At 40.0% G+C, this 144,179-nt stretch overlaps 4 protein-coding genes and 1 pseudogene across 5 annotated transcripts; 4 read left to right on the forward strand and 1 right to left on the reverse strand.

The window, feature by feature from the left end:
- Positions 1-31,047: 31,047 nt before the first annotated feature.
- Positions 31,048-76,122, forward strand: LOC113905286 (fatty acid desaturase 2-like protein FADS2P1). 2 transcript variants are annotated; one of them, XM_027562325.1, is made up of 12 exons: positions 31,048-31,657; positions 44,255-44,365; positions 54,030-54,227; positions 56,349-56,450; positions 63,031-63,156; positions 66,195-66,255; positions 68,892-68,972; positions 69,115-69,226; positions 70,864-70,960; positions 72,894-72,973; positions 74,239-74,364; positions 75,849-76,122. In XM_027562325.1, exons 1-12 carry the CDS (start codon positions 31,337-31,339, stop codon positions 75,907-75,909), a joined length of 1,476 nt encoding a protein of 491 aa, XP_027418126.1. In that variant the 5' UTR covers positions 31,048-31,336; the 3' UTR covers positions 75,910-76,122. The 2 variants fall into 2 exon arrangements, with proteins under 2 accessions (XP_027418126.1, XP_027418127.1); XM_027562326.1 differs by having other exon boundaries at positions 68,892-68,968; positions 69,129-69,226.
- Positions 76,123-115,211: 39,089 nt separating this feature from the next.
- LOC113904680 (olfactory receptor 8H1-like) lies at positions 115,212-116,159 on the forward strand. The gene has a single exon (XM_027561791.1). The coding sequence runs from the start codon at positions 115,212-115,214 to the stop codon at positions 116,157-116,159; it is 948 nt and encodes a 315-aa protein (XP_027417592.1).
- A 5,190-nt stretch (positions 116,160-121,349) lies between these two features.
- Positions 121,350-123,397, reverse strand: LOC113906042 (annotated as a pseudogene).
- A 5,869-nt stretch (positions 123,398-129,266) lies between these two features.
- On the forward strand, positions 129,267-130,700 carry LOC113906043 (endogenous retrovirus group K member 7 Gag polyprotein-like). Its single transcript, XM_027564058.1, has one exon. The coding sequence runs from the start codon at positions 129,303-129,305 to the stop codon at positions 130,698-130,700; it is 1,398 nt and encodes a 465-aa protein (XP_027419859.1). The 5' UTR covers positions 129,267-129,302.
- A 5,633-nt stretch (positions 130,701-136,333) lies between these two features.
- LOC113906045 (olfactory receptor 5F1-like) lies at positions 136,334-137,290 on the forward strand. Its single transcript, XM_027564059.1, has one exon. The coding sequence runs from the start codon at positions 136,334-136,336 to the stop codon at positions 137,288-137,290; it is 957 nt and encodes a 318-aa protein (XP_027419860.1).
- Positions 137,291-144,179: the final 6,889 nt, after the last annotated feature.

The following is a 144,179-nucleotide window of genomic DNA, read 5'->3' on the forward strand; positions in this document are numbered from 1 at the left end:
CAGGAGCTGACTGTGGCTCAGATCATGAACTCCTTATTGCCAAATTCAGACTGAAATTTAAGAAAGTAGGGAAAACCACTAGACCATTCAGGTATGACCTAAATCAAATCCCTTATGATTATATAGTGGAAGTGGGAAATAGATTTAAGGAACTAGATCTGATAGATAGAGTGCCTGATGAACTAAGGGCAGATGTTTGTGACATTGTACAGGAGACAGGGATCAAGACCATCCCCATGGAAAAGAAATGCAAAAAAGCGAAATGGCTGTCTGGGGAGGCCTTACAAATAGCTGTGAAAAGAAGAGAAGTGAAAAGCAAAGGAGAAAAGGAAAGATATAAGCAACTGAATGCAGAGTTCCAAAGAATAGCAAGAAGAGATAAGAAAGCCTTCCTCAGCAATCAGTGCAAAGAAATAGAGGAAAACAACAGAATGGGAAAGACTAGAGATCTCGTCAAGAAAATTAGGGATACCAAGGGAACATTTCATGCAAAGATGGGCTCGATAAAGGACAGAAATGGTATGGACCTAACAGAAGCAGAAGATATTAAGAAGAGATGGCAAGAATACACAGAAGAGCTGTACAAAAAAGATCTTCACGACCCAGGTAATCACGATGGTGTGATCACTCACCTAGAACCAGACATCCTGGAATGTGAAGTCAGGTGGGCCTTAGAAAGCATCACTATGAACAAAGCTAGTGGAGGTGATGGAATTCCAGTTGAGCTATTCCAAATCCTGAAAGATGATGCTGTGAAAGTGCTGCACTCAATATGCCAGCAAGTTTGGAAAACTCAGCAGTGGCCACAGGACTGGAAAAGGTCAGTTTTCATTCCAATCCCAAAGAAAGGCAATGCCAAAGAATGCTCAAACTACCCCAGGTTAGTAGGTACCAAATATGCTACTGGAGATCAGTGAAGAAATAACTCCAGAAAGAATGAAGAGATGAAGGCAAAGCAAAAACAACACCTAGTTTGTCGGGAACTGCATTAGGCATTACTGACAAAATGGAGACACGTTCCCCAGCCCCCTCCCCTCATTCCGCAGGCATGGATCCCGGGATGAAGGAGTTAGGCCTTATAATTCAAACTTGTCTTTTCCTCTCCTCGGCTGAGATGACTGAAAAGGAATATTAAGTTGTTTATTGTTCTTGAGAGGAGCATGAGAAGGCACAAAGCCTTCTGCAGCATTGCTCAGAAAATATTTCATAAAGTTAATCATTTATATTTGTTCAAGGACTTTTTACAAAAGAGTGTTCCAGGATGAGCACATAGGCCATAGCTTGAGGCCATGGGAGGGATTGATATCTGAAGCCTATTTGTGAGGCGAATGTTTATGGCAAAGGAGTTTACTGAATTTAGGGCGTAGAAACAATTAAAATAGTTAGAAGTTAAAGATTTAAGGAATGCTGTAAAGTTAACGTATTTTACCATAGCTTATAGAAGTTAGGAATTTTTAGAGACACTATAGCTAGAAGCCTTTTTAGGAGATAGTGAGCTCAGGATGTCAGGGGCAAACAGGACTTAGGAAGATAAGTAGTAAACTGAGGAATGTAGCATGAGTTACAATGTAATCACAAGTTAACTATAGGACACATTAGAAGAGGTAGATAATAGATGATAAGGCTGATTCCAAGAGAATCACTGAAGCAAGACCTCTGAAGAGCAACAATGATTTATGGAGATAATAAATCTGGGAGAGGGGCAAGTGAAAATGTCAAACCTCTGGCCTAATGTTTTTGTAAAAATATAAAAGAGAATCTTAAACTTAAAATAAACAGGCAGTCCATAGCAAAATGAGAGGCTGTCTCATTGGCCAACACCGTCATCTCTTCAGGTTGAATCCCTGGTTGCTGGAGTTGGACTCTGGCAAGTGGCGCCCAGAACAGGGGACACTGAATAGTAAGTAATCTGGGAATGTAATGTGGGACGGTTAGGATTGTACCTGTGGGTGGCTGGCACCCCTCTGCAGTTTAGGCAGGGTGAGGAGGGTACAGAATCAGTAAGAATATTCTCTAGAAGAATGGGTTTCTCTGCATCTTAGAATAAACAAATGTTTATTGAAATATTACTTCATATGTTAGCCCATAGAGGCATTAAAGTAAGCAGAGGAAGACTGTCTAAATTTCTACGTTTGTTTTATACTTTGCATGGGCCAGAAAAGGTTTCTGTAGATGCTTTTGTTCTGTGGAATATCATTATAAATGTCCTGGATCCCCGTCATGAGGCTGTTAGATAGCCTATGGGGGAGGCTATAGCGGTGGATGGTGGTGGGTCTCCACCTTCTGTGCAGATCATGTTTTCTGCCATTGATGAAGAAAGGAGGGAGACTGTGCTCTACCTCCCAAGGAAGGAGAGGGCTTACATGATGCTGCAGCCAGGTGCCCTGGCGAGCCCACTCCCCCTCTACACAAACCTTTACAAATTTATCCACCACTTTCTTATTTAAGGCGACCACCGCCACCTCTGCTTGCACCTCCCAGGGCCCAGGAGTTCCCGACTTAGCCTCCAAAGCGTCCCAGAGCATTGTCTAAGGCTGAGAAAGACAAAGAGTTTTTTTTTTTTTTTTTTAAACAAAGGAGCTTTTTAAAGCAAGCACAATATACAGAGCCTGCTCCTTGAAGAAAACCCCCTTAGGGGGGCCTCACCAGGCTAAAAAAAAAAAAAAAAAAAGGATTAATCATAATGCAAACGATTCTACAAATAAAAAAATGTTTCTCCTGTGGCCAAATGGGGGCATTTTTGCCCGCAATGTCCTGCCAAGCAGGGACAACAAGCCCTGCCGATCAACCCGAGGTAGCACAGGACTGGACCTCAGTTTCACTACTGCAACAATATTAACCCCTGACATGCCAGTTACTCTGATTCCAACGGGAGTGGCTGGCCCCCTACCTGAGGGCATTGTAGGGCTTGTGCTGGGGCGTAGCTCGCTTTCCCTTCAAGGAATTTCGGTGGTGCCTGGTGTAGTAGATTCTGATTATACTGGGGAAATTAAAGTTTTGATCTTGCAGCCTACTAAAACTGTGCAAATTAATAAAGGTCAAAGAATAGCACAGCTTTTGCTTTTACCTTATTATCAGACAGGAAAAACCTTGACTTCTCAAGCTAGGGGCCCCAGAGGATTTGGATCCAGTGATCTAGCTTTTTGGGTGCAGGAAATTACACCTTCTAGACCTTCAAAAGATCTTTTAATTCAAGGAAATAAAATGTCAGGGCTGTTAGATACTGGAGCAGACGTCTCTTGCATTGCTGGAAAAGATTGGCCCTCATCCTGGCCGACACGCTTGACCAGTGCAGGCTTGGTAGGAATAGGGTCAGTGCCCTCAGTTGCTAAGAGCTCACAGATTTTGACATGGTCAGATGAGAAGGGGGCACAAGGCACTTTTTGTCCATATGTAGTTCCTTCACTACCTTTTTCTTTATGGGGGAGAGATATATTATCTCAGATGGGAATGCTTTTATATAGCCCAGATGAAAAGGTTACTAATCAAATGCTGCAAATGAGGTATAATCCTGATAAGGGGCTTGGTAAAGATCAGCAGAAAATTGTTTCTCCATTAGAGGCGGTTCCTAACAAAAATACAGAAGGTCTGGGATATTCAAATTTATCCTAGAGGCTGTTGCTCTTGCTGTCGACCCTATTACCTGCAAATCTGATGATCTGGTGTGGGTGGAACAATGGCCCTTAACACTGAAAAGTTACAGGCAGCTGAGGATTTAGTTATGGAACAACTGGCAGCCGGCCATATAGAGCCTTCTAATAGCCACTGGAATACTCTTATTTTTGTTATTAAGAAAAAAATCAGGAAAATGGAGATTGTTACAAGATTTGAGAGCTATAAACACAACTATGGAAGACATGGGGGCCCTCCAGCTGGGCCTCCCTTCCCCAGTGGCTGTGCTTTTCAGTATAATATGATGGTTATAGATCTAAAGGATTGTTTCTTTGCCATTCCCCTGGCTGATCAAGATTATAAATGGTTTGGTTTCAGTCTCCCTTCAGCTAATTTTAAACAGCCCTATAGAAGTTTTCAATGGAAGGTTTTGCCTCAGAAAATGAAAAACAGCCCTACCTTGTGTCAGAAATTTGTAGACCAAGCTGTGAAAAGTGTTAGAGGAAAGTATAAAGATCTATATTTGATACATCTATATTTGGCAGCTATAAGGACAGAGCCTTGTTGCAACAAATTTTATCTGAATTGATTGAGGCCTTGGAAAGCAGGGGTTTAAAGATAGCTCCAGAAAAGATACAAGTAGATCCTCCTTTTTCTTATTTAGGGAGGGTATTAAATACCCATACCATGAGTCATGCTCCTTTGTAGCTGCAGAGAGATCCTTTACTAACTTTAAATTGTCACACGACTGTATGTTCCTCGGTTCTTTGTCTCATCACAACAAAGATTTGGAGCAAAGGACATTAAAGCCCTTGGTGCATCACAGCTCTCAGGTCTTGGACAAATCGTGTTATAGCTCTTAGGCAAATCAATGTTACAGCTCTATTTTATTTAGAAGATAGCAGGAGAGAGAGAGAGTGAGAGAAAGAGTGCACGCACATGGGAGAGAGAGAGTCCAAGAGAGTCCAAGAGAAAGTGCTTTGGCTCCTCCTTTTATATGTTTTTTCTTCCACCTAGGCCTGCCCTATGCAAATTGGGCTTAGCCAGGGCTGCTGTTTGTTCTGCCTGAAGTCTTCACTCTGGTCCTCCGACCTTCCTTTGACCTTCCTTGTCTTTTAGCCACCGCCATTTTGGACTCCTTTTCCCTGTTCTACCTACCTAACAAAATGATTTCCAGAAATTATTAGGGGATATTAATTGGATACACCCACATTTAAAACTGACTACTGCAGATTTAAAGCCTTTGTTTGATTGCTTAAAAAGCGATCCTAATCCCAGTTCTAAGAGAAAGTTGGTTAGTGAGGCAGAGTTGGCTCTTGTTAAAGTGGATGAGGCTTTAAATGATCAGTTAATTAGGGTTAATATTACCAGAGGATGGGATTTAATTATTCTCGCCTCAGAACATACACCTACAGGATGCTGTGGCAAGAAGGCCCATTGGAATGGCTCCATCTACCAGTGACCCCAAGAAAAATAGTTTTATCTTATCCCAGCTTGGTGGCACAATTAATTATAAAAGATAGAAAAAGAGTGTGGAATTTTTTGGAAAAGAAGTAGCAAATATAGTGATTCCAATCAATAAGGATCAACTGCAATTTCTTTTACAAAATAGTGATGATTGGCAAGTTGCCCTGATAGATTTCAGGGGTCAAATTTTGTTTCATTTGCCCTCAAGCCCCCTATTGCATTTTTTTGAAAACACATCCAGTGATTTTTCCAAAGAAATTTTCTATTCAACCTCTGGAAGAGGCAATTTTAGTTTTCACAGATGGTTCCTCTAATGGTAAAGCAGTCACAATTATTGATGGAAAATCCCATGTTCAGGTAACTGAAGAGACATCGGCCCAGAGAGCTGAATTGAGGGCGATTATTTGGGTTTTTCAACATTTAAGAGACCACACCTTCAATCTTCTGACTGACTCCCGATATATTGTAGGGTTGTTTCCTCATATTGAGACTGCTAATATTACGGAAAATAAAACTGCCGTCTTCTCCTTGTTATCTGATTTATAGAAGGAGATTAAACATAGAGATAAGAAATATTTTGTGGGACATATTGGAGCCCATTCCAGCTTATCTGGCCCTTTGCATGAAGGAAATGCTTTGGCAGATGCATTAACTAAAGTAATTGCTTTAAACTTACATGAAAAGATTGACAAGGCCAAAAATTCTCACAAAATTCATCATCAAAATGCAGCTGGCTTAAGGTATGAATTTCATATCCCTAGGGAAGCAGCTAGACAAATAGTTAAGTTATGTCCAAATTGTCCAACATTTAATCCATCTCCACAATTAAGAGTAAATCCCTGAGGCCTTAGGCCTAATGCTCTCTGGCAAATGGATGTAACTCATATTGCAGCCTTTGGAAAACTGTCCTTTGTGCATGTTACCATGGATACCTTTTCTCATGTTATTATAGCCTCTGCTAGATTAGATGAGGGACAGCGGAGCCTGGTGGGCTGCCATCTCTGGGGTCGCACAGAGTCAGATAGGACTGAAGCGACTTAGCAGCAGTAGCAGCAGCAGATTAGATGAAGCAACAAGAGATGTAACTGAGCACTTGTTTCAATGCTTTTCCCAAATAGGACTCCCCGAACAGATAAAAACAGGTAATGCTCCAGCTTATACTTCTTCTGATTTTAAGAGATTCTGTCAACAATTTTCCATAGTACATTCAACAGAAATACCTTATAATCCCCAAGACCAAGCCATAGTGGAAAGGGTGCATCAGACTTTAAAAAGTCAGATAGCTAAATTAAGACGGGGAGAATTTAAATATTCCTCTGCACATCATGTTTTACACCAGGCTTTATTTGTAATTAATCATTTTAATGTGGACACACAAGGGCAGACTGCAATGATGAGACACTGGACTCCTGAAGGGGCTACGATTTGGCCTCTGGTTAAGTGAAAAGACCTCCTTACAGGAGAGTGGAAAAGGCCAGATATACTGCTAACTTGTGGAGAGGGTATGCTTGTGTGTTTCCACAGAATTCCACTTCTCCTGTTTGGACCCATGAGGTTACTAAAATCCCTGAAGTCCTGGAGTCCAGGACCGAAAAAAGATGGGGACACCAGAAGCTCGTTGAGTCCAGACCTGAGGAAGCCAAGGAAACACCAAAGGGCGAGTGACCCTTCACCTGAGGCTTCACGACTAGTACATTGCTTCAGGCACCTGGAACTTCAGGAGAGACATGCTGATCGAGTTCAACCGTATTCTGCCCCACCTCGTCACTGTCATCGTACTCAAGCAACCACCTCCAGCACGGTACCAACTTGGGTCCAACTAAAACATCTCGCTCAGTGGGCTGAAGAATTAATAGAAAGTGGGAGATATGAGGCCACTCCTATGGTAATGTTTGTGGCTATGCTTGCTGTGTTGGCTTGGCAACCAAGGCCCTCCAGCACAGAAAAGGTTCATTGGGCCTATTTGCCTAATCCACCTTCTTTCCAGCTTGTTAATTGGATGAATGAGCCCATTCGTGTTTTTGTTAATGATACTCTTCTTTTGGGTGGGGCTTCCATCTATCCTAATAACGTTAAAACAGTGGTCAGCACTCCCTTCAAATTTTCAGGCATGTCCGTTTATCCGCCTATTTGCTTTGCCATACCTTCCTCTTTACAAGAAGCAGCTCCAGTTTTGAATGGATGTGTTAGCACTTCCTTGAAAGGCATGCGTACTGATTCTCCGAGAAGCGATGGCAAGAGAGATTTTTGGTCTTTACAGCTGCTGATGCCAGGGACACAAGAAAGAATATTTGATGCCTTAAAAAAGGCAGCCTCTCATTTAAAGGACTATATAAGCTGTGCACTCCCCACTTCGGACTCTGATGAACAAGGACTACAGGCCTGGGAAAGCATAAGCAGAATTTCTGGCTTTCCTCGTTGGAAAGAATGCATGTATGCCATAAAGTTATCTATTCCCATTGCTGTCACCAGACATTTTCTGACCGAATGGGGGTGCCCCTATCTTTCAAATCAATGATGGAGCTTGACTTATGTAGAATTTTATAGGTCCACATGGAATAATTCATTTCTCCCTATGCCTTTAGTAATTACTAGGTGGCATGCTAATGGATGGGTTCCTCCTTTAGTGAGCTTTGATGAAACGGGCCTCACGCAGCCTCAGTTATGGAAAGCATTGGCTGCTATGGCACCTGTGATTTTACATAGACCTTTAAATGAACAAAGATATATTGTACGGGCCTGCATGCATTCTCCCTATGCCTTTTTATTGGCCAGAAATCGGAGTTATTTGGAAGTTTCTGAAGGAGAAATGTTTACAATGTTATACGTGTGAATTGTTTTATATCAAATTGTGTTGATGGGAATGATTATAATAAGTATAAGGCTGTGATGATTGTAAAGCAACCACCATATTTGATGGTTCCTGTAAAATTAGAGGGACAATGGTTTGATGATTATGCATTGAAAGTTTTATATGAACTTAATGGCTTAATTTCTCAACCTAAGAGATTCATTGCAGCTCTGGTTGTGGGAATAACTGCTTTGATTGCCATAATTACATCAGTTACGGTTTATGCTGTTGCCTTGTCAAAAGAAGTGCATACGGCCTCGTTTGTCGATCAGCTGTCCAAAAATGTCTCTGTAGCTCTTACTATGCAGGAAATTATAGATAAGAAAATAGAAAATAAGGTCAATGCTTTAGAAGAAGCAGTTCTGCTTATGGGGCAAGAAATTACAAATTTAAAAATTAAATTGTCTTTAAGGTGCCATGCTGATTTTAAATGGATGTGTGTTACCCTTCTACAAATGAATGAGTCCATGCACTCTTGGGAACGCATTAGAAATCATATTTTAGGCGTCTGGAATCATTCGGATTTTAGTATTGATATTTTTAAGTTACATCAGGATATTCAGAATATGAAGCAGGCGGAGTCTGACTTTTCCTCTCAATGGCTTTCTAATTCCCTCTTTGAAAATCTGGAGGGATATCTTTCCCATGGATCCTTTTCTACAATAATGATTAATGTGGCCATGTGCTTATGCCTGTTAGTTCTGATTTGTGTAATAGCCCCGTGCCTTTTCAGAATACTCAGCCGAAGTGTCTCTGCTCTATCTACTGAGTTTCATACCTATGCTCTAAAAAATAAAAAAAGGGAAGATGTTGGGAGCCGCCTTAGGCATTACTGACAAAATGGAGGCAGGGTCCCCAGCCCCCCTGTCCTCATTCCGCAGGCACAGAGCCTGGGATGAAGGAGTTAGGCCTTTTAATTCTGACTTGTCTTTTCCTCTCCTTGGCGAAGCTGACTGAAAAAGGAATATTAAGGTGCTTATTGGTCTTGAGAGGAGCATGAGAAGGCACAAAGCCTTCTGCAGCATTGCTCAGAAAATATTTCATAAAGTTAATCATTGACATTTGTTCAAGGACTTTTTACAAAAGACTGTTCCAGGATGAGCACATAGGCCATAGCTTGAGGCCATGGGAGGGATTGATATCTGAAGCCTATTTGTGAGGAGAATGTTTATGGCAAAGGAGTTTACTGAATTTAGGGCTTAGAAACAATTAAAATAGTTAGAAGTTAAAGATTTAAGGAATGCTGTAAAGTTAACGTATTTTACCATAGCTTATAGAAGTTAGGAATTTTTAGAGACACTATAGCTAGAAGCCTTTTTAGGAGATAGTGAGCTCAGGATGTTAGGGGCAAACAGGACTTAGGAGGATAAGTAGTAAACTGAGGAATGTAGCATGAGTTACAATGTAATCACAAGTTAACTATAGGACACATTAGAAGAGGTAGATAATAGATGATAAGGCTGATTCTGAGAGAATCACTGAAGCAGGAACTCTGTTTGAAGAGCAACAATGATTTATGGAGGTAATAAATCTGGGAGAGGGGCAAGTGAAAATGTCAAACCTCTGGCCTAATGTTTTTGTGAAAGTATAAAAGAGAATCTTAAACTTGAAATAAACAGGCAGTCCATAGAAAAATGAGAGGCTGTCTCATTGGCCGACACCGTCATTTCTTCAGGTTGAATCCCTGGTTGCTGGAGTTGGATTCTGGCACTAGTTGTTGATATGACTGGTGATGGAAGCAAGGTCCAGTGCTGTAAATAACAATATTGCATAGGAATCTGGAATGTTAGGTCCATGAATCAAGGCAAATTAGAAGTGGCCAAACAGGAGATGGCAAGAGTGAACATCGACATTTGAAAAATTAGTGAACTAAAATGTACTGGAATGGGTGAATTTAACTCAGATGACGATTATATGTACTACTGTGGGCAAGAATCCCTTAGAAGAGATGGAGTAGCCATCATAGTAAACACTAGAGTCTGAAATGCAGTGCTTGAATGCAACCTCAAAAACGACAGAATGATCTCTTTGTGTTTCCAAGGCAAACCATTCAGTATCACAGTAATCCAAGACTATGCCCCTATCAGTAAGGCTGAAGAAGCAGAAGTTGAATGGTTCTATGAAGACCTACAAGACCGTTTAGAACTAACTCTCAGAAAACATGTCCTTTTCATTATATGGGACTAGAATGCAAAGCTAGGAAGACAAGAAACCCCTGGAGTAACAGGCAAATTGGCCTTGGAGTACAGAATGAAGCAGGGAAAATGCTAATAGAGTTTTGCCAAGAGAACACACTGGTCATAGGAAATACCCTCTTCCAACAACACAAGAGAGGACTATACACATGAACATCACCAGATGGTCAACACTGGAATCAGATTGATTATATTCTTTGCAGCTAAAGATGGAGAAGCTCCATCAGTCAGCAGAAACAAGATGGGAGCTGACTGTGACTCAGATCATGAACTCCTTATTGCAAAATTCAGACTTAAATTGAACAAAATAGGTAAAACCAATATATCATGCATGTATGACCTAAATCAAACCTCTTATGATTATACAGTGAAAATGGGAAATAGATTTAAGGGATCAGATCTGACAGAGTGCCTGATGAACTATGGGCAGAGGTTTGTGACATTGTACAGGAGGCAAGGATCAAGAAAATCCCCAAGAAAAAGAAATGCAAAAAATCAAAATGGCTGTCTGAGGAGGCCTTACAAATAGCTGTGAAAAGAAGAGAAACAAAAGGCAAAGGAGAAAGGGAAAATATACCCATTTAAATGAAGAATTCCAAAGAATAGCTAGGAGAGATAAGAAAGCCTTCCTCGGTGATCATTGCAAAGAAATAGAGGAAAACAATAGAATGGGAAAGACTAGAGATCTCTTCAAGAAAGTTACAGATACCAATGGAACATTTCATGCAAAGATGAGCTCAATAAAGGACAGAAATCATATGGACCAAATAGTAGCAGAAGATATTAAGAAGAGGTAGCAAAAATACACAGAAAAACTGTACAAAAAAGATATTCACGGCCCAGAGAATCATGATGATGTGATCACTTACCTAGAGCCAGACATCCTGGAATGTGAATTCAAGTGAGTCTTAGGAAGCATCACTATGATCAAAGCTAGTGGAGGGGATGGAATTCCAGTGGAGCTAATTCAAATTCAAAAAGATGATGCTGTGAAAGTGCTGCACTCAATATGCCAGCACATTTGGAAAACTCAGCAGTGGCCACGGGACTGGAAAAGGTCAAATTTCATTCCAATCCCAAAGAAAGACAATTCCAAAGAATGCTTAAAAATACCACACAATTGCACTCATCTCACATGCTAGTAAAGTAATGCTCAAAACTCTCCAAGCCAGGCTTCAACATTGCATGAACCATAAACTTTCACATGTTCAGGCTGGTTTTAGAAAAGACAGAGGAATGAGAGATCAATTTCCAACATCTGCTGGATCATCAAAAAAGCAAGGAAGTTCCAGAAAAAGCATCTATTTCTTCTTTATTGACTATGCCAAAATCTTTGACTGTGTGAATCTCAATAAACTGTGGAAAGTTCTGAAAGAGATCGGAATACCAGGCCACCTGACATGCCTCTTGAGAAATCTGTATGCAGGTCAGGAAGCAACAGTTAGAACTGGACATGGAACAACAGACTGGTTCCAAATAGGAAAAGGAGTATGTCAAGGCTGTATATTGTCACCCTGTTTAACTTATATGCAGAGTACATCATGAAAAATGCTGGGCTGGAAGAAGCACAAGCTGGAATTAAGATTTCTGGGAGAGGTATACAGATGATATCACCCTTATGGAAGAAAGTGAAGAAGAACTAAAGAGCCTCTTGATGAAAGTGAAAGAGGAGAGAGAAAAAGTTAGCTGAAAGCTCAACATTCAGAAAACGAAGATCATGGCATCCGTTCCTATCACTTCATGGCAAATAGATGGGGAAACAGTGGCAGACTTTATTTTTTGGGCTCTAAAATTACTGTAGATGGTGACTGCAGCCATGAAATAGAAAGACACTTACTCCTTGGAAGAAAAGTTATGATCAACCTAGACAGTGTATTAAAAATCAGACATTACTTTGCCACCTAAGGTCCGTCTTGTCAAGGCTATGGTTTTCCAGTGGTCATGTATGGATGTGAGAGTTGTAGTATAAAGGATGCTAAGCACCGAAGAGTTGACGCTTTTGAACTGTGGTGTTGGGGAAGACTCTTGAGAGTCCCTTGGACTGTAAGGAGATCCAACCAGTCCATCCTAAAGAGATCAGTCCTGAATGTTCATTGGAAGGACTGAACTGAAGCTAAAACTTCAATACTTTGGCCACCTGACGTGAAGAGATGACTCATTTGAAAAGACCCTGATGCTAGCTAAGATTGAAGGCTAGAGGAGAAGGGAAAACAGAGGATGAGATGGCTGGATGGCATCACTGACTCGATGGACGTGAGTCTGAGTGAACTCCAGGAGTTGGTAATTGACAGGGAGGCCTGGCATGCTGCAGCCCATGGGGTCACAAAGAGTCAGGCACGACTGAGTGACTGAACTGAAACTGGCAGGATCAATGGCATGATCTTCATTTTTTGAATGCTGAGTTTTACGACAGCTTTTTGACTCTCCTCTTTCACCTTCATCAAGAGGTTCTTTGGTTCCTCTTCACCTTCTGCCATATAAGTGGTATCGTTTGCATATCTGAAGCTGTTAATATTTCATCTGGCCATCTTGATTTCAGCTTGTGTGTCATCCAGCCTGGCATACTGCTTAATATGCTTAATACATATTGCTTAATGTACTCTGCATAGAAGTCAAAGAAGGAGGGTGAAAAGCACAGGCTAGAATTTCACATGATGTAGTCTGCATAGAAGTTAGATAAACAGGGTGTTATTAATTAAGCAGAACTTAAATAAGGTTGCCATGGTAACCTCTTCAATCTGGAGACATGGCATATTACCCCATCCATCATTCATTCATTCATTAGTGCCCTCAGAACTAAACTACTGCACAATTGGACGCATCTCACATGCTAGTAAAGTAATGCTCAAAATTCTCCAAGAGAGGCTTCAACAGTATGTGAACTGTGAACATCCAGATATGCCATCTGGATTTAGAAATGGGAGAAGAACCAGAGATCCAATTGCAAATATCCACTGAATCATTGAAAAAGCAAGAGAGTTCCAGAAAAAACAACTACTTTTGCTTTATTGACTATGTCAAAGTCTTTTACTGTGTGGATCACAGTAAACTGGAAAATTCTTGAAAAGACCACCTTACCTGCCTCCTGGGAAATCTGTATGCAGGTCAACAAGCAAGTTAGAACTGGACATGGAACAACAGACTGGTTGCAATTTGAGATAGGAGTACAGCAAGGCTGCTTATTTGTATATTGATACCATGATTATTTAACTTATATGCAGAGTACATCATGTGAAATGCCAGGCTGGATGAAGAACAAGCTGGGATTAAGATTGCTGGAAGAAATATCAATAACCTCAGAAATGCAGAGCACACCACCCTTATGGTAGAAAGCAAAGAAGAGCTAAAGAGCCTCTTGATGAAAGTGAAAGAGGAAAGTGAAAAACTTGGCTTAAAACTCAACATTCAAAAAACTAAGATGATGGCATGAAGGTCCATTGCTTCATGGCAAATAGATGGGGAAATAATGGAAACAGTGAGAGACTTTACTTTTTTGGGCTCCAAAATCACTGCAGATGGTGACTGCAGCCACGAAATTAAAAGATGCTTGCTACTTGAAAGAAAAGCAATGACCAACCTAGAGAGAATATTAAAAACCAGAGACACTACTTTGCCAACAAAGTCCTATATAGTCATACTATGTTTTTTCCAGGAGTCATGTATGGATGTGAGAGTTAGAGGACAAAGAAAGCTGAGCACCAAAGAATTGATGATTTTGAACTGTAGTGTTGGAGGATACTCATGAGAGTCATTGGACTGCAAGGAGATCCAATCAGTAAATCCTAAAGGAAATCAGTCCTGAATATTCATTGGAAGGATTGATGTTGAAGCTGAAACTCCAATACTGTGGCCACCTGATGCAAAGAACTGACTCATTGGAAAAGACCCTGATGCTGGGAAAGTTTGAAGGTAGGGAGAGAAGGGGACAACAGAGGATGAGATGGTTAGATTGCATCACTGACTTGATGGACATGAATTTGAGCAAGCTCCAGGAGTTGGTGATGGACAGGGGAGCCTGGCGTGCTGTAGTCCTTTGGGTCACAAATAGTTGGACACAACTGAGCAACTGAACTGAACTGGTCTGTGACTTGGAGCAATTTCTTAAATTATCAAAGTCTGTTTCCTTATTTGCAAAATAAGGATCATATACAAAGCTTTGATCTACTGGCATTTGTGTTAAGTAATGAATATTAAAGACATTGGTGCATTTCAAAGTGTTTTTTTAAGCTAAATCCATTGCTATTATGGATACTGAAAAATACCATCAGTTGATTAGTACCGCTATATGATACTGCAAGGTACAAATTTGAACAAGGCACATTCCCTGTCTTGTACTTTTAACTATCTAATGCAGTAATATTCCAGGTTCACCTGATTTACTCTCTGCTTACTGCTCTGGCTTATCAGAAATCAGTTTTCTTCATGCTGGGTAAAAAAAAAAAAAAAAAATTCCAATTGAGAACAATCAGAGGGTTTGATTTCAGTCCCTTACCTTGAAATGAATCATTTGATCATTTACAATTCTCCGACCCCATGAAAGCAGCACCCACACAAAACTCTATTTCCTCAAATACCAGGTAGATGAGAAATATAACACATGCGGGGGGCGGGGGGGCAGGGGCGGGGGGCCGGGGAGCCGGGTGAGGAATGGATCTCACAGAAAGCAAATGTCTCTCCAAATTCACATTTCGGACATCTCTGGTAAGTTCTTAAGTGCAAAGCAGAATCTTTAAAGACTCCCTTGTACAATGTTTGTAATATTGTATATAAATCTCCCAGTTTGTACACCTCATTAATTCAGTCTACATCTATGTAGCAGGAAACTGAAGTAATCAACCAGACAGTGAACACTGGCAACTTTGCCATTGAGAGGCCTGAACTAGTCATCTAAGTTGGTGACATTAGGCAAAGTGATTGGGAAAAAACGCTTCTCTCCACCTCATTATACTAAAGCTATACACACTCACAGACACACACACACAAACACACATATAAAATGTTATGTAATATGACATCATAATATACAGTTTAAGTTAAGCCTCCCACAGTCAGCTTAGATGGGGAGAAATGGAGTTCAAAGGAAGAAATATGTGAATTAGAATTAATTTACACCACTGAACACATATTGGGCTTCCTTGATATTGTGTTTAGGGTCTAAGTACTTTAAATATTTCTATAAAATGAGAAAACCTCTATAAAATGAGAAAACCATTGTTATCCAATGACTTGGCTCTTTGAATCAGGTGGCCAAAGTATTGGAGCTTAGGGTTCAGCATCAGTCCCTCCAATGAGGGATTTCCTTTAGAATTTCCTCTTAATTCCCCTACAATGATTTGATTTCCTTTAGGATTGATGGGTTTGATCTCTTTGATATCTAAGGGACTCTTAAGAGTCTTCTCCAACACCACAGTTTGAAAACATCAATTCTTCAATGCTCAACCTTCATTATGATTCAACTCTGCATTCGTACATGACTACTAGAAAGGTGTGAAAACATTTGCACACAAATATAATATCAAAAGCAGCAACTGTGATAAAGAGCACAAATGCAGTATATTGGAAATGCATTTAGAATTAAAAGACCAACAACTTAAAGGAATCTTGTTTATATCAGATCTGATCAGATCAGTCACTCAGTCGTGCCTGACTCTTTGCGACCCCATGAATCGCAGCACGCCAGGCCTCCCTGTCCATCACCAACTCCCAGAGTTCACTCAGACTCACGTTCATCGAGTCAGCGATGCCATCCAGCCATCTTATCCTCTGTCGTCCCCTTCTGCTCCTGCCCCCAATCCCTCCCAGCATCAGGGTCTTTTCCAATGAATCAACTCTTCCCATGAGGTGGCCAAAGTACTGGAGTTTCAGCTTTAGCATCATTCCTTCCAAAGAAATCCCAGGGCTGATCTCCTTCAGAATGTACTGGTTGGATCTCCTTGCAGTCCAAGGGACTCTCAAGAGTCTTCTCCAACACCACAGTTCAAAAGCACCAATTCTTTGGTGCTCAGCCTTCTTCACAGTCCAACTCTCACATCCATACATGACCACAGGAAAAACCATAGCCTTGACTAGATGAACCTTTGTTGGCAAAGTAATGTCTCTGCTTTTGAATATGATATCTAGGTTGGTCATAACTTTCCTTCCAAGGAGTAAGCGTCTTTTAATTTCATGGCTGCAGTCACCATCTGTAGTGATTTTGGAGCCCCCCAAAATAAAGTCTGACACTGTTTCCACTGTTTCCCCATCTATTTCCCATGAAGTGGTGGGACCAGATGCCATGATCTTCGTTTTCTGAATGTTGAGCTTTAAGCCAACTTTTTGACTCTCCACTTTCACTTGCATCAAGAGGCTTTTGAGTTCCTCTTCACTTTCTGCCATAAGGGTGGTGTCATCTGCAAATCTGAGGTTATTGATATTTCTCCCGACAATCTTGATTCCAGCTTGTGTTTCTTCCAGCACAGCATTTCTCAAGATGTCCTCTGTATATAAGTTAAATAAACAGGGTGACAATATACAGCCTTGATGAACTCCTTTTCCTATTTGGAACCAGTCTGTTGTTTCATGTCCAATTCTAACTGTTGCTTCCTAACCTGCATACAGATTTCTCAAGAGGCAGGTCAGGTGGTCTGGTATTAACATTTCTTGAAGAATTTTCCACAGTTTATCGTGATCCACACAGTCAAAGATTTTGGCATAGTCAATAAAGCAGAAATAGATGTTTTTCTGGAACTCTCTTGCTTTTTCTATGATCCAGCTGATGTTGGCAATTTGATCTCTGGTTCCTCTGGCTTTTCTAAAAACAGCTTGAACATCAGGAAGTTCACGGTTCACATATTACTGAAGCCTGGCTTGGAGAATTTTGAGCATTACTTACTAGTGTGTGAGACGATTGCAATTGTGTGGTAGTTTGAGCATTCTTTGTCATTGCCTTTCGTTGGGATTGGAATGAAAACTGACCTTTTCCAGTTCTGTGGCCACTGCTGAGTTTTCCAAATTTGCTGGAATATTGAGTGCAGCACTTTCACAGCATCATCTTTCAGGATTTGGAATAGCTCAACTGGAATTCCATCACCTCCACTAGCTTTGTTCATAGTGATGCTTTCTAAGGCCCACCTGACTTCACATTCCAGGATGTCTGGTTCTAGGTGAGTGATCACACCATCGTGATTACCTGGGTCATGAAGATCTTTTTGTACAGCTCTTCTGTGTATTCTTGCCATCTCTTCTTAATATCTTCTGCTTCTGTTAGGTCCATACCATTTCTGTCCTTCATTGAGCCCATCTTTGCATGAAAGGTTCCTTTGGTATCTCTGATTTTCTTGAAGAGATCCCTAATCTTTCCCATTCTGTTGTTTTCCTCTATTTCTTTGCATTGATCGCTGAAGAAGGCTTTCTTATCTCTTCTTGCTATTCTTTGGAACTCTGCATGTTTATATGTTTCCTTTTCTCCTTTGCTTTTCACTTCTCTTCTTTTCACAGCTATGTGTAAGGCCTCCCCAGACAGCCATTTTGCTTTTTTGCATTTCTTTTCTATGGGAATGCTCTTGATCCCTGTCTCCTGTACAATGTCATGAACCTCATTCCATAGTTCATCAGGCACTCTATCTATCAGATATAGGCCCTTAAATCTATTTCTCACTTCCTCTGTATAATCATAAGGGATTTGATTTAGGTCATACCTGAATGGTCTAGTGGTTTTCCCTACTTTCTTCAATTTCAGTCTGAATTTGGCAATAAGGAATTCATGGTCTGAGACACAGTCAGCTCCTGGTCTTGTTTTTGCTTACTGTATAGAGCTTCTCCATCTTTGGCTACAAAGAATATAATCAATCTCATTTTGGTGTTGACCATCTGGTGATGTCAATGTATAGAGTCTTCTCTTGTGTTGTTGTTGACAGAATGTGGTCCACTGGAGAAAGGAATGGCAAACAACTTCAGTATTCTTGCCTTGAGAACCCATGAACAGTATGAAAAGGCAAAATGTTAGGACACTGAAAGATAATCTCCCCAGGTCAGTAGGTGCCCGATATGCTACAGAAGATCAGTGGAGAAATAACTCCAGAAAGAATGAAGGGGTGGAGCCAAAGCGAAAACAATACCCAGCTGTGGATGTGACTGGTGATAGAAGCAAGGTCCAATGCTGTAAAGAGAAATATTGCATAGGAACCTGGAATGTCAGGTCCGTGAATCAAGGCAAATTGGAAGTGTTCAAACAAGAAATGGCAAGAGTGAATGTCGACATTCTAGGAATCAGTGAACTGAAATGGACTGGAATGGGTGAATTTAACTCAGATGGCCATTATATCTACTACTGCGGGCAGGAATCACTCAGAAGAAATGGAGTGGCCATCATGGTCAACAAAAGAGTCCGAAATGCAGTATGTGGATGCAATCTCAAAAACGACAGAATGATCTCTGTTCTTTTCCAAGGCAAACCATTCAATATCACAGTAATCCAAGTCTATGCCCCAACCAGTAACGCTGAAGAAGCTGAAGTTGAACGGTTCTATGAAGACCTACAAGACCTTTTAGAACTAACACCCAAAAAAGATGTCCTTTTCATTATAGGGGACTGGAATGCAAAAGTAGGAAGTCAAGAAACACCTGGAGTAACAGGCAAATTTGGCCTTGGAATACAGAATGAAGCAAGGCAAAGACTAATAGAGTTTTGCCAAGAAAATGCACTGGTCATAACAAACACCCTCTTGTTTATATACAGACTTCTATATCAAAACCTCATGGTAACCTGAAACCAAAAATCTATTGGGTTGGCTAAGGAGTTCATTCAGGTCTTCAGACAAACCCAAATGAACACTTTGGCCAACCCAATACAACAGATACACACACAGATAAAGAAAAATGAACTCAAACACAACACTAGAGGTAGCCATCAAATCACAGGAGAAGAGGACAAAAGAGGAAGAAAAAAGGCCCACAGAAACAAATTCAAAACAGTTACCAAAAATGGCAATAAGAACATGGATATCAATAATTACTTTAAATATAAATGGATTAACTGCTCCAACCAAAAGACACAGACTGGCTGAATGGGTTAAAACACAAGACCTGTATATATGTTGTCTTTAAGAGATCCACTTCAGACCTACAGACAAATACAGACTAAAAGTGAAAATATGAAAAAGGGGAGTTCCATGCAAATGTGAATCAAAGGAAAGTTGCTGTAGCAATACTCATGTGAGACAAAATAGACTTTAAAATAAAGACCAGTATAAAAGACAAGAAGGACACTACATAGTGATTAAGTGATCAATCCAGGAAGAAGATGTAATAATTTTAAACATGTATGCATCCATCATAAGAGCATCCCAATACGTAAGTCAAATACAGCCAAGAAAAGGAGAAGGGAAAATGACAGTGATACATTAATGGACAGATCATCCAGCAAACAAATAAGGAAACACAGACCTTACATAACATGTTAAGCCAGGAAGACTTAATTGATATTTATAGAGCATTCCATTCAAAAGTAGCAGAATATACATTCTTCTCATGTGCACAAGGGAACATTCTCCAAGATTCACCACATGCTGGGCCACAAAGAAAACCTCAGTAAATTTAAGAAAATAAAAATCACACCAAGCATCTTCCCCAACAACAATACTATGATATTTGAAATCAACTACAAGAAAAAAAAAAAAAGAACTGTAAACTAGGTGGAGGCTAAATAATATGTTACTAAATGACCAGTGGATGACAGAAGAAATAAAACAGAAAATTAAAAAAAAAAAAACACTTGGATACAAATGAAAATGAAAGCACAATCATCCAAAACATATAGGATTCAGCAAAAGCAGTTCTAAGAGGAAAGTCTATAGTGACAAATCTTACCTCAGGAAGGAAGAAAAATCACAAACCTAAGAAAACCTGACATTATACTTAAAAGACTAGAGATAGAACAAGCAAAACTCAAAGTTAGCAGAAGAAATAAAAAAGATCAGGACAAAGATAAATCAAATAGAAATAAAGAAAAGGATAGAAAAAATTAAATGAAACTAAAAGTGGTTCTTTTAGAAGATAAACAAAATTAATAAACCTCTAGCCAGACTCATCAAGAAAAAAAGGGAGAGGGCTCAAGTTGATAAAGAGATAAATGAAAAAGAAGTTACAACATTAAAAAGAATACACTCGAATCAGTTCTAATGAGGTGGATGAAACGGGAGCCTATTATACAGAGTGAAGTAAACCAGAAAGAAAAACACCAATACAGTATACTAATACATATATATGGAATTTAGAAAGATGGTAAGGATAACCCTGTATGCAAGACAGCAAAAGAGACACAGATGTATAGAACAGTCTTTTGGACTCTGTGGGAGAGGGCGAGGGTAGGATGATTTGGGAGAATGGCATTGAAACATGTACAATATCAGTCCAGGTTCAATGCATGATACAGGGTGCTCGGGGCTGGTGCACTGGGATGACCCAGAGGGATGGGATGGGGAGGGAGGTGGGAGGGGGGTTCAGGATGAGGAACACGTGTACACCCGTGGCAGATTCATGTTGATGTAAGGCAAAAGCCTTATTATACAATATTGTAAAGTGATTAGCCTCCAATTAAAATAAACAAATTTATATTAAAAATAAAATTAAATTTAAAAAAAGAAGTTACAACAGAAACCCTAGAAATAAGAAGTGTCATAAGAGACTATTGTAAGCAGCTACAAACAACATGCCAACAAAATGGACAACCTGGAATAACTGGACAAATTCTTAGAAATGAACAATCTCCCAAGACTGAAGCATGAAGAAACAGAAAATATAAACAGACTAACCACCAGTATTGAAATTGCAACTGTGATTATAAAACTCCCCCTATTTGCTACATCTTTATTCATTCATCTAACTATGGATGGGCACGTAGGTTGCTTCCATAGCTTGGTAATTACAAATTCCGGTGCATATATCATTTTTGAATTAGTGTTTTTGTTTTCCTTGGATATATACCTAGGAGTAAAACTTATGGTTAATGTGGTAGTTCTACTTTTCCTCCCACCCCCCACCCGAATATATGTCAGAAATTGAAGATTCCTTCTTGAAATATCCAGTGGCTCTGCTCAAACTCAGGGGGAAAGTTGGAGGGTAATTAGGATGAAGCTGGACAATAAACTGGTATGTAACGAAATTAGTCATAGTGGAATAACACTGTGTAAAACAGAAAGAGCTTCAGCTATGAAGCAACCACAATCAAGTTCAAATCTAATTGAGTCACTTTCCAGCTATATAACTTTGAGCAATTCATATCTATTCTGAAATTCACTTGCAAAATGGGGCTAAGGATCAACTGTTAGGACTGACTGAGAAATTGCAATTAACATTTTGGAACACAGCAATTATGCAATAAAAGGTAAAAACAACTATGAGAATCAGAAGATCAACTGCTGTACTGAATGAAAAGGCATGAATCTGCCACTTGCAACGGCAAATGCCTCTTAGAAAACCACAGTTTGGGTCTTTACTTTGTCACCTGAAATGTTTGCTAGACATTCAGAAATCACTTTTTGCCCTTCATGAGAATTTACTTAGCAGACTTTGCAATTATCACCAGACTTAAAGATTATGTAAATGATACAAGAATGTAAACAGCACATCAAAAAATAAATGAGTGTACCTAGAATTAAAGACCTAAGAACAGTCTCATCAGGTGAGAAAGAACAATCAGGGATAACACTGAAAGCAGGCAAAAGCCTTGGCACTGCTAAAGTGATATAGGAGCTGGGGGGTTAGTTTAAGTGGGGCTTGCACTCACTCCCTTCACCTCCATCACAGAAAGTAGATATGACAGAGTGGAGCGCACACAACTCTGGGTCTTAACTATCCACTGAACCAGTCATTCACTCTGTAAGCAAATACTGAACACTAGTTAGTGCCTGCTTTGAAAAATGCAGAAGTGGAAAAGGCATGCTCCCTGCCTTCAAACAACTGATGATCTAGAGGAGGAAAGACGCAACAGCGGTGACAGCAACAAAAACGAGACGTGACCAAAGCAGTGACCTCACCATGCTGCAGGAAGAGTGAGAACACAGATGAGGAGTCTCAGCTCCATCAAGACTGAGCATGAAACAACAAAAGCGTGTGCTTAAACTGAATTCTGAAGAATGAGCAGGAGTACCCTAGAAAGGCAGGATGGACATAGGCATGGTGACTTTGTGACCATAACAGGAGTGCAGAAAGTATAAGAGGGTGGCAGATGGGAAACCACTGTGAGCAGAGATCACACACTCTGCCTTTCTTGCACATCATCTAAGAACGCCTAGCAGGATGATTGGCACACATGTTCACAGGTGATAAATATTTATTATGAAATGTCATATTATCTGAAGATATAATCTGATATATAACAGAGACAAGTATTTATTATGAAATCTCATATTATCTGAAGATTTAATCCCATACACAGTAGAGCAGATTCAGAAGTACACTTTGGCTATGGTTAAGGGAGAACAGTGAGGACCTAACTTTACCAGAGCAAGGAAAACAAACAGGGCTTCTTTTTATCTAAGAGCTGGAAAAAAAGCTCAGATATTATCCAATGCAATGTTCAATTATCAGCCAAAAAATAGCTTTTGATTTCTAATTCAGTATTCTTTGGGATCACTGAGTTCTTGAGAACAACATTAATGCATCATGCAATGTGATATGAAGACATGGAGACGCCAAAAAGTAAAAATGGTTGTGCAATGCATCCAGCTAATCAGCAATGTTCAAACTACCGTACAATTGCACTCATTTCAAAAGCTAGCAAGGTAATGCACAAAATCCTTCAAGCAGGTCTTCAGCAGTATGTGAACCAAGAAGTTCCACATGTACAAGCTGGATTTAGAAAAGGCAGAGGAACTGGAGATCAAATTATTAAAATCTGTTGGATCATAGATAAAGCAAGGGAATCCAGAAAAACATATATTTCTGCTTCATTGACTACACTGAGCCTTTGACTGTGTGGATCACAACAACTGGGTAATTCTTAAAGAGATGGGAATACTAGACCATTTTACCCACCTCCTGTATGTACGACGAGAAGCAACACAACAGGATGGGGAGATGGACTGGTTCAAAATAGGGAAAGGAGTACATCAAGGCTGTATATTTTCACCCTGCTTGTTTACCTTCTATGCAGAGTACATCATGTGAAATGCCGGGCTTGGTGAATGACAAGTCAGAATCAAGATTGCCGGGAGAAATAACAACCTCACGCATGCAGATGATATCACTCTAATGGCAGAAAGTGAAGAGGAACTAAAGAACTTCTTAATGAAAGTGAAAGAAGAGAGTGAAAAAGCTGGCTTAAGACTCAGCATTCAAATAACAAAGATTGTGGCATCCAGTTCTATCACTTCATGGTAAATAGAGGAGGAAAAACTAGAAACACTGACAGATTTTATTTCCTTGGGCTCCAAAATCACTGCAAATGATGACTCAGCCATGAAATTAAGACATTTGTTCCTTGGAAGAAAAGCAGTGACAAACCTATTAAAGAGCATATTAAAGAGCAGAGACATCACTTTGCCAGTGAAGGTTCATATAGTGAAACTATGATTTTTCCAGGAGGCATGTATGGATGTGAGATTTGGACCATAAAGAAGACTGATCACTGAAGAATTGCTGCTTTTGAACTGTGGTGTTGGAGAAGCCTCTTGGGAATCTCTTGGACAGCAAGGAGATCAAACCAGTCAATCCTAAAGGAAATTAACTGTGAATGTGCATTGGAAAGACTGATGCTGATGTTGAAGCTCCAATATTCTCGCCACCTAATGTGAAGAGATGACTCATTGGAAAAGACCCTGATTCTGAGAAAGATGTAGGGCAGGAGAAGGGGGCAACAGAGGATGAGATGTTTGGATAGCATTACTGGCCCAATGGACATGCTGCTGCTGCTAAGTCACATCAGTCGTATCCAACTCTGTGCGACCCCATAGTTGGCAGCCCACCAGGCTCCCCTGTCCCTGGGATTCTCCAGGCAAGAACACTGGAGTGGGTTGCCATTTCCTTCTTCAATGCATCAAAGTGAAAAGTGAAAGTGAAAGTTAAGTCGTGTCCAATTCTTTGCAACCCCATGAACTGCAGGACACCAGGCCTCCCTGACCATCACCAACTCCTGGAGTCCACCCAAACCCATGTCCATTGAGTCGGTGATGCCATCCAACCATCTCATCCTCTGTCATCCCCTTCTCCTCCTGCACTCAATCTCTCCCAGCATCAGGGTCTTTTCAAATGAGTCAACTCTTCCCATCAGGTGGCCAAAGTATTGGAGTTTCAGCTTCAACATCAGTCCTTCCAATGAACACCCAGGACCGATGTCCTTTAGGATGGACTGGTTGGATCTCCTTGCAGTCCAAGGGACTCTGTTTTTCACAGTTTAGGCACCACCTGTTTGAATAGGCAGCTACCAGTACCACGACTTTCAGGATCTCTAATTACAGACCCATTCATAATTCACAATGGTACAATTTATGTTTATGGTCAGAGTTTCTGCTTCCAGTTTATCTTGAACTAAAACTAAGTCTTTGGAAAGCAAACAGAAAGGGTCAGGATAAATTGGCCAGCTTACAATGATAAAAACGGCATTTTCTAAAAAACCCACATTCCTTGGCCTTGTCATATTACTGATTCATGCCTTCACACATAAAAGCAGGGTTTGTCTTACATTCTGATTAGATAGTACCTTGAAACTTCTGAGCCAAAAGTAAGAATTGTTATTTTCTTTTTTTTTTTTTTTTTTAAATTTTATTTTATTTTAAACTTTACATAATTGTATTAGTTTTGACAAATATCAAAATGAATCCACCCCAGGTGAGGTACCATTTCACACCAGTCAGAATGGCTGCGATCCAAAAGTCTACAAATAATAAATGCTGGAGAGGGTGTGGAGAAAAGGGAACCCTCTTACACTGTTGGTGGGAAAGCAAACTAGTACAGCCACTATGGAGAACAGTGTGGAGATTCCTTAAAAAACTGGAAATAGAACTGCCTTATGATCCAGCAACCCCACTGCTGGGCATACACACTGAGGAAACCAGAAGGGAAAGAGACACGTGTACCCCAATGTTCATCGCAGCACTGTTTATAATAGCCAAGACATGGAAGCAACCTAGATGTCCATCAGCAGATGAATGGATAAGAAAGCTGTGGTACATATACACAATGGAATATTACTCAGCCATTAAAAAGAATTGTTATTTTCTTTATTGAAGGCTGATGGTAACTGATTTTTCACCAGGAAATTTTAAAAGGAGAGCAATCAGTTTGTACTGTTGTTTACATACATATGATCCTTTCATCAGTAGTCTCTGAAGTGAAGTGAAGTCGCTCAGTTGTGTCCGACTCTTTTGTGACCCCATGGACTGTAGCCTACAAGGCTCCTCTGTCCATGGAGTTTTCCAGGCAGCAGTACTGGAGTGGGTTGCCATTTCCTTCTCCAGGGCATATTTCCAAGCCAGGGATTGATCCTGGGTTGCCCACATTGCAGGTGAACGCTTTACCATCTGAGCCACCAGACAGGCACATAATGAACATTAGTGTGTAGTGAAATATACTAAGTACGAAGAAAACACAAGAGAGTTAAAGAAACCTTCACATGTTTCCTTAAATGAGTCTTAATGGATACATAGATGTTTTCCTGGCCAGGTAAAATGAGAAGGTTCCTAAACAAAGCATACTATAGAAACAAAGTTTCTGTGCAGCAGAAGGAAGTTTCTTGAGAAGTGTAACTATGGCTAGAAGACTAGTCATTGTGTAAGTGATTTGCTAGTCCTGCCACTGTGAGCTGTGAAAATAAGAGCAAGTTACTAAAGCATTTAGTGCTTGTCCCATAGGAGTGTTGTGAGGATTAACTTTTCTAATGCACGTGAAGGGTTTAGAATCCTGCTGGCACATCTTTGGTGCTTAATAAATGTTTTATTATTGTTACCACTGTCAAATCATCATCACCATTATTTTGAACAAATGTGCTATTCCTGACGGTGTTTCTTTTACTTGTGCGAGGAGAGTCCATTTTGTTTATCATCATACCACAAATATCGTGATTTGAATGTGGCCCAGGGGCAAAGGACTGAGTTCAAAGATCACTTACATTAGGTTGCTGACAAAGTCATGGTAGGTGCCATAGACTTAGCTGAGGAAATTCCATTCTTCAAAAAACCACATGCTGTTTTTGCAGAATCATATACTCCCACCAAGAATTACTAATTCTACTTGGTTTCATAAAAGATTTCTACTGGCTCTACCTGTCATTCAGCCCAGTCCCCACCATGGAGTCTATAAACCAGAATCCAACTTCATTCTTTCAGAATAATGTTCCAAAGCATGAACCAATCTCAAAAACACAACTCCACACCACAGAGACAGCTAAATCCCAAATTTAGAATTATTTCCTGCATATTCTTAGGACTTTGCCTCAAGAGATGAGACCAATGCTCCCTTAAGTTTTGGTAGGAATTAGAGAGAATTGTTTCTATTAATGCCAATCCTTTATCTCTTGAGTCAATTACCAATCATGAGGACAATATCAGTTTGAACCAGAAAAATCCATCCCCAAATCACTATCTTTGTTGATTCTTTTATTTCTAGCTTTGTCAAGGACCCCAACCTTGCTTCTTCTGTACAAATAGGGCTCTTTCTATTAAAATTTTCCAGTCACTGTCTAGGTGGTTAGAACGCAGATATAAAGGTCATAATCCTTAGTAAGTGTCCCTGGGTGAAACTCAGGTAATTAAAATGAACACACACAACGTTGTAGGAACCAGCACAAGGCTGGCACAAAATACACACTCAATGTGAGCATGTTCAGATGAATTTTGTTTCTTACACTGAGCCATAAGACACTAATTATATTTGACTGGCTTGATGTTTAAAAAGCAGCAATTATATGTGATTTAACCTAATCAGCCCTCTGATGGGATTAATCATTGGGTATTGTTGGAGTATGGAGAAATATCTACATGGACTAAAAACCTGGCTTTTAAAAATTCAACTTTTTTCCTTGTTAGGAAAGCAATATATCAGAGAAAAATATTAAAGAATAAGTTCATTTGCACAGTCTCTCCACTTTTACTGCCACGCCTCATGTGTGATCCATCATCACCTCTCCCTTGGAGTACTGCAAGAGCTTCTTAACTGGCTTCTCCGCTTTCATTCTTCTTGAACTTGGGCATAAACTTGGGTGAGCATACATGTACACATGTACAATGGACATGAATTTGAGCAAGCTCCAGGAGATGTCAAAGGACAGGGAAGCCTGGTGTTCTGCAGTCCATGGGGGGTCACAAAGAGTTGGACATGACTGAACAACTTAACAAGATAAAACAAAATAAAAAAAAGCAAAACTAAACACATAGGAGACTTCCCTGGTGGTCTAGCAGTTAAGGGTTCACCTGCCGATGCCGGGGACACAAATTCAATCCCTTGTCCAGGAGGATCCCACATGCCATGGAATAACTAAGCCACAACTACACCACAACTACTGAGCCCACATTTGAGGGCCTACAAGACAACTGCTAAAGCCTGTGTGCCTAGAGTCCATACTGCACAGTAAGAGAAGCCACTTCAACAAAGACTACCCCTTGTTTACTGCAACTAGAGAAAGCCCGTGCTCAGCAATGAAGACCAAGCACAGTGAAAAATAAAATAAATAAACAAAAATAAACCCATGGGACCTACTTAAAAGCTTTCCACAGCAAAGGAAACCACCAAAAAAACAAAAAAGACAACTTACTGAGTGGAAGAAAATATTTACAAGTGATATGAGCAAAAAGGGATCCAAACAACTCAACATAAACAGATCATACAACTCAACCTCCAAAAACCAAACAACTCGGTTAAAATATAGGTAGAAGAAATGAATAGACATTTTTCCAAAGAAGATATGCAGATGGCCAACAGATATATGAAAAGATGCTCAACATCGTTAGTCATCAGGGAAATGCAAATGAAAACCACAATGAGGATTAAAGAAAAGGAAAAAAGAAAGAAAAGACAAAACCCCAAACTGTAAATAGAAATGAGAACAAAGTAACACAAACACACAAAAAAGAAATGAAAACAGAACCAAAAACAAAACAAAAACAATATTGATGTATGGCAAAACCAATACAATATTGTAAATTAACCTCCAATTAAAATAAATTTATATTAAAAAATAAAATAAAATACCATGTAAACACACACACACACACATACAAGAGAACCAGACAAACTAAAGAAGCCAAAAAGGAAATCAAACAATTTTTAAAAAGCTAAACAAACAAATAAACAAACAAAGCATAAAACAAAACCAAAGCAGAGTGCCAACTGAACAATAAAGCAAAGAAAACAAAACAGACAAAAATTATCAAAAATCATTAAAAGATAATCAAAATTATTAAAAGCTGAAATCTTAACACTTTTGGAAATAGGGATGGTCCTTGAGAATTTGGGCTTCCCTGGTGGCTCAGATGGCAAAGCATATGCCAGCAATGCAGGAGACCTGAATTCCTTCCCTGTGTTGGGAAGATCCCCTGGAGAAGGAAATGGCAACCCACTCCAGTATTCTTGCCTGGAGAATCCCATGGACAGAGGACCTTGGTAGGCTACAGTCCATGGGGTTGCAAAGAGCAGACATGATTGAGCAACTTCACTTTCTTGAGAATATTATACTAAGTGAACAAAATCAAGCAGAGAAAGACAGATACCACATGATTTCACTCCTTTGTGGGTACAAAAATAAAATAAGTTACAAACAAACATACAGAACAGTGCAGTGACTACCTGAGTGGAAGGAGTTAGGAGCGTGGTAAAAGGGGAAAAGAAGGTCAACATCAATGCAGTATATTAACACATATATATGTAATTTAGAAAGATGACAACAATGACCCTAATGCGAGACAACAAAAGAGACAGAGGTGTATAGAACAGTCTTTTGGACTCTGTGGGAGAGGGTGAGGGTGGGATGATTTGAGACAATAGCATTGAAACACGTAAATTATCATACGTGATACAGATCGCCATTCCAGGTTGATGCATGAGACAGGGTGCTCAGGGCTGGTGCACTGGGATGGCCCTGAGGGATGAGATGGAGAGGGAGGTGGGAGGGGGTTCAGGATGGGGAACACATGCATACCTGTGGCTGATTCATGTCAGTGTATGGCAAAACCCACTACAATATTGTAAAGTAATTAGCCTCCAATTAAAATTTTAAAAAAAAGATGAGAGAGGGGAAAAAAAAAAAAGGTCAACTGTATCGTGACTGATGGAAAATAAAACTTTTGGTGGTGAGTATACTGTAGTGCTTCAGAAGTTGAAATATAATTTTCCATAACTGAAATTTATGTAATGTTATAAACCAAGGTAGCCTCATTAGGGTGTTATAAATGTTTTAAAGTCAAAATGCTTTTTTTCAGAAATTTAAAACCCTTAGGGAGAAATAACAGCTGTCAAAAGAACAGTTTGCTGTATGACTCAGGGAACTGAAACAGGGGTTCTATGATAATCTAGAAGGGTGGGATGGGGAGGCAGATGCAAAGGATATGGTCATACCTGTGTCTGATTCTTGTTGATATATGAGAGAAAGCCAAAAAACTCTGTAAAGCAATTATCCTTCAGTTAAAAAAATAAATTCAGTTAAGTTCATTCCCTCAGTCGTGTCCGATTCTTTGCGACCCCAAGAACCATGGCACACCAAGTCTCCCTGTCCATCACCAACTCCTGGAGTTCACTCAAACCCATGTCCATTGAGTCGGTGATGTCATCCAACCATCTCATCTGTCATCCCCTTCTCCTTCTGCCTTCAATCTTTCCCAGCATCAGGGTCTTTTCCAATGAGTCCACTCTTCCCATAAGGTGGCCAAAGTATTTGGATTTCAGCTTTAACATCAGTCCTTCCAATGAACATCCAGGACTGATCTCCTTTAGGATGGACTGGTTGGATCTCCTTGCACTCCAAGGGACTTTCAAGAGGCTTCTGCAACACCACAGTTCAAAAGCATCAATTCTTCTGCACTCAGCTTTCGTTATAGTCCAACTCTCACATCCATACATGACCACTGGAAAAACCATAGCCTTGACTAGACGGACCTTTGTTAGCAAAGTAATGTCTCTGCTTTTTAATATGCTGTCTAGGTTGGTCATAATTTTCCTTCCAAGGAGTAAGCATCTCTTAATTTCATGGCTGCAGTCACCATCTGCAGTGATTTTGGAGCCCAGAAAAATAAAGTCTGACACTGTTTCCCCATCTATTTCCCATGAAGTGATGGGACCGTATGCCATGACCTTCGTTTTCTGAATGTTGAGCTTTAAGCCAACTTTTTCACTCCCACTTTCACTTTCATCAAGAGGCTTTTGAGTTCCTCTTCACTTTCTGCCATAAGGGTGGTGTCATCTGCATATCTGAGGTTATAGATATTTCTCCCAGCAATCTTGATTCCAGCTTTTGCTTCTTCCAGCCCAGCGTTTCTCATGATGTACTCTGCATATAAGTTAAATAAGCAGAGTGACAATATACAGCTTTGACGTACTCCTTTTTCTATTTGGAATCAGTCTGTTGTTCCATTTCCAGTTTAAACTTTTGCTTCCTGACCTGCGTATAGGTTTCTCAATTAATTAAAAAAAAAAAAAAAAAACAGTAACTGAGGAAATCAGAATAAAAGGAAACTTTCAGGTCTTAACAACAAAAGAACATTTCCCAATTCCAGAAGGCGTTCATATCTTCCTAGAGGTTTTGAAATCTTCTGCTCATGTGTTGAATTAAAACAACTGTTCCTTTCAATGGGGGAGAGCTGATGAGCCTGACCCAGAATGATGCCAGTGCAGGCAGTCAGCAGAGAAGGAGCCCAGCCCCTCCTCCCAGGGGTCAGGCCACACCATCCTCTGGGCTGTGATTGGCTCCAGCTCTTGACTAAGGGACATTTAATGATAAATAAGAACGCTGCTAAATGATCAGCCAACAGAGAGAGAGAAGAGAGAAAGGTAGACTAATCTTCTTGGGTCCAGGGAAAGGTAGTACAGTCTTCATCAGGACAAAAGAAAAGACTCAGGACAGAGACGTGAGAAGCTGGGAAGGAGTTCACTATCAGGTTTGCCAAGAGTCAAGTAGGCTAAAAAGTTTTCTGTGTAGGCTTCTTACTTCATGGAATAAAAGGAGAGGGAAAAGGTCATTCTGTAGTTTATTCAGGTGAGAATTAGAAATTCCAGGTGTCACGCCAGAAATTCTAAAAGTACAAAGACAATGACGTTTGAAGAAAAGCCTGAGGGCAATGGGAGCCTTGTGGATGAGAACCAGCTGGACCTGGGTGCGAAGCATCAGGCAAACGGGAAACCAGCAGCAAGTGTGAGAGCTAAGCTCCCTGCAAGGCAGGAGGCAAAGGCAAAGTGCAGCTTGCCCAGAAAAAGCCTCAGCACATACACCTGGCAGGAGATCCAGAGACACAATCAGGAGACTGACCAGTGGCTGGTGATCAATCGCAAGGTCTACGATGTTACTGGCTGGGCGGACAGGCATCCTGGTGGGCGGCTGGTCCTCAACCACTGCGCTGGGGAAGATGCCACGGTAAGGAGCTCAAAGTCTGCCCTCTCTCTCTCTGTTCCAGCTGTTGGGTGGCTGGGACCTTGACTGTCTTTCCCAAAGCATTTCAAGTACATGTTCAAGCTCCATGATCACTCATCTCCTCCCAAACCAATTTTTCTGGATTTCTATCCAGCAAAAATTGAAAGCTAATTAAGCCTCAAGGTCTAGCTGTTATTTGCACTAGGTTTGGGGTGGGCTCAGATGCTGACAGTAGATACTATGTGTATTTCAGGTTTTGCTTTTTGTTCTTGGCATTATGTTTTTTTGTTTTGTTTTATTTTGAAATGGAGTCATTGTCTTACAAGAAGAAAGTTACAAATAGGTGAGTAAAATCTGGGAAAAAATGTCTTCATTCAAGTAGAAATTTCTCAGACTCCTACAACTGGAGTGCCTGAAACAGACAGCAACTCATCTGGCGAGCATCAAAATGTTGAACAATGTTGAAAGTCTACAGTGACATAGGCTTTTAGACTTTATAGAGTTATTTTTTGTTGTGTAGTTAATTCAATGTGACACAACCCACTTTTATGGAAGAAGTAACTGAAATCAGAGTGGTTAAGTGACTGACCCAAGTTCACCCAGCCAGCAGATCTCAGATTCAAAACACTTATCTTTCTGAACTTTCAGTCTTAATCACTTTCCTTCACTGTTTTTCCTCATAACTCTCCTCCACCAAAATAGCTGAAAAAATAGACTTTCAATGGATGCCTAAAATATCACGCATCATATGTGTTAAGTTGCTTCAGCTGTGTCCAACTCTTTGCAACCCTATGGACCACATTCCGGCAGGCACCCCCGTCCTTGGGATTCTCCAGGTATGAATACTGGAGTGGGTTGCCATGCTTTTTTCCAGGGGATCTTCCTGAACTAGGGATTGAAACTATTTCTTACCTCTCCAGCATTGGCAGAAGTGTTCTTTACCATTAGCACCACTTGGGAAGCCCAAAGACAACATAGACACATTCAAATGCATGACCTCACTTAAACCTTATCATAAAGAAAGTGAACCAGTTCAGTTCAGTTCAGTAGCTCAGTCGTCATCAACTCTTTGCGACCCCATGAATTGCTGCACGCCAGCCCTCCCTGTCTATCACCAACTCCCAGAGTTCACTCAAACACATCCATTGAGTCGGTGATGCCATCCAGCCATCTCATCCTCTGTCGTCCCCTTTTCCTCCTGCCCCCAATCCCTCCCAGCGTCAGAGTCTTTTCCAATGAGTCAACACTTCCCATGAGGTGGCCAAAGTACTGGAGTTTCACCTCTAAGGAAAGTGAATGGTTGCTGCGCTTCAGTCGTGTCCGACTCTGTGTGACCCCATAGATGGCAGCCCACCAGGCTCCTCTGTCTATGGGATTCTCCAGGCAATAACACTGGAGTGGGCTGCCATTTCCTCCTCCAATGCATGAAAGTGAAAAGTCAAAGTGAAGTTGCTCAGTCGCGTCCAACTCTTAGCGACCCCATGGACTGCAGCTTACCAGGCTCCTCCGTCCATAGGATTTTCCAGGCAAGAGTACTGGAGTGGGATGTCATATTCCCATATTAAAGATAAAAAAACTGATACTAAAACATGAAAACAATGTATCTCAGAGCACACAAATAACAGTGACAAATTTTTAAATCAGATAGGTTTTTTACCATAAAGCCCTTTATAGCTGATCTTAGAAATAAAATTTCCATTTAATATTGAAGAAGGAGGTTTCTCAATCCTTAAATGCATTTAGGAATCCATTCTAAAATATTCTATAATAAAGTTGATTTTAGCCCAATTAGGAACTTTTTCTCCATATTATACATATGAAGAAACAGAGAATAAAAGGTGTTAAATAAACTAATTCAAGATCAGAAAATTAACATATTATAGAGTAGAAATTTAAACAGATATTCTTTATGTTATACTTGTCATTTTCATGTTAGTATATAATTTTTCCAACTGGTTTCAAAGGATAGGATGAAAAATATTGATTCAGGAAGCTCTGCTCTGTGAGCATTACCTGACAGATAAAAACAGAATACACAAGCATATGGCAAGTTTGCAAAGAAAGAAAGACTTTGTTTTTTGACACTAGCAACATCTTCTTCCCCCAGTTCTCATTTCCCCCTAATTTCTCAACTTCTCTGTCTAATCAGGGTCTTCTACCATCTTCTCGTCTTGATTCTGCAGTCAGAGGAATGCCTTTCTGAGAAGACCCTTCCACATCCCCACCACTCTGGTCTGATCTGATATTTTTAAAACAAAGCTCAACCTTTTCCTAGGAAAGTGTGCATGAGCTTGTAGCCCATGATGGGATTCTCACATGTGTCAGGAAGACCCTAGGAAGCCAGAGAGCTGAGGATAGAAGGAGCCAAGGGACAGTCGTTTGTGCAAGAATCAGGAGAAAGATTAACAAAAATAAAGGGAAAAAAATACTTGTTGATGTATGACAGAAAACCACAAAATTCTGTGAAGCAATTATACTCCAATTTAAAAATAAAGTGGCAAAAAAGAGGGGAAAATACCACATATCTCATCTCCACAACACAAAGAAAATATGGATGATGCTTTCTAACACAAGTCACAGAATCGGCTCAGAGGATGTGTTAGCAAAAATATGTACCTTCAACCACCTTGCATATAACTGGTAGACATAGCTTGCAGAAAGCAGGTCAGCTGATGAATTTGTAATTTGCTGGTGAGTTTTTATCTCCCAGAAGTTAGAGAAAGACCATGATTATGCATCCAATTCTAGTTAACAAGGAAGAATTAAACCTTATGGGAAAATACCCATGACATCTCAGGATTTGTCTTAAGGATGAATACCCTGAGCATGGTCAGTCATGTACCCTGGACTTTTAGAAGGCAGATCCAGAATGTTCAGAGAAAATCTGCAGAGGAAGGCTAGAGAAGAATGGAAGGGTGCCAGAATTCTGACAACCATGGGTTTCCATGGCCACTCAGAGTACATGGAGTCTGAGGTGCGGTATACTGGTTATATAAGCCTGGGAAAGTCCCTGAAATGTTCTGGAACTCAGCTTCATCATCTGCATAATGGGAATGGCCTTACCCATCTAATTAGGAAATGAGACTAAAGCTTGTAAAGGGTTTAGCATAATACCAGATGCACTTTTCATTAAATCATAGCTATTGTTATTCATATCACACCTCCATAGATTCAGAGGCATGATTAACATTTCCTGTTTACCACCTGCTTAGAAATCCTGATTGTTTGTTGCCAACTGGGAACAGAGGAGTATGTGGTGGAGAAACAGCATGACTCTAGGGACGGAGGGAGGAACATGAAGTTAGAGAACCTGAGGTCAGATGCTTTCTCTCTACAGCCTAAAGTGTTTGCAGGCTGTGCCCTGAAAGGCAAATGTGCACCAACATATGATCTCTGTGCACAAGCCCTGGCCCATAGCTACACCTGCCCAGAGCGGGGCATCTTTCCTTATTTACACAGAAACTCTTCCCCAAGCCTCCATCCTTCTCATGAAAAGTACATAATGATACCAAGGTAGCTTGATCCATAGGGTCACTCATTCATTCATTCATTCATGTGGTCAATCATTCTAAAACTTCTTGAGGTGTCCAGTCTAATGACTAAGAGTACAAATTTGAGAATGAAAGAGGTGTGGTTTGCATCTGGGCTCCACCACTTGCTAGAAATGTCCTGAGGAGCTTGCTGAAGCCTTGGAGCCTCAGCTCCTTTATCTAGAAATTGGGATAATGATACTTCTATCTTACTATGGATGTCAAAGCCAGCAGAGATAAAATAAAGGTTTTCTTCTTATACCTGGTACAGATTAAACACTCAAAAATGACATTTATTATTCCTTAGTTATTCTGAGATAAGTTGTCATTTTGTCCAAAGAATTTTACTAAGAGTTAGTTAGTTCAGTCACAGTGTCATGTCTGACTCTTTGTCACCCCATGGATTGCAGCACGCCAGGCCTCCCTGTCCATCACCAACTCACAAAGTTTACTTAAACTCATGTCCATTGAGTCAGTGATGCCATTCAACCATCTCATTCTCTGTCATCCCCTTCTCCTCCCACCTTCAATCTTTCCTAGTATCAGGGTCTTATCAAATGAGTCAGCTCTTCACAGCAGGTAGCCAAAGTATTGGACTTTCAGCTTCAACATCAGTCCTTCCAAAGAATATCTAGGACTGATTTCCTTTAGGATGGACTGGTTGGATCTCCTTGCAGTCCAAGGGACTCTGAAGAGTCTTCTCCAGCACCATAGTTGAAAAGTATCAATTCTTCAGTGCTCAGCTTTCTTTATAGTCTACTCTCATACCCATACATGACTACTGGGAAAAAATCATAGACTTGACTAGATGGACCTTTGTTGGCAGAGTAACCTCTCTGCTGTTTAATATGCTGTCTAGGTTGGTCATAACTTTTCACCCAAGGAGTAAGCGTCTTTTAATTTCATGGCTGTAATCACCATCTGCAGTGATTTTGGAACCCCAAAATAAAGTCTGCCACTGTTTCCCCATCTATTTTCTGTAAAGTGATGGGAACGGATGCCATGATCTTAGTTTTCTGAATATTGGGCTTTAAGCCAACTTTTTTACTCTCCTCTTTCACTTTCATCAGAGGCTCTTTAGTTCTTCACTTTATGCTGTAAGAGTGGTATCATCTGCATATCTGAGGTTATTGATATTTCTCCCGGCAATCTTGATTCCAGCTTGTGTTTCTTCCAGTCCAGCATTTCTCATGATGTACTCTGCATATAAGTTAAATAAGCAGGTTGACAATATATAGCCTTGACGTACTCCTATTCCTATTTGGAACCAGTCTATTGTTCCATGTCCAGTTCTAACTGTTGCTTCCTGACCTGCATATGGATTTCTCAAGAGGCAGATCAGGTGGTCTGGTATTCCAATCTCTTTCATAATTTTCCACAGTTTACTGTGATCCACATAGTCAAAGGCTTTGGCATAGTCAATAAAGCAGAAAAAAATGTTTTTCCCAGAACTCCCTTGATTTATTGATGATCCAGCGGATGTTGACAATTTGATCTCTGGTTCCTCTGCCTTTTCTAAATCAACCTTGAAAATCTGCAAGTTCATGGTTCACGCAATGCTGAAGCCTGACTTGGAGAATGTTTTAGCATTACTTTACTAGCATGTGCAATTGTGCCCTAGTTTGAACATTCTTTGGCATTGCCTTTCTTAGGGATTGGAATGAAAACTGACCTTTTCCAGTCCCATGGCCACTGCTGAGTTTTCCAAATTTGCTGGCATAATGAGTGCACCACTCTCACAACATCATCTTTTAGGATTTGAAATAGCTCAACTGGAATTCCATCACCTCCACTAGCTTTGTTCGTAGTGATGCTTCCTAAGGCCCACTTGACTTCACATTCCAGGATGTCTGGCTCTAGGTGAGTGATCACACCATCATGATTATCTGGGTTATGAAGATCTTTTTTGTACAGTTCTTCTGTGTATCCTTGCCACCTCTTCTTAATATCTTCTGCCTCTGTTCCGGACAGAACCATTTTGTCCTTTATTGAGCCCATCTTTGTATGAAATGTTCCCTTGGTATCTTTAACTTTCTTGAAGAGATCTCTAGTCTTTCCCATTCTATTGTTTTCCTCTGTTTCTTTGCATTGATCGCTGAGGATGGCTTTCTTATCTCTCCTTGCTATTCTTTGGAACTCTGCATTCAAATGGGTATATCTTTCCTTTACTCCTTTGCTTTTCACTTCTCTTCTATTCAAAGCTATTTGTAAGCCCTCCTCAAACAGCCGTTTTGCTTTTTTGCATTTCTTTTTCTAGGGGATGGTCTTGCTCCCTTTCTCCTATACAATGTCACAAACCTCCATCCATAGTTCATCAGGCACTCTATCAGATCTAGTCCCTTGAATCTATTTCTCAATTCCACTTAATAATACTTAAGGATTTGATTTAGGTCCTACTTGAATGGTATAGTGGTTTTCTCTACTTTCTTCTATTTAAGTCTGAACTTGCTAATAAGAAGTTCATGGTCTGAGCCACAGTCAGCTCCTAGTCTTGTTTTTGTTGACTGTATAGAGATTCTCCACCTTTGGCTGCAAAAATATAATATATCTGTTTTCAGTGTTGACAATCTGGTGATGTCCATGTGTAGAGTCTTCTCTTGTGTTGTTGGAAGAGGGTAAGTCTATTATACAAGACACAGGCACATCAATTCCCATTATAGAACATATTGTTTATTTGATTTTTTTCAAATTAAATGATTTAAAACTAATGCACAATGCTAATAACTAAAGATCTTCTCACCCATGAAAAGCCAGAAACAACCTATAAGTCCAACAAGAAGAATTAATCATATAGATTACAATATGTGCATATGAAGCATGCTACATGCTAAGTTGTGCTAAGTTACTTCAGTCATCTCTGACTCTGGGCAACCCTATGGATTATAGCCCACTAGGCTCCTCTGTCCTTGGGATTCTCTAGATGAGAATATTGGAGTGGATTGTCCTGCTCTCCTCCAGGGAAATCTTCCCTACCCAGGAATCAAACCTGCATCTCTTATGTCTCCTGCATTGGCAGGTGGGTTCTTTACCACTAGCACAACCTGGGAAGTCCCAAGTTTTATTTAAGTAAGTCAATAATATTTCTGGGCTCCACAAAAGAAGTAAACACAATCTTGTGAGGTATGCACAAGAGCAGAAAATTCAGAACAAAGAAATCATGGTTATTACCAAAGGTGCATGCTAAGCCACCTCATGTCTAAACATCAGGGTCTGAGAGGGACACTGAGAAACTCAAGCTCTTCATCAGGGTAAAAATTCAATATGACAGGAAAAAGATGACAAAAGGCTAGAGGAAATATAGCAAAATGTGTTTCAACTGCTTGGAAGACTGCAGTGTGGAAGAGGTTAGAGCTGTGTGCAAGTCCAAAAGACTCATGTGGAATCAGCAGAGGCAAGGCTGGGGCGGGGCAAGAGAGGATGTGTACAGAGGTGGAATACAGATCAGGTTCACATCGTGAGTAAGCACCAGCAGAACAGGTGTCCCGGCCTGGCCACATCCTTTGCTTAACACAATCCTGGTCGATATGATGGCTTGAGGATGAGAAGAGGGGAAGGAGGAAGAGAGGATGAAGGGTGTGGGAGGTAAAGAAAGAGACAAGAGAAGGAGGAGGGGGAGAAAGGGTCTTGAGTTCTGAGTGAAGGACTCTGGATTTTACCATCATTGTAGGTCTTCCTCTCCTCCCACTGCAGGTAATGAAACTTCTCTAGCCCAGCATCCCTCCCTACACCCAAACCTACAAGGAAACCTAGCTGTTTGTAAAAGGAAAGTTGTCATCAGTAATAACTGCATCTTTTGTGGGCTGTCAACATTTTTTTTTAATTTAAAATTAAATTTTAATTTGTTTCTCATTTGAATGATGGTTCAAGTTGAAAAATAGGTACAAAAGTAAAGAGACAAGTGCAGTTAAAGTGCTAATGGGTGACAATGGCCATGAAGAGGGACTCTTTTTCAAATGCCAGCCTGTTGGTTAAGTAAAGGCTGAAGATCAAGAAGAGTTAGTCAAGGCAGAATGGATACAGGCATCTGTATGGCTGAGGCCCTTTACTGTCTGCTTGAAGCTATCACAACATTGTTAATAGGCTATGGCCCCATATAAATTTTTTTTAAAGAGTCAAATGAAGGAAGGAGTCCTGGGAACATGCTGAAGTCATGAATAAGGCAGTGACAACAGAAATGAGGAAGAGGGGGTAGATAAGCAGAAGACATAATTTATAATAGGGGATAAGTGGCTGGGTAAGTAAGCAGGAGTAAGGAGTCTAAACTGTCTGATCAATGACTTACGTAGGTAGGTGGGTGGCAGTTGCCATTACAAGATAATGAAGCCAGAAGATGAACAGGTTTGGTGAGAACAGTGGAGATAGAGAGAGTCTGGCCTGGAGCTTAGTCAAGTATATCACATGAAAAAATCTCAAATAACAAAAGTTTTCAAACAATAGAGTGAGTTATGGCAAAAAAAAAAAAAAAACAAACAAATAAATAAATAACCTTCTGTTTATCCGTGTGGTTGGAGGGGAATCTTGGTGACACATAAACATTCTCCACTCCAAAGTGGCTCTTTTCCATAACAAAGGCAAAGACTATAAAAACTTGTGATCTCCCAGAAATACGAAGGACTTTGATTTAGCATTTGCCTTGAAACAGGTGAGATCTGAAAAGGAACCAGAAAAGGAATTAGCCAAAGGTGTAGGAATGGGTGTCTGTGGTTGGGTATTGAATATTCTGGTGAGTTTTTTATTTTTATTTTTTTGGCTGTGCTGCAAGGCGGGTGGGACCTTAGTTGCCCAACAGAAATGGAATCCACACCCTCCATTGGAAGCATGGAGTCTTAACTACCAGACTGACAGGGAAGTCCCCTGTGGGCTTTTTGAGATATGTAAATCAAAATCTATGTTCTAGTTATATTGTTTTGTGACTATATACATAAATTCACCATGGGTGTTTTTTTTTTTTTTTTCTGAATTTCGGGAAATTTCAACCCACTTCAGAGGAAACAAATAATAATAATAATATAAAAATATCATCATTTAATGGCATCTGATTCCAAAGCTTAAGCTCTTTGATGCTTGGCTAAGTATTCAGCAAGGTTTTGTAATGACTGAATAAATGAATGAAGGAATAAATGAGCCCATGGAGCAGACTAAGTAGTATCCACAGTTAGAAAACAAATCGAAGCTTCAGAGATTAAGCAAATTTCCCAATATAAACAACATACTTCACTGCTCCCTATACTGTATTTTGGTGTAAATTTAATAGGCACACACTTTGGTTGATTGCAGAACAATATTTGGCAAATGGAGTGTCTCCTGAATTTCAACCCACACATGCCCTCTAGGCCAAGTGCCTTGATGCAGGGTACAGCCTGTATACAGTAGTTAAATTGTAAGGACATGATCCTTCTCAGGCCTTCTCACTTTATATACTTGCCTCTCCCCCTAGGGATCATACTGCCCTCCAATAATGGACATCTTTCCAACCCCCATTAAATAACAGCAAAAAATCAGCAGGATCTCCAAAGTCACTGTGAAAGCAAAGATAATCACATCTTTCCTCTCTGCTGATACTGTTTGGGAAATTATCAGTTTTAAAAGGAGCTACAGTGTAAATTTATGAATAGGTTAGGAAATAGACATGATGGTTCAGAAGTGAATCAAAAGATAACAGATGAAAATGTGAGATAACAAAGTAGGTAAAAGGTCAGAAAATAGAGATGCTGAGGTTGGGGAAGAGACAGCAGTGCTTAAGACCCATATCCTTTGAACTCAATACTTCTCAACTTTCTCCTTTTTAGAGAAGTCATATGCTGCTCTATTCATTCACACTTCCCCTTATTCATCAGACCTCTCTTGATCACATGTCATATTCCAGGCACAGCAAAAAATATCAGGTATAATTTAATCAATAATGCATTGTCTCAGTCTTCAAAAAAGTCAAAAGCCACTAGAGAAGGCCTTTGTGAATACAAAGATTCACTGCAACATCATTTGAAAAGCTTTAGGAACAAAGTGTCAAGGGAGCCCAGAAGAGATCATAAATAACTTTCTTGACTGTGTTAGGAAGGCATATTTCATCTGGATGTTCAAGAATGAGGAGGAACTTTTAAGTAGAAAAAAAATGGAGGAAAGCAGTCAAGGCAAAGGGAGGAGTATGTATTACAAAGCTTCAGAACTATACAGGGTCATGGAATGTTTATTGAATAGGGAGAGTTCCACTGGACAGGATGAGGCATGAAGGGTATGGTGAGAGGTAAACCTGGAGAAGTAGGTTGGGGCCACAGACAAAGTGATGCACGTCATTAAAACCTAAGGTGGGGAAATACTTTACTAACTGCCTAGCATGCATATACTGATCTTAACATCCTCCCAAAACAATCTTGTGTCATCCTTCTTTCAGGAAAAGAACTGTACATGTTAAAGCTGGAATGGACCTTTATGGCTTCCTGGCTTTAAAGCCACATCAACTTGAGTTCAAATCCTGGCTCTCCCACTTACTGTGGCAATCTCCTGCCATTTGAAGTCTTTATATGTATAACAAACATGATAGAACCTCACATAACTAAGTTGGTGATGATGAGTTGGCCCATAGAGCACCTTGTATACAGGATACACTAAAAAAATGGTGTTACTCCCTCTCCCCTTCATTTACCCCTGGACTTTCTTCAGGAGGAGCATACTTGCCAAATAAAGTTAATTAAAAAAAAAAAAACAAAAACAAAAAACTCATTTTTGAGGGTCTTTTGCGAAGATTTCACAACTTAGTATCTAGCCTCTAATAGCAAATTCCTTCAAATTGAATAATCTAAGACTGCCTAAGCCACATTTGTACTGCCCATTAATACAATGAAAAGAGTTCCACACAGCAGGGAAATTCTTACTCTTCTGGAAAACTCTGTAGGTCTTCAGGCTCTGTTGTCACAGTATGACCTGTGAATCTTGCTGAAGATCAGAAAAAACAGTGAACCCAGAGGAATATTAGCGTCAGCACACTGTTCCAGGGCTCTGGATGACTGCTCAAAGTAAGATGCAAATGCAGGGCCTCACCCCTCCTCTACACTCTGATCTTGATCCCTCAGAATGTTTCTCACCCTCATCTCTTCCTTAACAGCAGGCAGAACATGATTTTTCAGTACGGCCACCCTGAAATGTTTTAGTCACATTGTTAATCACTGAATGACTCTCATCCTGGTTAGGTAAACTAACTTTAGGGTCACTGAATGTGACAACGAAAACACATCTTTGAAAGCAGCTTTTCCCAAGGGGGTCAGAGAAAGTATACAAAGGCAGAATGAACAGTAGAGCCTGGACTGGTTCTAGCAGATACAAATCCCTTCTTACATCACTGAATCTAGAAAAGTGAGTCTAAAGAGTTGATATTGCACCCTTCTGAATAACCTCATCCATTATATATATATACATACAAGCCTACACTATGGACATGCTTTATGTGTAGGATTGTATGTAGTTCTAGATGTATCTCAATTTGCTTTAGATTTTGAAGATGGAGGGTTCATTGTATTCACTAAAACAATTCAGAGCTCACTCCAGGTGGAGTATGGAAAGAAACTCTCTGAACTGTTATATTTTATTGAAGAGAAGGAAGGCAGGTAGCTCTTATCCCTGTGTGTCTTAGTCATTCAGTTGTGTACAACTCTTTGCAAGGCCGTGGACTGTAGCCCACCAGGCTCCTCTGTCCATGGAATTCTCCAGTCCAGAATACTGGAGTAGGTTGCCATTCCCTTCTCCAGGGGATCTTCCCAACCCTGGGATCTAACCAGGGTCTCCCACACTGCAGGCAGATTCTTTACCATCTGAGCCACCAGGGAAGCCCAGAGGCACACATATAGGAAAGAGAACTAATATGTTTGAGAATTTACTATAAACCACTCAGATTCTAATCAATTCACTTAATTATAATAACTTTATAAATTGAGTAGCTATTACCATCACTCCCATGTTAGGGAAGAAGAGAAAACAGGAGCATGGACTGGTCAAGAGACTTGTCCACAGTTACACAGCAAGTGTAGAACTTAGGTGTAGGAAGGCTGCTCAGGGATCCAGTTTCCTAATCAGCATTATGCAACACCAGCACTCCACGATAATGTGTATGGATTCCATATATTCAAATCAAAACCTTGGTTATTTTTCTTTATATTAAACATTCCTAATCTCAAAGCCATAATAGCAAGAAGTCCAATATCTTACTCTTGGAGAAACCTCCTTCCCTCAAAGCAGATTAAATCCCTCAAGAAAAAAAAAAAAAAGTCTATCTCTTATTTCCAAACTTAAGCAGGACATGAGAATCAACACTGCTTCTCATAGCCACTTGGAGTTACTACTTAAAATGGGAATGGATTTGGAAAAATATAGTGAATCAGTTCTATTTTGTGCCTGTCTCCAGCCCCTACAGAGAATGCTATATTTTTGTTTTTGTTTTTTTAAAGAGTGCTAAGGCTTCTTCAGTGATAAACTTAGCCAAGAAAGTGCTACTTTAGACAACTAAGGATTCGAGGGCTTTGCTCCCATGCTCTCTTAGACATTTGTTAATTTGTTATCATCAACTTTAACTTGTCTTTCCTTGGAAATAACTTAATGCAAGAGCCTCTGTCCCCTGGTCCTTGACGAAGAAATAAAAAGGAAACTCTGATAGATGTGATTTGCATAGGCAGTCTTGGTTCCTGCATGCCCCAGATAATGTGGGCAACTCCCACACCAAGCCTGAGGTTTGGCTCTAAAGATTCACCATGGCCTATAATCTCAAAGCCAACTACTTCTCACGCTCAATAAAATAAACAATGATCTCTTCCAATGCTTGGGGATCAACTTTCTACCCAGGACTTGCCTAGTAAGCCATGCACACAGTGGGTGGATCTCCAGTGTGAGGCTTTCATAGAGGAATTTCAAGGGTAATTCTGATCAATGAACTTGAAGTGTCAACCTAGAGTTAGAAGTAAATGTTCAATAACATAATCTGTGCTGATTCGTAAGATCGGTACAGAATGAGGTAAGAAAGGGGAGATAATCTGTGTGTAAACGTGTCATTTTTAAGCCTCTAACAGTTCTCTCTGATTCACAGGACGTCTTCAGAGCCATGCATCCAGACCCTGACATTGTGCGGTTGTACCTTAAACCACTGCTCATTGGAGAGCTTGCTCCAGAAGAGCCCAATCAGGAGAGAAACAAAAATGTGAGTGAGGTCTTGGGACCCAAGAGTATGTGGAGGGATGGGGATGAGGTATATTACAGGGCCAATTTATCATTTTCTGTGGGAAACCAGCCATCCTGCCTGGGAGGGCCTGCAATGGAATAAATGCTGCTAAGTCGCTTCAGTCGTGTCCGACTCCGTGCGACCCCATAGATGGCAGCTCACCAGGCTCCGCCGTCCCTGGGATTCTCCAGGCAAGAACACCGGAGTGGGTTTCCATTTCCTTCTCCAATGCATGAAAGTGAAAAGGGAAAGTGAAGTCTCTTAGTCGTGTCCAACTCTGTGCGACCCCATAGACGGCAGCTCACCAGACTCCACCGTCCCTGGGATTCTCCAGGCAAGAACACCGGAGTGGGTTTCCATTTCCTTCTCCAATGCATGAAAGTGAAAAGGGAAAGTGAAGTCTCTCAGTCGTGTCCGACTCTTTGGGACCGCGTGGACCACAGCCTACCAGGCTCCTCCATCCATGGGATTTTCCAGGCAAGAGTACTGGAGTGGGGTGCCATTGCCTTCTCCAAATAGCATAGATGAGTGGATTCCAAATATTTCAAAATAATGACATCCTCCTGAGATTCTCAGAATTCTTAAACCTCTGAGAAACAAAGGAATGGGATGCGTGGCCCTGTGCCAAACAGTAATTCCATGTTTCTAACCACCTACTTCTTGCCACACAACTTACACATAACTTTTCTTTTTCCGTGACTGCTTATAATTGTTTGATGTTCCCTGTTAAACCAGTTTCCATGAGAGCAGAGACTATGTCAATTTTGCTCATCCCTGAGTCCTCAGTACCTAAAGGCACAGGATTGGACCTGTATTAGGAATTCCATAAATAGCTGTTGAGTCAATGATGTGACTATACCCTAACTATAGTTCTTTTTACAATTGGAGAAATTACAGTTCCAGGAGAATAAACTACCTTCTGAAAAGCAAAGAAGAAGAACTCCAGTTCACCTCTTCCTGGCTCCAAACTTTTGGGTATTCCCCACGAAAAGCACCACTTTTATTTCACCAAGACTTTGGTTGACTGAAAAACTGGCTTCAGAGGGCAGGGCCTCCATAAGACTAGACTTCACTAGAATGGTTGCACATAAAGCTTAGAGGGATTTTAGGCAATATTAAGCACTTCATTTTTTTTTTTTTTTTTTTTTTGCACTTCATGTTTTAAAACAGCTTACAATTGTACCATTATTTTGAAATACTTAGTACAAAGTGGTGATCCAGATATCACTGTGAGGCAGAAAGAATAAGAATTACATTTCCACTTAAAAAAAATGAAGAAACAAACTCACAAGGGGATAGGAGGGATCTGAGGAGAGAGGACTGGTTACATGCAGGCCCAAGACGAATACTTAGGCTGACTCCTGAGGCCCAGGTGCATCCCTCAAGGCTGTGTGTCAGGAAGCAACGCACTATACTGAGACGAGTGGGCCATCAGGCAGACAGCCTGGACACATAGCCCGGTTCCTATGACAAGGTGTAGGAGCCGAGATGCCGTTGTTTGGTCAGTGAGTCATGTCTGACTCTTTGTAACCCTGTGAACTGCAGCATGCCAGGCTTCCATGTTCCTACACTATCTCCCAGAATTTGCTCGAACTCATGTCCACTGAGTCCATGATGCCATCCAACCATCTCATCCTCTGTCACCCTCTGCTCTTCCCGCCCTCAACCTTTCCAGGCACCAGGGTCTTTTCCAATGAGTTGGTTCTTCCTATCAGGTGGCCAATGTATTGGAGCTTCAGCTTAACCATCAGTCATTTCAATGCAAATTCAGGGTTGATTTCCTATAGTGCTGACAGGTTTGATCTCCATGCTGTCCAAGGGACACTCAAGAGTTTTTTCCAACACCACAGTTCAAAAGCAACAATTCTTTGATGCTCAGCCTTCTTTCATGTCCAACTCTCACATCCATATATGACTACTGGAAAACCCATATCTTTGACTATATGGACCTTTGTTGGCAAAGTAATGTCTCTGCTTTTTAATCTGCTATTTAGGTTTGTCACTGCTTTTCTTCCAAGGAGCAAGCATCTTTTAATTTCATGGCTGCAGTCACCAGCTGCAGTGACTTTTGGAGCCCAAGAAAATAAAGTCTATCACTGTTTATATTTTTCCCCATATATTTGCCATAAAGTAATTGGACTGAATGCCATGATCTTCATTTTTTGAATGTTGAGTTTGAAGCCAGCTTTTTTACCCTCCTCTTTCACCTTCATCAACAGACTCTTTAGTTCCTCTTCACTTTCTGCCATTAGAGCGGTATGATCTTATCTGAAGTTGTTGATATTTCTCCCAGCAATTTTGATTCCAGCTTCTGCTTCATCCAGTACAGCATTTCACATGATGTACTCTGCATATAATTTAAATATGCAGGGTGACAATATACAGCCTTGACATACTCCTTTCCCAATTTGGAACCAGTCCATTGTTCCAAGTCTGGTTCGAACTGTTACTTCTTGACCTGTGTACAGGTTTTTCAGGAGGCAGGAAAGATGGTCTAGTACTCCCATCTCGTTAAGAGTTTTCCACGGATTGTTGTGATAAACAAAGGGTCAGAAGAAACAATAAACCCAGAGGAAGCAGTGAAGTCAGTGAAGCCAGTTTTTTGTTTTTTTTTTTTTTTAATTCTCTTGCTTTTTCTATGATCAAACAGATATTGGTAATTTGATTTTTTGGTTCCTCTTCCTATTTTAAATTCAACTTGTATATTTGGAAGTTCTCAGTTCATGTACTGTTGAAGCCTAGTTTGAAAGATTTTGAGCATTACCTTGCTAGCATGTGTAATGAGAGCAATTATGTGGTACTTTGAATGTTCTTTGGTACTGCCCTTCTTTGGGATTGGAATGAAAATTGATTGTTCAAGTCCTGTGACCACTGCTGAGTTTTCCAAATTTGCTAGCATATCGAGTGTAACACTATAATAGCATTATCTTTTGGGATTTCAAATAGTTCAGCTGGAATTACACCACCTCCATTAGCACTTGTCAAATCAGTGGTTTCTAAGGCCCACTTGACTTTACACTCCAAAATGTCTAGCTCTAGGTGAATGACCATACCATCATGGTTATCTGGATCGTTAGAGCTTTTTTTGTATAATTCTGTTTAATCTTGCCACATCTTCTTAATATCTTCTTTTCTGTTAGGTCTTTACCACTTCTGTCCTTTATTATGCCCATCTTTGCATGAAATGTTCCCTTGACATCTCCAATTTTGTTGAAGAGATCTCTAGTTTTTTCCATTCTATTATCTTCCTCTAACTTCTTGCTTTGTTCGCATAATAATGCTTTCTTATCTCTACTTGCTATTCTCTGGAACTCTGCATTCAGTTGGGTTCACCTTTCCTTTTCTCCTTTGCCTTTCACTTCTCTTCTTTTCTCAGATGTTTGTAAGGCCTCTTCAGACACCACTTTGCAATTTTGCTTTTCTTTTCCTTGGGGATGGTTTTGATCACCAGTTCCAGTACAATGTTATGAACCTCTGTCCATAGTTCTTCAGGCACTCTATCACATCTTATCCCTTGAATTTATTTGTCACTTCCACTGTATTACTGAAAGTTCATACCTGAATGGCTTAGTGGTTCTCCCTACTTTCTTCAATTTAAGTCTGAATTTGGCAATAAGGAGTTCATGATCTGAGCCATAATCAGCTCCTGGTCTTGTTTTTGCTGATGAATACAGCTTCTCCATCTTTGGTAGCAAAGAATATAATCAATCTGATTTCAGTATTGATGATCTGGTGATGTCCATGTGTAGAGTCATTTCTTGTGTTGTTGGAAGAGGGTGTTTGCTATGACCAGTGCATTGTCTTGGCAAAAATTTGTTAGCCTTTGCCTAGTTTCATTTTGTGCTCCAAGGCCAAGCTTGCCTACTACTCCAGGTATCTCTTGACTTCCTACTTTTGTGTTCCAATTCCCTATGATGAAAAGGACATCTTTTTTTGGTGTTAGTTCTAGAAGGTCTGGTAGGACTTCAGAGAACCATTAAAATTCAGCTTCTTCAGCATTAGGGGGTCAGGGCATAGATTTGGATTACTGTGATACTGAATGGTTTGCCTTGGAATCGAACAGAGATCATACTCTCATTTTTGAGACTGCACCCAAGTACTACATTTTAGACTCCTTTGTTGGCTAGGAGAGCTACTCCATTTCTTCTAAGGGATTCTTGACCACAGTAGTAGATATAATGATCACACGAAGTAAATTCACCCATTCCCTTACATTGTAGTTCACTGATTCCTAAAATGTTGATGTTCACTCTTGCCATCTCCTGCTTGACCACATCCAGTTTACCTTGTTTCATGGACCTAACTTTCCAGGTCCCTATGCAATAGTGTTGTTTACATCATTGGGCTTTACTTTCCCCACTAAACACATCCATAACTGGGTGTCATTTCTGCCTTGGCTTAGTCTCATATTCTTTCTGTTGCTATTTCTCCACAGTTCCCGGGTAGTATATTGGACATCTACTTACCTGGGGGGGAGAGAGGAGGCTCATCTTTCAGTGTCATAGCTTTAGCCTTTTCATACTGTTCATGGGATTCTTGAGGCAAGAATACTTAAGTGGTTTGCCATTCCCTTCTGACCACGTTTGGTCACAACTTTCCACCATGGCCCATCCATCTTAAGACCCTGGCTTTGAAGGGCTTGGGACTGTGGGATATGAGTCTAGGCCAGTTACCAAACCTGTCTGTGTTTCAGTTTCTCTCTGTGTAAAATAGCAACAATAGAAGCAACCACATAAGTGCTATTGGGAGATTACTTAAAGAGTTAAAGGCATTTAAAGTGTTTAGAACAGTGTCTGAAATGTAGAAAATGTTCAATAAACTTCAGATACTATAATTATCATAAACTCAAAAGTCGCACAAGTAATTTACAAACCTCTAAATTTGCATCTGTGATTACCCAGAGATATGTATATAGACAATTAGTGTTTGAGCACAAACCTGAATGTCAGGAAGTACAGGCTAAAGTCCAGCTTCCATCACTTGCTGAGGATTTCACATTAATCACTCTTCTGGGCTTTAGTGATCCCCAACAGTATAGTGACTGTGATGGTAAAATCAGCTAAGCTGGGAAACACAACTGTTGTTCAGTTGCTAGGTTGTGTCTGACTCTTTGTGACCTCATGGACTGCAGCACACCAGGCTTCCCTGTCCTTCACCATCTCCCAGAGCTTGTTCAAACTTACATCCACCGAGTTGGTGGTGCCATCCAGCCATCTCATTCTCCGTTGTCCCCTTTTCCTCAAACCTTCAATCTTTCCCAGCATTAGGGTCTTTTCCAGTGAGTCAGCTCTTCCTATTATGTGGCCAAAGGATTGGAACTTCAGCTTCAACATCAGCCCTTGCAATGGATATTCAGGACTGATTTCCTTTAGGATTGACTGGTTTGATCTCCTTGCAGTCCAAGGGACTCTAAAGAGTCTTCTCCAACACAGTTCAAGCATCAATTCCTAGGTGCTCAGACTACTTTATAGTCCAATGCTCAATCTATACATTACTACTGGAAAAACCATAGCTTTGACTAGGCAGACATTTGTTGGCAAAGTAATGTCTCTGCTTTTTAAAATGTTGTCTAGTTTTGTCACTGCTTTTCTTCCAAGGAGCAAGCAAGGTTTAGTTTCATGGCTGCAGTCATAATCTGCAGTGATTTTGGAGCCCAAGAAAATAAAGTCTGTCACTGTTTTTATTGTTTACCCCATCTATTTGTCATGAAATCATGGGACCGGTTGTCATGATCTTCATTTTTTTTTTAATTTTATTTTTAAACTTTACAATATTGTATTGGTTTTGCCATATATCAAAATGAATCCACCACAGGTATACATTTTTGAATGCTGAATTTTAAACCAGCTTTTTCACTCTCCTCTTTCACCTTCTTCAAGAGGCTCTTTAGGTCCTCTTGGCTTTCAACGATAAGGGTGCTGTCATCTGCATATGTGAGGTTATTGATATTTCTCCTGGCAATCTTGATTCCAGCTTCTGCTTCATCCAGACCAATATTTCTCATTATGTACTCTGCATAGAAGTTAAATAAGCAGGGTGACAGCATACAGCCTTGATGTACTCCTTTCCCAATTTGGAACCACTCAGTTGTCCATATCCAGTTCTGTTACTTCTTGACCTGCATAAAGGTTGCTCAGGAGGCAGGTAAGGTGGTCTGGTATTCCCAGCAATTGAAGAATTTTCCACAGTTTGCTGTGATCCACATGGTCAAAGGCTTTAGCATAGTGAGTGAAGTAGATGTCTTTTGGAATTCCCTTGCTTTCTCTATGATCCAACAGATGTTAGCAATTTGACTGCTGGTTTCTCTGCCTCTTCTAAATTCAGCTTGAACATCTGGAAGTTCTTGGTTCATGTATTGTTGAAGCCTAGGTTGGAGAATTTTAAGAATTCTTTTGTTAGTGTGTGAAGTGACTGCAATTGTGGAGAAATTTGAACATCCTTTGGCACTGCCTTTCTTTGGGATTGGGATGAAAATTGATTTTTCAGGTCCTGTGACCACTGCTGAGTTTCCCAAGTTTGCTGGCATATTGCATGCAGCACTTTAACAGCATCATCTTTTAGGATTTGAAATAGCTCAGCTGGAATTCCATCACCTATGCTACCTTTGTTGGTAGTGATGCTTCCTAAGGCCTACTTGACTTCACACTCCAGCATGTCTGGCTCTAGGTGAGTGATTGCAAAACCATCATGGTTATCTGGTTCATTAAGATCTTTTTGTATAGTTCTTCTGTGTATTCTTGCCACCTCTTCTTAATATCTTCTGCTTCTGTTAGGTCCATATGGTTTCTGTCCTTTATTGTGCCCACCTTTGTATGAAATTTTCCCTTCGTATCTCTAATTTTCTCAAAGAGATCTCCAGTCTTTCCCATTCTGTTGTTTTCCTCTATTTCTTTGCATTGATGAGTAAGGAAGGCTTTCTTATCTCTCCTTGCTATTCTTTGGAACTCTGCATTCAGATAGGTATATCTTTCTTTTTCTGCTTTGCCTTTCACTTCTCTTCTTTTCTCAGCTATTTTTAAGGGCTCCTCAGACACCACTTTGCTATTTTGCAGTTATTGTCCTTGGGGATGATTTTGATCACCACCTCCAGTACAATGTTATGAACCTCTGTCCATAGTTCTTCAGTCAATCTGTCAATCAGATATTATCCCTTGAATCTATTTCTCACTTCCACTGTATAACTGCAAGTGATTTACTTTAGGTCATACCTGAATGGCCTAGTGGTTTCCCCTACTTTCTTCAATTTCAGTCTGAATTTGGCAATAAGGAGTTCATGATCTGAGCCATAATCAGATCCTAGTCTTGTTTTTGCTGACTGTATAGAACTTCTTTATCTTTGGCTGCAAAGAATATAATCAGTCTGATTTCGGTATTGACCATCTGGTGATGTCGATGTGTAGAATCATTTCTTGTGTTGTTGGAAGAGGGTGTTTGTTACGACCAGTGTGTTCTCTTGGGAAAACTCTGTTAGCCTCTGCCGAGCTTCATTTTGTATTCCAAGGCCGAGCTTGCCTGTTATGCCAGGTACCTTTTGACTTCCTACTTTTGGATTCTAATCCCCTATGATGAAAGAAAGCTAAGCACTGAAGAATTGATGCTTTTGAACTGTGATGTTGGAGAAGATTCTTGAAAGTCCCTTGGACTGCAAGGAGATACAACCAGTCCATCCTAAAGGAGATCAGTCCTGAATATTCATTGAAAGGACTGATGCTGAAGCTAAAACTGCAATAATTTGGCTACATGATGTGAAGAACTGACTCATTTGGAAAGACCCTAATGCTGGGATAGATTGAATGTGGGAGGAGAAGGAGATGACAAAGGATGAGATGGTTGGATGGCATCACCACCTAAATGGACATGAGTTTAAGTAAGCTCCAGGAGTTGATGATTGACAGGGAAGCCTAGCGTGCAGCAGTCCATTTGGTCACAAAGTGTCAGACACAACTGAGTGACTGAACTGAACTGATGATGAAAAGGACATCTTTTTTTGGTGTTAGTTCTAGAAGGTCTTGTAGGTCTTCAGAGAACCATCCAACTTCAGCTTCTTCAGCATTAGTGATCAGAGCACAGACTTGGATTACTCTGCTAGTGAATGGTTTCCCTTGGAAATGAACAGAGATTATCTTTCATTTTTGATTTTGCACCTAAGTATTATATTTTGGAACCTTTTGTTGACTAGCACACTTGTGTGATCTACTAAAGTTATTTGTGGCCACCAGCATTCTGATGTTCATGGGGTCTTTAGAGATGAGCCCTTCCAGACATTTCCCAGGCATTGGATCATTTAAAAGTTGTATCAGTGAATTTTGAAATGAATTTTTTGCTTCTAGGATTATGTTCATAGCTCTTTTTTATTAATATTTCAAATTTCTCTTTTCTTTTACATCTGAATAATCAAGTTTTCATTCTTATACCTTGGTCACTTTCTCAACAGTCTGAGTTTCAAACCCATTATAGTTATTAAGCTAAGGAGATATTTCTTCCCAGGCCTTTTACTGACTCTCGAGTATGTGCAAGTTCATAAATCTGTGCTAGCACTTGACGTACATACATAAGCACAGTACATGTACTCAAAATAAGGACTCCTTCAACCAACAGACACACACACTAATACCACAGGAGACCCTGTCTCATTCCTGTAGAGCTTCTGAGCATCTCACAAGAAATTCATCCTTTGAGCTAATCTAAGTGAACGCTATCTTTCATAAAAGAGTCTTTTGCACAGGCTAAATAGCTGATAACATAGAAAGTAACACAGATTCGTATAGATAGCAAAGTTCCCCAAAGTATAATCAGAGATCAAACAACACATTGATTTAAAAAGGCAGTTATTATTAATAGCTACACACTTCTACATATAAAACAGACAAACAACAAGGATCTACTGTTTGGCAGGGATCTTTATTCAATATACCATAATCTTATAATGGTCTACAATGGAATAGAATCTGAAGAAACTATATCTATTTATCTATATATGATTTGCTGTACTCCTGAAACCAATACAACATTGTTAATCAACTATACTTCAATAAACCTTTTTGTTTTGAAAAGCAGAAAATTAAGGGGTTTTCCCTGGCAGCCCAGTCATTAAGACTTCTCCTTTCAATACAGGGGGTGCAGGTTTGATTCCTTGTCAAGGAATCAAGATCTCACATGCTTCACAGCCAAAAAAACAAAAAACAAAAAAACAAAAAACATAAAATAAAAGCAATATTCCCACAAATTCAATAAAGACCTCAAAAGAAATTATCTGCATCAAAATTTTTTTAATTAATCAGTTTTAAAAAGAATTGTTAGAGTTATGTGTCTGTTCACTGAACCTCCCTCACCCCCCAAAAAAGAAGTATGTTATAAGTACCATAACAATTTGAGGACAGTTTACAAATCACTACTCATCTGTCTCTTCTCCAGGAAAAAAAAAAAAAAAAAATTATCATAACTTGTTTTAAGCATTTTGCTTTTGTTAATTTTTTAAGGTTTAGTTTTTTTGTTTAAATTATGCCTAATTATATTTATTAAATAAATATCTATTCATAAAATTAAGGTATCATGCATTGATAAAATAGATTAATAATTATGCTCATCTGTGCTTCCTCTCCACTGAAGGAACTAATTCCTTTCTTGCATGCTTATCTCACAGTCCCAGTTGGTGGAAGATTTCCAAGAACTGCGGAGGACATTAGAGACCTTGAATATGTTCAATGCCAACCTGGGGTTCTTCTTCCTTCACCTCGCCCAGGTCTTGATTTTGGAGGCCCTGGCTTGGGTAATAGTGTGGCATTTTGGCAGTGGCTGGCTTATCACAATATTCATTTCTTTTCTTCTCACGGTTGCTCAGGTAAGTAGGTATCTTAAGCCCCGGCAGTGGCTCTGTGGGAAGCCTCAGAATTTTTCTTCTCTCTTTATACTGGTGTCAGTGGCTGCCTGGCACTTTCTGGCAAGCTAAGTTATCAAAACCCACTGGGCCCCAGTTCTCTTATCTGTAACATGGGGTAACAATTTTTTATGGAAATATTCTGAGGAGAACTAAACAAGTTACTCCGTAGAGTACCTAGCACAGAGACTGGCATGTGGTAAATATCCTTGACAGTTGCTGCTCTTTGCCTGACATTATCCACACAATGTCAGTAACTGAAGTTCCGTTCTAGGCCATGTAATCTTCACCTTTGTCTTTCGTTCATTAACCAACCAACATTTTCAATGGTTGTTCAATGATTTTATTAAGACTATAGGCACATATGTGAACTTATTTTGTTTCCTTTTCAATCACTCAGTTGTTTCCAACCTTTTTTGACCCCATCAACTGTAACTGGCTCCTCTGTCCATGGATTTCTTCAGGCAAAAATACTAGAGTAGGTTGCCATTCCCTTTACCAGGGAATCTTCCTGACCCAGGGATCAAATCTGAGTCTCCCACATTGCAGGAAGATTTTTTACTGTCTTAGCCACCATGAAGAAAGGAAGCCCCACATTAATTTATACTGATATATATATATATATATATATATATATATATATATATATGTATAACTATTTATACATGCTGTTTCATAATAAAAGATTCTACTAAAAAGAAGTTATATATCTGTATTTAAAAAAAAAAAATTACCTGAGACCCTAGCCAAAAGCCTCATGTCACCAATACTTATCAATACACCAGTCTATGAACAGAATTTATTTATTATTACATGATAATAGGATGGTTTTTCCAGTGGTCATGTATGGATGTGAGAGTTGGAATGTGAAGAAGGATGAGGGCCGAAAAATTGATGCTTTTGAACTGTGGTGTTGGAGAAGACTCCTGAGAGTCCCTTGGATTGCAAGGAGATCCAACCAGTCCATTCTGAAGGAGATCAGCCCTGGGTGTTCTTTGGAGGGGATGATGCTAAAGCTGAAACTCCAGTACTTTGGCCACCTCATGCGAAGAGTTGACTCATTGGAAAAGACTCTGATGCTGGGAGGGATTGGGGCAGGAGAAAGGGACGACAGAGGATGAGATGGCTGGATGGCATCACTGACTCAATGGACATGAGTTTGAGTGAACTCCTGGAGTTGGTGATGGACAGGGAAGCCTGGCGTGCTGAGATTCATGGGGTCGCAAAGAGTCGGACACGACTGAGCGACTGAACTGAACTGAAGGATCATGTATTCTACCAGAAATGACAATCAGCAACTGGCATGTAGTAGGGCAATTGATAAATCCTTTGAATAAAACACAGATCTCTGAAGATGGCCTTCTATGACCACACTGTATTGTGGACACAAAGGGAAATGTACCTGACCCTGCCCTTGGGAAACAGTCATCCAGGGGAGGAACTGGTCATTGAAATATCTAGACAGGATACAAAGCAGAAGGAAAAGAAACAAGCATGTGCTGTTGGAGCAGAAAGAGGCATCTAATTCTAATTGAGGCAATTGGAGATGATTTCATGGAGAATTAACATCAGTGTTAATTACAAAATTTTATCTGCTCATTTTTTTCTTGAAAAGTCAACTTGCTTTATTCTTTGAAAAGCAACTTTTGAAATCAAGAAAGGAAACAAATATTTGACTGCTTAGCATTATCAGGAATTTTACATGTATTTTGGCTGCAAAACAGCTGAATGAGCAAGATATATTATAATCCCTGCTTCTCAAAGAACTGAGTTCAGAGGTACCGACTAGCTTGCCAAGAGTTGTATAACTTGTAAAGTGGTGAAGGACAGTTTAGAGCCCTAGTCAGCCTGACTACAAAGACATCCTCCTTCCATTCCACACTGGAAGATTTTGACAGTGGAGAGAAGAGTATTGTCGGCTAACAGAACCAAAAGGCACAGAGACGGGAAAGAACACAGCAAGTGTGACAGATACACATAGAGATCGCTCAATATTCCCATGGGTTCCCAAATCTACCAGTGGGCTCACTTACTACTTTCTTCTTAATTTATCAACTTCTCTGACAGTAACCCTATCTCTTCTAGGCTCAGGGTTCATTTCTGCAGCATGACACAGGACACCTATGCATATTTAAGAAGCCCAAGTGGAACCGCCTGATGCAAAAATTTGTGATGAGTCATCTCAAGGTACATAATGTTCCAGGAGTATGATGGGATTCTGAAAGTCATTTAACTAAGCAGTGGTTTCTACATACACTTATCAGCAAAGGATGTTACTACACACCCCACAAGTAGACGTAAATATACTAACAATGTAGTGACTATATACACACACACATAACTTTATAACATATGTGCTAAAATTAAATTTTTAAATGTTTCGGAGAAAAGGTTAATTTTTATTTAAGAAGTTCTGTTTTTTCTTAGCCAATAAACTATTTGGCCCAATCCCTGGTACACCATTAAAGAACCATCTCTCAGGAGATATACCCTATAAAGTCATGAGTAGAGATATTCTTAGAAGGGGTCTGGACATGTACTTCTGGGAGGCTAGGGGAATCCAGAAAACCATTTAATCCTGGGAGGATGATTTATAAATAAAAGAAAATATGCAGAATAGATAAAAGTTTAACAAAAGAGAGAAACCACGGAAAGTTAGATGGCTCTGTTTAAGAGTTGAGGGTTGCAAAACCCAGATTGCTGGAAAAAGCGAGGGCAGTTGGTCTTATCCCCCTCAAATATGCTCCAGGAGGACAGGAACACTATCCTATGCACCCCTGAAATGCAGTGCCTAACAGAGTGCCTAACACACAGTAGGCCTTCAATAAGCATTTGTGGAATGCATGAAGGAATGGATGGATGGATGGAATGATGGATGGATAGATGGTTAGAAGAATGAAACTAGATAATAGTGCAAGGGTTGATGAAAGTGGGTTTTAGCCCTGGCTCTGATAACGCTCACTGTGAAACCCTGAACAAGTCAGATTCTCTCTCTGGCTCTCAGTGTTCTCATCTCTAAAACTAGGACTTCAACTGGTTATAAGCCTTTCTATGTTGTTCTAGGATTTGGTGAGAAACCAAAGGACAGAATGATCTCTGTTCATTTCCAAGGCAAACCATTTACAATCACAGTAATCCAAGTCTAACTAACTCTGCTAGCCTTTGCCCTGCTTCATTTTGTACTCCATTTCAGTATTCTTGCCTTGATAACCCCATGAACATTATGAAATGGCAAAAAGATATGACACTGAAAGATGAACTCCCAGATCGGTAGTTACCAATATGCTTCTGGAGAAGAGAGGAGAAATAACTCCAGCAAGAATGCAGAGATGGAGCCTAAGTGAAAACATGCTGAACTATGGATGTGACTGGTGGTGGAAATGAAATCCAATGGTGTAAAGAGTGATATTGCATAGGAACCTGGAATGTTAGGTCCATGAATCAAGGCAAATTGGGAGTGGTCAAACAGAAGATGGCAAGAGGGAGCATCGACATTTTAGGAATCAGTGAACTAAAATGGACCAGACTGGGCGAATTTAATTCAGATGACCATTATATCTACTACTGTGGGCAGAAATTCCTTAGAAGAAATGGAGTAACCCTCATAATCAACAAGAGTTCTAAATGCAGTACTTGGACACAATCTCGAAAATGAAAGAATGATTTCTGTTCATTTCCAAGGCAAATCATTCAGTGTCACAGTAATCGAAGTCTATGCCCCAACCAGTAATGCTGAAGAAGCTGAAGTTGAATGGTTCTGTGAAGACCTATAGGACCTTCTAGAACTAAAATCAAAAAAAGATGTCCTTTTCATCATAGGGGACTGGAATGTAAAAGTAGGAAATAAAGAGACACCTGGCTTAACAGGCAAGTTTGACCTTGGGGTGTATGAAGCAAGGCAAAAGCCAACAGAATTTTGCCAAGAGAACACACTGGTCACAGCAAATACCCTCTTCCAACTTTATTATTCCTGTATATATTTCAAATATTTTCATTTTAACATGAAAGAAATATAAAAATTATTAATATATTTTACATTTCTTTTTTCATTCTGAGGCTTTGAATCTAGTATGTATTATATCCTTACACAACCCGCCTCAATTTGACTGGTCACTTATTAAGTGCTCAGTGGCCACGCACAGATAAGGGCTACTCTATTGAGCACTGCAGATCTAAAATACACATTAATCAATTTTTGAGAGGTGTCATATATTCAGTAAAAGCTATGACTATTGCTTATTCTGGTCATCTGAGTTAAATTCACCTACTCCAGTCCATTTCAGTTCGCTGATTCCATGAATGTCTACATTTACTCTTGCCATCTCTTGTTTGACCTCTTCCAATTTGCCTTGATTCATGGACCTGACATTCCAGGTTCCTGTGCAATACTGCTCTTTACAGCATCGGACCTTGCTTCTATCACCAGTCACATCGACAGCTGGGTATTGCTTTTGCTTTGGCTCCATCCCTTCATTCTTTCTGGAGTTATTTCTCCACTGATCTCCAGTAGCATATTGGGCACCTACTACCTGGGGAGTTTCTCTTTCAGTACCATATCATTTTGCCTTTTCATACTATTCATGAGGTTCTCAAGGCAAGAATACTGAAGTGGTTTGCCATTCCCTTCTCCAGTGGACCACATTCTGTCAAATCTCTCCACCATGACCCGCCCGTCTTGGGTTGCCCCATGGCTTAGTTTCATTGAGTTAGACAAGGCTGTGGTCCTAGTGTGATTAGATTGACCAGTTTTCTGTGAGTATGGTTTCAGTGTGTTTGCCCTCTGATGCCCTCTTGCAACACCTACCATCTTAGTTGGGTTTCTCTTACATTGGGCGTGGGGTATCTCTTCACGGCTGCTCCCGCAAAGCGCAGCCATTGCTCCTTACCTTCGACAAGGGGTATCTCCTCACCATGGCCCTTCCTGACCTTCAATGTGGGATAGCTCCTCTAGCCATCATGGTCAAACAAAAGAGTCCTAAATGCAGTACTTGGATGCAATCTCAAAAACGACAGAATGATCTCTGTTTGTTTCCAAGGCAAACCATTCAATATAACAGGAATCCAAGTCTATGCCCCAACCAGTAATGCTGAAGAAGCTGAAGTTGAACGGTTCTATGAAGACCTACAACATCTTTTAGAACTAACACCCAAAAAAGATGTCCTTTTCATTATAGATGACTGAAATGCAAAAGTAGGAAGTCAAGAAACACCTGGAGTAACAGGCAAATTTGGCTTTGGAATATGGAATGAAGAAGGACCAAGACTAATAGAGTTTTGCCAAGAAAATGCACTGGTCATAGCAAACACCCTCTTCCAACAACACAAGAGAAGACTCTATACATGGACATCACCAGATGGTCAAACCGAAATCAGACTGATTATATTCTTTGCAGCCAAAGATGGAGAAGCTCTATGCAGTCAGCAAAAACAAGACCAGGAGCTGACTGTGGCTAAGGCCATGAACTCCTTATTGCCAAATTCAGACTTAAATTGAAGAAAGTAGGGAAAACCACTAGACCATTCAGGTATGACCTATATCAAATCCCTTATGATTATACAGTGGAAGTGAGAAATAGATTTAAGGGCCTAGATCTGATAGATAGAGTGCCTGATGAACTATGGAATGAGGTTCATGACATTGTATGGGAGACAGGGATCAAGACCATCCCCATGGAAAAGAAATGCAAAAAAGCGAAATGGCTGTCTGGGGAGGCCTTACAAATAGCTGAGAAAAGAAGAGAAGAAAAAAGCAAAGGAGAAAAGGAAAGATATAAACATCTGAATGCAGAGTTCCAAAGCATAGCAAGAAGAGATAAGAAAGCCTTCTTCAGCGATCAATACAAAGAAATAGAGGAAAACAACAGAATGGGAAAGACTAGGGATCTCTTCAAGAAAATCAGAGATACCAAAGGAACATTTCATGCAAAGATGGGCTCGATAAAGAACAGAAATGGTATGGACCTAACAGAAGCAGAAGATATTAAGAAGAGATACCAAGAATACACAGAAGAACTGTACAAAAAAGATCTTCATGACCCAGATAATCACGATGGTGTGATCACTCACCTAGAACCAGACATCCTGGAATGTGAAGTCAAGTGGGCCTTAGAAAGCATCACTATGCACAAAGCTAGTGGAGGTGATAGAATTCCAGTTGAGCTATTCCAAATCCTGAAAGATGATGCTGTGAAAGTGCTGCACTCAATATGCCAGCAAATTTGGAAAACTCAGCAGTGGCCACAGAACTGGAAAAGATCAGTTCTCATTCCAATCCCAAAGAAAGGCAATGCCAAAGAATGCTCAAACTACTGCACAATTGCACTCATCTCACACGCTAGTAAAGTAATGCTCAAAATTCTCCAAGCCAGGCTTCAGCAATATGTGAACAGTGAACTTCCTGATATTCAAGCTGGTTTTAGAAAAGGCAGAGGAACCAGAGATCAAATTGCCAACATCCGCTGGATCATAGAAAAAGCAAGAGAGTTCCAGAAAAACATCTATTTCTGCTTTATTGACTATGCCAAAGCCTTTGACTGTGTGGATCACAATAAACTGTGGAAAATTCTGAAAGAGATAGGAATACCACACAACCTGATCTGCCTCTTGAGAAATTTGTATGCAGGTCAGGAAGCAACAGTTAGAACTGGACATGGAACAACAGACTGGTTCCAAATAGGAAAAGAAGTACGTCAAGGCTGTATATTGTCACCCTGCTTATTTAAGTTATATGCAGAGTACATCATGAGAAACGCTGGACTGGAAGAAACATAAGCTGGAATTAAGATTGCTGGGAGAAATATCAATAACCTCAGATATGCAGATGACACCACCCTTATGGAAGAAAGTGAAGAGGAACTAAAAAGCCTCTTGATGAAAGTGAAAGTGGAGAGTCAAAAAGTTGGCTTAAAGCTCAACATTCAGAAAACGAAGATCATGGAATCCGATCCCACCACTTCATGGGAAATAGATGGGGAAACAGTGGAAACAGTGTCAGACTTTATTTTTCTCGGCTCCATAATCACTACAGATGGTGACTGCAGCCATGAAATTAAAATACACTTACTCCTTGAAAGAAAATTATGACCAACCTAGGTGGCATATTCAAAAGCAGAGACATTACTTTGCCAACAAAGGTTCGTCTAGTCAAGGCTATGGTTTTTCCTGTGGTCAGGTATGGATGTGAGAGTTGGACTGTGAAGAAGGCTGAGAACCGAAGAATTGATGCTTTTGAACTGTGGTGTTGGAGAAGACACTTGAGAGTCCCTTGGACTGCAAGGAGATACAACCAGTTCATTCTGAAGGAGATCAGCCCTGGGATTTCTTTGGGAGGAATGATGCTAAAGCTGAAACTCCAGTACTTTGACCATTTCATGAGAAGAGTTGACTCATTGGAAAAGACTCTAATGCTGGGAGGGATTGGGGGCAGGAGGAGAAGGGGACGACAGAGGATGAGATGGCTGGATGGCATCACTGACTCGATGAACGTGAGTCTGAGTGAACTCTGGGAGTTGGTGATGGACAGGGAGGCCTGGCGTGCTGAGATTCATGGGGTCGCAAAGAGTCGGACATGACTGAGTGACTATCTGATCTGATTGCTTATTCTTCTATAAATGATTAACGTAATATGGGAAGGGAAGAAAAATTTAATATCTCAATATGCCCGCATTCTGCATACAGCAACTCATGTCTCCTTAAACAACCTATGCAGGCAAATGTCATTAAATTATATTTACTGAAGATGAAACTGAACATCAAAGGGTAAATAATTTTCCCAAACCACAGATGTGTTTATACATCCAGTGGATGCAATTAAGTTGATATGCTTACAAATCCTATTCTCTGTTAAAACCTTCAGATTTTCACTGAAAGAGAAAAAAGTCCCAAACAACTTAATCAGAGATGACATGAGTTCAGCATCAACTAAAATACTTTTGTTCTTTTATATTTAATGAGATCATTGAAACTTGAACATGTGATGATCAGAAGCAAGCCCCCATAGGAGATGACTTCAGATCCATGACTCTTTAAAATATTCATTGAAGTAGGAAACCTGGGGCCATTTTCCCCCCAGAACTAATTAGTTTTAGAGCTGAAATTTCTTTATTTATAAAATAAGAAGTACAGTCTCTGCTCTACCTAGTTCAAGTTTCTTTTTAAAAGGAGGACAAAAAAAAAAAGATGGAAAAACATTTCATTTCAATGGTTTTTATTCTTCTTCATTATCAGGAGTTGTTTTAACCTGGAATTTGTGTTCCTGGGTAAGATAATTATTTGCTGGTAAGCTTTTAGAGCCTCTAGGCAATGAATCATTCTGTGACCCAGGAATGAGGGGGTGCTGCATGTTCCAGGAATCCATATCCTAATTAAACTTTGGAGATGTAGGCAGAAAACTCGGATTGTTACTATTCAGGCGCTAGTCATGTCCGACTCATTGTGACCCCATAAACACAGCACACAAGTCTTCCCTGTCCATCACCAGCTCATAAAGTTTGTTCAGATTCATGTCCATTGAATCGGTGATATCATCCAACTATCTCATCCTCTGTCATCCCTTTTTCTTCCTGCCCTCTGTCTTTCCCAGCATCAGGGTCTTTTCCAGTGAGTTGGCTCTTCACATCAGTGGTGGTCAGTACTGGAGCTTCAGCTTCAGCATCAGTCCTTCCAATGAATATTCAGGGTTGATTTTCTTTAGTTTTGGAAAACTCTGATAATGAAAGATATTTCAGGAGACAAATGTTGCAGCTAATGAATGTTCTTTTCTCCTCAGGGCATATCTGCAAAATGGTGGAATAATCGGCACTTCCAACACCATGTAAAACCAAATATCTACTCCAAAGACCCAGATATTGACGTAGGCCCATTTTTTGTTATTGGAGATTTACAACCTGTCAAGGTATATTCAGAAATCCTAAGCACTAAAGAAATGTTTCAGGAAGTGGTTCTTGGAAAGGTCTACACCTTTGTTTTGAGGAGATCAGGCTGGAGATTCTGGTTTCAAGCATGTTTTCAGAGCATCTCTTCTTCTTTTAAGTCCAGGATATAAATTAAAAAAAAATGAATCTGGTGTTGTAAGAAAAGAAGAAAATGTGGAATGAATGACTTCATGATCTTAAAAGTCATTCAGGCTAAATCACTCATAGAAAGCAGGGCAGTACATTCAACAAGTGCTAAATCATGAAACATCTACATATTTAGTTATGTCAACTAATTCTAACTGTTGGAAGAAACTAAGCTGTTATTTTTAGTTTAGGTTCATTTTGGTTCATTTATACATGAAACTCAGTTCAAATGCCTCATAATACACAGGACCTCACCTCTAATTCAGACTTCTTAAGGAAAAGAAAAAGGAAGGTAAACTCCAGGATGTCTCAGCTGTTGACTTTCTTAAACCTCAGCTTAAAAACCAGCATGTAAAGATTATTACCAAGATGTTTATAGTCTGCTTTCAAGATAGAAGGCATAAGGATAACCAGATAAAGGTATCTTTGCTTAAGAGTAAATGATGGATCCTGAGAATTAAGTGCTTAGGAAGAGGCTTTATCTCCTTCTGGAAGAATTTAGGAGCTTTCTAAAAACAAGGGAGTGTAGCTTGGTCAGTTGCTGCGGGGAATTTGAGGTAACCAGAATTGTGCAACTTTCTTAAAATAGGTTTTCCCAGTTTGGGAAGACAACCTTCTTCCAATTAGAGAAAAGTCTCCTGCCAAGATTTAAAGAAAATAAAAGAAAGAAAGAAACCTTGACTGTAGTCTTCAGTCAGTTGTCCTTCACAATGACTCCACAAACAAGTCAGAGCTCTCTGAAGTTTGCAAACTCCTAAAGTGAAGTCATTCAGTCGTGTCTGACTCTTTGTGACCCTATGGACTGTAGCCCCCCAGGCTCCTCCACCCATGGGATTTTCCAGGCAAGAATACTGGAGTGGGTTGTCATTTCCTTCTCCGGGGATCCAACCTGGGTCTCTCACATTGCAGGCAGACTTTACAGTCTTTACAGACTTTACCAGGGAATCCCTGTGAACTCCTCGGCTGATCACTAAACTTATGACACTTTGACTTCTCTCCTCAGTCCCTCACAGCAATGGAGACTTGTCTCCCTGGAGTTCATGAGGCAGCCTGGCCCCCTCCAGAAGCCCCTTCTGTAAAACTGTATCCAGTTCACACTCTGCCTCTTCACAGAGGATGGAGACACCATCACTTCTCCATCATTCGAGAGACATATCCTTTGAGCCTTAGGTTTCTGTTTACTATAATTTTAAAGCCAATGCACACCACATTACTTACAATCATTTAATCTCTAAATTTAGTTGTTTTGCAACAAAACTAATTCTGATAAGCCCTAAATGTTTCTGTTCTTCCCATTTTACTGTCAGTCTTTCTACCACTTTCTTCAAACATTCATTCATTTAATGAATATTAATTTAATCATCTAGGGCCAGGTCCTGTGCTCATACTCTGGAAAAGTTAGACTTCTCCTTTGGAGCCATACTCAAAAATCAGTCCTTCACCTACATTTGCCAACTCTCCAAAGTTTCCCACTGACTCCCTCTTTCAAGTTTCCTACCACTTAAATATCCAGAAGCTTGGGAGTAACTGCAAATAACTATCATTACTTTATCACCATGACATTTATTTTTATTTATGATATTAAGAGGAACAAGGGTCAAGTCTAATATCCAAATAACAGAAGAAATATATAGAAGGGAAAGTATCAAAAGAATGGGAAAAGCAAAAAATTAAACACAGCTCACAGTGTTTTAACTGACTGAACATAAGGTAAAATTATAGAGGAGATTTGAATTATCATTCTTTCATTAATTCCTTCAACTAAACATTTATTAAGTGTCTCTTAGGTTATAGAGATAAACCATTACTTCTATGCCTCCTTTCAAGATCTTTGCTGCCTTTGTGCATTTGGCCACGGACTAAATTAACTAAGAAGACCCCCTAGAAAATGATTTAAATTCCCAGTGGTAAGATTATATATTATCAAGCCTTAAAATGAGTAAATCACAGCATGAGATCCACGATGGAATTAGAGGATGAAAGATGAAGTAGATACTAGAGGTTATGACTATGTGTTTTATTACATAACCATTCAACAAATATCTGTTAAATGGATGAATGGATACAAGCAGACTGAGCTTCAAGCAGAATTCTAAGCACATAGGTTGGAGAAGACATTGAAAACTTATCAGAAATATTTCTCCTCCATCACCATTCCATTCCACACCAGGGCAAAAATTTCAAAATGGCTCCCATGGGAATAATAATAAACTATCACAATCCCTGAAATCAAATGGAATAAACCATCCCTGCAAGAATTGCCCACATTTAAATAAAGAAAAAAGCACCACAATATTTCCTTTCCCTTCAGTTCTGGTTCCTCAGTGCCTTCAGTTTGACAGTAAATGAACTCTGACCAGATGGCTCTTTCCATAGAGACTCTACACACACACACACACACACACACACACACACACACACACACACATGCACACACACATGTGCACATGCACACAGACACACACATGCACAGAGACACACACACACAAACATATGTGCATACACACAGACACACATGCACACACACAGACACACATGCAAACACACACACACTCACGTGCAAACACACAGAGACACACCTGCACACACACAGAGACACACAGGTGTGCGCACACACACAGAGACACACACATGCACACACACACATGCACATGCACACACGTGCACAAAGAGAGATATACACACACACACAACCTTGGGTGTAATAACAGAAATCTATATTGTTCTTTTTTAAAAATGGTATAAGACCATTTATTTTATTTTTTATAATTAAATGAATACATTTATTTAATTATTTTTTAAAGTTTATGTACATTTTCTTTTTTTAATTTAAATATTGTTCTTACTTTAGTTTTATTCTCTCTTCTTTCAGTATGGCAAGAACAAAATCAAATTCATCAACTACGAGAAGCAGCACCTGTACTTCCATGTGTGTGAGTCACCAGGGAGCCACAATCCTTATCATCCCATTTCCTCGAAACAAACAATTGTCAAGCCAGAAGGCATGACTGAAATCCTCCCACAGAGAGATGATCCCATGTCTTGTTGTGCCTCAAAAAAGCAGCATGTTTTATTTCAGACTTACTTGGGTGAAATCTGAAGAGGAAAATAGAAGAGTGATTAGGCATTCTTAATGGGCATCTCATCACTCTGGCTACTGTACAGTGAAGGAGATGCTCCAAGAATGGATGGGAGGCAGGATGCCAATCAAGGGGTCTGGTACCTGTGACTCTCATCCTGGATAAGTGAAATACAATACTTATCAAGAAGAAAAGGATAGTGGTGTAGGGATAGGGGGAAAATTAGGAAAAGAATGCTCAAGCACTGACAGTAGGTGCCCGAAAAAGCAGAGTCTCATGATAAAAGTCACCTGTAGAGCTTCTGTGTGGAAGAAAGTTGACTGTTCCCACAGCTTACATACAGCTGTAGAAGGTATTTTAGTGGACAGATATATACACACACACACATAATAAGACAGATCTGGATATGTTCTAGGCTTGAGAGAAAATAGGGTAGCTGAATAATGCTAATACCAACAAAAATATTAGAAGCAAAAGTGATTTGCTCTTAACCAAGTCAAACTCATGATTGCTCAGGAAGAAAAGTTTAGGACCCCAAAATATGCTCATCTGAAACATGCTTACTCATTTGGAAAAGAAACCCAAATTAGAGAAGATTGCAAACATTTCCTGTAGATCAGTGGTTCTCAACTAATAGCATTGCTGCCCCCAGTGGGACGTTTGACAGCGTACAGATACTTTTTTGATTATCCCAACAAAGAGGGAGGAATGGTATTGACACCCATGGGGCAGAAGCCAGGGATGTTATGACATGTCTTACAGTACACAGAACAGCCCTGAACAATAAGAATTATCTGACCCTAAAATGCCAACAGTGTTAAGATTGAGAAAGTGTTGCAGATGTTCTGGCTTGCCCAAACATTGGCCACCAGTGGTCAACTGTCTCGTGCCTGACCGGGATGGCCTGTGAGTCCTTATTCTGAGACATGAGGCTCAACCACCACTGCAGCCTCTTCCAGAGTTAGAATTCTGAGGACTTATCCTAATGCAGTTATTCTCTTTCATGACCAAAAAGGGTTTGGAGGACACTAGTGCCCCAGTTTGAAAGGGAACTCTTCCAGCCCAGACAGATGTGTGTTCACATATGAAAAAACTTCTGGAGTGTCTTTTCTGAACCCTCCTCCTGTGTGTAGTGAAAGAATACAGCCTTAGCTTATGAGGAATGGATGAATATTGTAGCTTCACTGCAGAATGCCCAGCTTACAAACCACATCGTCCTCAGGAGCTGTTTCATTTTGTCATTTTCTTTCAAATGTCTTCAGTGTAGTATGACAGGTACAAATGAGTCATACTCAACCTGTCAGAGAGAGATGAGGCTTGACATTTCATAAAGGTGGCAAAACAGCTTTCATGCAGATTGCTGTAGTAGGGAAAGGTAATTCAGTATAGGCTGAGCTCAACTTGCCAGAAATGAAAGGTGGGAGACTTTTAAAACACAGGAACATGCTAAAGGAAATTAGTGAAAGAGGATAAAGGGAGGGGAAGCTGGTCATGTGGTTAAGCCACGTGTGTCTTCTCACTGGTGCTTATCAAAGTCAAACTCCTACCCTCCCAGAGGCTGCAGGACAGAGCCCAATCCTCAAAGATTGTACTTCAAAGGGATGACTCCCAAGTCCTTGAGAAAAACACTCTGGATCAGGGACAATCCATCCCAGAGGGACACAGTAAGAATTTTATAATTGTAAGTTTTCTAAAAAATGATTGAAGAAAAGGAGGTCAGAAGCCTACTGAACAAGCAGTAAGTTATTTGGACAGTCTTGAACTTTCTCAGGCAGGGACTTTAAGGTGTCGGTGTCATCCTAGGGGCACAACCTTGAATTGTTCTTGGAAACTATTTCTAGCATTTGTGTGAGTCTCTTAGTGTGTAGGGTGGAGAAAATCATTTGTGCTGACAGTTTGCAGATTCTGAAAATTTATAGGTCACATTTGAAGCCTAGTCAGGATGGGGACTCAGAGCATCTCACTAAATTTTGATCAAGAAGAGAGTTGTCAAAATCTGAAGGGTCTCCATATGATTCCTACTTGCTCCAGGCAACTTCACTGGTCCTGGGGGAGAAGCAGGTAAATAACTATCTGGCCAGACTCAGTATGCCTGCTCTGTATCTGCCACCTTAACATATTGCAACAGGGCCCAACATGAAGGATCGTGAAGAATTGAAGGATTCCAGGGACCTTAAGAAAACTTGAAAGCTCATAGCAGAAGGATGCCTTCTAGGATGCCTTCATCAAGAATGACTCAGATCTTCAAAGCTTCCATAGTCTCCTTAAAGGAGCTTGACCCAAAGTCCTGGTTCACACCCAGAGACTCTAAAAGCCCAGCAGCATCCCGGATGTGATTGTGGATGTCCACCTTACATCCTTCTCAGGGGCAATATTCCAGGGGTAGCATGTTAGGAGATCAACTCCCACTAGCCTCCACAGGAATCATATCTGCTCATTTGTTCACTATCTTCTTGATGGTTTTTTTTCCTTCTTTTTTTTTTTTCCAGCTTGGGTCCCCTTTCTTATACCAGTATATTTCAACCTGGATTCCATTCTAGCGATGTACCGCAGAAGGGACTGGGAGGTGAGTAACTCGATTCCTTTGCTAGAGCTAGATCAGGCTGGTAGAAAAGGGGAAAGGTAAATGCTTGGTCCTTTCCAGATGCAGCTTCCTTGAGTATAAGGATATAAGACTTAGCCAGTTTTATTTCCACTAGCTCAACTTTCAAGCCCTTTTTCTGCAGGACATTGCCTGGGTCAGCACCTTTTATATCCGCCATTTCATCACATTCGGTCCTTTCTATGGAATCTTCGGAACCATGGTGCTCATATATTTAGTCAAGTAAGAAAACAATAATATTCTCCTACTCTTATTGCCTGGATGGTCCTCTTACCTTTCTTATCCAATCTATTTATGATTATCAAAGATTTGCAGATTATGACACCAGACTGCATTCTTATTGCTGAGACATTTCAAGAAAATATGGGATAAAACAGCTGAAATAGTTGAATGAGTTTCTGGGAAACTAAATTTGCCCAATCTTGCCTTTTTTCCCATGTGATTAATTCCCAATTACAGTATAGTAGTCCCTCAGTATCTGAGGAGGATTAGTCCCTGGACCCACCTCAGTTACCAAAATCCAAAGATATTCAAGCCCCAGAGTTATCTATCCATATATGTGGTTCCACAACTGTGGATTCAAGCAACCACTAATCTTGTAGTACTGTGTGTTTTCTTAAAAATATCCACATTTAAGTGGACCTGCATGTTTCTCAAAGGTCAACTGTATTCTGCCTGATCACCGAGTCCTTCAAACTGTAATCCAGCTGGACATCATAATTCTTACCAAAGATAAGAGGAGACCAAATTTTTTAAAATTTATTTTACAACTAGAGATTTTCCCCAAATCAAAATGACTTTAAACTGAATAACCCTCTTCAACTTTCTAATTTATTCCTTCCTCATTCATTTGCATTACTATTAATAAAATAATGGTAGCTAATATGCATCAGACAATTTGCTAAAAGCTTTACATTGTGGCTTCCCTGGTGGTTCAGACAGTAAAGCTCCTGCCTGCCTTGTGGGAGACCCAGGTTCAATCCCTGGGTCAGGAAGAACCTCTGGAGAAGGAAATGGCAACACACTCGAGTATTCTTGCCTGAAAAATTCCATGGATGGAAGTGCTTATGGGCTACTGTCCATGGGGTCACAAAGAGTCAGACACAACTGAGCAACTTCATTCACTTTACATGTATTATGTTATTTGATGTAATCAAAAGTGCACAACCAGGTAATGTAGATAGTATCAATTTCATTTTTATGATAAGAGAACTAAAGTTCAGAGAAATTAAATCACTTACTCAAGAGAAAATAAGGGCCAGTGGCAGTGCCAAATCAGAACTTGTACCCAGTTCTATCTGATGACAACAGCCAACCTGTTAATCACATTGCACATATCCTTAAATTGTTGTTGCTTTAGTCGCTAAATCATGTCTGACTCTTTTGTGACCCCATGGATTGTAGCCTGCCAGGCTGCTCTGCTCTGGGGATTTCACAGGCAAGAATACTGGAGTTGGTTGCCATTTCTTTGTCCAGGGGATCTTCCCAACCCAGGAATCAAACCCAGATCTCCTGCATTGGCAGATGGAATCTTGACCACTGAGCCACCAGGGAAGCCTGACTTTCAGTTATCTAGGCATCTTCTGAGCCTTACACCAATGCCTACAGAAAATACTGGGAACACTGCTCTGGTACAGTAGGCTGCAAGACAGGTAGTGTGACTGAATACCTTGTATGTCATCTTTAGATATAAAAGGTCTGCAAAGATGAAAAACAAACAACCACCACATGATTGGAACCTTTGAGTCACTGCCATTTCCTCTACTGCTCAGCCAGATCTGCCAGTGGTTACACAAGCCCAGTGAGTGGAACTGAAATTCCCCAAGGAGTGATCATATCTTCTTATTATTCTCTTAAAGGCTTCTTGAAAGTCTCTGGGTTGCATATATTACCCAGATGAACCACATACCAATGAAAATAAGCACAGAGGAGAACCAGGACTGGTTCAGCTCTCAGGTAATAATGCTGTTCTGGGAAAGCATCCACCAAAGCATCCTGATTACCGTCTGCTGACCTCAAATGATGTTTATTGGAGGCTTGCCAGGGGCCAGGCACTGTCAACTGTTTTGCTACATCTCATGTAGCTATGTGCTCGGAATATTCCCACTTTACAAATGATAACATTGAGGTATGAAGAAGTTGCATAACTTGTGCAAGATCACACAGCTAGTAGAATCAGGTTTTATTTATTTATTTGGCCACACTGTGTGGCATGCAGGGTCTCAGTTCTCCTACCAGGGATCAAACCTGTGTTAAGCACACAGTCTTAACCAGTGGGCCAGTCGGAGTTCACTAGAAGCAGGTTTAAAACCTCAGCAGTTTGATTTCAGAACCTTGGCTTTTAACCAAGGCTTAATAAACTACAGTCCAAGGGACAATCTAGCCCAGTTTTTATTTTTTTTAAAATTTTATTGGAACACAGCCACATTCATACATTACATATTCTCTCTGATAGCTTTCATTCTAAAACAGCAGAACTGTGTAGCTGTGATGCAGAATTAAAACATTTATTGTGCAGCACTTAATAAGCAAGGTTTATTAAACCTGCCTCAATATGGTACAGTCTTTCAACGAATCTCACACTCCTAGAATAACAGAAGGAAGAACCCTGGAATCCCCCTCATTTCATTGTACAGATATTGGGGCCCAGAGAGGAGACTCAGTATTCTCAGCAAGCATGCTGTTAACGATTAAAAGATTTGTGATACATGCAGAATACCACTGCCTCCTAAGCCTGACACTGGCTGTGCCATGATTAACTGGAGAATCCAGTCATCATACTACTTCTTTCTCCATGCTCATTTCCAAATTCAGTGGACATTCCACATAGTAGTGATTCTCAATCTTTTTTTTTTTAATTTTATTTTATTTTTAAACTTTACATAATTGTATTAGTTTTGCCAATTTTTATCAAGAAACCACTCTTAAAACTTATTGAGGACATAAAAGAGCTTTCATTGCTGGAGGTTATATTCACTGATACTTACTGTATTTGAAATTGAAACTGAGAGTTTTAAAATATCTATTAATTAATTTTAAAATAACAAGATAAAGCCAATAAAAGTTAACATTAGAGTGATTACATCATCCCATGTTTAATAGCCTCTGGAAAAACCCATGCTATAAGCATGCATGAATGAGAATAAAAAAGGCAAATACTGTCTCAGAAGTATTATGGGGATCATTTTGACCTTGAAGATCCCCTGAAAGTAGCCTAGGGACTCCAAGGTGCTCTAAAGTACACTCAAGGAACCCTGACATAGAGCAACTGCATAAATAACATTCAAAATGACAACAACCCTAACAAGAATTAAATCTTAGAAAGGCACTGAATAAAAGTCACATTCATAAGCATTCTAAGTAGTTTGGAGAATCCCATGAACTTCTTCTCTGTCTTTGTACAAAATAAAATACATTAGTTAAAAAGGAAGCTACTTGTATATATTAATAAATGTATTTCTATGCACAAAACCCTTGATTTAAGTCCTTGTATGCTTTATTCCCCATTTAGAAGTCCTTTAAGTCTATTCTGTGGTAATAATATTCAAACTCCTATAATTTCTACCAGAGTCCTACAATCCCATTTCCATCTGCCAAAGTCCTTACTCATGATATCTTAGTCTTGATTTTGAGGGCTGATAGTGACTTAGTCCTCTCAGATCCTATTAATTTCTTCGTATCTGTTGCCTTATCAATACTTCTTAGCAAAATGCCTTATTTCCTTTATAATTGTAAGGTCCCTGAGACCTGGGACTTATTTTTATCCCTCATGGTTTGTTACACAAAATATGTACTCAATCAGCACTTGTTGAATGATAGATAAAAGAATAACTAAATATCTTGTTTGATATGGGTTCATTTATATCTAATGTAGGCTTTTTCTTTGCAGGTCTTGACCACCTGTAATGTTGAACAGTCCTTTTTCAATGACTGGTTCACTGGGCACTTGAACTTCCAAATTGAGCACCAGTGAGTAAGATAAATAGTTTATGATAAAGGGCAAGGGCTGTCACTAATAACCGTCCTCCATATAGTCCAGAGAGGATCAGTAGACTCACAATCTTAAAGGAAAAAAATGAACCAGGATTCTTTAAAGGATGTTATTTTTCAATTAACAACAATGATAGATAAGGGAAGAAAGAAATGAAGGAAGTGTCATAATTGCAAGTAAATGGAGTGAAATCTTGGAAAACATATCAGTGACTCAGTTTCCAGATTCCTATGGGCTTAGGAATTGGTGATGTCTTTGCATTTGCTTTGTTGGCAAAACCTAAGAAAAATCAGGACACTTGGGTAACCAACTTGTGTTCAAACTTAACTATGCTATAATTCAAATATTTACTTATCTGTGTCTTTAGAGCCAAGTTTACAAAATAACTAATGAGGTGGAGTCCCTGCTGCAATTTCTACATGGCATCTGGAAATCCTTTACCAATGTGTCAGTTACAGAGAGGAAGTGGGTAGTTCACACTTTGATGCAAGTGAAAACACTGAGAGTCAGTTTCTCCAGAGTGTCAGGGGAAAGGCTTTCCACATTCTCTTTGTCTAACCATGTGAGTCTATGATAGTCAGAGAAGGAGCAAGACCTTTATTAGTTCAAGGAATTTTTTTCATTCTATTTCCCTATTCATATTAGGGCTTGAAAATTCCAGCAAAACAAACAAAAAAAAGGACTAATAGTTTTACTAAAGGAGAGGTTTACATCCAAGACGGTCATCTGGCTGACTAATGAAAACTTGGGATTAAAAATCCATGTCTCCTCACTTCTTATTCCTTTCCTAGGACTTTTAGCTATTTACCATGACTTAATATACGTCCATCTATTCTTGCTAAGGAAGTTAGAAAGAGAGACTAAGACAGAGATTAGCAGGAGCAGGGTGGGCGGTTCAGTATCTCTAGTACTCTGGGTAGTTCTAAAGAGTGGGTAGTTCTAAATGGTAGAAAGTTCTAAATGATATACTTTCATTTGATCAGGCCAAAAATAAACAGTTGATGGAACTAAAACATATTCCCTTAGTTCTTCCTAAACAACTGCCACCCACAAAGCTTGTAGTAGGTTAAGGGATAAGATGAGTCTGCCAGCAAGTTTTTTAACTTCCCAAAACAAAAGTATTGTGGAAGGTCAAGGTTGGGTCTGCGTGGCTGATACCATTTTATTTTGTAAAAGGGGAAAGGGAACTTTGGGTTTCTCCTTAGGTCTGAGAAGTTTTATATCTCCTTTCTCTGTTTCCTAGTCTATTTCCCACAATGCCACGCCATAATTATCACAAGGTGGCACCTCTGGTGAAGTCACTGTGTGCCAAGCATGGACTACCATATGTGAATAAGCCCATATTGAAGGCATTTGGAGATGTTATCAGGTAATAACAGTCCCTCAACCCACAGCTCTCATTTCCCTTCACTGTTGGTTCCCAGACTCTTCACTGCTTTATGAATCATTCAGCCAATAACTGTTTATTAAGGAGAATTCATGTGCCCATCATGGAGATGAGGCGCTATACAGAACAACACTAACACAGAAATGATAACAGTCATTCCTACCATTTAGCTGCTGCCTTCTGGGTACTTAGTGAAAATACCTTGATGCTCTACTAAATTTCAAGCTTCTTATAAACCAGGGTTCTGTATTATTTGTTTCTGTATCACCCACAGAGCCTTGACATGCTTTAGAACTTAATCGGTGGGAGGGACTCTCAAATCATCTGGTCCAGGGCTGCAAACTAAGATGCTTTCAGGGTCTGGTGGGACAAGCAGGGGTGACTCTTCCTACAGGAACTGAGAATCCATACTCATCCTGAAGCATTCACAGTTCCCTAGATGATCCTGTGCTTGTCAAATTAACTGCCAAAAGCTTGGTTGAATTTTGTGTTTTTTTTTTTAAGATTAGGAAAAAAAAAGTATCCTATTAATATGAATAAATAAGCCAGCAAGGCTAGACCTGGTCAGATCAGATCCCTGAAAAGTGATCCATCTTCACTCTCTACCATTGCCCTCCTCCTTTCCTGCCCTCCAGATATCTGACCTCCCTACAGTTGCTACATAACTCCCTGCCCCTTACCATGACACATCCTTGGTCACCTTTTCTTCTACCAGAATAATCTTCCAACTTGCCACCCCACTCCTGTCACCTTCTCAAGTTCCATTCACTCTCCAAAACTCACCTGAAATATCTTTTCTTCATCTCAGTCCTCCCTTGCCCCCAAGACTACACCTGTCACATGCTTGGTTCTCTTCATGTCTGACCTTTATCACAATCATGATTAAATAGCATATTGGGTAATATGTGTCTCACAATGCAGACCAGGAATTCCAGGTGGACAAGACTCTCATCACTCCTATTCACTGCTGTATCACCAGAGCCTAGAAAAATATTTCATTTTATAAAGTAGGAGAGGTAGGTGGATACAGGATGAGTTGGTTTACAGTTATATGATTTATCTTATAGAGATTCAGCAGAGCTTTTTCTTTTAATACTGGAGAAAAGGAAAATGATGCTTTGGAGTACAGAAAAGCATCAGATCAGATCAGATCAGTCGCTCAGTCGTGTCCGACTCTTTGCGACCCCATGAATCGCAGCACGCCAGGCCTCCCTGTCCATCACCAACAGAAAAGCATACAACAAAAGAAAATCTCAATCTCCTCCATATAGAAAATGTGAACTCACCTTCTAAAACATAAGTCAGTGTATTTGACTCGCTCCACCGGGCAAGATAGAAAAAGGTCTTTCAGATATAGCTGAAAATAATAGTGTTGTAAAGTTTTAAGTAAAAGAGCAAATGTTCCATGAAGTAGCTCCTTTGACCCAAGTCTCACCTACTCATGATTTTGTCTGCTCCTCTTGCAGGGCCCTGAAGAAGTCTGGAGCCCTCTGGAAGGAGGCTTACTGCATGCATCCAGAAACATAATCCAGATGTGCTGGTGCTAAAGAGAAAAACCACAGGCCCCAAAAATGTCACTTGTACTAAAGCCCATGATACCAAACCCCTATAATACATGACATAATTGCACTTAAAGCCTTCCCCAGAAATATAATCTTAATCAACTAGCCTGGAATTTTGGGGTAGGCAATGTGGTGATAACCTGTTGCATTTTACTCCTTCTCCATTCCTGCCCCTGGCCCAGAGAAAGAAGATATATATATATATATATATATATATATATATATATGCATGATAAAATCCTTGCAGTCCCTCCCCTCTAAGAAAAAATTAAAAAGGTGTCTGCTTCAAATATACTTTGCTGATTGGCTTCCTTGCCTCTCCTTTCTTCCTATAAAAACCTTCCATTTTCACAACCCTCAGAACTCCTTTCTGCTTAATAACTGAGATACTGCTTGACTCAGAAGTCACTGAATAAAGCCAATGAAGTCTTAAAATTTACCCAATTGAAGTTTTTTAACAGCTTGTTCAGTAAACTTCCCAGAGAAGGACATGAAGGCCTATTATTTCACAATTTTCCAGATCACTGAGCATGGCATTCGAATTCAGATGATCAATCCTGCGGATCATGCCTGCCCTCTGCTCACTGGCCACATGGATAAAGATGGCTTAACTGGGCAGACTTCCATTTAAACTAAATGACTCATGAGAGTTATGTTACGTCCTACCTGAAATTCTTCAATGGATTCCCATTGCTCTTGGAATAAAGTTGCAATCTCCAACCTGGTAATTGCCAACAGACCACCAGCATTGGCCCTCCTCCAGGAACCCTGCCCCACCCTGTACCACTCCCTCCCTCAGCTTCAGTCCCAGGCAGCCAAAGTAGGCACAAGGGAAGAAATTTTGACCTCAAATAATACCCAAAAACTAAGTCTCCATACCATCTCCAGGGAACCAAAGGATCAGGACATGACTGGAATTTGAATGCCAGAATCCTTTTAGAAGTGAAGGGTTCTCCATCCTAGAAGATCCCATGTTGAAGCTTCAACCATACCCTATCATAAATGGACAAGTTACAAAATCCTCTAATTGAAACCTGTTCCACCAACATTTCTGCCAACTAATACATCCTCCACCAACTCATAATGTTTTGCCGAACCTCAGATCAAAGACACAGATTTGAGCCCTCCCCAGGTCTCCTTACCAGCTGGCCTCAAAGTAAAACTCTTCTCAAAAGCTGGTGCCATAGTATTGGTTTCTACGTGCTTCAAGTAGCGAGCCCTTTGCTTGGTAAAGATTTCAGGGAAGCCTCCACATTAATTCAAGGCCTCCTTTTGATATATTCTGTAGTAATTACTAAAGGTATAATTTTACATCCACTTATGTGATTCCTTGGTTTTGCACTGTAACCTGAAATATCCATGAGAGTAGAGACTGCCTAACATGATAGAGACACTCAGTGACAACGTGCAGAAGGAAGGAAGGGAGGGAGGGAGGAGCTGGAGAGGAGAAAGGAAGGAGGGAAAGGAGGAATTTGTCAACTACAAATTGGCACTTGACAGCTACCTCTACAAGGAATAAATCAAGTGCTGCTGCAGCTGCTGACATTCAATACCCTCTGAAAGGAATATACAATGGAGAACAGAAATGAGGCACTCTGTGCTCTTGGAAAAACTGGCAGGACAGGCCTTCAGATAGTTAGATATTTTCAGAAGAAGATTCTATGAGCCCAATTATTACATCTCTTCATATCCAGAAAAGCACTAAACTCATTAATGGTGAATTTGCTCATGACTAGCAGCAAACCTCTGCCAAAATGTGTGCATGACTGCAGGTGCCCCCTTCACTAAAGTCATATATGACACTTACCTTATCCCCTAACAAGACACTGAGCTTCCTTCAGAGATAAAAGAACAAAACTGTAAGCCAGGCAGCAGTTCCTCTTTGGAGCAGTTTCTCAGAGCTATCAGAAATGCTGTCTCCCAGGCTGTAGACCTCATTTTGCTCCAACAAAACTTAACTCACAGCTATCATACTGGGAAATCAAATAGGAAAAGGAGTTCGTCAAGGCTGTATATTGTCACCCTGTTTATTTAAGTTATATGCAGAGTACATCATGAGAAATGCTGGACTGGGAGAAACAAAACTGGAATCAAGATTGCCAGGAGAAATATCAATAACCTCAGATATGCAGATGACACCAGCCTTATGGCAGATAGTGAAGAGGAACTCAAAAGCCTCTTGATGAAAGTGAAAGTGGAGAGTGAAAAAGTTGGCTTAAAGCTCAACATTCAGAAAACGAAGATCATGGCATCCGGTCCCATCACTTCATGGGAAATAGATGGGGAAACAGTGGAAACATTGTCAGACTTTATTTTTCTGGGCTCCAAAATCACTACAGATGGTGAGTGCAGCCATGAAATTAAAAGACACTTACTCCTTGGAAGGAAAGTTATGACCAACCTAGATAGCATATTCAAAAGCAGAGACATTACTTTGCCAACAAAGGTTCGTCTAGTCAAGGCTATGGTTTTTCTTGTGGTCATGTATGGATGTGAGAGTTGGACTGTGAAGAAGGCTGAGCGCCGAAGAATTGATGCTTTTGAACTGTGGTGTTGGAGAAGACTCTTGAGAGTCCCTTGGACTGCAAGGAGATCCAACCAGTCCATTCTGAAGGAGATCAGCCCTGGGATTTCTTTGGAAGGAATGATGCTAAAGCATTAAAGTAGTTATCATTCCACCTCATGAAGATCAGCCACCTGGGGAGGGGAGGATACAAGGAACATATGACAGTACTTTGGACATATCCAGTACTTTGGCCACCTCATGCGAAGAGTTGACTCATTGGAAAAGACTCTGATGCTGGGAGGGATTAGGGGCAGGAGGAGAAGGGGACGACAGAGGATGAAGTGCCTGGATGGCATCACTGACTCAATGGATGTGAGTCTGAGTGAACTCCAGGAGTTGGTGATGGACAGGGAGGCCTGGCGTGCTTCAATTCTTGGGGTCGCAAAGAGTCGGACATGACTGAGTGACTGATCTGATCTGATCTGATCATACTGGGCCTTTCTTTCAGTCTATAGAAGAAAGGGAAGGAGGGAGGGAGGGAGGAGGCAGGAAGAAAAACCTGTGTGTAAATGTTGCTGTTGTTCAGTCGCTAAGCTGTGTCCAAATCTCTTTGTGACCCAATGAATTGCAGCACACCAGGATTCCCTGTCTTTTGCTGCTGTCTCCCAGGGTTTGCTCAAACTCATGTCCGTTGAGTCAGGGATGCCATCTAACCATCTCACTCTCTGTTCCTCCCTTCTCCTCCTGCCCTCAGTCTTTCGCAGCATCAGGGTCTTTTTCAGTGAGTTGACTCTTCAAAAATAGGTAGCCAAATATTGAAGATTCAGCTTCAGCATCAGTCCTTCCAATGTATATTCAGGGTTGATTTCCTTTAGGATTGACTGGTTTAATCTCCATGATCTTCAAGGGACTCTTGAGAGTCTTCTCCATCACCACAATTGAAAAGCATCAATTCTTTGGTGCTCAGTCTTCTTAATGGCCCAAATCTCACATTTGTACATGATTGCTGGAAAAACCATAGCTTTGACTAAACGGACCTTTGTTGGCAAAATGCTGTAAATGTAATTCCTTCTAATTACAGAGTAAGATAAATTTTATCAAGTTTGTGAAGAGCATTTCTATATTCTAACTCTGAATTATTAAAATTCTTAGAAATAGTTATGAGCATCTTCTAAGCAGCAAGTACTGAGTTGTACCCTTCATAAGTATTATTCCATTTAGTCCTCACAACAATTCCAAAGGGTGAGTTTTATAATTAATTTCATTTTATAGATAAAAACATGAGACTTAAGGGAGGCCAAGCAACTTGCCTGATGGCACAGGTAAGTTGAGTATAGTCTCAGACACAGGGATGTCTGACTCCATAGTCAACACTCATTAACCTTCAAGAAACCAAAACTAAAGGGGAATTAAGTGGCATTACAAGTCATGAGCAGTGGGTACATTTGAACTCTAATAGCTTCTCAGAAGCTGATGGAATAAGCATTAAAGTAGTTATCATTCCACCTCACGAAGATCAGCCACCTGGGGAGGGGAGGATACAAGGAACATATGACAGGCACAGCAGCAGCATAGTAAGGATGCCTGTTGGCTAGTCTCTATTCCCCAATCCTAAAAGAGTATTATTCACCTCAGTATAATTTCACCTCAGAGAGATTCACTGGGAGAGAATCAAGCAGAGATCTTCCTTTCAGAAGGGACAGACACTGCAAAAAACATGGAAGAACAGAATGGAGAAATGGATTCGAGTTTTTGCAATTACATAGCATGAATTCAACCTGGGAAAAGTTCACCTCCCCTGTGCTTTTCTCTGATACTCTAATTCCTTTAAATAGCCTCCCTCCTTTTCATAAAATCAGGTAGTGAAATATTGCCTACATTTTCAATCAGGCATTAGATAAGGATAACTGATTAGATTAGAAGTCAGGAATCTCAGTCCAAATTTCAGCTCCTTAATGCCCTACTGTGAAATTGGCCATGTCTCTCACACATTGCCTCGATCTGTAAAATAGGTGGGTGCATAATATTACCTGGCTTATTTGCAACTTAGCATTGTTGGGACAACCAAATAAAGTAAGGTAAATATAACACTTTATAAGTATAAGTATAAGCCATGAACACTCATTCACATGCTGGTTATTGTTTTTAATGTAATGATGGTTCCTCCCATCCTGGACCCATCAAAAGCAAGAGTGGCCCCAAGGTCAACAAGATTCACGGGACAGAAAGACAGGGAACCACCTTAATGATCCTAAGGGCACATTTCCTTAGATGAGAGAATTATGAGTCACAAGTGAGACAATGATTTCTCCTGTTACAACAGGTGACAACTGGGAGTCACCTTCCACTTCTGACTTTACTCAGTCCCCTGGAACCAGCAGCCAGATCTTAAGCCAGAGGAATAGTGAGTCATGGGCTCTAGTTTTCCCAGCTTCCAATTAACCATGTGAGTGCACAACTCTCTACTGGAAATCATACCAAATATATCATTTGTTGCTTAAACAATATATTGTAAAGGATTTTCTTGACTATTTCCCTGCTAATCATCCACCTGAAGGACATAGAAAGTATAGATTAAACGTAAACTCTACCCAGAGGAGGAATATACACGGGTACTTTTTCTTTCCCACATTCATTTATGAAAATTTGCATAAAGACAGTCATGTTGAAAGAATTTACCAGTGAACATCTATCTGTTCAGCTATAATCCAAATGTTGATGTTACATTTTAGTAAACTTGTTTTATTCTATATCTATCCTTCTGTCTCTCTATCCATTAATCTATCTTTTTTATGTGCTTCAAAGTAAATTTTCAGGGGCTTATTTATAAAACTAAACCTCAGATTATGCAAACAACAAAGTTCATTTCTCATCTTCAATAAAGAATTGTGTAGCAGCTTCATCTTTAAGGGAGTTTTATCAGAATGTTGCTAAGTGAAGGGAATATAATATGGTTAACATTGTGGAAAATAAATTAACTCAGTATAAACCTTCTTGTGCAAACATTTATCCTCCATTATTTATTGAGCTTTCAATATTTATTGAGCACTTACCGTGTGTCAGACTTGGACCAGATGATGTGACCAAGAGATCCAGGAGCCCAGGTTCTTGAAGCTCACAATCTAGTAGGAAAAAAAATTAAATAAATAAACGGAAGAAAAATCAAGATCATCACATCTGAAGAAAACAAAAGGGTGTTCTGAGACTGATAAGCAGGGACTAATCAAAATAAGGAGGGTCATGGAAAAGTGACCATAAGAAGAATATGAAGGAGACTGCAATCAGATTCTAAGGAGCAGAGGCATCAGCCAAGTGCAAAGGCCCTAAGGCAGGAATGAGCTTCTGTTCAAAGAACACAGCCGGAGGCCTGAATGACAGTGGAATAGTGTCCCAGTTTTTTCCTCAGTATTACTTCAACTTCATTTCTTCAGTGTATTTTGCTTTGGCTTGTCAGAGGCATTCAAAAATAATTTTCTAGATAAGCAACAAGGATAAATTGTAGAGCATGGGGAATTATAGCCATTATCTTGTAATAATTTTAGTGGGGTATTGAGCACCAAATGGCTTTTGAACTGTGGTGTTGGAGAAGACACTTGAGAGTCCCTTGTACTGCGAGGAGATCCAACCAGTCCATTCTAAAGGAGATCAGCCCTGGGATTTCTTTGGAAGGAATGATGCTAAAGCTGAAACTCCAGTACTTTGGCCACCTCGTGCGAAGAGTTGACTCATTGGAAAAGACTCTGATTCTGGGAGGGATTGGGGGCAAGAGGAGAAGGGGACGACAGAGGATAAGATGGCTGGATGGCATCACCGACTCAATGGACATGAGTTTGAGTGAACTCCGGGAGTTGGTGATGGACAGGAAGGCCTGGCGTGCTGCGATTCATGGGATCACAAAGAGTCGGACACGACTGAGCAACTGATTTGATCTGATCTGATCTGATTAACTTTAAAAATGCTGAATCATCATGATGTACACCTAGAACTAAAATTAATATTGTGAATCAATGATACTTAAATAAAAAATAATAAAAGTGTTTTCTATTATTTGTACAAGCACAGTTTTCTCGGTAAATCCTCCCAGATTTAACTGACTAGGTTAAATCTCCCTTCATGAACTCTGTGTCCTGTGTGCCTCACTTATACAATTTATTTCTGCCTGTGCAAACACTGAAAACTGAAAACACCAGGAGGGTAGTGACCACCCTATATGTTGTTATTATTTTATCACCAAGCCCAGTCCAATGTTTGGCACTGACCAGGTGTTCAATAAATGTTTTAAAGAATAATTAATCATTCTTCTCATGACAGGCATTCCAAAAATTCCTTGTAATTGCTGCCTAGAATCCAGCTGCAATCCTGATGTTCTCTGTTCCATATGGAGATTAAAAAATAATAACACTCCGAAGTGAAAGGAATTGTTAAAGCCTGCAACTTGGATCCCTTTGCTCAGTCAATTGAAAAAGGCTGCACAACAGTGACTTGAGTCTATGCCTCAGTGGAACAAACTCAAATGCTGACTCATACCAACTGAATTTGCATGCTGACACATGTCTTTTGGTGGAAGGAATAGGCAGAGCTGAAGAGATGAGGGAGTAAGGCTGCCCTAAACCACAATGTGGAGTTTTCAGCCCTAGATTTGGATTCTCTTAATATTCTATATCTATTCCTCACTTACTCTCTGATCATGAGCTTGCTCCTTACTTTCTAGAGATTAATAGGTTCAGTTCAGATAGTTCAGTCACTCAGTCATCTCTGACTCTCTGCAACCCCATGAATTGAAGCACGCCAGGCCTCGCTGTCCATCATCAACTCCCGGAGTTTATTCAAACTCATGTCCATCCAGTCAGTGATGCCATCCAGCCATCTCATCCTCTGTCATCTCCTTCTCCTCCTGCCCCCAATCCCTCCCAGCATCAGGGTATTTTCCAATGAGTCAGCTCTTTGCTAGAGGTGGCCAAAGTATTGGAGTTTCAGCTTTAGCATCAGTCCTTCCAATGAACACCCAGGACTGATTTCCTTTAGAATGGACTGATTGGAACTCCTTGCAGTCCAAGGGACTCTCAATATCGATTTAAATACAAGGCATTATTGGGGCTTATAAAAAGGCAGTATATGTTAGGGAATTCCATACCTTGCCTGGCACTGCTCAGCTTTCATGGGCTACTGCATCAGCTTTCTAACTGTTCTCATTGTTTACCCTCTTCCTCCCCTCACCAACAGCTTTGAACCTGATGTCCTAGCTATCTAGATCTCCCAGATATTTTCATGATGGGTACATATTTATTATCCTGGCCCCCTGCTATCTAGTCAAACTGATGCACGAAATCCCTGTTCCCTCCCTATGAGAGTCTGTCATTCCCTAAGCACTAACCTCTTTTATTTCCTTCACAGTATTCAACACCATCTGAAATCATTTGTTTATCTCATTTCATTGGGATATAAGTTTTAACACAGAAACATGCCAAATGAATAAGTATATCCTTCCTCTTCATAAAATTTAAGGAGAACCGGAAAATAACATCAGCTCCTTGAAAGCAGTGGTTTTGTTATAACTCTAGCCCCAGAGTTGCCCTGAGGGCCTGTTCAGTAAATACCTGTTTTTCAAGGGCTGTTGTTTTTTCTCTTCTCTTCAAGCCACCAAACACATCTCAGAGCGGTCCTGCAGAGGGTACAAGGTCCTGGCTGGAATTTCTGAGGGAAAAAGCCACCAGTGTAGTGGTGGCCGCTGTACTCCGAACCTCAGACGTGATGGGCTTTTGCCTCTGTTGCACCGTCCTACTCGTTTCTGCGGAGGCCAGGACCGCTCCCCTGCACCTCTCCGCCTGGAGCCCCTCTTGCCACCAGGCATGCCAGCTGCTCCCGCTGTCCATCCGGGGCCTCCCTGGCGGTCACAGGCTGGCTGTGGGGTGAGCCCCTGGTACCCGCCGCCTCAGACGGTGATCCCAGTTGAGGGCACCTCCTCTGTCTCTAGGCGGCCACTGTTGCCTCTCCCGCCTGCAGGACTTGCTCCACTGAGACCTGGAGGACGACTGCCGGAACGGCTGATACTTCTGACTGGCTGCTTTCTGCTGTGGCCCTTTTCTGCTCTGGGCACGGAGGCCAGGAGGCGGGCACAAGCTGGGGTAGCCATGCCCCACCGTTGGCCAGCGCCACAGTAAACCCCTCCCCCAGGCAGGAGGCCATTTAAGAGTAACTGACCACCAGCGACCGTAAGTGGCCACTCGGCCATTGGTTAGTGCCACAGTAAGCCCCGTCCCCTTCTATAAATAAAGGCACCCACTTTCGGTGGAATGGAAGATGGCTGTCTGACAGGTGAGGTTGCCCTTTCCCTGTCAGCTTGCTTTCCAACAAGTCTTTATCCCTTGTTCCAACAACTCGTCTCCGGATTCGTTGGCCTGGAGCAACAAGCAGAATGAGCTTGGACTCCTTAATCCCAGCCCTGTCCAAGAGAGTAGAACTTGGAGGACTTCCCAGTCCCTCTTCAGAGAAGCCAACATGCAACCATGGAGAACCTTGTATCGGGGCCAAGGTGCACTGCAGACACATGGACTGTGAACACGCTAGTGTTTTGCCCTCAAAGAGCAGACAGCTTTAGTAACAAGACTAAAATAAATTTAATAGAAAGATAAAATTAACACTCCAGAGCGACGTTGGATACACCGAGGGGAAGGGCGGGAGGCAGGGCCTGCCCAGTACCTGCCAACATGGGAGAGTCTGGGTTCCATCCCCAGGAGGGGGGACAAAGAGAAGCCCCTGAGGCCATGGTGTGCAGCCAAGGCTGGAGGCCGACCTGGCTCCCTCTCACTGGTCCTGGAGAAGCTGCTGGAGAAGCCCCGGCCTGAGGCACGCTGTGATAAAGAGAGGGAAAAGCTGGCGGAAGAACAGGCCAAGAAAGCCAAGGGCAAGTCTGGAAACAGAACTTGCCAGGTGACTGTGAGACGTTCCACCCTCTGTCCATGGACCCGGATGGGTTCCTGCTGGAGAAGGGCCTCCCCCAGGCCCCAGCCACCTGGCTGAGAACCTTCTGATGCCTGTGACTGAGCTGGAAAGGAAGCAGTCTCTTTCAGGGTCTCCCCGCTGCTCCTCCGTCACCCTCTTCAGCCCTCAGAAACCTGTCCAGCCGAGTTTGGTGCTGGGTCTTTGGGAGGACCACCTCCCATATGAGGAAGCCCACTGCCTATGGTGGGCTGTTGGTGACCATCCACCCAGTGAGGCCTGGATCCAGGGGGGGGTTGTGGGGGAGGTCCTGGTGGGCCCACAGTGGGGAGAAACCATCTGCTCCCCACCCTGCAGCACAGATCTCCCCTCCAACCTGGGGACTCCAGCGTATGTCACAGCCATGGCAGCAGCAGTCAGAGCCTTTGTGTTGGTTACTGTGCTGCAGGTGGTGAGGACAGGGCGGTGAGCTGCATTTCTATGGCTGCTCTTGACTCCCATGTGCACTTTGACTCCAGTTATTGGTAAGCTCAGGCAATAATATTAATGCCAGCTGACATTTATTTAGCACTTACTTTATGCCAGGCATAAACACATAATCCTCACCAAAGAAATGATACTCGTATTCCCATTTTATAGTTGAGAAAACAGAGGCACAGAGAAGTTCAGTAACTTGCTCAAGGTGACACAGATAGTATGCAATAGAGGTAGTACTAGAACCAGAATGTCTGCTGGAGAAGGGCCTCCCCACTGGCCTGCAAGTAATGATAGCCAAGTATTGCTTAGGCGCTGGCACTAAGAAGATAGTCTGGCAGCAAATGAAGACCAACATCATCTTTGGGATTCCTTTTTCATCCTCTGGTCCTTTCTCAGTTTTACCTCCAGGGGTTGGTTGGTTTGATTTTTCCCAAGCCTCTTGGACATGAATCCAGCAGAGCAGACATGGCCTCCTTTTCAAGGGAGTCTGTAGAGTTTTCTGTAGATTCATTGAAAGATATACAGGGTGATGTCTCCTGGGAAGAATCCCGGAAACTGGTATGGAACCCAGAGAACTTTTACCAAAAGATTCTCATACTCTTTTTTGTTTGTTTTTTACTTTTCATTGTGGAAAACTTTCCACAGGCAAAAGCAAGAGGCTTCCATAATGAACCTCCATGTAACTGTCACTCAGCTTCCATAATGCTTAACTCATAACCAGTCTTGTTTTCTGTAGCCCTTTCTGTTCTCCGTCCTTGATTATTTTCTATCAGTTCCTAGATATATCATTTCATCCATAAATATTTCAAAATATATAAAATATAAGAATTCTTTTAAAAAATAGAGCAAAATTACTGATTTTATATCTGAAATAACATTCGAATGTAAAAAAAGAAAAATAGAGATAGCAATAATTAAGACTCTAAGGAGTCAGTGTAGTCTTCCAGAAAAATAAAGCACTGGCAATAATGTCTACTGGGCTTTGGCCTTTGTTCCTTGAATCACTCATGTGGTAAATTAAATGAGGGAGTTAAGATGATATTTAAGTTTTCACCTAGCTCTAATATTCTAATAGTTTTCATGACTAGGTAGATTATCCTGTACCTATCTGTATACTCTTTAACATACCCTCAAAGTTTTTATTAATAATTTCAGTAGTATTTAATCTGTCTCCCCTAACAGACTGTCCACTACTTATGGGCCAAAAATTTATCTTCTTATTCACTGCTAGATCCTCAGGGTCTAGTGGGCTAATTGTGAAGAGTCTTGTGTGCTGAGCCAAGGAGTTTGAACTTTATCCTGAAAGAATGAGAGTCATGGAAGGAACTCAGTGAGAGAAAATGCATCACCAGAAATGTCTTTAAGAAAGATAGGATTTGTGGAAGAAGAGAGTAGCTAATGGGGAGTCAATTAGGAAGTTATTCTTGTGATCCTGAGCTAAAGGAGCAAAGGTATGAATTAAGGCAATAGATATGAAGATGGAAAGTTTGGAGCTTATGAACAAGAAGTAGAATTAACTAGGATTTAAAAGAGACATTCAAATAAAAGACCACATTGAGAAACCCAAGTATGGCTGTGGAAGGCAACTGTGGACCTCATTCCTATTCAGACTGAGAGCATTAATTCCCTCTTGGCAAGCTCTGACTCTTGGTGCAACATCAGTCAGTGATCAAGATGTGGTGAGACAGCTGATGAGGGTGAAACATGGTAAGTAATTCTGGTCACCATGCACAGGTTCAGTGTAGATTATTCATTAAGTACAGTAAAGATTTGGCCAATCAAATTGCAACTACTACAGTGTCTGCCTACTTGGTAGTTATTCAGGTAACAGATTCAAATATCTTGAGTGCTTCAATAAACATGGATTATATAATGTAACATATGATATAGTCTGAGGTCAGGGGGGGCGGTCGAGAGGAGATACCCAGCGTCCGAGGTCAGGGGTGGCAACGAGAGGAGTTACCCCACATCCGAGGCCAGGGGTGATGGGTGGGAGGAGCTACCCCACGCCCCTAAGCCCGAGGCCAAGGGCGGCAGCGGTGAGGAGCAACTGCATGACCAAGGCCAGGGGCGGTGGCCGGGAGGACCAACCCCACATCCAAGGAGCCATGGCTGTGCGGGGAAAGGAGGGTCTAGAGGACCTATCCCACATTGAAGGCCAGGAAGGGCAGCAGTGAGGAGATACCCCTCATCGAAGATAAGGAGCAATGGCTGCACTTTGCTGGAGCAGCTGTGAAGAGATACCCTACGCCCAAGATAAGAGAAACCCAACTAAGATGGTAGGTGTTGCAAGAGGGCATCAGAGGGCAAACACACTGAAACCATACTCACAGAAAACTAGTCAATCCAATCACACTAGGACCACAGCCTTGTCTAACTCAATGAAACTAAGCCATGCCCATGGGGCAACCCAAGATGGGCGGGTCATGGTGGAGAGATCTGACAGAATGTGGTCCACTGGAGAAGGGAAAGGCAAACCACTTCAGTATTCTTGCCTTGAGAACCCCATGAACAGTATGAAAAGGCAAAATGATAGGATACTGAAAGAGGAATTCCCCAGGTCAGTAGGTGCCCAATATGCTACTGGAGATCAGTGGAGAAATAACTCCAGAAAGAATGAAGGGATGGAGCCAAAGCAAAAACAATACCCAGTTGTGGATGTGACTGGTGATAGAAGCGAGGTCTGATGCTGTAAAGAGCAATATTGCATAGAAACCTGGAATGTCAGGTCCATAAATCAAGGCAAATTGGAAGTGGTCAAACAAGAGATGGCAAGAGTGAATGTAGACATTCTAGGAATCAGCGAATTGAAATGGACTGGAATGGATGAATTTAACTCAGATGATCATTATATCTACTACTGCGGGCAGGAATCCCTCAGAAGAAATGGAGTGGCCATCATGGTCAATGAAAGAGTCCAAAATGCAGTACTTGGATGCAATCTCAAAAATGACAGAATAATCTCTGTTCATTTCCAAGGCAAACCATTCAGTATCACAGTAATCCAAGTCTATGCCCCAACCAGTAATGCTGAAGAAGCTGAAGTTGAATGGTTCTATGAGGACCTACAAGACCTTTTAGAACTAACACTCAAAAAAGATGTCTTTTTCATTATAGGGGACTGGAACGCAAAAGTAGGAAGTCAAGAAACACCTGAAGTAACAGGCAGATTTGGCCTTGGAATACGGAATGAAGCAGGGCAAAGACTAATAGAGTTTTGCCAAGAAAATGCACTGGTCATAACAAACACCCTCTTCCAGCAACACAAGAGAAGACTCTATACATGGACATCACCAGATGTTCAACACCGAAATCAGATTGATTATATTTTTTGCAGCCAAAGATGGAGAAGCTCTATACAGTCAGAAAAAACAAGACCAGGAGCTGACTGTGGCTCAAATCATGAGCTCCTTATTGCCAAATTCAGACTTAAATTGAAGAAAGTAGGGAAAACCACTGGACCATTCATGTATGATCTAAATCAAATCCCTTAGGATTATACAGTGGAAGTGAGAAATAGATTTAAGGGCCTAGATCTGATAGATAGAGTGTCTGATGAACTATGGAATGAGGTCTGTGACATTGTACAGGAGACAGGGATCAAGACCATCCCCATGGAAAAGAAAAGCAAAAAAGCAAAATGGCTGTCTGGGGAGGCCTTACAAATAGCTGTGAAAAGAAGAGAAGAGAAAAGCAAAGGAGAAAAGGAAAGACATAAGTATCCGGATGCAGAGTTCCAAAGACTAGCAAGAAGAGATAAGAAAGCCTTCTTCAGCGATCAATGCAAAGAAATAGAGGAAAACAACAAAATGGGAAAGACTAGAGATCTCTTCAAGAAAATCAGAGATACCAAAGGAACATTTCATGCAAAGATGAGCTCGATAAAGGACAGAAATGGTATGGACCTAACAAAAGGAGAATATATTAAGAAGAGATGGCAAGAATACATAGAAGAACTGTACAAAAAAGATCTTCACGATCCAGATAATCACAATGGTGTGACCACTGACCTAGAGCCAGACATCCTGGAATGTGAAGTCAAGTGGGCCTTAGAAAGCATCACTATGAACAAAGCTAGTGGAGGTGATGGAATTCCAGTTGAACTATTCCAAATCCTGAAAGATGATGCTGTGAAAGTGCTGCACTCAATATGCCAGCAAATTTGGAAAACTCAGCAGTGTCCACAGGACTGGAAAAGGTCAGTTTTCATTCCAATCCCAAAGAAAGGCAATGCCAAACAATGCTCAAACTACTGCACAATAGCACTCATCTCACATGATAGTAAAGTAATTCTCAAAATTCTCCAAGCCAGGCTTCAGCAATATGTGAATTGTGAACTTTCTGATGTTCAAGCTGGTTTTAGAAAAGGCAGAGGAACCAGAGATCAAATTGTCAACATCCTCTGGATCATAGAAAAAGCAAGAGAGTTCCAGAAAAACATCTATTTCTGCTTTATTGACTATGCCAAAGCCTTTGACTGTGTGGATCACAATAAACTGTGGAAAATTCTGAAAGAGATAGGAATACCAGACAACCTGATCTGCCTCTTGAGAAATTTGTATGCAGGTCAGGAAGCAACAGTTAGAACTGGACATGGAACAACAGACTGGTTCCAAATAGGAAAGGAGTTCATTAAGGCTGTATATTGTCATCCTGCTTATTTAACTTATATGCAGAGTACATCATGAGAAACGCTGGACTGGAAGAAACACAAGCTGGAATCAAGATTGCCGGGAGAAATATCAATCACCTCAGATATGCAGATGACACCACCCTTATGGCAGAAAGTGAAGAGGAACTCAAAAGCCTCTTGATAAAAGTGAAAGTGGAGAGTGAAAAAGTTGACTTACAGCTCAACATTCAGAAAACGAAGATCATGGCATCTGGTCCCATCACTTCATGGGAAATGGATGGGGAAACAGTGGAAATAGTGTCAGACTTTATTTTTCTGGGCTCCAAAATCACTACTGATGGTGACTGCAGCCATGAAATTAAAAGACGCTTACTCCTTGGAAGGAAAGTTATGACCAACTTAGATAGCATATTCAAAAGCAGAGACATTAGTTTGCCAACAAAGATCTGTCTAGTCAAGGCTATGGTTTTTCCTGTGGTCATGTATGGATGTGAGAGTTGGACTGTGAAGAAGACTGAGCACCGAAGAATTGATGCTTTTGAACTGTGGTGTTGGAGAAGACACTTGAGAGTCCCTTGGATTGCAAGGAGATCCAACCAGTCCATTCTGAAGGAGATCAGCCCTGGGATGGCTTTGGAAGGAATGATGCTAAAGCTGAAACTCCAGTACTTTGGCCACCTCATGCGAAGAGTTGACTCATTGGAAAAGACTCTGATTCTGGGAGAGATTGGGGGCAAGAGGAGAAGGGGACGACAGAAGATGAGTTGGCTGGATGGCATCACTGACTCAATGGACGTGAGTCTCAGTGAACTCCAGGAGTTGGTGATGGACAGGGAGGCCTGGCGTGCTGTGATTCATGGGGTCGCAAAGAATTGGAAACAACTCAGTGACTGATCTGATCTGATGATATAATCCTTAAGCCCCCAAACCCCAAAGTATCTAAGAGGTTCAGGAACTTTCCCACATTCACTAGGTCAATGGCTAGCAAAGCTAGGCTTTGGGCACAGGCAGAATGTCTCTGAGTGTTCTTACTTTTAAAATTCATGTGTCATACAGCCTACCACCTTGCCCTACCACCTAGGTAAAAGATGAATACAGCCATTTAATCCTGGAGATTACCAAGTATAAGAAGAGGAGGAAATAAAATATGAATTTATAAGAACTTTTAATTGTTCAGCCAGAGTCCCTGCCAGGCATCTAATGCCTGGAGGAGAAAGGATTTAAATTCTGTAGAATCACTAATTAGGTGAGCTCAAGAACATGAAAAGAGCTCGCTAAAATGAGTTTGAATTTTATTCCCAAAGAATAAGGATTCATGGAAGGAATTCAGTGAAAGAGGATTAAGCTGTTGTCTGAATATCTGCCAAGTAGGCAGACCCTGTAGTAGTTGTAATTTGAGTGGCCAAATCTTCACTGTACTTAACAAATAATCTACACTGAACCTGTGAGTGGTGACCAGCATTACTTACCATGCTTCACCCTCTTCAGTGAATCTAGAACCATAGGGTAATGCTTGTGACCTTTCTTCTAAAGACCACCACACAAATAATGTTGCAGCCAAAATAGAAGTGAATAAACGGGCTTAAGCACAAACCAGTCAAACAGGTCTGCAAGAGTTAAACAATCTGGGTTGTTATTTGGCTGTTGCTACTAACAGACATTTGTAGGTAAGACAAGTCTTTCACAAAGCTAATTACTCTCTGACTCCGTATGAATTATATTCTGCACCTGACATTCTTCTCCCCCAAGCTCCCTTGTAACAGTCTTGTGTTTTAAAACAGAAAGGTCACAGGTAGATAACCTCAGAGGCACTAGACAGTTAGTGAGCCACCTGATGCTGGCTTGACCATAGATTTTGCAGAAAAAAGGAAAAATGCAAGTCTTTCATCCCTCTGATCCTTTTCACCTGCCCCAGAGCATGAGCCCTGACTATAAAATATCTCCCTACTTCCCTGAGAGGAAGGCACAGTTTTTGAGGTGCTAACCTTTTATGTCCCTTCTTTGCCTGGCAAAGAAATAAAGTTACTCGATGTCTTTTCTCCAAAACCCTGTCTCCATATTTCTATTCAGAAGCAGTGCCAAGATTTTGGCAACATTAATAAAGTGAGACAGGGAGTTAATCATGTTAATAAGCTGAGGCATGTGAATCTCTCTCATGATGGGAACAGAGTTCAAATTGAGGATCCTGGCTGTGTAAGACCCCAAGAGTCATTCAAGTAGGTGACAGTGAGAACAGATTCAGGGAAAGAAGAAAGAAGGGCACCCAGATTTGGAGACGTCTTCTAACAGGAATAATTCTGATAATCCTATCATGGCAATACCCTCCACAGTTCAAAGATGTATACATGTATGTGAGCATTCTTTGGCACTGCCTTTCTTTGGGATTGGAATGAAAACTGACCTTTTCCAGTCCTGTAGCCACTGCTGAGTTTTCCAAATTTGCTGGCATATTGAGTGCAGCACTTTCACAACATGATCTTTCAGGATTTGAAATAGCTCAACTGGAATTCCATCACCTCCACTAGCTTTGTTCATAGTGATGCTTTCTAAGGCCCACTTGACTTTACATTCCAGGATGTCTGGCCTAGGTGAGTGATCACACCATCATGATTATCTGGGTCGTGAAGATCTTCTTTGTACAGTTCTTCTGTGTATTCTTGCCGTCTCTTCTTAATATCTTCTGCTTCTGTTAGGTCCATACCATTTCTGTCCTTTATCGAGCTCATCTTTGCATGAAATGTTCCTTTGGTATCTATGATTTTCTTGAAGAGATCTCTAGTCTTTCCCATTTTGTTGTTTTCCTCTATTTCTTTGCATTGATCGCTGAAGAAGGCTTTCTTATCTCTTCTTGCTAGTCTTTGGAACTCTGCATCCGGATACTTATGTCTTTCCTTTTCTCCTTTGCTTTTCTCTTCTCTTCTTTTCACAGCTATTTGTAAGGCCTCCCCAGACAGCCATTTTGCTTTTTTGCATTTCTTTTCCATGGGGATGGTCTTGATCCCTGTCTCCTGTACAATGTCACAGACCTCATTCCATAGTTCATCAGACACTCTATCTATCAGATCTAGGCCCTTAAATCTATTTCTCACTTCCACTGTATAATCCTAAGGGATTTGATTTAGATCATACATGAATGGTCCAGTGGTTTTCCCTACTTTCTTCAATTTAAGTCTGAATTTGGCAATAAGGAGCTCATGATTTGAGCCACAGTCAGCTCCTGGTTTTGTTTTTTCTGACTGTATAGAGCTTCTCCATCTTTGGCTGCAAAAAATATAATCAATCTGATTTCGGTGTTGACCATCTGGTGATGTCCATGTATAGAATCTTCTCTTGTGTTGCTGGAAGAGGGTGTTTGTTATGACCAGTGCATTTTCTTGGCAAAACTCTATTAGTCTTTGCCCTGCTTCATTCCGTATTCCAAGGCCAAATCTGCCTGTTACTTCAGGTGTTTCTTGACTTCCTACTTTTGCGTTCCAGTCCCCTATAATGAAAAGGACATCTTTTTTGAGTGTTAGTTCTAAAAGGTCTTGTAGGTCTTCATAGAACAGTTCAACTTCAGCTTCTTCAGCATTACTGGTTGGGGCATAGACTTGGATTACTGTGATACTGAATGGTTTGCCTTGGAAATGAACAGAGATTATTCTGTCGTTTTTGAGATTGCATCCAAGTACTGCATTTAGGACTCTTTCATTGACCATGATGGCTACTCCATTTCTTCTGAGGGATTCCTGCCCACAGTAATAAATATAATGGTCATCTGAGTTAAATTCATCCATTCCAGTCCATTTCAGTTCGCTGATTCCTAGAATGTTGACATTCACTCTTGCCATCTCTTGTTTGACCACTTCCAATTTGCCTTGATTTATGGACCTGACATTCCAGGTTTCTATGCAATATTGCTCTTTACAGCAACGGACCTTGCTTCTATTACCAGTCACATCCACAACTGGGTATTGTTTTTGCTTTGGCTCCATCCCTTCATTCTTTCTGGAGTTATTTCTCCACCGATCTCCAGTAGCATTTTGGGCAGCTACTGACCTGGGGAGTTTCTCTTTCAGTTTCTCTTTCCAATCCCAAAGAAAGGCAATGCCAAACAATGCTCAAACTACTGCACAATTGCATTCATCTCACACGCTAGTAAAGTAATGCTCAAAATTCTCCAAGCCAGGCTGCAGCAATATGTGAACCATGAACTTCCCGATGTTCAAGCTGGGTTTAGAAAAGGCAGAGGAACCAGAGATCAAATTGCCAACATCTGCTGGATCATAGAAAAATCAAGAGAGTTCCAGAAAAACATCTATTTCTGCTTTATTGACTATGCCAAAGCCTTTGACTCTGTGGATCACAATAAACTGTGGGAGATTCTGAAAGAGATGGGAATACCAGACCACCTGACCTGCCTCTTGAATATCTGTATGCAGGTCAGGAAGCAACAGTTAGAATTGGACATGGAACAACAAACTGGTTCCAAATAGGAAAAGGAGTACGTCAAGGCTGTATATTGTCACCCTGCTTATTTAACTTTTATGCAGAGTACATCATGAGAAACGTTGGACTGGAAGAAGCACAAACTGGAATCAAGATTGCCGGGAGAAATATCAAAAACTTCAGATATGCAGATGATACCAGCTTTATGGAAGAAAGTGAAGAGGAATTAAAAAGCCTCTTGATGAACGTGAAAGTGGAGAGTGAAAAAGTTGGCTTAAAGCTCAACATTCAGGAAACGAAGATCATGGAATCCGGACCCATCACTTCATGGGAAATAGATGGGGAAATAGTGGAAACAGTGTCAGACTTTATTTTTCTTGGCTCCAAAATCACTACAGATAGTGACTGCAGCCATGAAATTAAAATGCGCTTACTCCTTGGAAGGAAAGTTATGACCAACCTAGATAGCATATTCAAAAGCAGAGACATTACTTTGCCAACAAAGGTCCGTCTAGTCAAGGCTATGGTTTTTCCTGTGGTCATGTATGGATGTGAGAGTTGGACTGTGAAGAAAACTGAGCACCGAAGAATTGATGCTTTTGAACTGTGGTGTTGGAGAAGACACTTGAGAGTCCCTTGGACTACAAGGTGATCCAACCAGTCCATTCTGAGCGAGATCAGCCCTGGGATGGCTTTGGAAGGAATGATGCTAAAGCTGAAACTCCAGTACTTTGGCCACCTCATGCAAAGAGTTGACATTGGAAAAGACTCTAATACTTGGAGGGATTGGGGACAAGAGGAGACGGGGACGACAGAGGATCAGATAGCTGGATGGCATCACTGACTCGATGGACATGAGTCTGAGTGAACTCCAGGAGTTGGTGATGGACAGGGAGGCCTCGCCTGCTGCAATTCATGGGGTCTCAAAGAGTCGGACATGACTCAGTGACTGATCTGATACATGTATGTGCATTCCACAATCGCCTTCCAGCAACAGCAAGGCAGCGATTTCTGATGTCATTAGCTCTATTGCATAACGGGAGAAACTGAGATTTAGAGTAAGTGCAAAATCCAGTATGCAGAGCCAAGTTTTCAAAATCCAAGATCAGCTACATGTTAGAACAGATGACCCCCAAACTCTTGGAAGTAAAGGAGTACAAAGTTCCTAATGGACAGACTTTGAAAAAAAATAATAAATAGTCTCAACTGGAAAGCTCAATACTGTACGTTCAATTTAGTCCCCAGTGTTTAGGATTCTCTTTAGAATTATCCTTAATCCAACAGCCCTTAAAAATAAATCCCCCATTTGTAAAAAAAGCAAAATGTCACTTTGCCACACATATAGAGAGGGATATTCTAACATAAATGGGACTTACTAAAAAAATAATTCTTGTTGAATTTTTCTAAGCAGACACATGCTATATGTCTTGGAGGGAAAATCTAATCCTATATATCAGAAAAATACACCAGGAATTTTATCTTTGATTCTTTGCAGACTCCAGAAGAATCCTATTCCAGAAAATCAGGAGTGGAAATGAGTAGCAGAATCTGCTGACCAGGAGAGTTGGGAACACTTTGAACATTAGTATTTAAAACAATACCTCAGATATTGCCAATACTCTGAAATTTTTGCAACTGAAATAATTCACCTTAGTTACCAGTTAACACTTTGGGGAAAGGGGAAGTCATGTCTAGAACCATAATTTACCTTACTTAAGAATATCTTTGAGTAGAACAGTGGTTGCCAGGGAACAAAGGGTGGAGGAAATGTTGGTCACAGGGCACAAACTTCTAGTCATAAGAGGAATGATTTCTGAGGATCTAATATACAGCATAGTGACTACAGTTAACCATGTACTTGAAAGTTGTTGTAAAAGTTGATTTTGTACCTTCTCACCATAAAAAAGAAAACATGGCAGTTGTGTGAGGTGAAGGATGTGTCAACTAATCTTACTATAAATATTTGGCAATATATTTGGGTGTCAAATCATCACATTATGCACCTTAGACTTACATGTTATATGTCAGTTATATATCAGTAGATCTGGGGTAACAAAGAATATCATTGAAAGAGATATAAGAAAAGTCTGTTATATACTAATACAGAAATTACTGCTAATTAGAACAACACTCCATAGTTGTGTGTGTGAGTGCCTGTGCCTCTTGCCCTTACTTTGTGGGACAGCAGTCCTGTGCATCCTGTTTGGAGTTACCATCACTCATTGTTCACATCTCTAGTTTATATAATCCCAAATATGTTTTAGTACCAACTTGTCTTTTAATCTTGAAAATGGTAATGCTTTTTAATGTCTAGCAAAGATGTGACTTTGATTTAGTAAAACTGGCAGCATTTTGACTTGCTGAGAGAGGTGGTATGTCTGAAACTTGTGCTTTAAAGGCAATTTGGGGGTGTAAATAATACTTTATATTACAAAAGACATGTAGAATATACAACCAACACATATAACCACCAAATATAAAGCATCACCAGTACCAGTAAAGCTTCAGTATTATACTGTGCTATAATTAGTAAGCTCTTCACCTCAATATTATTTTTTTTAATTTGGGTTGAAAAGTGTAGCTCTTGTGAATTCATGTTCATTAATGCATGATGTTCTTCTCTATGACATTGTTGATTTAATTATTACTTGTTTTATTTCTTTTTCATCTTTGTCTATTATATCAAATGGCTTGATTTATATTTATAAAATCCACATTCACAACCTTTGAATTTTAATGATGAGCTCAGTCCATTTTTATTTCCTTACTAATTCATTTGGACTTATTTATACATTCTCAGACTTCTATTTATCTTAATTTTTCCTATTATTATTTTTACCTTCTTTATTTTTATTTAGATTGATTGATTTTAAAAGGCCATTTATTCCCCTAAACTTTAAAAAAGTTTCACTGTTATCTTTTGTAATTTTTGAAAATACATCAGTTCAGTTCAGTTCAGTCGCTCAGTCGTGTCCGACTCTTTGTGACCCCATGAATTGCAGCACGCCAGGCCTCCCTGTCCATCACCAATTCCTGGAGTTCACTCAAACTCAAGTCCATTGAGTCAGTGATGCCATCCAGCCATCTCATCCTCTGTTGTCCCCTTCTCCTCCTTCCCCCAATCCCTCCCAGCATCAGAGTCTTTTCCAATGAGTAAACTCTTCGCACTAGGTGGCCAAAGTATTGGAGTTTCAGCTTCAGCATCAGTCTTTCCAATGAACACCCAGGACTGATCTCCTTTAGGATGGACTGGTTGGATCTCCTTGCAGTCCAAGGGACTCTCAAGAGTCTTCTCCAACACCACAGTTCAAAAGCATCAATATTTTGGTGCTTGGCTTTCTTCACAGTCCAACTCTCACATCTGTACATGACCACTGGAAGAACCATAGCCTTGACTAGATGGACCTTTGTTACCAAAGTAATGTCTCTGCTTTTAAATATGCTATCCAGGTTGGTCATAACTTTTCTTCCAAGGAGTAAGCATCTTTTAGCCAGAATGTTTTCAGGCAGGAGAGACTATCCTCAATCAGGATACATTGTTGTTATATAATCCTTAGTACAGAGTTTAAACTGAGTTGTTTGTTGTGTAATCATCAGTTCAGGCTTTAAGATTAAAAACAAAACCAAACTTTTATGTGACTCAGACTAAGGAATGTAGAAGGAAAACAAAAAATGTTTGTCTTTTCATCCTCCTTGATAATTCCAGACTCCTCTCTTTTGGGGACCCCTAGACTTCATATCAACCTGCTTAGGAATTGACTCTCAACTTCTAAACTGGGTTCCCTCTTTTTCTTTTGGCTTCTTCTGATTGCAAGTCTCTTCAGTGTCTAATTTCCACCCTGACACAAGGGGCTGTAGGTGGTGGCCACTTATTTAGGCTCACTTGTTCAGTTGTGCTTTGGGGAGGGAGGAACACTGCAAACAAATATCACTTGTGTGTGTGGGGAGTGCTCCCAGTGTCTGAGCCACACTGGGTTTGCCCCTGGTCATGGCATGTGAGCAGGTCTACACTGCTCAAGCTCCAGGTTGCTCTGCAGGGGAACTGTTTAAAGCAGGTCCTGGGTTGTGTGCACTTCCCAGGTCTAAGCCATTCAGGTTCAGGTTCTCGGGTACTCCACAAAGGCACAGACTCGGTTAGGCCTGCGTTTTTGTGCCCTTCCCAGGCCCAAGCAGCTCAGGCAACCAGATGCTTGGCGAGTGCACTATTCCAGGTGTGTGATGAGTCTTATCACCTCCCCAGTCCCAGCTGCTTGGTTTCCCGGGTGCACAGCAAGAGCACTGTCTCAGGTGTGCTGTGTATCTTCTCTGGGGAGGTGATCCTTGGCTGTGACCCTCCCAGCAGATGTCAACCGTCCAGGATCCCAGGAAGACTTGGTTAGCACAGTTTGGTGGAGGGTGGCATCTCAGGGGCCGAGATTGCCCCTCGCCTTTCAGCTCTGGCTGTCGCCCACCTGCCTCTCTGCCTCCAAGAGGGGGATGGGCTGGTCTTCAGCCAGCTAGCTCTCCTCTGATATTCACTCAGTCCTTTGTTCTGTGAGTGGACCAGGTTGTGCCTTAGGTTAGAGCTTTTTCCAGGAAAGTTCTCTCTCTCTCTCATTTTTTTTCTTTTTTTTCCCTCTCTCTGGCTATCCCACAGTTTGGGCTGCTATCTTATGTTACCTTCCTCAGATTGTCTTCAGGGAATTCAGTTCTGGTCCTTACCCTAAGCAGTGCAGCCTGTGACTCCCTGTTTAGCCCCTGCACACTGCTGACAGATGTGAGCATTTGGGCTACTTCTCCACTGGGAGTTGAGGTTTGGTGGATATTCTGTGTGTGTGTGTGTGTGTGTGTGTGTGTGTGTGTGTTTCCCCTCCCAGTTATGTTGCCCTCTGAGATTCCAAAACTCCCCACACACCCGTCTATGAGAGGGTTTCCTGCTGTTTGGAAATTATCCTCCTTCATGACTCCCTCCCCAGGATGGGTCTCCATCCCTAACTCTTTTGTCTCTCTTTTTCTCTTTTATATTTTGTCCTACCTCCTTTCGAAGGGAATGGGCTGCCTTTCTGAGTGTCTGGTATCCTCCACCAGCATTCAGAAGTTGTTCTGTGGAAGTTGCTCAGAGTTCAAATGATCATTTGCTGAATTCGTGGGGGAGAAACTGATCTCCCCATCCTATCCCTCCACCATCTTAGGACCTCTGGGGGTTGGTTTTTAAAAATACATTTAGATTAATAAAGAGTGAATGCTGTAAAATTTATGATTGCTGGGCAGTGGGTGAGGATGGGGGAAGGGATAGTTAGGGTGTTTGGGATGGATATGCACACTCAATTATAAAAAATGTGTAGCCCATAAGGATCTACTGTATAGCACATGGAAGTCTGCTCAATATTATGTGGCAGCCTGAATGGGAGGACTGTTTGTGGGAGAAAGGATACATGTATATATATGGCTGAGTCTCTTCCCTGGTCACCTGAAAATATCACAACATTGTTTGTATCCAAATACAAAATAAATTTTAAAAAATATTAATGCTGTAAAATTGAAGAACATGAATTTTGGATCAAAGACACTAAACTTGACACTGTCTCTTACTGGGAAAAAAATAACAATCTCTCAATTTTTCAATTTTTCATCTAAAAATCTCAGGCAAAATAACTGTGTTAGATAGGTTAAAATATAATATAGATATAATGTGGTGTATCTTGTGTAACTTAATAAATTTGATTTCATCTTTCTTTTTTATACCAAGAAAAACTAGGCTTTCAATTAGCACATGCATTTCTCTTCAGTTCAGTCAGTTCAGTCGCTCAGTCGTGTCTGACTCTTTGTGATCCCATGGACATGACTGAGCGACTGAACTGAACTGAACTGACTGGACGAGTGGCTTGTCAAGGATTCCTGGTTAGGGAAGCTGGTGTTGATGTTCTAGTGGGTGGAGCTGTGACACTTCTGTCTGGAGTGCAATGAGGTGTCCAGTAGTGAGTTTTGAGGTGTTTATGGGTTTGGTGTGACTTTGGGTAGCCTGTATATTAATACTCAGGGCTATGTTCCTGCATTGCTGGAGAATTAGTGTGGTAAATCTTGCTCTGGAACTTATTGGCTCTTGGATGTAGCAGGGTTTCAGTGGAGGTATGGGGGCTTTTAGATGAGTTCTGTTGATTAATGTTCCCTGGAGTCAGGAGTTTTCTGGTGTTTTCAAGTTTTGGATTTAAGCTTCCTGCCTCTGGTTTTCAGTCTTATTCTTACAGTAACCTCAAGACTTCTCCATCCATATGGCACAAATAATGAAACATCTAGGTCAAAGGAGAAAAAATTCTCAACAGTGAAGCACACCCAGAGAGTTTTGCAGAGTTACATGGGGAAGAGAAGAAGGAGGAGGGAGATAGAGGTGAGCAGGAGGAGAAGAGGGGGAATCAAAAGGGGCAAGAGCAATCTAGCTAGTAATCAGTTCCCTATGTGCTCTCCACAGTCTGGACCCCTCAGAGAGGCTCACAGAGTTACATAGAGAAGAGGGAGGAAGGAGATAGAGGTGACCAGGAGGAGAAGAGAAGGAGTCTAAAGGAGAGAGCCAGATCTAGCCAATAATCAGTTCCTGAAGTATTCTCTACAGCCTGGGATCCCCAAAAAGATTCACAGAGTTGGGTAGAGAAGATAAGGGAGAGGGAGGAGATAGAGTTGACCTTGGGGAAAAAAAAGAGGGTCAAAAGGGGGAGAGGGCAATCAAGCCAGTAATCACATTCCCAAGTAAAAATGGGTACTGATGATTGGATTCTTAAAGGTACAAAATTAATAACAAATGCCAAAAAACAAAGATTAAAAATTTAGAGTAGAGTAAATCTAGACTCTCAAAAATACAATATTAAAAAACAAAATCACAAAAATTCTTAAAAATATATATGGAATTTGCTTTAAAATAGGGTCTTTAAAAAAATAAGGTAATAGATTATAAAAATGAAAATTAAAGAAATAATAAAGGACTTAAAATTTAAAAATGATAATAGTAAAATATATCTAGGAATTTCTCTTGAGCTGTTGTGTGCAGTGTGGGGTCAGTTCAGTTTCAGATAGTTCCTTGTTCTAGCTTATACTTATTCTCAAGGTCTATAGGCCCCCCTTCCAGTGTAGGCGGTGCTAATTATAGGGTTTTAATATGTTTCACTTGTCACCTCCAAAGCAGATCCCTCTATTTTGGCTTCTTCTGTTTGCAAGTCTCTTCAGTGTCTAATTTCCACCCTGACACAAGGGTGCAAAGGTGGTCACTTATTTAGGTTCACTTGTTTAGTTGTGCTGTAAGGAGGGAGGAACATTGAGAACAAATATCACTGGCATGTGTGGGGAGTGCTCACAGTGTCTGGGCCACACTGGGTTTGCCCCCTCTCATGGCATGTGTGCTTTTCCAGTCTACACTGCTCATGCTCCAGGTTGCTTTTCAGGGGAACTGTCTAAAGCGGGCCCTGTGTTGTGTGCACTTCCCAGGACTAAGCTGCTCAGGTTTAGGTTCTTGGATACTCCACAAATGCACAGACTCAGGTGGGCATGCATTTTGTGTCCTTTGCAGGTAGGTGCAAGCAGCTCAGGTGACCATGTGCTTGGCGAGCACTCTCCCCAGGTGGGTGGTTCATCTTATCACCTCCCCTGTCCCAGCCACTTGTTTCCTGGTTGTGCAGCTGGAGCTCTGTCTCAGGTGTGCCATGTGTCTCCTCTGGGGAGCTGATCTCTGGCTGCAACCCTCCTGGTGGATGTCAACTGTTCAGGATCCCAGGAAGACTTGGTTAGCAACTGGGAGCCTGCTCACAGTTTGGTGTAGGATCTCTGGGGCCGAGATTGCCCCTCGCGTTCTGGCTCTGGCTGTTGCCAGCCTGCCTCTCTGCCTCCAGCTGGTAATGGGCCAGTCCGCAGTTGGCTAGCTCTCTTCTGGTATTGCTCAGTCCTTTGTTCTGTGAGTGGGACAGGCTGTGCCTCAAGTTAGAGCTTTTCATGGGAAAGTTCTCTCTCTCTCTTTTTCCTTTTTTTCCGTCTCTCTCTCTGGCTATCCCACAGTTTGAGTTGCTATCTCAGGTTAGCTCCTTCAGATTGTCCTCAGGGCATTCAGGCCTGGTCCTTACCCTAAGCATTCAGCCCGTGCCTCTTTGTTCAGCCCCTACTTGCTGGTGACAGACATGAGCATCTGGGCTACTTTTCCACTGGGAGTTGTGGTTAGGTGGATATTCTGCAGGTTTTATTTATTTATTTTTCCCTCCCAGTTATGTTGCCCTCAGATATTCCAAAACTCCCCACAGACTGCCAGTGAGAGGGTCCTGCTGTTTGGAAACTTCTCCTCTTTCACGACTCACTTCCCTGGGTGGGTCTCTGTCCCTAACTCTTTTGTCTCTCTTTTTATATTTTATATTTTGTCCTGAAGACAATGGGCTGCCATTCTGGGTGGCTGGTGTCCTCCACCAGCATTCAGAGGTTGTTTTGTGGAATGTGCTCAGTGTTCAAATGATCTTAGATGAATTTGTAAGGGAGAAAGTGATCTCCCCATCCTATTCCTCCACCATTTTCTGTTTGTTTTTTATAACATACTTTCAAAATGTTAAAAATAAAGTTCAAACTCTTTTTTAGGAAATAAACATTTAAATTATTTTTACTAATTTAAAACCCTATACAAATTTATTTGTCTTGCATTATTTTCCCCTACTTGATTTTAAAAATTCCCTTCATATTTGAATGCCATGAAATTAATATTTTTGCTTATTTTTGCTCATTCATCTTTTCTAAACTTTATATTTACAGCTATTGTTAATTTTTTTTTTACTTGCATTTGATTAAGAATACACTTTTTGGTGCCTCTCTCCTCTTTTAAAAGCATATTCAGTCCAGTTCAGTCACTCAGTCATGCTCGACTCTTTGTGAGCACATAGACCACAGCACACCACGCCTCCCTGTCCAGCACCAACTCCTAGCGTTTGCTCAAACTCTTGTCCATTGAGTCAATGATGCCATCCAACAATCTCATGCTTTATCGTCCCCTTCTCCTCCCTCCTTCAATCTTTCCCAGCATCAGGGTCTTTTGCAATAAATCAGTTCTTTGCCTTAGGTGGCCACAGTATTGGAGTTTCAGTTTCAACACCAGTCCTTCCAAAGAATAATCAGGACTGATTTCCTTTAGAATTGACTGGTTGGAACTACTTGCAGTTGAAGGAACTCTCAAGAGTCGTCTCCAACAACACAGTTCAAAAGCATCAGTTCCTCAGCACTCAGCTTTCTTTATACTCCAACTCTCACATCCATGCATGACTACTGGAAAAACCATAGCTTTGACTAGATGTACAATCTTTGACAAAGTAATGTATCTGCTTCTTAATATGCTGTCTATGTTGGTCATAACTTTTCTTCCAAGGAGAAAGCATCTTTTAATATCCTGGCTGCAGTCACCATCTGCAGTGATTTGGGAGCCCCCCAAAATAAAGTCTGCCACTGTTTCCAACTTTTTCACTCTCTTCTTTTACTTTCATCAAGAGGTTCTTTAGTTCTTAACTTTCTGCCATAAGGGTGGTGTCATCTGCATATCTGATGTTATTGATATTTCTCCTGGCAATTTTGATCCAAGCTTGTGTTTCATGCAGCCCAGCGATTCTCATGATGTACACTGCATATAAGTTAAATAAGCAGGGTGACCATATACAGCCTTGATGTACTCCTAGTCCTATTTGGAACCAGTCTATTGTTCCATGTTCAGTTCTAACTGTTGCTTCCTGATCTGATTTCTCAAAAGGCAGGTCAGATGGTCTGGTATTTCCATCCCTTGAAGGATTTTCCACAGTTTATTGTGATCCACAACCAAAGGCCTTGACATAGCCAATAAAGCAGAAATAGATGTTTTTTAGGAACTCTTGCTTTTTCAATGATCCAGAGGATGTTGACAATTTGATCTCTGGTTCCTCTGCATTTTCTAAAACCAGTTGGAATATATGGAAGTTCATGGTTTTTGTATTGTCAAAGCCTGGCTTGGAGAATGTTGAACATTCTTTACTAGCATGTGAGATGAGTGCAATTGTGTGGTAGTTTGAGCATTATTTGGCTCAAAGAAATGCATTGCCTTTCTTTGTAATTGGAATGAAAACTGACCTTTTCCAGTCCTGTGGCCACTGCTGAGTTTTCCAAATTTGCTGGCACATTGAGTGTAGCACTTTCAAAGCATCATTTTTAGGATTTGAAATAGCTCAACTGGAATTCCATCACCTCCACTATCTTTGTTCATAGTGATGCTTTCTAAGGCCCATTTGACTTCACATTCCAGGATGTCTGGATCTAGGTGAATGTGAGTGATAACACCTTTGTGCCGGGGTCCAGCCCCAGTGGATCCAGGGAATTCGAAGCGGGGACGGCATTGGCGAGGATCAGGAAACAACTGCTTAATTAAACATTAATTAAGGATATAAAGAGTAATAGAATAAGGACAACTCAGTGAGGAAATTCAGTGGAGAAAAGAGGCTGAAATAAGGATAGCTCAGTGAGGAAATTCAGTGGAGAAAAGAGGCTGAATAATTCAGCCAGAAGGTGAGAGAAAGAACAACATGGGGAGACCAAGTTTTGGTGAACAAGGCCCACACTTTATTTTCCAAAGTAGTTTTTATACCTTAAGTTATGCATAGAGGATAATGGGGGAAGGGGTAGAGTCATGCAGTAAGCTAGGCTTTCTTCCTGCAAACTTATCATATGAAAAAGTTTAGGTGATTTGCATCATCTTCTGGCCCAGAGGCCTGTTAACATTTTAAGACCCTTTCTTCAGAAAACTTATTTTTCTCTAAAGCTGACTAGTCAGGCGCCACCCTCCAAAAGCATTAAAGTTGCATTCCTAAAGGGCAAAGGTGTGGTGGGCTACAACAAGAAAAAGAATTAACTCAAGGGTCCAAGGTTACAAACATTAAAACTACTACTTACACCAATCATATTAATCAATACACTGCCAGGGACACAGCAGGTAAGGGATATGGAAACTTAGCAGCAAACATTGGCCCAACAAGTGAAAAACCCTTCACCAATACAATTTCTAATCAATCTTTTAACTACTCAAAGGAATCTGTATTTAGACAGTTTAGAACATCTCCTGCCTTTCACAGTTGGGAGGCTCTGAACAATCACATGTGGCCGGAAAAACCTATTCAGGCAGGCTAGAGGACTTCCAAAGGAGTTTGTAGGTTGAAACACTATCACACCCAGGAACTTTATTAATTGGAGCTGTAAGTTAACTCTGTTTTTTAGAGAGAGGTAATGGGGGACAGCCCCCCGTAAAGTTAGAGGTGTAGGTGAAAGCACAAAGCAGAAAGTAGGCAGACTCTGGTTTTGGGGGTAGATGCTTGAGAATTTCCAGGGGGACTCCTGAGGCTTGATCCCACCTTTGCGTATGCCGAACCCCCTTCCTCATGACATTTGCCACGGGCAGAGTTCCTCACGCTGGCTCCCTGCAGTGATAGAATTCCAGTTGAGCTATTCCAGATCCTGAAAGATGATGCTGTGGAAAGTGCTGCACTCAATATGCAATATGCAATATGCACTCAATATGCAATATGCCGGCTCCTGGAACCTTTGTGATTATCTGGGTTGTGAAGATCTTTTTTTTTTTTTTTTTTTTTAATAGTTCTGTGTGTTATTCCCACCTCTTCTTAATATCTTCTGCTTCTGTAAGGTTCTTCTCAGTTCTATGCTTTATTGAACCCATCTTTGCATGAAATATTCCCTTGGTATTTCCAATTTTCTTCAAGAGATTTCTAGTCTTTCCCATTCTAGTTTTCCTGTATTTCTTTACACTGATGGTTGAGGAATGCTTTCTTTTCTCTCCTTGCTATTCTGTGTAACTCTGCATTAAATGGGTATATCTTTCCTTTTCTCCTTTGCTTTTTGTTTCTCTTATTTTCATAGCTATTTGTAAGGCCTCCTCAAACAGCCATTTTGTTTTGTTTGTTTTTTGTTTGTTTGTTTTTTCTTTTTTTTAATTTCTTTTTCTTGGGGATGGTCTTGATCCATGTCTTCTGTAAAATATTATGTAAAATGTTGATCCATATCTTCTGTAAAACTTCCACCCATAGTTCTCAGGCAGTCTGTCTATCAGATCTAGTCCCTTAAATCTATTTCTCACTTCCACTATATAATCATAAGGGATTTGATTTAGGTCATACCTGAATGGCCTAGTGGTTTTCCCTACTTTCTTCGATTTAAGCCTGAATTTGGCAATAAGGGGTTCATCACGTGAGTCACAGTCAGCTCCTAGTCTTGTTTTTGCTGAATGTATAGAGCCTGTCCAACTTTGGCTGCAAAGAATGTAATCAATCTGATTTTGCTGTTGAACATCTGGTGATGTCCATGTGTAGTCTTCTCTTGTGTTGTTGGAAGAGGGTGCTTGCTATGAAGAGTGCATTCTCTTGGCAAAACTCTATTAGCCTTTGTCCTGCTTCATTTTGTACTCCAAGGCTAAATTTGCCTGTCACTCCAGGTGTTTCCTGAGCTCCTACTTTTGCATTCCAGTCCCCTATAATGAAAAGGATCTCTTTTTGGGATGTTAGTTCTAGAAGGTCTTGTAGGTCTTCATAGAACCATTCAACTTCAGCTTCTTCAGCATTACTGGTTGGGGCATAGACTTGGATTACCATGATATTGAATGGTTTGCCTTGGAAATGAACAGAGATCATTCTGTCATTTTTGAGACTGGGTTTTGGACTCTTTTGTTGACTATGATGGCTACTCCATTCTTTCTAAGGGATTCTTGCCCAAAGCAGTAGATATAATGGTCATCTGAGTAAATTCACCCATTCCAGTCCATTTTTCACTTATTCCTAACGTTTCGCATTCACTCTTGCTATTACCTGTTTGACCACTTGCAATTTACCTTGATTCATGGATGTAACATTTCAGGTTCCTATGCAATATTTCTCTTTACAGCATTGGACCTTGCTTTCATCATCAGTCACATGCCCAGCTGGGTGTTGTTTTTGCTTTGGTTCTGTCTCTTCATTCTTTCTGGAGTTATTTATCCAGTAGCATATTGGGCACCTACCAACCTGGGGAGTTCACCTTTCAGTGTCCTAATTTTTTGCCTTTTTATAGTGATCATGGAGTTCTCAAGGTCAGAATACTAAAGTGGTTTGCCATTCCCTTCTCCAGTGGACCACATTTTGTCAGGACTCTCCACCATGACCCATTCATCTTGGGTGGCCCTACATGGATGGCTCATAGCTTCATCGAGTTAGACAAGGTTGTGGTCCACGTCATTAGATCGGTTAGTTTTCTTTTCTTGCAGTTTTCAGTCTGTCTGCCCTCTGATGGAGAAGGTAAGAGGCTTATGGAAGCTTCCTGATGGGAGAGACTGACTAAGGGGGAAACTGGGTGTTGTTCTGAGGGGCTGGGCCATGCTCTGTAAATCTTTAATCCATTTTTTTGATGGGTGTAGCTGTGTTCCTTCCCTGCTATTCACCTGGGGCCAAACTATGGAGGAGGTAATGAAGACAATGGCAAGCTCCTTCAAAAGATCCCCCTTCCCTGGTGGCTCAGAGCTTAAAGCGTCTGCCTCCAATGCGGGAGACCTGGGTTCAATCCCTGGGTCAAGAAGATCCCCTGGAGAAGGAAATGGTAACCCAATCCAGTTCTTGCCTGGAGAATCTCATGGATGGAGAAGCCTGGTAGGCTACAATCCATGGGGTCGCAAAGAATCAGACACGACTGAGCGACTTCACCTTCACCTTCAAAAGATCCCATGCACGTACTGCTCTACTCAGTGCCCCCAACCCTGCAGCAGGCCACCACTGACCCACAACTCTGCTGGAGACTCCTGGACACCCACAGGCAAGTCTGGGTCAGTCTCTTGTGGGGTCACTGCTCCTTTCTCCTGGGTCTTGGTGCACAAGGTTCTGTTTGTGCCCTCCAAGAATCTATTTCCCAGTCCTGTGTAAGTTCTTGTGGCTCTATTGTGGGGTTAATGGGGATCTCCTCCAAAAAGACTTATGCCGTACCCAGGTCTGCTGCACCCAGAGCCCCAGTCCCTGCAGCAGTCCACTGCTGACCCGTACCTCCACAGGAGATGCTCAAACACAGTTCTGTCTCAGTCTCTGGGGGGTCTCTGGGTCCTGATGCTCACGATGTTTGTTTGAGCCCTCCGAGTGTCTCTGGTGGGACTGGATTTGCCTGTGGGTGTCCAGGAGTCTCCAGCAGAGTGGAATTTGATTCTTAATGCAAATTCACCCCTCCTACAGTCTTTTTGGGACTTCTCCTTTTTCCCTTGTATGTGGGGTATCTCCTCCCAGCCACTCCAGCTCCTACTGTCTCACTGGGGTTTCTCTGACCTTAGACATGGGGTTCTCATCATGGCTGCTCCTCATTTTGGGTATGGAGTATCTCCCCTTCGCTACTTGCTTCAATGCTGCACAGCTGGTAAAAGCATATTACCTCTTCTTATATTTATGGGTATTTTTAATTTTTCTAGTCTATTTGACAAACTGTTATTTTACCTTGATATCAAGATAAAGGGATATATTTATACAGTGGCTTTTGTTCAGCTGCCAATTCGTATCAACTCTTGGTGACTCCATAGACTACAGTACATCAGGCTTCCCTGTCCCTCACCATCTCCCAGAGTTTGTCCAAGTTATGCTGTGAGGTACAGCATAAAACAGCAGAATTTTATTTCTTAATCACTATAATGTGCCTCTCTAAGTGCAAAGAGTTTATAACTTTTAAACATTAGAGATATCAAGAAAACACGTCATGCAAAGATGGGCACAATAGATAGAAACAGAAAGGACCAAACAGAAGTAAAAGAGAGTAAGAAGATGTGGCAAGAATCCACAGAAGAACTGTACAAAAAGTTCTTGATGACCAAGATAACCAAAATGCCATAGTCACTCACCTAGAGCCAGACATCCTGGAGTGTGAAGTCTAGTGGGCCTTAGGAAGCATCACTATGAATAAAGCAGTGGAGGTGATGGAATTCCAGCCAAGCCATTTAAAATCCTAAAACATGATGCTGTTAAAATGTTGCACTCAATATGTCAGCAAATTTGGAAAACTCAGCAGTGGCCACAGCAGTGGAAAAGTTCAGTTTTCATTCCAATGCCAAAGAAGGGCATGCCAAAGAAAGTTCAAACTACAGTACAGTTGTTCTCATTTCACATGCTAGTAAGGTGATACTCAAAATCCTTCAAGATACGCTTCAATAGTATGTGAACCAAGAACTTCCAGATGTACAAGCTGTATTTAGAAATGGCAGAGGAACCAGAGATCAAGTTGCCAGTATCCATTGTATCAGAAAAAAAGCAAGAGAATTCCAGAAAAACATCTACTACTGCTTCACTGACTATGCAAAAACTTTTGATTGTATGGATCACAACAAACTGTGGAAAATTCTTCAAGAGATGGGAATACCAGAACACTTTACCTGCCTCCTGAGAAACCTGTATGCTCGTCAAGAAGCAATGGTTACAACCAAACATGGAACAATGGATTGGGTCAAATTGGGAAAGGAGTATGTAAAGGTTATATATTTCACCCTGCTTATTTAACGTCTATGCAGAGGACATCATGTGAAAGGTACTGCTGGATGAAGCACAAGCTGGAATCAAGATTTCCAGGAGAAGCATCAACAATTTCAGTATGGAGATGATACTATCCTAAAAGCAGAAAGCAAAGAGGAACTTAAGATCCTCTTGATGAAGTTGAAAGAGGAGAGTGAGATGCCTGGCTTAAAACTCAACATTCAAAAAACTAAGATCATGGCATCTGGTCCCATCACTTCATGGCCAATAGATGGGGAAAAATGCACACAGTAACAGATTTTATTTTCTTGGGCTCCAAAATCACTGTGGATGATGACAGCTGCTATGAAATTAAAAGACACTTGTTCCATGGAAGAAAAGCTAAGACTTGGAAGAAAATATAGGACAAACATAGTTAGCATATTAAAAGGTGAAAGATTTATATGATCTGAAGAGCAACCAGAGTATAGACAGTGTATTAAAAAGCAGAGACATCATTTTGTGGACACATGTCCATATAGTTAAATCTATGGTTTCTCCAGTAGTCATGCATGGATCTGAGAGTTGAACCATAAAGAATTATGAGCACTGAGGAAATGATGTTTTCAACTGTGTGCTAGAAAAGACTCTTAAGAGTCCCCTTGGCAGCAAGAAGATCAAACCAGTCACTCCTAAAGGAAATCAATTCTGAATATTCATTGGAAGGACTGATACTGAAAGTGAAGCTCCACTGTTTTGGCCACCTGATGTGATGAACCAGCTCATTAGAAAAGACCCTGATGCTGGGAAAGATTGAAGACAAGAGGAGAAGGGGGTGATAGAGGATGAGATGGTCGGATGGCATCACCAACTCAGTGGACTTGAGTTTGAGCAAACTCCAGGAGATAGTGAAGACAGGGAAGCTGCTTTATTGCCATCCACATGGTTGCAAAGAGTTGGACACGACTTAGCAATTGAACAACAAGAATATGCATGTTTGTGTGTATGTGTATAAACATGAAGTACTAGGTGTAAAATATTCCTGAGGCTATTTGGGGTATATTTAGAGATTCTCATTCCTTCAGATTGGGCAGAAATTTTTCATTAAATCTATATTATTAAAAATAGAAACTGTGTTTTCCTTTTACTATTCCTTGACAAGAGACTTGAACATAAACCTTGTTTAATGTACTCTCCCCAGTATTGATACAAAATGACCCCTGGAAAAGATGAAATCCTCAGTACTGCCTTCACTGTGCATGAATCATTGAGAAGTAATGAAAGTTGAGTAATCCTATTTAAATATTTATTGAAAAGAACTGAAGGTAATCCATAAAGTACTTTTAGGAAAAAATATGTGTGCTTATATTTCTCTCTCTCAGACAAGATTGTAAGTTTTTTGAGAGATGAGTCTGTTTAGTCATAGTTTGACTATTGCTCTCCACAGCATGGAGCAAACACATATGCAATATTTATAATATTTTAATAAGTAAATATTTTCTTTGCTCTTTTTGGCTTATAGAAGCAAAGTGATGAATTTATTAAGATCAGTGATTCTACTTTATTCGTGTTTATATCTTGCCTTGGAATTTGGACATTCCTGTGCATATTAGCACTCAAAAAACATTAGTTCAGTTGAAAATTCTATCTAGAATTCTTTCAAAAGCATTCAGTTCAGTTCACTCAGTCATGTCTGACTCAAAAGCATTGCTTACTGGTATGTTAAAAATGGCATAGGGATTAATGGACTTCTTTTCAAATGATATTTTTCTTTAATGGTTAGGATACAGAAATCAGTGTGCATAGATCTGTACTTGTTCATATGATTTTAGATCATTGGAGTCAACTGCTTAAGATTTCTTATGTATCATACATCAAAAAGAAACTTCCTGTAGTGATAATTGATCTTTAGTCTTGGGATAGTTGAAGATAATTCATGTGAAGTGTCCTGGGTGTGCACATATATACATTTGGTTTAAATTTTTAATTTTCTTTTCATATATGTATAACTAGTGCCTGATACCAGCAAACTTCATTTTACAATGAAATATTTTACATTACAAAGTATTATAAGTGACAACTGATGAAACATACTATGAATTATTTTAGGGATTTATTGATACTGTCTTAACTCATCACTCATTCCCTTTATTAATTTTACAGCTTTTTAAATTAATTTATCATTTTTTAAATTAATTTATCAGTTTTTTTCTTCTAAGCACAATGTCTGAGTCAGATTACTTGCCTTTATGATATATAATCTATCTGTATATATATGGAAGTGACAATTTAGGCACTAAGTCACGTCTGACTTTTTGTGACACCATGGAATATGGCCCTCGATACTCCTCTGTCCATTGAATTCCCAAGCAAGAATGCTGGAGAGGGTAGCCATTTCCTTCTCCAGGGGATCTTCCCGCCCCAGGGATCAAACCATATTCTTCAGTATTGCAGACATATTCTTTACCATCTGAGACAATAGGGAAGCCCATATGCATATATAAATATGTATATTGCGTAGTTAAAACAGTAATGAATTAGGGAATGAAACTATACCATCATTAAATTGAGATGTTTAAAATCTCTAATGATATGACACAATGAATGGTATAAGAATAGTTTGAAATCAGGAAAAACACTAGAATGAACAAAATGAGTTTCAATGTTAAAAAATATTAAATAAGAAAAACTTTCTCCTCATATTTTGCATTTATCATGGTTTTTGAGGTGGCTTTTAGTTATAAAATAGGAGTGAATACTGAATATACAGTATGATAATGCTTATGCAAATCTGGAGGTATACAGATTAATACTCCACAACAAAAATAATTGGGAGAAATTCATTAAATTATTACAACAGTTTTGAATTGTTTTCATGTCATTCTTTGAATTTTGTTATATTTTAGTTTTTTTTTTTTTAGCAAACATATTTACTCACTTAATAGTATTACGCATTTAAATATAAAAGTTTTATTGTCAAAATGTATCATTCTGCCTCTGATGATTTCAGTCATAGAGTAGATATTTCTCTATAAATAGTTTCTCTACCACCCTGGGCATAAATTTAGAGCATCACAAAGGTAGACCAAACTACTAGGTTTTCATTTTGTGGCTCCTAAGGAAAAAGACAATTAGCTTCTCAAATCCAATCCTATCATAGCCGCTTTTGGTCCTTGAACTTTTTCCCTGTAGACAGGCAAAGAAATCTTTCTTGATAATTGATTCACGGGGATGAGCAAACGTTTCATTATTAACAATTCCCAGTATATGAAGTACTCTGGAAATATTAGGATGAGATGAAAAGCCTTCTCTTTGCTAATGTACCTGAAGAGTGGATTCCTGAATTTTTTTTCAGGCATAACTTCCCGGAAAATTTTACATTTGATCAGAAACTGAATAAAATTTCTAGTCTGATTTATTTTTCCCTCAGAATAAAACAAAATGACTACACTAAAACTTAAAAAAGAACTTATCTCAAAGAAAACAAGTGTATTACAGAAATTGTCAGCTGACATGTTTTCTTTCTTTTTCTTTTCTTTTTTTTTTTTGTGAGCAAAATTCGAGGTTGACATACTTCTAGATAGATAACATTGGAAGAAGTTTATTATCACCAGTCTTGGCTGCCAGTGAGTATTATTCTCAAAATTAGAAAACTTTAGGTAGAATCAAATAAAATGGAGATATTTTCAGAATACGTGCACTGATATCACTTAAACTTTTCTCTAAGAAATGCCAAAATTTGTGGAATCAGAAATACAGAGTTGATGAAATCAGGGTCTGCAATTAATTTGCATGCTTAGAAATAAAATTATGGAAGAAATTACATTTTGAGTGATTAATTTGAAAAATATCACTATGCTGCTACTGCTAATATACTTCAGTCGTGTCTGACTCTGTGCGACCCCATAGATGGCAGCCCACCAGGCTCCCCCGTCCCTGGGATCCTCCAGGCAAGAACACTGGAGTGGGTTGCCATTTCCTTCTCCAATGCAGGAAAGTGAAAAGTGAAAGTGAATTCGCTCAGTCGTGTCCGACTCTTAGCGACCCCATGGACTGCAGCCCACCAGGCTCCTTCGTCCATGGGATCTTCCAGGCAAGAGTACTGGAGTGGGGTGCCAATGCCTTCTCCGAAATATCACTGTATTTGAAGATTAATATTAATACTTGCTCTATAATTTTAACATAACCTACTGAAGTATACTAAGGTTGAAATTTATATTTCATATCAAGTATATTAGGAAACAAGAACAGTGCATGGTGCCCTAAGACCATTCTATCATTGTTTATTATATGTGTATATATATTATATCTAACATTTTTTCACAGGTTTGCTGAAATCAATATTAATAAGAATATAGTATTGTTGGCATTCCTTTTGAGGTCAATCTAGCTTGGTAGAATTACAGATCCAACATTTAGTAGCTCTGACTCAGGTTCAGTTACTTAAATTCACTGTGCTCTTCTTCTCATATGAAGAATGGGAGAAACGGTACTACCTATGTATAACCTCATGAGAATTAAATGCATTAATAATGAGAATCATTTAAAGCAGCATCAGCCATTCTAATTATCCAATATACTAGCTTTTACTATATTATATCCAAATATTTACTTACCTCTATTTCTACATTTGGCCATCAATTAAGATTTTTTTTCTTCCTACTCTCTACATCCCTCATTATTATCACTTTCTAGAAACATTAAACTAAGCTAAATATATCATGATGTTTCTGGAAACACAATTTCTGGAAACAAAATTCGTAGTAATTCTTGCTATGTATCAATTCTGATTTCTCAACATTTTGGAGCATTTGGACACTATGAGTAGAAGGAATATCACACAAGTGTCTGACTTCATCCTCATGGGACTGACAGATTCTGAAGAGATCCGGCTGGTCCTCTTCACCCTCTTTCTCCCGATATACCTGATCACTGTGCTGGGGAATGTGGGGATGATCCTGATAATCCGCCTGGAACCCCAGCTTCACACACCCATGTATTTTTTCCTCAGCCACTTGTCATTTCTTGACCTCAGTTACTCAAGTGTCATCACCCCTAAAACCTTAGACAACTTACTGACTTCCAGCAAGTATATTTCTTACCTGAACTGCTTCATGCAGTTGTATTTCTTTGTCTTCTTGGGCGCCACTGAATGTGTTCTTCTCTCCTGCATGGCCTATGATCGCTATGCAGCCCTCTGCAGCCCTCTGCGTTACCCCGTTGTTATGTCCACCAGACGCTGCTGCTCTCTTATCTTTGGATCCTATTTGATTGGTTTTATTGATACCTCTGTCAGTGTTCCTTGCATGAGTAGATTGCATTTCTGCAACCCAAATGAAATTTATCACTTTTACTGTGATGGAAGGGCAATTTTACCCCTGTCCTGCACTGACACACATGACATCGAAATCATCATATTCATTTTTGCTGGTTCCACCCTATTGGTGTCTCTTATCACAATATCTGTGTCTTATTTGGCCATCCTGTCCACTATTCTGAAAATCACTTCCACTTCAGGGAAGCGAAAAGCCTTCTCTACCTGTGCCTCCCATCTCCTGGCGGTCACCATCTTCTATGGCACTATGATTTTCACTTACTTAAAACCAAGTAAGTCCTACTCCTTGGGAAAGGATCAAGTGGCTTCTGTTTTTTATACTATTGTCATCCCCATGCTGAACCCCCTTATATACAGTCTTAGAAACAAAGAAGTGAAAAGTGCTCTCAATAGAGTTATGCAGAAAAGAAAGGATGCCAAACAACTAAAATAATAGTGATGTTAAATTTCAAAGCTCATTTTTTTCATTCCTACAGTGTATTTCCTTGCTGTCTCTCCAGAAGCAAATAGAAGTTTTTATCTATTTATTCTGTTGAACCATTGTTGCCTGACTAAATATAATCTCTCATATTTCTAAGAATATACCTTTATAAAACTATATTATAATTGGAAACCAATGAAGCATGTCAAACTGTGGTCTAAACATACACATTTTTAAGGGCAACTGATTTCATACATGAACAAGTATACCTGTCAGCTTTTAAACTATGTCACATATTCCAGTGCTCCAACTTCATTGAATTTTATGATGAAACAGAGTTCAGTTTTGGGGACAATGATACTGATCTCAGAAATAATTTCCTTTACTTTATAGAGAAGCATATAGCAGAGTCATTATGAGCACTTGCTTTGGAACCAAACGTTCCAGAATTTAGATTCTAGGTCTGCTGTTCTATAACTTATGTAACACTAAAAATCACTGAAAATATAAGCCTCAAGTTTTAAACTGCATTAGATAAATAACAATTCCAGGTCCATATAGTTACCATAAGGGGCTTCCTGCGTGGCTCAGTGGTAAACAAGTGGCAATGCAGGAGACGAGCTTCCAATCCCTGGGTCAGGAATATCTCCTGAAGAGGAAACGGCAACCCACTCCAGTGCTCTTGCTTAGAAAATTCCATGGATAGAGAAGCCTGGTGGGCTACAACTGAGCAACTAAACACACATGCACACACACATCGTTACTGTAAAGATCAAATCAGTTCATTATGTAAAGCATTTAAGGCAGTACTAATAAATCCTGGCCCTTATCATTAGAATACTGATATCCCTCCAGTTTTTAGTGCACAATGGCTTTTTTTGATGAACATTCAGCTGTGTTTTAAGAATTATTTTTGATTGATTTAATGAACAAACACACAAACAGCTAAGAAAACACTCAGCACCTCACAATTTTAGATTTAGAATGGACAGTGTTAAATATTGGAAAAAAATATTGAAACATTTAAGGAAATAGAAATGCCCTAGAAGCTATTAAGCACTTTGTATGTGTTCTTCTAGATTGACAGTTATGTGTATATATATATGTTTATTATGTACATGAGCAATATTTCTGACATTTCCTATGTCCTTTTTGAGACTTTCTGTGTATATTTAAAAATATTATCTTTGATTATTCCTTTATCATTGAAATCTAAGATGGCTGTGTGTTTGATACATGAGAAAGATTCTCAGTTTGCAATTCTTTGGATACTAAATGTTAATGAATTCATCAAGTTAACATCTGCATGAAGTGCTATCGTTTTGATAGCTCCCTTAAAATATTTATTCATTTTTAAGATATGTATTTATTTATACCGTAATGTAATTGCTTTACAATGTTGTGTTAATTTCTGCTGTACAACAGAGTGAATCACTTATTATATATATGTGTATATGTATATATCCCCTCACTCTTGAGTCTCCCAGTTATTGAGTAGAAATGAGAGGAATTAGGCAGTCATATTTAAATGTTTATTGAAAGGAAGTGAAGATATATTTTATAAGGTAATTTAAAAATAATATGTGTGTTTATAATAATTCTCTCCAAAAATATTATAAACTCTTAGAGATAAGAATTTGCTTAGTCATTTTGTGCTCTCCACAATATGTAGCAATATCACTTATTTAACATGTAAATAAATGTTTTCTTTGCTTTTGTTTGCTGGTGAAAGCACAGTGATGAATGCATTAAACTGAAGGACTCTACTTCATTCAAGTTTATACCACGCTTTGGTGTTTGCACACTCCTTTGGCTTCCCAGATGACACTAGTGGTAAAGAACCTGCCTGCAAATGCAGGAGACATAAGAGAAGTGGTTGGATCCCTGGGTCTGGAAGATTCCCTGGAGAAGGGATGGCAACTCACTCTAGTCTTCTTGCCTGGGGAATCCTGTGGACAGAAGTGCCTAGTGGGCTCTGATCCGAAGGGTCCCAAAGAGTCAGACACAACTGAAGAGATTTAGCATGCACACACACGCATATTAGTGCTCAAATGTATTAGCTTAGTTGAAAATTCTATTTCTGTGATTTTTTTCTTTTTCTAAAACGTCTCTAATTCATGTATAAAATATGGCCTGGTGATTAGCTGATAGATTTCTTTTCCAATTACCTTTTCCTTAGTAGTTAGGGTATGGAAATGAGTGTACACAGAATTTTATACTTTGTTCAGATGATTTTAAATCACTGGAGTCAACTGATTAGGACTTATACATCATACATTACACACACACACACACACACACACACACACACACAGACAAATTCCTATAGAAATAATCAGTCTTCAGTCTTGACAGTAGCTGAAGACAGTTCATGATAAAGGATCTGTATGGGTACAGTTACATGTTTGATTTTACATTTTTAATTTTCTTCTGATCTATATGACTGTGTCTGACTCCTACAAACTTCATTTTACAATTAAATTTTTTACATTGTAAATCATTGTGACAACTGATGAAACAATAGTTGCATTACTTTAAGGACTTATTGAGGCTCCTGTCATTTTAAAATTAACATTTATTTACTATTCATTTATTTTTACTGTGATGGATACTATTGCTGTGCACGGACTTTCTTTAGCCCCTCCGCATGGTGAGTGGGGGCTCTTCCCTAGTTGTGGTGTGAGGGCTTCTGATTGCAGTGGCTTCTCTTGTTGAGGAGCACAGCCTCTAGGTGCGTGGGCTTCAGTAGGTGCAGCTCATGTGCTCCAGAGCCTGGGCTCATTAGCTGTGGCACACTCATGGGCTTAATTTCTCCATGGCATGTGAGGTCTTCCTGGACCAGGGATCAAACCAGTGTCCCCTGCATTGCAAAGCAGATTCTTAACCACTAGACCGCCAAGGAATGTGGTGGTTTTAACTCATCTTTGATTGTTTTTTTTTTTTAACTCATCACTTATCAACTTTATTACTCCTATATATTTTATAGCATTAACTATACTACTGTTTTAACTACTGTTTTCACTCCTCGCATATCTACTTTATTAATCCTATATATTTTTTTTTCCTTCTAAGCACAGCATCAGATTTAGTATCTGATTCAGTTCTGATTCAAGATTTTTCATCATGATCATTGAGAATAATTAAGCTAATTATATTCCCCTTTCTTTTTTTCTCTACCAGGGATTTTCATTCATTCATTTTAACTACAGTGTACATATTTTTTAAGTTGTAGGAAACAAAATTACTGTTGAAGCTTATTTGTATTTACTGTGTCTCTAATTGTATTATTTTCATTTTCACTTGCATTAAATATATAGTCAACTGTAGAAAATTACAAAGATTTATATTTATTATCAGTTAATCTCCATTTATGTGTTTCAATATATCATTGATATGATCTCTCATAGAGCAGGAAACATGCCACAATTTTCTTGTTAATCATAAGAAGCAGAAACTTGTTTGTCCAGATTTATGATTAAATGCCCAAATACATTTTTAAAAATGCTCTCTAGTGTAGTTTCCATCATTGTAGAATAAGAAGAGAAAGGAAAATATATGTGCATATATATATTTTTTCCTATATGAATATTACATATATATATATTGCATAGTGAAATCTGTAATGACTTAGAGAATGAAATTATATCAATGAGTTAGAGAATGAAACTATGTTAAATCAAGTTCAGTTAGTTCATTGCTGAGTCATGTCTGACTCTTTGAAACTCCGTGGACTGTGCATGCCAGGCTTCCCTGTCCATCACCAACTCCTGAAGCTTGCTCAAACTCATGTCCATCAAATCAGTGATCCCTTCCAAACATCACATCCTCTGCTGTCCTCTTCTCTTCCTGCTTTCAATCTTTACCAACATCAGGGTCTTTTCCAATGAGTCAGTTCTTCACATCAGTGGGCCAAAGTATCGGAATTTCGCTTTAGCATCAGTACTTCTGATAAATATTCAGAACTGATTTCCTTTTGGATGGACTGCTTGGATCTCCTGCAGTCCAAGGGACATATTTGATCATTTGATTCTCAAATTATACATATACTAGGAAGATTACATATATTAGTTAATTTATACTTCAAACCAACCCATTTCAGTGGCAATATTTTATTGTCTTTATTTTCAGGGTTATAATCTTGTAATAAATCCAGGAATTTATAGCTCCACAATTACTACCAAATGCACAGTATTATATATTCATATTTACAAAGTATATTCCTTCAACTCTGTCAAGATAAAATAAAAAAGAAATTAGGACTCAACGATTAAAAGCAACCCCAAAAAAGTCTGATCATCAAAACTGAATCCAGAGAAAGAAATATTCATACTTCAGTTGATTTACACTGTCAATTTACAGAAAACAGTGATCAAAGCAATTGTTGATCTCTTCCTGAAGATAGAGTCAGGAACATATGTGTAAAGAATTAGTAATGTATAAAGTTAATAGTCTTTATGATCTTCACCAGGTATCCGCAGTGAATATCTATTACAATAACCAATCTAACCTAAACAGAAAATACATGCTATAATTTCACTCTCTCCTAATATAAATGTGACTATTGCTATATGTGTCTTCTATCTGATTTTCTGAGATCCATTGTAATCACCATTATCCATCATGAGTAATGTTAAATTTCCCTGGTGGTAAATGTTCCGTAAGTACTGAATCTAGGCTTATTTTCCCAAACACAGAAAACTGAATTTACTCACTCTTCTATCGATCCATTCATCTGATCCATTCATCCATTTATTCACTATATATATACACACACACACACACACACACACATATACACACACACACACACACACACACATGCCCTACACCAAGGTGCATAGGTTTTGGAAAAATCAACCAAGATACATATCCCCAGCTGCTACGGACTTTCTCATATGGATAGGTTAACAGACAAATCAAAAAATACCTTCAATATTACATGATAAAGAACATAACAAATCAATGTACAAAGAGAAATTATTATTTTAATTCAGAAATGTTTCACAGAGCAGAATTCTGGCAAATAAATTTTTGTAAGAGAAGATAAAATCATTTTACAGTATGGAAGATGAAAAGTTATTTTTATTTCTGAAAGGCAGGAAAATGTTTAAAATATTTGACATATAGGGTGATGTACAGCTGATTGTCAGATTGGAGGGATAGGTTATGCCTTAAATATTCTTAAATAACTTTAAATCCTATTCATTTGAAAGTCCAGTTTATGCCCAATAGCTTTCTGAGGGCATTTTTTACATCTTTGTTTCTGAAATTGTAGATTACTGGATTAAACATGGGAAAGACAACCGTATAAAACACTGCAACTACTTTGTCAGTGTCTAGGGAGTAGCTGATACTGGGATGCAAGTACATAAACAGGAGTGTTCCATAGAATAAGGTGATTGCTATGAGATGGGAAGCACAGGTAGAGAAGGTTTTGCTTCTTGCACCTGAGGACTTGATGCTCAAAACAGTGAGGAGGATACAGATGTATGAGATAAAGATGACCACAAAAGCACTGGTCTGGATGAAGCCACACAAGGCAAAGAGCAGAAGCTCATTGATGTAGGTGTCTGTGCAGGATAAAGCCAGGAGAGGTGGGATATCACAGAAAAAATGGTTGATGATATTGGAGCCACAATATGGCAGCCTGAATGTGAGACAGACATGGACCTTTGAAGTCACACCCCCCTGAAGTACACCAACTCAATGCAGCAGACACAGACTCTCCCAGACACAAGAGCAGAATAGAGCAGTGGATTGCAGATGGCTGCATAGCGGTCATAGGCCATTGCTGCCAGGATAAGGCATTCAGCATTAGCAAAACAACCAAAGAAAAACATCTGTAGCACACAACCATAGAGGGAAATGCTTTGCTTGGATGCTAAGAAATTTGCCAGCATTTTAGGAGGGATTGCTGTTGAGTAGCTAATGTCTAAGAAAGACAAGTTGCTGAGAAAATAATACATGGGGGTTTGAAGGCTTGAATTGATATTAACTAGAATTATTAAACCTACATTTCCCACCACAGTTAGTGTATAGACTATGAGAAATACCAAGAATAGTGTAAAAAACAAGAGAGTTCCAGAAAAACATCTATTTCTGATTTATTGACTATGCCAAAGCTTTTGACTGTGTGGATCACAATAAACTATGGGAAATTCTGAAAGAGATGGGAATACCAGACCACCTAACCTGCCTCTTGAGAAACCTGTATGCAGGTCAGGAGGTGACAGTTAGAACTGGACATGGAACAACAGACTGTTTCCAAATAGGAAAAGGAGTACGTCAAGGCTGTATATTGTCACCTTGCTTATTTTACTTATATGCAGAGTACATCATGAGAAATGCTGGACTGGAAGAAACACAAGTTGGAATCAAGATTGCCAGGAGAAATATCAATAACCTCAGATATGCAGATGACACCACCCTTATGGCACAAAGTGAAGAGGAACGAAAGTGAAAGTGGAAAGTGAAAAAGTTGACTTACAGCTCAACATTCGGAAAACGAAGATCATGGCATCTGGTCCCATCACTTCATGGGAAATAGATGGGGAAACAGTGGAAACAGTGTCAAACTTTATTTTGGGGGGCTCCAAAATCACTGCAGATGGTGACTGCAGCCATGAAATTAAAAGATGCTTACTCCTTGGAAGGAAAGTATGTCCAACCTAGATAGTATATTGAAAAGCAGAGACATTACTCTGCCAACAAAGGTCTGTCTAGTCAAGGCTGTGGTTTTTCCAATGGTCATGTATGGATGTGAGAGTTTGACTGTGAAGAAAGCTGAGTGCCAAAGAATTGATGCTTTTGAACTGTGGTGTTGGAGAAGACTCTTGAGAGTCCCTTGGACTGCAAGGAGATCCAACCAGTCCATTCTGAAGGAGATCAGCCCTGGGATTTCTTTGGAAGGAATGATGCTAAAGCTGAAACTCCAGTACTTTGGCCACCTCATGCAAGGAGTTGACTCATTGGAAAAAACTTTGATGCTGGGAGGGATTGGGGTCAGGAGGAGAAGGGGACCACAGAGAATGAGATGGCTGGATGGCATCACTGACTCAATGGACGTGAGTCTGAGTGAACTCCGGGAGTTGGTGATGGACAGGGAGGCCTGTTGTGCTGCGATTCATGGGGTCACAAAGAGTTGGACACGACTGAGCGACTGAATAGAACTGAACTGAACTGAGAAGTAGATAATCTGTGAATCCAACAAGTAGGAACTCATTCTGCATGGTATCATTATTCTCCAACATCTTCTTGGTTTTCTTGTCTTTCTCATCTGAAATAGATGGCATCAGAATACATGAATTGATTTGAGTGATTGATTAACAAAGGATACTTTTATTCTTCCTTCTAAAGAGGCAAAGATAAGGATAATAAAATCACTGTTAAGGCATTTTCTGTGATGCATTTGGCTTCTTTTCTTTTTTTCTTTTTTTGTCACTTTATTTAAAAAATAATTAAAATCTTCATTGATGCTACAGAATGTTATTCAGGTATGATGCTTTAAGAGGCATGACTTTAAAAACTGCACTTTAAGAGATGGTACTGATTCCTTTCAATATGAAAAAGAATGAATTTGGCTGAGTTGATAAGTCCTGGTAGAACCAGAAGAGCTGGCAAAGTCCTTATAGGTCAACCCCTATTTTTCAGATCCTAAAATCATATTCTTCCATGTACAGGAAAGTATATTTGAGAAAAATTCTAGGGAGAATTCTCCCACAGATAAACTGGATAAATCTACAGAATATCTGTGATCTTGGGAGGTAGTTTAAAATAACAGATAAGAGCATATCAGTTATGTAAGAGATGACTGGGTTGAAATCTTAGCTTTGCTACATGTAGAATATATACTAATTGGTTATGTGATCTTAATAAAGTCATTTAACCACTCTGTGATGATTAGAGGAAAAACAAGTAGATATTTGTAAAACACTTACATAACTGGTACATAATACACATTAACATGTCTTTTACTTTTAATTGCTTATTCAGTAGGTTGAAATGCCCAGAAAATTGTCTCAAAATTCATCTTATCTTTTTAAAATTTTATTTATTGAATTTAATTGGCAGATAATTACTTTACAATATTGTGATGGCTTTTGCCATACATCAGCATGACTCAGCCATAGGTATACATGTTTCCCCTCATCCTGAACCCCCCTCCCAACAAAATTCATGTTATCTTTGACATCATGGGTACAGGATCTGCCTTCTCTTAAAAATAAGACCCATTGTGTATGTGTGTGTGTTCTATACAAATAAACTGCTTGGTTTCAGTAAATCTTTTACACGTGCATATAATTGTTGCTTTCCTTTCCCTAGTTTATGTCTCTTTCTTGACTCTAGAGTGTGGATATAATGGTGTCTGGTGTGAGGTCACAGGAACATTCTTTTGAAGGACAACCGTGTCTCTGTACTTATTAATGAACTTCTAAGCTGAGACTATAATGGGAAAATGTATTATATAGGCAGAAGGAGAAATTACCAAGTGAAAAAACCTTAGGATGAATGTCAATGAAAAATACGGTGAGATGGAATATCTTGCAGGCAATTAAAGATATGTAATGTTGGCTTAAGTCAGTAACACTATGGTGAGTAAGAAGAGAAACAAATAATGGGGATCTATTCTCTGTTATGTGTGGGAACCCTGTAATTCTCCCTGCTCCAACAATATGACCTGCAATCTTCTAGAGGATCCAGTCTTCGTCGGGAACTAGATCTTTAAAAGCAAAAAGTTGATTGAAAAAAGATGAATTCAAACTCTTAAATGAGAAAAATAATAATGTATTTATGTTGCACAGATGTCATTTCTATGCTTATAATATTCAGATTCTTATCCCTAACTCTTTGTCTTCCTTTTTTTAATGAATCAATTCAATAATCATGAAAAGGACTTTCTTGAATTTTCTTATGTGTGCATGTGTGTGTGACTCTCCAACAGCCTGTGTCCTCTTTGATTTTATATCACTGGAACAAAAAGGCCCCAAAATAAAGAGAAAAAGCAAGTTTCTGGAGTCCTGGACTCTAATCCTGGTTCTACTACTTTATTTTATTTTTATTTATGTCATCATATCTTCATTTATAAAATCAGACCTGCTGTATTTACTTTTATGCTTGTCATCTAAAGCAATATATATATATGTGTGTGTGTGTGTGTGTGTGTGTGTGTGTGTATATCCAAGAATTTCATAATGGCTTACTAAACTTTTATACTTGTTTGCAGATTATTAGCAGGAATTGCTGATTCAGACAAGTTTGTTAAAACTGGAAACAACAAATGAACAGACATGCTGCAATAAAAATGTTGTAAACTCTAAACAAACATAAATCGAGTATAACTGCCACTACCAATAAAACAACCAAGGCAAACTATAACTTGTTTTCTTGAACGGTTTTAATTTGGGTTTTCTAAGAACTGTAGCCCTGATATATTCACTGTGATACCTAGTTACTTGCATTAAAGATGATACTGATAGTGGTGAAAGCAGTAAACAATAAATTTATCAATGCATTTTACAATCATTTGGCATGCATCATTTCATCAAATCCTCATATTATTCTATGGATAGATATTTTTCTATCTTTACAAGTAATAAAACTGAAGCATAGAAATGTAATTAAATTTTCAGAGTGTACATTGACAGACTCCTATTCTCACTTCTTAACTGAAGTACTATGGTGGGTCTGATGTTGAAAGATTTTCTACTGCTGTAGGAATTTTATGATATATCATTTGAATATAGAATATCAGTGTGGTAAAGAACCTCAGCCATTATTTGACGTTCTTATATTTCAGATGCCACCACTACAAGATCATTCAACATGTGGCATGTCCACTAGTGACTTGAAAGAGTATATCATATCCAAAAACAGGTTATGAGATCAAAGTCTGATTTTTCTTCCTTAAGCCCCCATGAAAATTGAAAAACTGTCTAGAGAGTTTCTGTAGTCAGTTGTTGAATGGGAGACTGAGCATTCCACAACAATGTCACTTCTTTTGAAAGATTCCTCTCATATAACTTTGAACTGAGATCTTGATTAATCTAACATAAGCTGAGCCCCACTGATTCCCAAGGAGATCTTATGTGACAAAGCTACTTCTAAAAACTGCCCATGGGTGGATTTTCATTTTGCTCTCCTGCTTAAAGTATTAAATGTAAAGTTTGCCCTCTCTCTTCTTTTCAAATTGTGTTGTACTGTAGTAATTAAACACACACAGGATATGGACACACAGGATATGGAGTCAGTCAAAATTTAGTTTAACCTCAGATGTGACATTGAATGTTGTATAAGTCATTGAACTTCTCTATGTATAAACTTCTTTATTTCATTTAATTAGCATAATACATGTGTGCTTTCTAAGTCACTGCAGTTATGTCTGACTTTGCCCAACTCTGTGGACTATATAGCCCACCAGGCACCTCTATCCATGGGATTCCACAGGCAAGAATACTGAAGGGGGTTGCTATTTCCTCCTCTAGGGGATCTTCCTGACCCAGGGATTGAACCCAAATATCTTATACCATAAAATTGAAATCAGGATTATGTTGGAAACCTTATGACACTTTACAGGGCTTGCTATATTATCAGTTCAGTTCAGTTCAGTCACTCAGTCATGTCCGACTCTTTGTGACCCCATGAATCGCAGCACACCAGGCTTCCCTGTCCACCACCAACTCCTGGAGTTCACTGAGACTCACGTCCATCGAGTCAGTGATGCCATCCAACCATCTCATCCTCTGTCGTCCCCTTCTCCTCTTGCCCCCAATCCCTCCCAGCATCAGAGTCTATTCCGATGAGTCCACTCCTTGCATGAGGTGGCCAAAGTACTGAAGTTTCAGCTTCAGCATCATTCCCCCCAAAGAAATCCCAGGGCTGATCTTCTTCAGAATAGACTGGTTGCCTTGCAGTCCAAGGCACTCTCAAGAGTCTTCTCCAATACCACAGTTCAAAAACATCAATTTTTCGGCGCTCAGCTTTTTTCACATTCCAACTCTCACATCCATACACAACCACTGGAAAAACCACAGCCTTGACTAGACGGACCTTTGTTGGCAAAGTAATGTCTCTGCTTTTGAATATGCTATCTAGATTGGTCATAACTTTCCTTCCAAGGAGTAAGCATCTTTTAATTTCATGGCTGCACTCACCATCTGCAGTGATTTTGGAGCCCCAAAAAATAAAGTCTGACACTGTTTCCACTGTTTCCCCATCTATTTCCCATGAAGTGATGGGACCAGATGCCATGATCTTCGTTTTCTGAATGTTGAGCTTTAAGCCAACTTTTTCCCTCTCCTCTTTCACTTTCATCAAGAGGCTTTTGAGTTCCTCTTCACTTTCTGCCATAAGGGTGGTGTCAACTGCATATCTGAGGTTATTGATATTTCTCCCAGAAAGCTTAATTCCAGCTTGTGCTTCTTCCAGCCCAGCTTTTCTCATGATGTACTCTTCATATAAGTTAAATAAGCAAGGTGACAATATACAGCCTTGACGTACTCCTTTTCCTATTTGGAACCAGTCTGTTGTTCCATGTTGAGTTCTAATTGTCACCTCCTGACCTGCATATAGGTTTCTCAAGAGGCAGGTCAGATGGTCTGGTATTCCCGTCTCTTTCAGAATTTTCCACAGTTTATTGTGATCCATGCAGTCAAAGGCTTTGGCATAGTCAGTAAAGCAGAAATAGATGTTTTTCTGGAACTCTCTTGCTTTTTTGATGATCCAGCGGATGTTGGCAATTTGGTCTCTGGTTCCTCTGCCTTTTTTAAAACCAGCTTGAACATCAGGAAGTTCATGGTTCATGTACTATTGAAGCCTGGCTTGGAGAATTTTGAGCATTAGTTTACTAGCGTGTGAGATGAGTGCAATTGTGCGGTAGTTTGAGCATTCTTTGGCATTGCCCTTCTTTGGGATTGGAATGAAAACTGACCTTTTCCATTCTGTGGCCACTGCTGAGTTTTCCAAATTTGCTGGCATACTGAGTGCAGCACTTTCACAGCATCATCTTTCAGGATTTGAAATAGCTCAACTGGAATTGCATCACCTCCACTAGCCTTGTTAATAGTGATGCTTTCTAAGGCCCACTTGACTTCACATTCTAGGTTGTCTGGCTCTAGGTCAGTGATCACACCATCGTGATTCTCTTGGTTGTGAAGATCTTTTTTGTGCAATTCTTTGTATTTTTGCCACCTCTTCTTAATATCGTCTGCTTCTGTTAGGTCCATACCATTTCTTTCCTGTATCGAGCCCATCTTTGCATGAAAAGTTCCCTTGGTATCTCTAATTTTCTTGAAGGGATCTCTAGTCTTTCCCATTCCGTTGTTTTCTTCTATTTCTTTGCATTGATCACTGAGGAAGGCTTTCTTATCTCTCCTTGCTATTCGTTGGAACTCTGCATTCATATGTTTATATCTTTCCTTTTCACCTTTGCTTTTCGCTTCTCTTCTTTTCACAGCTATCTGTAAGGCCTCCTCAGGCAGCTATTTTGCTTTTTTGCATTTCTTTTCCATGGGGATGGTCTTGATCCCTGTCTCCTGTACAATGTCATGCGGGGAGCTGCCCATGAAAACGGGGTCATTTGTCCGAAGGACACAGCTCTGGGAGCTGCCTCAGTCCTTGAGGGTTTGCTTGCAAACATAGCTCTCTGTCCCACCACCCCAGAGATTAGGCGCTTATTTACTACAAGCACCTGGAGTTCTGTGCAAACTTCTCATGCACAGGGAAATGTTACCTGGTGTAAGAAATAATAACAGGGAGCCATTCCCATGCTCTCAAGATTTCTTGTGACTGTTTGTAGGATGTATAGGCCAACCAAGAAAAAATGTCAACTGTCTTGTCTTTCTCACGCTCTTCTGTATAAATATGAGGTGCTGAATAAAGTTGGTGTCAGACTGCGTCCCTTCTTGGAGACGTGTCTGAACCTCTCGACCCCATCTTTGTTGTAGTCTCTTGCTTTAGTTTCTTTCTTAGCCCCGCCGTGCACGTTCTCGGGACCTGATCGACTTTGCTGGCTGGCACCAGCAGGTGGCGCCCAAAACAGGGACTCAAGAATCGGAGGGCGACCACGGCCGCTGCCCGCCAAGATTGAGGTAAGTAAAAAGGAATTCCTAATTAATTAAAGTAAAGGGCAGGGAGGGTGATTGTCAAGAGTAATAAATCATGGGACAAGGCAATAGCTGCCAGTTATTTGTACATATGTTGAAAACTATGTTAAAAGGTAGGGGAATTCATGTAAATAAGTTACAGCTAGAGAAGTTTTTACTTTTTATAGAAGAAGTTTGTCCCTGGTTTCCAGAGGAAGGAACAGTTAGTCTGGAAACTTGGAAAAAGGTAGGAAAACAATTGCAGACATACTATTCCTTACATGGTCCCAATCGTGTTCCTGTGGATGCTTTTTCTTTGAGGACTCTCGTAAGAGACTGTCTGGATCCTGAACATGAGGGACATAAAATTCAAACAGCTCTCAGGGATTCCACAGAACCCGAAGTTGCAGAGCCTCCAGCCCCTCTGCCTGAGCTGCTTTATGCTGTGCCTGAGGGAGCAGCTTGTAAGGCTGGAGGGAGTGATGATGTGTTAAGGTCTGATGAACAGGAAGAGTTAAATGAACAAGCGGCTCAGTACCATAGAGAGGATATGCCTTGGGAGATGATGGTTAGCATTCAATCCCCCTCGGGAAAAGGGGAATTAAAGCATTCAGGGCTTTCAGAAGAACAGCTGGAGAATTTAATTCAGAGGATTGTTATAGCAGTAAAAAAGGATGCACAGGGAGACTCCCACTCCAACCAGCCTACTCCTCCAGCATATCCTCCCTCGGTTCTTGCTGGACTCGATCCACCTCTGCCTTTTGCAGAGCTGCGAGAGCTTATATCTATGCCTGCTTCTTGGCCCGGTGAAAACATAAAAATTAAAAGTGAGATATTATTATCTCCTCTTCAACAAGCGATTAAGCGAGCTAATGAAGAAGGAGAACATATTCCCGGGTTTTCAGGAATCTATCCAGTATTTGAAAATGCTCAACAGCAGAGGTATTATGAACCGCTGCCCTTTAAGCAACTGAAAGAGTTAAAAATGGCTTGTGCACAATACGGCCCGACTGCACCGTTTACTCAGGCTATTATAGAGGCTTTAGGAAATCAAAATCTGCCACCTAATGATTGGAAACAGGTTGCTCGAGCTTGTTTATCTGGAGGAGATTATTTACTATGGAAATCTGAGTTTGCTGAGCAGTGTGGGATCACAGCTGATATCAATCGGCGACAGGGACTGAACACCACTTATGAAATGATGGTGGGAGAGGGAGAATATCGAGACATTAATAGTCAACTTAATTATTTGCCTGGAGCCTACCCTCAGATTAGTGCTGCAGCTCTACGAGCATGGAAAAAACTTCCAAATTCTGATAAAAAGACTGAAGATTTATCTAAAATTCGCCAGGGGCCAGATAAACTATATGAAGATTTTGTTGCCCACCTGCTTGAGACAATTAATAAAATGATAGGAGATGAACAGGCGGGAATGGTGTTGGCTAAATTGGGTTATTGCCTTAGCTGGTTTTAGTGGATGGCTTGATAATCATTATCCCTCAGATAAAATTTTGCAATTTGCTCACTATCACCAATTTCTCTTCCCAAAAATCGTTGTTTCTCAGCCCCTTGCCAACGCCCTAACTATTTACTGATGGTTCTTCTAATGGAATAGCTAGTTTGATTATACAGGACAATACTACCACCTGGCGTACTAATTATAAAACTAATTATAAGTACTTATAAAACTAATTATAAGTCTGCTCAAGAAGTAGAACTATTTGCTGTTTTTCAGGCTCTATTACAAATTTCTGCTCCATTTAATTTATATTCTGACAGTCAATATATCATAAGAGCCTTAAACACTATTGAGACTGTTCCATTTATTGGTACCCTGAATTCTACTATCCAAACTCTTTTTCGTGATATACAACATTTAATTTGTTCCAAAGTTAATAAATGCTATTTTGGTCATATTCGTGCTCACTCTGGGCTTCCTGGACCTTTAGCACGAGGCAATGCTTTGGCTGATGAAGCTACACGTATGATATTTCCTTCATTGGAACAAATGGCAAAAACTTCCCACAGCTTACACCATCAAAACAGCAATAGTTTAAGACTTCAATTTGGCATTACTTGAGAAGCTGCCAGACAGATTGTTAAGCAATGTCAAACATGTCCTCAATTTTTTAGCGTCCCTCATTATGGAGTTAATCCTCGAGGATTGTTGCCAAACGATATATGGCAAATGGATGTTACCCATATTCCTAAATTTGGTAAACAAAAATTTGTTCGTGTTACTATTGACACCACTGGAAAAACCACAGCCTTGACTAGACGGACCTTTGTTGGCAAAGTAATGTCTCTGCTTTTGAATATGCTATCTAGATTGGTCATAACTTTCATTCCAAGGAGTAAGCGTCTTTTAATTTCATGGCTGCAATCACCATCTGCAGTGATTTTGGAGCCCCCAAAAATAAAATCTGACGCCATTTCCACTGTTTCCCCATCTATTTCCCATGAAGTGATGGGACCAGATGCCATGATCTTAGTTTTCAGAATGTTGAACTTTAAGCCAATTTTTTCACTCTCCACTTTCACTTTCAACAAGAGGCTCCTTAGTTCTTCAATCTCTGCCATAGGAGTGGAATCATCTGCATATTTGAGGTTATTGAAATTTCTCCTGGCAATCTTGATTCCAGTTTGTGCTTTATCCAGCCCAGCATTTCTCATGAAGTACTTTGCATATAAGTTAAATAAGCAGGGTGACAATATATACCCTGACATACTCCTTTTCCTATATAGAACCAGTCTGTAGTTTCATGTCCAGTTCTAACTGTTGCTTCCTGACCTGTATACAGATTTCTCAAGAGGCAGGTCAGGTGGTCTATTATCCCAATCTCTTCCACAATTTTCCAAAATTTGTTGTGATCCACACAGTCAAAGGCTTTGGCATAGTCAATAAAAGAGAAATAGATGTTTTTCTGGAACTCTTTTGCTTTTTCAATGATCCAACAGATGTTAGCAATTTGATCTTTGGTTCCTCTGTATTTTCTAAATCCAGATTGAACATCTGGAAATTCATGGTTCACGTATTGTTGAAGCCTTGCTTGGAGAATTTTGAGCATTACTTTACTAGCATGTGAGATGAGTGCAATTTGTAGTGCAGTAGTTTGAGCATTCTTTGTCATTGCCTTTCTTTGGGATTGGAATGAAAACTGACCTTTTCCAGTCCCGTGGTCACTGCTGAGTTTTTCAAATTTGCTGGCATATTGAGTGCAGCACTTTCCCAGCATCATCTTTTAGAATTTGATATAGCTCAACTGGAATTCCATCACCTCCACTAGCTTTGTTCGTAGTGATGCTTCCTAAGTCCTATTTGACTTCCCATTCCAAGATGTCTGGCTCTAGGTGAGTGTGAGTGATCACACCATCGTGATTATCTGAGTTGTGAAGATCTTGTTTTGTACAGTTCTTCTGTGTATTCTTGCCACCTCTTCTTAATATCTTCTGCTTCTGTTAGGTCCATACCATTTCTGTCCTTTATTGAGCCCATCTTTGCATGAAATGTTCCCTTGCTATCTCTATTTCTCTTGAAGAGATCTCTAGTCTTTCTCATTCCATTGTTTTCCTATACTTCTTTGCATTGATCATTGAGGAAGGCTTTCTTATCTCTCCTTGCTATTATTTGTAACTCTGCATTCAAATGGGTATATCTTTCCTCTTTTCCTTTGTTTTTTGCTTCTTTTTTTTTTTTTTTCACAGCTATTTTTAAGGCCTCCTCAGATAGCCATTTTGCTTATTTGCATTCCTTTCTCTTGGGGATGGTCTTGATCCCTGTTTCCTGTATAATGTCATGAATCTCCATCCATAGTTCATCAGGCAGTCTATCAGATTGCATCCCTTAAATCTATTTCCCACTTTCACTGTATATTCTTAAGGGATTTAATTTAGGTCATACCTGAATGGTCTAGAGGTTTTCCCTACTTTCTTCAATTTCAGTCTGAATTTGGCAATAAGGAGTTCATGATCTTAGCCACACTCAGCTCCTGGTCTTATTTTTTGCTGACTGTATAGAGCTTCTCCATCTTTGGATGCAAAGAATATAATCAATCTGATTTCAGTGTTGACCATTTGGTGATGTGCATGTGTAGAGCCTTCTCTTGTGTTGTTGAAAGAGGGTGTTTGCTATGACCAGTGCATTCTGTTGGCAAAACTGTTTGAGCCTTTTATCTACTTCATTCTGTATTCCAAGGCCAAATTTGCCTGTTACTCCAGGGATTTCTTGATTTTCTACTTTTGCATTCCACTCCCCTATAATGAAATGGACATCTTTTGGAGGGTGTTTGTTCTAAGAGGTCTTGTAGGTCTTCATAGAATCAGTCAACTTCAGCTTCTTCAGCATTACTGGTCAGGGCATAGACTTGGATTACCACGATATTGAATGATTTGCCTTGGAAACAAATGGAGATCATGCTGTCGTTTTTGAGATTGCCTCCAAGTACTGCATTTCAGACTCTTGTTGACTATGATGGCTATTCCATTTTTTCTAAGGGATTCTTGCCCAAAGTAGTAGATATAATGGTCATCTGAGTTAAATTCACCATTCCAGTCCATTTTAGTTCCCTGATTCCTAAAGTAGTGATGTTCACTCTTGCCATTTCCTGTTTGACCACTTCCAATTTTCTTTGACTCCTGGACCTAACATTCCAGGTTCCTATGCAATATTGCTCTTTACAGATCAGACTTTGCTTCTACAACCAGTCACATCCAAACCTGGATGTTGTTTTTGCTTTGGCTCCATCCCTTCATTCTTTCTGGAGTTATTTCTCCACTGATCTCCAGTAGCATATTGGGCACCTACTGACCTGGGGAGTTCATCTTTCAGTGTCCTATCTTTTTGCCTTTCCATACAGTTCATGGGGTTCTCAAGGTCATAATACTCAAGTGGTTTGCCATTCCCTTCTTCAGTGGAACACATTTTGTCATAACTCTCGACCATGATCCATCTTTTGGTTGGCCCTACATGGCATAGCTCATAGTTTCATTGAGTTAGATAAGGCTGTGGTCCATGTGATTAGATTGGTTAGCTTTCTGTGATTGTGGTTTCTCTCTGTGTGCCCTCTGTTGCCTTCTGCCTGTTCCTAGCATCTTACTGTAATTTCTCTGATCTTGAACGTGGGGTATCTCCTTCCAGCTGCTTACCGCTCCAGCATGTCGCAGCCTAAGAGGGAGTTTAGGAGTATACAATTAAGAGGGACAAGCTACTGTGTGTTAAATAGATGACCTATAAGGATGTATTGTATAACATAAGAAATTATACCCACTGTCTTGTAATTTTTTTAAATTTTGTTTATTTTTAATTGGTGGAAAATTTTTATTGGTTTCTTCTGTATAACACAAATCCATTATAATTATATATATATATAATTATGTATGTAATTTATACTATATATAATTTATAATTATGCACATATTTATACATAGATATGTATATATAGGATAATTATATCTAATAAAATCAGGATATGTATATATGTCCCCTTCCCTCTTGAGCCTCCCTCCCCTTCCCCTACCGTACCCCTCTAGCTCTTTGACTAGAGTATAATCTGCCAAAATACTTAATCACTATGCTGTTCACTTGAAATTAGTACAATATTATAAATCAAGTATACCCAGATTTGTAAAGTTAAATGTTCTTAATCCATTGTCTTAATGCTCATGGTATAGTATTCTTTTAAGCAAACGGTGTAGTTAGTATCCCCTTTGCATTTCACTCAAGAACAGAGTTAGAAGTTAAACTGACCCAGACCAAAGGAGGAGTACACACACATGCACACAAAGGGACATATAATAATTTTGTTGTGGGTTATGTACCTTTTTGATTAAGCTTAACTGATAAATAAAGAGGCAATTAAATATCCAATTAAAATTATTATATTTTACCTGGACAAAAATTTTTAAATAATATAGAGATCAGAAACCACTTTATGATCAAAGTGCCACATGCTTTATTTCATTTATTTTCATATGATCCAAGTGCCACTTAATGTTTTATACAGTTATCTGCATATGATCATATTTTAATTGCTTTGAGACTGAAGCTTCTGTCTTAAGAGGACTGACTCACAATTAAAACCTATAATCTAGTCCCCATGGTTACCCAACCCTCTTTAAGGAAAGCAAAATAAAAGGGCAGTCATGTGTACATTCTCAGAAGGTGGCTTGAATTTTTTGCAGAGATAATTCAAAGTTTTATGACTTTTCATTTCATTAAAAAAATGTAAATCTTTTTATTTTAAATTTCACCTGAGCGTATTAAGAATTCTAATAAGAAATAAAATAATGGACAGCACAACTAAGACTAAGCAGGAAGCTGTAAATACCTGGTGCTGCCATTCCCTGCTGTGGACAGGTACAGTATATGCAACTACGTGGAATTAATTTGATAGCATGCTTTGTAACGAGTGCAGTTGCTTTGGTCCACTTGAAAAAAACTACAAAAGCATTCTCAAGAATGTCATAGATGTCAAAATATTGGTTATTTGCAGTAGGCCCTGTGTTTGCTGCTTGAAGAACACCGGAGTGATTTCCGGATGGTGATGCATGAATTTTGCTGTTGAAGAATGTACAGAGAAGTCTTGATGAGAAAAGAAGACATTTGAGTTAACCATACATGCTTGTGCAGAGGATGAGAGAGAACTCAGCAAGAATAGCTCTATACTTTGCATTTTGGATGTGAGTGGGTTAGAAGAGAAAGAATAGAATGTATATGCTGCATTTTAGAACCTTAAATGGACTATACGGACTTTGACCAGCAAACAGGGAGTTCCACAACCCAGATTCAATACAGACAATTGGTTATTGAATTCCAGTGCTTGTTCATTTGCCCACTAATTTCCCCTTTACTACAGTCACTCCGGGAGTTGGTGATGGACAGGGAGGCCTGGCGTGCTGCAGTCCATGCAGTCTCAAAGAGCCAGACATGACTGAGCGACTGAACTGAACTGAACTGATAGTCACCCTGCTTACTCTACTATATTATCCCAGGATTTTATTTTTTCCATGTGTTAGTAACTTCATTAATATTCCTACTATTTCTTGTGAAATTTGGACAATGACATATTTACAAGGAATACAAGTTTAAGCATACAACATCTTTAGTAAATGGCTAGAAATAATTGTACTTTGCTGACAGAGTTCATCCTGTTGGGTTTAGCAGACACACTGGAGCTACAAGCTATCCTTTTTTCTCTTTTTTTGGTGATTTACACACTTACAGTTGTGGGAAATATTGGAATGATCCTTTTAATCAGGACTGATTCTCGACTTCATACACCTATGTATTTCTTCCTGGCAATTCTGTCTTTTGCAGATGTTAGTTATTCATCCACCATCACTCCAAAGATGCTGGTAGACTTTTTATCAGAGAAGAAAACCATCTCCTTTGCTGGCTGCTTTCTGCAGATGTACTTCTTTATAGCCTTTGCTACAATTGAATGCATCCTTTTTGGGTTAATGGCCCATGACCGCTATGTGGCCATATGCAACCCTCTCCTTTACTCCTTGATCATGTCCAGGATGGTCTGCCTAAAAATGGCAGCAGGGGCTTTTACAGCAGGACTGTTGAACTCTGTGGTTCACACAGGTTATGTGAGCAGCTTGTCATTCTGCAATTCCAATGTCATCCATCACTTCTTTTGTGACAGTCCTCCAATTTTTAAGCTCTCATGTTCTGACACACGCCTGTATGAAAGCATCTTGTCCACTTTTGCTGGTGTGAATATAGTTGGGACTCTGCTGGTGATCCTCACCTCCTACTGCTACATTCTCTTCTCCATCTTCCGTATGCATTCAGGGAAGGGGAGGCACAAAGCATTCTCCACATGTGTGTCTCACCTGACAGCCATCATCCTGTTCTATTCCACCTCCATCTACACTTATCTCAGACCTTCCCCCAGCTACTCCCTGAGTCAGGACAAAGTCGCTTCCGTGTTCTACACAGTGGTCATCCCCATGTTGAATCCTCTGATCTACAGCCTCCGCAACAGGGAAGTGAAGAAGGCTTTATGGAATGTAATTACTAGGAAAAGGGTCCCTTCATTTCTGGGGTTATTTGGTTAATTTTCTGAACTAAATGGAGTATTTAATTAACTTTAAAATACCAGTTGAAGCTTACTATGATTGTGGACTTCATTTTCTTAACTTAGTAAAGTACATATTGAACTTTAAAATGCTGGATCAACATTTTTCATTAGACTATTTTCTAAGTAATCATGTTGTGCTGCTGCTACTGCTGCTGCTAAGTCACTTCAGTCATGCCCGACTCTTTGCAATGCCATAGATGGTAGCCCACCAGGCTCCTCCGTCCATGGGATTTTCCAGGCAAGAGTACTGGCATGGGGTGCTTGTATTTATATCCAAATATATGAATCCAACTGGAGATGGAAATTGCAACCCACTTTAGTATTCTTGATTGGGAAATCCCATGAACAGAGGAGTCTAAAGGTTTTCTCTGTCCATAGGGTTGCAAAGAATTGGAAATAACTTAGCAACTAACCCTCACATCCAATAAGATAAGCTAAATTATCAAATTCATATGAAACTCTAAAACTTTCATCTAATTGTTCTATATGTCCAATGGGTTCTCAAATATATGATGTGTTTTAATGAAATTTTGGTTAGAGAATAAAAAGACTAATTATTGGTCTTCCCAGGTGGCACAGTGGTAAAGAATCTGCCTACCAATGACAGAGATGCAGGGGACATGGGTTTGACCCCTGGGTCAGGAGGACCCCCTGGAGAAGGAAATAACCCACTCCAGAATTTTTACCTGGAAAATTCCATGGGCAGAGGAGCTTGGTGAGCTGCAGTCTGCCATGGGGTAGCAGAGAGGGAAATGACTGAGTACCTTATCATTTAGAGACAAAAGTTACAATATCATAGGATCTAATCAACAAAGGTCCATCTAGTCAAGGCTATGTTTTTTCCAGTAGTCATGTATGGATGTGAGAGTTGGACTGTGAAGAAAGCTGAGCAGTGAAGAATTGGTGCTTTTGAACTGTGGTATTGGAGAAGACTCTTGAGAGTCCCTTGGACTGCAAGGACATCCAACCAGTCCATTCTAAAGGAGATCAGTCCTGGGTGTTCTTTGGAAGGAATGATGCTAAAGCTGAAACTCCAGTACTTTGGCCACCTCATGCGAAGAGTTGACTCATTGAAAAAGACTCTGATGCTGGGAGGGATTGGGGGAAGGAGGAGAAGGGGACGACAGAGGATGAGATGGCCGGACGGCATCACTGACTCGATGGACATGAGTTTGAGTGAACTCCGGGAGTTGGTGAGGACAGGGAGGCCTGGCGTGCTGCAATTCATGGGGTTGCAAAGAGTCGGACATGACTGAGTGACTGAACTGAACTGAACTGAATCATATAGAGTATTTTTAAGGTCCATTTAGCTTTTCCTTTGGCCTTGTTTGTCAGAATTCATGATTAGTATTAATAAGAGATATTGCTATATTACATATGTCAAAAATGCTTAAAATTGATTTCCATTTTAAGTTTTTGAATTATTTCCCCAAGAGATGCTTAAGTCATATTTCAATACTCAACTTTTAATTGTAGCAGTAAACCTTTTATTTCCCTTTTTCCCCTCATGCACATATATGTTCATTAAATAATAAGTATGAGCTTATGCAAACATATGCTATCAAGGAAATTGCTGACTGACTAGAATGCACCAATTAAAGTAGCACTCTTTGGATTCCTTCCATTCTCCATAGATTTTCCAATGCTTTTCTCACTTTCTCTCTCTCCCAGACTGAGACATATACACAAACCACAAGCAAACACATTCAACTATGGCAATTTTTAATCAGTACATGGCTCCAAATCAGGTAGGTCAATGCTCAGTGAATGAATGTGACACATATTCTTTATAACAAGTTCATGGATTTCCTGCATATGGGAATCTGTTATCAAGTTAGTAATAAACATGAGTTAAGATGTGATATGTCTTAAAGTTAAGCATTATATGGAGTTAGCTAGAAATCTGGCTTAGTAGGACTCTGGAGGAAACTGAGTAGGAGCCCAGACTTGCTAAGGAGACAAGCCCTGAGATTTGCTGTCAAGCTAACCTTATGGCCTGGCATGAAAGGTCAGTCCATTCTAACATCCATCGCCCTATGGCCCACATAGTTGATCTTCACTAAAGGGATATTCATGAAGCCATCAATGTTGTTGGTTCATCCCTGGATCCTGCTCTCACCCCACAGGTCCAAATGGTTATCTGGTCCTGGAGGCCATGCTGCAAACTAATCAGGCTGTTCTCAGAGATGGTTCACTCCTTCACTGAGTGACTCACCCACATTTTTCTGTACCAGCTGGCTGCTCATTGGCTGTATTTTTCTGCTTTCCCTGTCCTGAGTATTCAATGAAATCATATACATGGTCAAGATATTTCATTAATAAATATCAATATTATATTCCTTGCATCAAATGCTTTAATTTCTAGTATATTTTAGAAATAGAAACAATGTTTGGAAGGTTAAATCCATTTATGCTGTGATTTAGCCTTCCCCAGAAGCACTCTTTAACAAGCAGTGCTGGGAAATCTGGTCAACCACTTGTAAAAGAATGAAACTAGAACACTTTCTAACACCATACACAAAAATAAACTCAAAATGGATTAAAGATCTAAACCTAAGACCAGAAACTATAAAACTCCTAGAGGAGAACATAGGCAAAACACTCTCTGACATACATCACAGCAGGATCCTCTATGACCCACCTCCCAGAATATTGGAAATAAAATAAAAATAAACAAATGGGACCTAATTAACCTTAAAAGCTTCTGCACATCAAAGGAAACTATCAGCACGGTGAAAAGACAGCCTTCAGACTGGGAGAAAATAATAGCAAATGAAGCAACTGACAAACAACTAATCTCAAAAATATACAAGCAACTCCTACAGCTCAACTCCAGAAAAATAAATGACCCAATCGAAAAATGGGCCAAAGAACTAAATAGACATTTCTCCAAAGAAGACATACAGATAGCTCACAAACACATGAAAAGATGCTCAACATCACTCATTATCAGAGAAATGCAAATCAAAACCACTATGAGGTACCATTTCACACCAGTCAGAATGGCTGTGATCCAAAAGTCTACAAGTAATAAATGCTGGAGAGGGTGTGGAGAAAAGGGAACCCTCTTACACTGTTGGTGGGAATGCAAACTAGTACAGCCACTATGGAGAACAGTGTGGAGATTCCTTAAAAAACTGGAAATAGAACTGCCTTATGATCCAGCAATCCCACTGCTGGGCATACACACTGAGGAAACCAGAAGGGAAAGAGACACGTGTACCCCAATGTTCATCGCAGCACTGTTTATAATAGCCAGGACATGGAAGCAACCTAGATGTCCATCAGCAGATGAATGGATAAGAAAGCAGTGGTACATATACACAATGGAGTATTACTCAGCCATTAAAAAGAAAACATTTGAATCAGTTCTAATGAGGTGGATGAAACTGGAGCCTATTATACAGAGTGAAGTAAGCCAGAAAGAAAAACACCAATACAGTATACTAATGTATATATATGGAATTTAGAAAGATGGTAACAATAACCCTGTGAACGAGACAGCAAAAGAGACACTGATGTATAGAACAGTCTTATGGACTATGTGGGAGAGGGAAAGGGTGGGAAGATTTGGGAGAATGGCATTGAAACATGTAAAATAACATGTATGAAATGAGTTTCCAGTCCAGGTTCAATGCACGATACTAGATGCTTGGGGCTAGTGCACTGGAATGACCCAGAGGGATGGTATGGGGAGGCAGAAGGGAGGAGGGTTCAGGATGGGGAACACATGTATACCTGTGGCGGATTCATTTTGATATTTGGAAAAACTAATAGAATTTTGTAAAGTTTAAAAATAAAATAAAATTGTAGTTAAAAAAAAAAAAAAAGAATCTGCCTATTAATGCAGGAACACAGGTTTGAACCCTTGGTCAGGGAGAACACCTAAAGAAGGAAATGGCAACCCACCCCAGTATTCTTTCCTGGGGAAGCCCATGAACAGAGGAGCCTGGTGGGCTACAGTCCATGGGATCACAAAGAGTCAGACACGACTGAGCAACTAAACACCAAATTCTGAGTTTTAGGTTTTATGCATATCATATTTTGAACCTTGTTCTCTAATCTCTCTAAGTCTGCTAAGTCACTTTAGTCGTGTCCGACTCTGTGTGACCCCATAGACAGCAGCCCACCAGGCTCCCCCGTCCCTGGGATTCTCCAGGCAAGAACACTGGAGTGGGTTGCCATTTCCTTCTCCAATGCATGAAAGTGAAAAGTGAAAGTGAAGTTGCTCGGTCATGTTCTACTCTTAGCGACCCCATGGACTGCACCCTACCAGGCTCCTCCACCTATGGGATTTTCCAGGCAAGAGTACTGGAGTGGGGTGCCATTGCCTTCTCCAAATCTAAGTCTAGTCTCTTATATTTAGTTACTTTCATTTGCAAAGTCTTCAAATATTTCCAACTTTGGGAACTATTACCACTTAATTATATTTGTTAATTTTAATTAACTGAATATGTACTGCTTATGTAAGTCAAGATTATTTATTTAGCCTTTAATTGCTTGTTAAAATTATTTTTAAATCATATTTTCTTGCTCATTCAAAGAATTTGTGTAAAATATATTCAAAATATATATTTTTTTAATTTTCTTTGACTCAAAAGAAACTTAGATTGTAAAAGCATTGGGACCTCTAATTTTGAGTTTGATTTTATCCTTCTCTTCTTTAAAAGACAATATTTATTAAACCCTCCCTTTCGAATGTAGCATTCTTTTGTGCCTTTGGCTATTTGCATTTCATTCTGTTTTTCTAATGTCCCTGTCTTTTATTTCACTTAAACGTTTAACGTTACCACCTAACACTTATCAACCATGTACTGCCTTATTCAAGGGTTTGTGAGTGTTTTATTTACCAAAGTTAATGAATTTTAAAACCCATGCCTTTATGCTTTGTTCAGTCAGTATTCATCAGCAATTCTGGGAAATCAGAGACTAACTTACAAAACCTGTGAATGTCATAAAGTTGGAAAATTAAGCAAACACACTGGAAAGGATGAAATAATCACAAAGATTCAAATATACAACCTCCAAAAAAGATGAGATTATTGGAGTCCTGTATTTAGGAAGAAGAAATGTGCAGAGACAGTAGGTATTAATATATAAAAATAATGTTTTATTTACATTAGCTAAATATAAACTAACATACCCAAAAATAATTTTCATTGGTTCATTTAAAAATGGGAAGTCTTACATTTTGTAAACAGCTATTAGGTAAAGGGTAGTGGTGAAGTTAAGTGAAGCAATAAGCCTGTTTAACTTCATACAACTCAATTAAGTTAAAACATAGTGTATTATGCTTCAAAAGACAAAGATCAGTGATATTATGTCAAAAGGACAAAAATTAATGGTCACGTGTATGGAAAAAAGTGAAATATAAAGTTGTTGAATAGATTTAAAAATATTCAATCTGTAGTAAAAGAAAGCACAATGAACTTTATTGAAAATATGTAGATTTATTGAAATATATAAATTTATAGAAGCAATTTTAAAACAAATAGTTTTTAGAAACTGTATGGAATATATCTCAAATAGAAGGTGTGGTATCAGAAAGCAGAAATGTGGTCATTTGTTGTTAAACTTAGGTATACTTTATTTCTTTGGCTGGGAAATTGGTATGTATCATCTTTTTATCTTTAAATTTTGTGATTTTAATCCTACTGTGAAGACACTGCATATACCTACACTTCATTCTTAAGTCTCAAAATAGTTGGTGGGATGTTTTAGTTGCTTAATAAAAATTATTACCCTAGAGTTGTTACTAAAGAAGGATGAATCTTGGCCAAGGAATTTCAAGTTTTTGCAAACAAAAGATCAACTGGTTGAAGAGCTATGTCAAAAACTTGGTTTCTGAATTGGGCTCCAAGTCCTCAACTTCCTGAAATTGTATGATCATTGTAACCTTGTGTTGTAAAACAAATAAACCTATAAGATATCATTCATTATCCATATTTGTGTTAAGTCTGTTTCAGATCCATTAGCACACTGGTAAGAGAAGACAGAAAAATGAAAAGAACATACAGACTTGGAGAGTATATGGAGATACAAAATTTATCTAAAGGCAACACTGACTCTTGCTTTAGTATAAAAAAAAAATCATTGCCAAGATGCATAATTCAGAGCAGTTTTCCCTACATTTTCTTTTGGATGTTTTATGGTTTCAGGGCTTATATTTATCTTTAATCAATTTGGGTTGATTTTTGTTCATGCTGTAAGATAGGTGTCCAATTTCATTCTTTTACAAGTGGTTATACAATTTTCTCAGTATTATTCATTGGCGAATTGGTCCTTTTCCCACTGAGTGTTCTTGGCTTCCTTGTCAAATATTAGTTGACTATACACAAATGTTAGTTGACTATACACAGCCGTGCTGTGCGGCATGCAGGGTCTTAGTCCCCCAACCACAGATCGAACCCAAGCCCCCTACAGTGGAAGCATGGAGTCTGAACCACTGGACCACCAGGGAAGTCCCTAAAAGACTTGGTCTTAATGCTCACGAGGGGTCCAAGAGATAACATTTTAGGCCTGCAAGGAACGGAAGTAGAGTATTATTTGCAATAGCGAAGACATGGAAGCATCTTGACTGTCCATTACTGGATGAATAGGCAAAGAAAATGTTGTATGTGTATGTACATGCACACACAAAATGGAGTTATTAGCCATAAAAAAGGAAACCTTGTGATTTGTGACAACATGGATGGACCTTGAGGGCATTATGCTAAGTGAAAAACTAACCAATCTGATCACATGGACCACAGCCTTGTCTAACTCAATGAAACTATGAGTCATGCCATGTAGGGCCAACCAAGACAGACAGGTCATGGTGGAGAGTTCTGAAAAAATGTGGTCCACTGGAGAAGGGAATGGCAAAC

Source organism: Bos indicus x Bos taurus, chromosome 15 (genome assembly GCF_003369695.1).
Source record: "Bos indicus x Bos taurus breed Angus x Brahman F1 hybrid chromosome 15, Bos_hybrid_MaternalHap_v2.0, whole genome shotgun sequence".
NCBI classification, from domain to species: Eukaryota; Metazoa; Chordata; class Mammalia; order Artiodactyla; family Bovidae; genus Bos; species Bos indicus x Bos taurus.

Excerpts from the sequence above, each read along its gene's own strand:
- LOC113905286 (XM_027562325.1), top strand. The coding sequence starts at position 31,337 with ATGACGTTTGAAGAAAAGCCTGAGGGCAATGGGAGCCTTGTGGATGAG. Across the intron at positions 54,228-56,348 it reads TTCTTCTCACGGTTGCTCAG|GCTCAGGGTTCATTTCTGCA; the intron begins GTAAGTAGGTAT and ends TATCTCTTCTAG. Across the intron at positions 72,974-74,238 it reads AACTTCCAAATTGAGCACCA|TCTATTTCCCACAATGCCAC; the intron begins GTGAGTAAGATA and ends TCTGTTTCCTAG.
- LOC113904680 (XM_027561791.1), top strand. The coding sequence starts at position 115,212 with ATGAGTAGAAGGAATATCACACAAGTGTCTGACTTCATCCTCATGGGA.
- LOC113906043 (XM_027564058.1), top strand. The coding sequence starts at position 129,303 with ATGGGACAAGGCAATAGCTGCCAGTTATTTGTACATATGTTGAAAACT.
- LOC113906045 (XM_027564059.1), top strand. The coding sequence starts at position 136,334 with ATGGCTAGAAATAATTGTACTTTGCTGACAGAGTTCATCCTGTTGGGT.